This window comes from Ochotona curzoniae, unplaced genomic scaffold (assembly GCF_017591425.1).
Source record: "Ochotona curzoniae isolate NIBS_2020 unplaced genomic scaffold, NIBS_Ocur_1.0 contig_883, whole genome shotgun sequence".
NCBI classification, from domain to species: Eukaryota; Metazoa; Chordata; class Mammalia; order Lagomorpha; family Ochotonidae; genus Ochotona; species Ochotona curzoniae.
Window position 1 is genome coordinate 4,491,012 of NW_024466599.1, and position 144,179 is coordinate 4,635,190.

The following is a 144,179-nucleotide window of genomic DNA, read 5'->3' on the forward strand; positions in this document are numbered from 1 at the left end:
CCTGGGCCAGCACTTGAAGCCACTAGGAAATGCTAGGTCAGGTGTCCACAGACACAGCAGAGAGTGGGACATACCCTTACAGATCTTGCCGGGATTTGCTTTACAGGGAGAAAGCAAGCATTAGCATAGATTGGCCAGTACTCTTATATGATAGTAAGGGCAGATTTAAAATTGAGGCATTACAATTAGAAAAATTAAATCTATAAAAATTAAAATTAGGAAAAAAAGCAGATTTGTAAGTCCTATTTGGTGAGGGACTGACCAAGTTTTATAGCACTGTATTTAACAAACGCAAGAGATGAAAGATCCCAAGCTTCCGGCTTGTATGCCAGGTAGGCTGCCTGGAGCAGGAAATACAGGGAGAGAAACCACTGCATTCCTTTGATGACGTGCCTGTCAGACCTTGCTGGGGTTGTGGCCAGTAGCTCCGAAACAGGGGCCTCGGTCAAGTACAGAGCTGCTGCGTAAAGCTAGAAAAGACAGCAACACTGCCCAGGAAGAACACATAAGAGTATAGAGAGAATGAGATGAGAAGAAACAATGAGAAAGCAGAGGAAGCTGTGAGCACTGATCCTAAATCAACCACCTGTCAAACGGGAAGAAGCGGAAGTTGTCCTCTGCCAACAGGACAAGCGGGCACCCATTTACCCTTCTCCGTACTTACGCAGCACCTCCAGTGTCCGTGCAGCGCATGGCCACTCACTCAACACATCGAAGGAACACGGACTTTAGGAAACAGTGCATGCCTTAAACGGGGCAGCATCAGGTGGCAGGGCGCTACAGCAGTGAGTGGTGAAGAGTTTCGGCCTGCAAGAGGGATCAGGAGTTTGCAAGAAAGGAAATGGGAGGAGGAGGCTTGTTCAAGAGAGGATTTTGTTCTGTGCGCTGTAAGGATGGCATATTTCAGGATGTGCTCAGCCTGAGGTGAGGAATCCAAAAGGAAACAGAGGTGGAGGTCGGAGGACATGGACAGATGTGAGGGGTAGAGAAAGTAAAGGGCCTGGGGGTGGGAGTGGGTAAAGCCACGTCTCACTGAAGAGCTGGATAGGGGGAGCTCTGTGGAGTCTAATAACCAGGGCTTGTTACGAACCACAACGCAGGTTAATGGAGCAGAATTGTCACCCATGGCAGCCAAGGTGGTCAGGCAGATGGCCAATGGGCCAGCTTCACATTAGCAGTGCAAGTGGCAATTGGGTATCTGAGTACAATGAACAGCATTCCAGAGAGTTCCCACAGTTCCTGGGACATCACCACAGGTCATTCCACATCTCGTGGGAAACTACAAAATGTCTTTCCAAGACGTCGTGGACACACGTGCACCAACCACGGTACATTCTTAGTGTGTCTTTGGGCGCTTCACCTTACACACCAGCCCAAGGTTTTGGTAGCTACACTTATCTGAGACGCACAGAAAGCAGCACACTCATTCACAGCAAAAACTAGGAGGACAACACTCCCACTGTCAGAAGCGGAAGCCCTTGTTGGTGTTGACACAGATTCAGTGTTTACTACAGAGCCCATTCAGCAAGCCCTCAATGATTCCCTGGGAAAACAAAATCAAGAAATTACGTTGTCAAAATGTGCAAATGTAAGCCCCAGGGAGGCTGGGAGGGGGCGGCAGGAGCGACTCTAATTACCAGGCACATGGAGGTACTTCATTCTTGGCAGTGACGAGGACGTGCAAATTGAAAAGTGTGTAGTGACAGTTGGTGGCAGAAATCCTGAAAGTGAAGGCTGCCAGGTACCCATCCATGCATGACAGGATCACCACACACGTGCGGCTGGTCGGCTCACTCTCTCCCTGCACGCTGACGCTGCTTCCGGGAAAGCAGATTTTTTGAGATTTTGTGGTCACACCTGATATCACAGTGGGTCCCAGGAGAGAGCAGTACGCAGCGGGCCACAGAGGAAACAGAACCTCCTTTCTATCCCTATCCCCTTTGCTCCAAAGATCCAGAGAAACAATCAAAAACCTCACTTTGGGGTTTGTGACAGCTACAGAAAGAATCACAAATTTTTGCTCTTGAAATCAATGATGAGCAACAAAACCAAAGCACAGGAGATGTGCACATGAGAATGTCATATATCAAAGCGCTGGACAGGGAGGCGCCGGACAGGGAGCCGCTGTCCCAGGACAGGACAAGGCTGTGGGACTCCACTGTTCATCCTTGCTGCATTGGTGGCGGGGAGGTGTCCTGCTATGGGAGGGCTAGAACAAGACACAAACTCAGCGGTTTTAACAGCCGAAATGGAGTTTGTCAGATTCAGGAGAGCAGAAATCTCAGACGCCACGGTGGGCAGCAATGGCCTCCCTCTGTGAGCAAACTCTGTGCCAGGCCTCCCCCAGGGACACAGGCCTTCCCTGGCCAGCTCTGCGTAGGACACACGGCAACCTTCTTGGAAATCATTATTCTTGTGCACATCTGTGTCTGAGATGGGTAAGGGCGCCAGTCGGATTGGACAGATGCTCATCCCAGCTGACTTCTCTGTGCTGATCCTACCTTCAGATTAAACCGCAGGCTCCAATTCACTTCTTTTCCTCTTTCATTGCTTCTTCTTTGGGAGGAGGAGAAAACACAATTCAACCCACAAAAGAGACTTGTTCAGCACTAGACCTCAGTCCAGGCACCAGAGTGACAGTGGCGAGCCAGTAAGAGGCAAGCTTAGCCTAACAGAGTTCAGAATGCAGGAAAGGGGACATATTTTGATAGACTCCAGCACTTTGGTGTAATAAGGGCTAGAAAGGAAAAGCACCAGGTTCCGTTCCAGTGTGTAGTGGAAGGGTTAGGGCATGCCCCTCAGAAAGCGACCCTGAGGATGGCAGAGGCTATCGCCAAGCTCTGGGGGTCGTGGAGGCCAGGGGTCCGAGGCCCTGGATGGTGCCAAGGGGCATGCACGGGAGAAGCTGGCACATGCATCTCAGTGATGCAGCCATGAAACCCTTGGAGAGAACTCAGCATTCCTCGGCGCTCTCTGACCTCTGGCGCACAGCCTTCTGTTTCCTGGTTACTCAACACCCGCTGCCTCCTACCCCCTCCTTATAACATGTACAAGTGTGTAGTTTGGGGTTTTCTTCTTTCACTGCAATACAATCGTACCTGACACTGACTTTCACATTCTAGTTGCAACCTTATAAGAGGCAAGACTGCACAGTCCCCTGCCCCTAGCTTGGGGGATCCTATCTCTTTCCATGTATTCTAGTATCATCCAGGACACAGTAAAAGCCCAAGCTCTGGATTCAGACTGCCTGGTCTGCTTTAGGCTGGTTTCTCAAAGGCAATTGCCGCAACAACAAAGCTAGAATAAAGTGCACAGCTCCTTGAGTACATTACTTCAGATAAATTGCAAAGACCAAATGAGTTCATGTGTGTGAGTTAATGAGTTAATGACTTAATGTGCGTTGGCATGGCCTCTGGCATCCAGCAAACATGCAATGACTATAGAATTTTAGAGTTCCTGTGGATCAAGTCACCTAGTACCTGTCAAAGCACAATAAAAACTCCTCAACAGGATGAGTCAATGAATGCATGGTGTGTTCAAGCAGTGCCTGGTACACCAGAGACTCTCTGCCTCCAGTAGGACATTGCTTACAAGAACATGCTAACTGTAAGCATCTTGGAGGAAGCACTTTGTTCACATTCTATACAATTTCTTTTATTAATTACATTGCATTATGTGACACAGTTTTATAAGCACTGGAATTTCCCCCACCCCTCCCTAAACCCTCTCCCCAGGGTGGATTCCTCCACTTTGCTGCATTGCCACCATTCAAGTTCAGTTGAGACTCTTGCATTGCAAGCATATACCAAGCATAGAGTCCAGTAACTTATTGTCCAGATAAGTTCAACGGCTTCTTGGGTAGACCATCTCTGGCCTGAAGGTAGAGCTGGCAGAGTATCATCCCAATCAGTTAAAAGCCCCAACATAACATCAGCATCAAATTATAACGTTATGGAATTAATGGATATAGTATTGAGTAACCAATATGTTTTTTTAAAAATGCAAGTTCTTAACTACATCCTGTGACTTCTTCATTAACATTTCGATTTTAGTTTATATACAACTGGGTTCTATACACCTTAAACTGGCTATAGATTCTTAAATTAAGGCAAACATGTGGTATCTAAGCTTTTGGGATTGGCTCATTTTCCTTACCATTATGGTTTCCAGTTGGGCCCATTTGGCAACAAAGAACTGCATTTTGGTTTTTTTTAATAGCTGAATAGTATTCCATGGAGTAGATGAACCATAGCTTTCTTGTCCAGTCTTCTGTTGATGGGCATTTCAGTTGCTTCCATGTTTTTCATTGGTTTCCATAAAATTTTTGATCTCATCTTAAATTTCTTCTCTGACCCATTGTTCGTTTAATAGCATATTGTTCAACCTCCAAGAGTGTCTTTATTTCCTGGGGCATTTTGAATTATTGATTTCCAGTCTCATTCCTTGGTGGTCTGAGAGGTTTCTCGGTATGACTCTAATCTTTTTGAAGTTATTTAGATTTGCTTTGTGTCCTATCATGTGGTCAATCCTGGAGAAGATGCCATGCACTGCTGAAAAAAGTGGGTAATCTGTGGTCTTAGGATAAAAAGTTCTATAAATGTCTACCAAGTCCAGCTGTTCTTTTGTTTGTGTGAGCTCTGTTGTTTGTTTGTTGACTTTTGTTTTGTTGACCTGTTTATTGGTGTTAATGGGGTGTTGAGGTCACCCACAATTATTGTATGTGTACCTATGTCTCCCCTTAAGTCCACAAGTAATCGTTTCACGTACTTAGGCGCATTTGAATTTGGTGCATAGATGTTTACAATGGTAATTACTTCCTGATGGATCATTCCTTTCACCAATATAAAATGCCCTTCCCTGTCCCTTTTGATGTTTGTCACATTAAAGTCTATTTCATCCGAAATCAGGACAGCTACCCCAGCCTTTTTTCTCATCCATTGACATGGAATATCTTTTTCCATCCCTTCACTTTCAGTTTCTTAGTGTCTTTTCTGGTTAGATGTGTCTCTTGTAGGCAACAGATAATTGGGTCTTGTTTGATAATCCATTCCATTAATCTCTGTCTTTTGATTGGTGAGTTTAGGCCATTTGTGTTAAGAGTTCATATTGAGAGGTTGCGATTTTGTTTTTGTGGGTGTGGGTTTCTGTTTAATTGCCCCTCCTTATGTGGACTTTAGTGGGGAGACCTTCCTGTTTGCCATCTTTGCTTACAGTTTACTCCCTTTTTTTCTGGATTTAGTGCATTTCTAAGGAGATTTTACAGAGCTGGTTTTGTGCTGGCATATTCTTCTAGTTTCTCTGTGCTATGGAAGTATCTGATTTCATTCTCAAATATAAATGAGATCTTTGCTGGGTAAATTATTCTTGGTTGTTCTGTTTCAGGTTTTGGAAGATCTTTATCCATTCCCTCCTTGCTTGTAGGGTCTCTTCAGAGAAGTCAGCAGTGATTCTGATTGATTTTCCCCTACATGTGATCTTTTCTCTGCTTCATACTTGTCTCAGAATTCTTGTCTTTATTGGAGTGGAACTTGAGCACCAAATGTCTGGGTGTGGATAAACAAATCAGAGAATACATCCCCCAAATCAACAAGAAACAATAATGCAATGGGAAGAGGCATTAGAAAAAGCAATGATCCAGACGAGAGAGCCAGCACCCCACTAAAAAAGGACCAAAAGCCAGTATCTATTTCGAAGATGCGAAATGAAGACATGGAAGTTCTACCAGAAAAGGAATTTTTAAAAATAATGATAAAATTCATCAAAGACAATGAGAAGAACTGGAAGACTTCAAGGAATTCAAGAACCACATAGCAACAGAAATAAAACAAATCAAAAGCAAAATCCTTGACATAGAACACAAAGTTGAGAGCCTAACCAACAGAATAAATACAGCAGAAGAGAGGAACTCTGAAACTGAAGACTCGCAAAATGAAAGTACCCAGCTCATTAAACAGCTGGAGACAAGTCTGAACAAAGCCAACAAGATCATACAGGAGATGAAAGACAACCTAAGAAAATTGAATATCGGGATTTTAGGCCTTCCTGAAGGAGCAGAAAGAGAGTCAGGAATACAAACGGTGCTTGATGAAATTATACAGGGAAACTTCCAAAACACTTGGAACATGAACCCAGCCCAAATCCAGGATGGACAGAGAACCCCCAATAAATATACATTTTTTAAATTATCATTTGGAAAGTAATCTGATCCACAATTGGAGACCACAGACACTTAAAATTTATTCTTGTTTTATTTAAAGTCTGTTGAGTTAATCAGGGTAGATTCAGATCAAAATTATCTATTGAAGAGAATGCCCATAAAATGGCAAGAAACTTTCTGAAAGGCATCTGTGAGAAGGCCCTGCCTCTGCCAGATGGGCCATGATTGGCTGAGCTAGATTCAAGCCTACCAGGCTGCACACAGTACATTAGCTGTCTCGACAATCAACATCTCCAGGAGGTGGTGAGGCAGCACCTTATTAACACTCAGCTAATCATGGGACCTAACATTTTGGTGATCCTCACACCATAGGTAAGCAGCAGAATGCAGAAGCTGATACAAAGCCGAGTGGCTCTTCAGGGCCTTTCTTTCTCCTTGCCTTTCCAGTTTTATCCCAGAGATGTGCTGCTTCATTGTTATTGCAAATCTACTTCACACAGGCACACAGCACAAGTGTTTTGATGTACAATGCATGCAACAAAAATCAATTCTGGCATTTCTGCAAGGCCAGCGTGAATAAACTAAGTCTGATACCCAGTGTAGTCCGATGGCTCAGAGCTAGGGGAAAGGACAGTTAGGACACAGAGGGAGGGGGTGCAGGGGACACTCACACTGGACAGCAGGGCAGCTGGGCAAGAACAATGCCCAGCAAACAGACAGCAGCTCCGCATCACAAGCCAGCCTTCAGGAAAGCACCACAGCCCACTCAACAGCTGGCCTCGGCTGGAGGGAGAAGACTGGAAAGCTTCGCTTATCCAGGGGACAGTAGCACACACAGTCACCCACCCACATGCTCCACCACAGGCAAAGAAAGATCTCAATGGTGTTGCGGAATAGATGCCAGCTAAATCCAAATATCACCATTATAAAACTCACAAAATCCCCACTGAGCACACGAGCAGACAGGCCGGCTGGCAAGGACTGTGCTGGAGACGCACGAGTGACGTTACACAAGAGGACAAATAGCTCACTCTCCCTCACATGTGGAAGCTAGTAATAGCAATACACACATACGCAATCACAATGTAAAATCATGTTTGCAGAAACCGAGGGAGCCCAGGAGGAGGCAAGATTGGACGGTGGATACTCACACACACTGGGGTGAACCTGACAGGTTTCAGTGATTTCTTGAACAGTGAGTAATCTGTACAAGACCTGGAAGGGATAAGCTGATAGTCTCCAAACACAAAGAAAGGTTAAGGAGATGGGAAGGCTGGTGGCTTGGCATAATTGGCTTAAGTTAGGTTGATGTGTTGAATAGTTTGAAATTTTGCTTTGTACCCCTTAAAAATGAATATCTACATATTAATCCAGAGCTTAAAGATAAATTTAAAAATAAAATAAGACTCAGTCTATTTGTGTTTAATAATCTAACTTGCCAGGATTCAGGTCACATCTTGGTCTTTATCATCTGCTGATCAATGTATATTAGCCAATAATGTCATAAATGATTTGAACGGACTAATCCGCACCTTCCCAAAGGCAGCAGGTGACAGAGCTGGAAGCTGCATCAGACAGATTCCAGCTGCAGACAGAAGGTAAAGGTATTTCAGGCACTGTGTCCAAAAAATAAAAGAAGTGGGAAGCACCATTGAGAGACAAAGTTGCTGTGTTGTGTCTGTGCTGACATGGAAAGAAAATGTCCAGTATGATATAGGGATCTGTGAATAGAGCAAGTGATTTTCAGATATCAGCCTTGTTGTTTAGAAGAACTTATAGCAGCTTTTGCTCAGAGTTTAATTTCATTTCTACATTTGCCCATCCAGATTTTATGGAATCCTCTTAGTTGTAGTTACCAAGGTTGTCTATCTTCTATTGCTGGACAGCATCCTCTGTGTAACCACATGAGTCTTCCTGAACATTCTATGGCTTGTGGGATGTGAAAGCTGCCCTAGGGCAGTGCAGTCCCTTCTAGCTTTTTTGCCAGGTCTTGTCTTTTCCTGTGTTTCCATTGCTTATTCCACACGTGGCAGACAGAGCAGTCCTTTGAAAGCCTAAATCAGTTCATGGTCATCCTCTCATTTCCATCCCCTTCTGAGTAAGAACTAACCTCTGTCAATGGCCTGTAAGGTGTTCCCTAGTCCGGTGTCTTATTGGCTCTCAGTTCTTGAGTCCAGTTCCCAAGTCTCCACTCTCCCCTGCATGTTAGGCAGGCTGACATGAGACGCCCTTCTCTGTCTTCCCTATAGAAACAGCAATAGCACTCACTGACACCACTGACCATGTTTACTTGTTTAAAAAAAGATTTATTTATTTTTATTGGAAAGTCAGATACACAGAGAGGAGGAAAGACAGAGAGGAAGATCTTCCATCCGACGGTTCACTCCCCAAGTGGCCGCAACAGCTGGAGCTGAGCCAATCCAAAGACAGGAGCCAGGAGTTTCTTACAGGATTCCCACACGGATGCAGGGTCTCAAATCTTTGGGCATTCCTCAGTTGCTTTCCCAGGTCACAAGCAGGTAGCTGGATGGGAAGCAGGGCTGCTGGGATTAGAGCTGGCATCCATATGGGATCCCAGCGCATTCAAGGCAAGGACCTTAACCACTACGCTATAGTGTCGGGCCCCATGTTTACTTTCTCTTCATGGTTGATAAAATGACACTTCTTTCTGTTCCTGTGAAGATGAAATCAGTGCATTTTTCCTAATATTCTAAATACAAAAAAAGTCCTAGATGCTTATAAATAAGGCAAGCAAGAAGACTCCAACAGTGGATGCAGTAGGCAGTCCAGAGACCTCTGAACCCAAGGTGTGGCATGGCATGGGTTTCCCAGGCATTCTTTCCATTACCTATCATAGATGCAGACCTGAACAGAGTTGGCACCTGGAAATGGTAAAATAAACATGGACAGAAACCAAAACAAAGCAAAGAAATGTTTGATGTTTCTGCCCCAAAAGGCAGTGGACTGAAAGAAGATACATTTAGACAGTATCTACACTTCACTACAAAAAAATATGATAGGGAAAAAATGTGAACTTCATCCAGACATGCCAACAAGGAACAGGATGGAAAGATTTCCTCCTTGGGCCACCAGAAGAGACATCCCAACCTATCCACTCGGAAGAAGTGCCTCAAGAAACACCAAGGAGGGCCCTCCAGCAGCTTCAGTGGGGCTCCCATGGGAAGCCTGGGCATGCAACCAAGTGGTCATGAAAAGTAGCCCTAAGCCTTTTAAGGTGGCATCAATAGAGCAGTGAAGAAGAGTCAAAGGTGCATCAGAGCCCAATGACAACAGAGCCATCCCAAGCATGAAGTGTGGGAAAATACAGAGACCAATACCAAGACACTCCCATACTTCTCAGCCACGATTTTTATCAGCAGAATCCTCATGGAGACCTGGGCCTCCCAACCACACCCAGCAGAAACAGAAGTCACTGGCCAGCTCATCGGTCAATGGATAGGAGCTGGTATTCTGGGCTTCTGCACCCGCTTGGCATTAATGAGCGATTGCCACTCCTCCTTTTGCTGGAGGAGTATCAGAGGAAGCAATCCAAAATGTAGGTTTAACTTAGATCCAGAATCTCCTAAAATAATATTCAAACATATCTGGAACTCACTTGAAAATCACGGATGATGCCATGAACCTGGAGGAATTCAAATTGAATGAAGAAAGCAGTCATAAATGCCAAAATTCAGATGAAAACAAGTGAGAATCACTTTACAAGTTTTAAAATCATTTTAGCATCTTTATTTTCATTTTATTTGAAAGTCAGAGGCAAAGAGAGAGGGAAGGAAGGCAGAAGGACAGAACTCTTCCATCTGCTGATTGACTCCCCATATGCCTGCGATGTCTAGAGCTAGACCAGAAGAAAGCCAGGGACCTAGAATTCCCATCTGCTCTCCCATGTGGGTGAAAGGACCATGATCTCCTAAGTCTCAAGGTGTGCATTGGAAGCTGCATTGGAAGTGAAGGAGCCATCCCTGAATCAGACACTCTGATCTAGGATGTGACTCTTGAACAGGACACAAAGCTTTCATACAAGGAGATACACTCAAAATCAGTAAAACAAATAAAATTGTTGTCTAAAATGCTCAAATTATCCACAGGAAACGGCTGCTACTAAAAATCCATCAATAGATGTATGCTGTTGAATATCAATAATTACATTAAGTATAAATGGCCTAAATAGCATCAATAAAAGGCAGTGAACACAGAGGGCAATGACCAACAGGCCCATGATGCCAACCTAGACTGGCCAATGAAGGATAGCAGTTTCTGAAGCAACTCTGATGGGCAAGCAATAATAATCAGGTAAGCAGAAAACAAACAGAGAAACTACACCATGGAGACATTAGAAATAACTCTGAGAAGGGCACAACCACTTTGGAAAGCAATTTTGCAATTTCTTTTTAAAAACTAAACTTAGAACAATCATATGTACAACAACTGAACTCCTAGGCATGCATTTCACAGAAACCAAAATTTCTGCTATATCAAAAGCTTTTTACTAACATTCCTAGCAGCTTTGCTCATAATGTCAAAAATCTGCAAGCAAGATTGGAGTTGCATGATGCCATCAACTAATGAAGACAGAAGTTCATGTCCTGGCTGCTCTACTTCAAATTCACTTTCTGCTAATGACCAGAGAGAGCAGCTGAAGACAGCCCCGGGGATTAAGTCTTCTGTGACCCATGCAGGAGATCTGGAAAAAGCTTCAAGCTACTGGCACGGCCTGTCCCAGCCCTTGCCCTCACAGCGTCCACAGAGTGAGCCTGCAGGTGGGGGGCTCCTCTGCCTTGGTTTCTACATCTCTCTGTAACTCTTTCAAATAAATAAGTCTTTAAAATGCCTAGAAGTAATCGAGCTGTCTTTCAACGGGTAAGTGTTTAAACATACAAATATATCCATACCATGGAGTACTCCTCATCTATACAAGGGAACAAACTACTGCTACACACCGTGTCAGAGGAAACCCCAGAGAACTGCACTGACAGAAACAGCCCACACCCAGCAGTTACTGCACAGTGTGATTCTGTGCACACGACATTGTGAATTGAACAGCTCCCAGCACTGGAGAGCATGTTAGCTCTTTCCAGGGCCTGGGAAGTGGTTGAGAGAGGAGCAGGAGGCACTGTGCCCGTGAAAGAGGACATAAGGAAAGTTTGTATTAACCGGGACAGATTATGTCAATAGTTTGTGTTTCTGTTGTGTAGTTTTTATGGGATGCCAGTAATATAGGAAATCAGCTCACGGGTACATGGGGTTTTCCTGCACCCCTTCTTAACACTTAGTGGTAAGTCTATAATTACCTAAAATTTAAAAGGTTAATGAAAATAGTATAATTTGTAGATGAGAAAAATATTGACAGACCACTTGCTTCTAAGTTTTCTGGCTCCACAGCTGTCTTCCAGCTCACTTGAATGCTGAGGTGCTGTGGGCCTGAGACTCTTCTGGGCCCACTGCATTCCAACAGACATGTCCCCAGTAGGGGAAGGTGTCCTGGTTGACCTGTGAGAGCCTTACCACCTGAACACACTGTACACCCAGCTGTGCTTCCCACATTTGTTCTCCTCTGTCAATTGCACATGAGACTGGTAAGAGTAACCAATAGCACATCCGTGTTGCCCTCTGAAGCAAGAACCAAGGGTGTCCCTCGGGCACAAGTCACTGTTGACAGGCAGATCTGGTGTCCTAAGACCTCTCACTGCAGCCTTGCTGAGGTCAGCTCTCCACGTCTCCACTGGACATGCATTATTTTCCATCTGTCCCCTACCACCAAGAGGACACAGCCCAGAGAGAGGAGACAGAATCTGTGCCATTACGCTGAACTTGTAGGCTCTCCTTCTAGGCCTCACGGTCATGAGCAATCACAAGAGACCAGGTTCAGGCGGGGCGGACACTGTCCTGTGGCTGTCATAGATCATATTTCTAATCTCCACAATATCCTGACTTCTCTGTCTCCAGATCTCCTCACACCCTCACATTCCCAGCGCTCCTGCAGCACCACAGAGCCAGTGACACACATTTTCACCTCGTATCCCATTAAACTAGACTGTTGAATAAATATTGCTTTTAAAAATTATTTATTTCGCGGGCCCGGCGCGGTGGCGCAAGTGGTTAAAGGTCCTCGCCTTGCACCCCCGGGATCCCATATGGGCGCCGGTTCTAATCCCAGCAGCCCCGCTTCCCTTCCAGCTCCCTGCTTGTGGCCTGGGAAAGCAGTCGAGGACGGCCCAAAGCCTTGGGAACCTGCACCCGCGTGGGAGACCCGGAAGAGGCTCCTGGCTTCGGATCGGCATAGTATCGGCCCGTTGCGCTCACTTGGGGAGTGAATCATCGGACGGAAGATCTTCCTCTCTGTCTCTCCTCTCTGTATATCCGCCTTTCCAATGAAAAAATAATAAAAATAAATCTTTAAAAAAAAAAAAATTATTTATTTCGGGCCCGGCGCGATGGTGCAGTGGTTAAGGTCCTCACCTTGCACGCCCGGGGTTTCCCATATGGGCACTGGTTCTAATCCCAGCAGCCCTGCTTCCCATCCAGCTCCCTGCCTGTGGCCTGGGAAAGGCAGTTGAGGACAGCCCAAAGCTCTGGGACCCTGCACCCATGTGGGAGACCCAGAAGAGGCTCCTGTCTTTGGATTGGCTCAGCTCTAGCCGTTGCGGCCGCTTGTGGAGTGAGTCATCAGACAGAAGATCTTCCTCTCTGTCTCTCCTCTCTGTATATCTGCCTTTCCAATAAAAATAAAATAAATCTTTAAAAAAATTATTTATTTGAAAGGCAGATAGAGGAGGAAATCTTACATTTCCTGCCTCACTCCCCAGACGGCTGCTGCAATAGTCAAGGTCGGTCCAGGCCAGCCCAGAGCTCCATCTGGGTCTCCAGCACTGTTAGTGGGAGTCCAGCTACTTGGACCATCTTCTGCTGCTTTCCCAGGTGCATAGCAGGGAGCTGGATCAGAAGCAGAGAGACCAGGACTTGAATCCGCATTCTGATATGGGACACCAGCATCCCGAGTGAGGGCTGTGACCTACCGTGCCACAACACCAACCCCACTAACATTTTGTCATGCCCCAAATACTTCAGTTTTAATACCATAAGGAGAACACAAAGAGCCAGCTGACGATGCTGAGAATGCTGAGAGTGGGAGGCAATGCCAGTCGCAGTGACTGAAGGAACCGGGTCAGAGCAGGGCCGGAGAGCAGCCCAGGGTGCACGGCCAAGCGGACTGCACGCCTGCACACGTAACACTCCCAGGTCCACGTGGGCATCATTTAACAATCAACAGAGGACAGCGGACTAACTCCCTGGCAGATTTCGCTTTACTTCTCATTACTTGGCATTTATTCCGCAGGTGTTTGTAGAGAAGAGAAATTTCTCCTCTGGTCCTTTCTACCATTTTAAAATTCCTTTGGTCCATTTTTTTCTTTTCTCTGAGTTCAGGCGCCTGCCTGCATTACAACACCTTCTGTTTCTCCTTGCCAATCCTTCCTTAATTGTATCTTTTTATTTAACTGATGTACAAATGTTATACTGTAGGTGTTTTTTTGGAATCTTGTCATTTCCATTTGGATGGTATCTTTTATTTAAAAAAAAAAAAAAGATCTAGAGTTGCTATTTTGAGATAGAATTGTATGGCATTGAATATGCCCATTTGTTTTAAGAAAAGCCTCCCTCGACCCAGGCTTCTGGGGTAGGACACAGCTGCTTGGAAACGCTATGTTCCAGCCAAAGTTTGCCAAAGAAGATAAAAGTTTGGCCCAACCATCAGGTACCACAGGAACAGGGAGGGGCGAGGGAGCACCCTCCCCTCCCACAGAGGACTGTGCAGGAAGCCTCACCTGCCCAGAGCCTGCTTACAGGAAGAGAGAATTCACATTCCAAGAAAATCATTTTAGGAAGGCAGTTTGGTGAGAAAATAAGATGACAAGAATTTCACTGAGAAACCCAATCAGAGGTTAGACTTGTAAGAGTGATGCATTTGTCAGGAGGAATGTGGACAACAATTTGGTCCACAAAGAGCATTTTAAGAAACCACCAGGTGACTCCACACTCTAGTGCCCTGCCCTCACCGTGGGTCCTACCTCCAAGCACATCCCACTGGGGCCGAGGGTCAATGTCCACAAGCAGAAACAGAGCCACTCTCTCCAGGGGAATCTACTGCCTCCATGCTTGCCGAGGAATACACAGCAAGCAAAGTGGCATTTCCAAGTCAGAAAGGAATGTGCTGGCCACGCCTTTTTCAGAACATGGGAAGCGTGGATGTGATCGTGGTGAATGCAAATGGCAGGACTCAAAACTCAACAGCACAGTGTTAGCCCAGGTAAAAGCCAAAGCCAGGGAGCGAAGGAGCCGAGCATTCCTGAGCCGGCCCTGCCTTCAGGGCAGAGCCACACGTGCTTTGCCCTTGAACCCTTTCTATTTTTTCAGAACTTTGCACACTTTCTGCTCTAATCATATATAACTTTCTAAATACTTACACTAATAAATAAAGGAGTACGGAAAAAGAACAGCAGCCGAACACTGAGAGCTTCCTGAAAGAGGTTAAGGAGAGTGTGTAGCATCCTCCACCTTTGCTCTGCTCCCCTCTTCCACCCCCAGCTGAAGATCTGAGAAAGTGCAAACATAGGACACCCCCATCCCCACGACTCCATGCACAGTAGCACATTAACCCAGAGGCGTCCTTGGGGAACAGGCTACGGCAGGCACGGTTACAGACACACGCTGGCTCATCCCCACATCCTCGCTGCTGCAGGCCAGTGGTCCTCTGCACCCTTCCCAGATGCACGAGAGCTCTTCATTCAAGGAAGGAATGTGCCAGCCCAGCCTTTCCCCAGCACTGCCCCAGAGCCTGCCTGGACAGGCCAGCTCTCCAGGTCACCAAGAGGACTCACCCAGCTGCGGACCATATGCTGTGTTCCTTTTAGTCTCCAGAAGGGCAGAGCCTCTCAATGCCCCAGGAAGCAGTTCACGGAGGATTCTTTCTCCAAACCCCGTCCCCACCTCTGTTTTAATGATGATCGCCGACAGGAGGAAGTGAGAGTGACAAGGGCAAGAGTGGCCATCTCCCCGCCTCCACGGTGTCTTGGCCTCAATGAACCTAGTCAGTGTGCACAGGTGTGTGACCTCCCACACTCCCACAAGCTCCTGGCGAGAATCTCTGGTTCACTTAGCAGGAATGTCCTAAACGTTAGTGTCTCCAGGCCCTTTTATTAGCGCCAGAGCTAGCAAAGGCCACAAATCAGATGAGTGCTGGCTTTTTATGACCCTAACCCAAGTCAGCTTGGCGAGCATCAACATCGCCCCATCCCTCCCCATCAGCTGACTCCCTGTGGAACCCCTCCCTCAAAGATGGTTATTCAAATTGGCTCAAACTCAACCTAGCTGATAGCAGGGAGGGCAACTATAAAATAACTAACTCTACAACTCCTTTGCCCAAGTCTCTAGCTCGGCCACTGACTTTATAAAGAAACACAGAGGTAGGGTGAGAGTTGGGCTTAAGAGTTAGTCGCTGGTTGGACACCCACATTCCACATCAGAATGACAGGGTTCCCCCACAGAAAGCCTTCCTCCCTGTAGACCAACCCAGAAGGAACAGAATAGTCAGGGTCTGTACCTGGCCGTCATCCTCCTCCGTCTTGGGCCAGGGTCTGCCACTGGTCTAGGACCAACTTGAGCTCTGCTTCTCCCCAGAAACTCCAGTTCCCATGGGCCAGAAGGACAGTACCACCTCCTGCCAGCTCTACAGCTCCCTGCAGCACCCTCTCCTCCAGGACCTGGCACACAACTGACTCTAAAGCGAAGCACTCATCAGCCAGCAAGCAGGTCCATCTCAAGGCCACAGATGCAGCCATATCCCAAGCCTGAGCCTGAAAAACAGGACTTGCTCAGGGAAAGGCAGAGTAGGAACAAGAGTGGTGCGTGAGCAGGATTGTTGGGGTGACAGGCTAGGGCCCATACCCACACGGCCACATAATCATGGTAATAAGAATGCCATTTCCAGAGGCTGCTATAAGGATTAAGTGACATCATTCATGAGAAGGACACCCAGCGCATCCTAACAAGTTCTATAAATGTTACTGTAAATTCTGCCAATATAAGGCACTGTCATTAGCAAAATCACTCATTATTTCTCCTCTCCACATGCTTCAGGACATTACCAGTGAAGCCACAAATTATTCTTTTGGTCCACACTCAGACTTTGTCCATTTGCTGCTAAGCAGTGACTCAGAGCTGGTCCTTGTTGGGGTCAGTGGAAGAGGCTGGGGCTGCAGAGGAGTTAGAACAACGCTGGCTGCCTAGCCCTACAAGGAAAGATGGTGACTGCCCACAGGCCTCACCCATTCTCTGTGCCTCTACCCCTTGAGCTAAGGCCAGCTCCTGGCTCCCAGGACCCGTTGCAGCTGCAGACTGCATTGTCGTACAGTGTTTACACAGGCACTTGGGGTCTGAGCGCCACCAAGCTCACATGGACAAGTGACATCAGAGACTCATCTGTGCCATCCGCTGCTTTCTCTCTGTGTCTACAAGGTGAAGTCCACTTTACCTGGAGCCAAGTGACTGCTTGGCCACTGGGGCATCCATGGCCAAGCACAGTAGTCGGTGGCAGCTACAACAGTATGTGCCTTCTTAGCGCCCTGGAGGATGGAGCCCAGAGCCAAGCCTCTGTGCCGACGGGGACTGGTGGAGCCTGTCTGGGCTTACAGGGGACCTCTGCCCCCAGGTGTGGCCAGAGCCAGCTGTGGAGCAGAGCTGCTGCGTGGGGTCTAGGTAAGGAAGCCCCTCTGAGAAGAGAGGAGGCCCACAGGCTCCAAGACCTCCACGGCCCAGAAAGGCTCCTTGGTGGGGTCTGAGCAGAGGAAATGGTTTGTGTTGCAGCCCAGCTCTGACTCACAGGGTCATTAGTTTACCCATAAACTCCTACCGTGCTTTGTGCAGGAATGACTGCTCCACAGCAGGCACCTGGAAGGCGTCCACCTGGGTTCCCCATCCAGCTCCCGAGAAACACTATGAGGTGATTGGGCCATTTCCAAATTCAAATGACCCATGATTTCAACCAAATTAACCACCTTAAGTCAACAAACAGACGCTCCCAGTGTGCCTGCTCCGTGTACGGCCACAGAGAACCGGAACACAGCTAAGGCTTCTCGGTGAGAGGAGGAGCTGGCCAGCCTGGGATCTGTAAAAATGCCACAGCACAGGAGCATCGTGGTCCAAGGTCACCTGGCCACCAGGCCTGCATCATGGAAAACTGGTATGAGGCAAAGGCCGGAAGAGGCAGCTGCCGAACTGGCTCATGATGGATTAAACCCACACCAGGAGGAAACTGTGCAAAGAGAAGAAAGACACAGCAGGCACTAGCTCAGAAAGCAGGAGGGGACAGGAGGACCATTCCTAGGGTATCTACCCCTTGGTGACCATTTTGCCCCCTGCCCTTGTGACCAGGCCCAGGAGTTGGCAAAACTGACAACATTGTTGATTTCTCCATGCCCAGACAGAGCAAGCCTTGTGCAGGGAAGGTTTGGAATAATGGAAACTGCCGCTGTTTGGGGTCGGGGCCAGATCAGCTATTGCAGGCATCAGCCCCAGGACCTGGCACTGGCCATGTCATCTTTGAACCTCAGTTTGGGGGACTGATTCCAGCAGGCCCTGCTAACTCAGGGCACCCTACAAACACCAAACAAGGACCTCGATGTGACTACAGGTACTGTAGGCTTGCAGGGCTAGCCTCAGAGCAGCGGGAGTCAGGGCCCAAGCGGGAGCACTAGAGTGTCAGCACCTATGTTACTCAAAGTCCTGGCTCTGCCCTGTAGAGCCCACAGTGCCCTCCTCACTTCTGCTCACCTGTGAGAAGGACGCCACATCTTGACTTGATGGGATTAAGTACTTGTAGAGGCCTTCTGCATGGTCAGCAGGCTGTAAGCACTCTGTTGACTTCAGCTGTTATTAGCATGGTGAGCTGCCCAGGGAAATGGTCATTATCACTAGGAAAAGGGCCCAAGTGAGCACTGGGAATGAGACTGAGGGCAGCAGCACAGCAGCCCTGGCCACCCGCCTCCCTCTGTCCACCTCACTCTCAGCCTTGCCCGTGCTCTCAAGAACTGTCCAGGCCTTCTCTGTACAGATCCTCCTGCCCTGAAACTGCTCTCTCTCTCTCTCCCTCTCTCTCTCTCTCTCTTCTGCTCATCATCCTGATGTCAGCTAGGAGACCCCACCTGCAGGCCAAATGAGTCTGTATACATTGATATTCGTCCTACACTTGCATTCACTTGGCAGTCCCCTTCGTGGATGGTGAGCTCTGTGGGGGCAGAGGAATCGGTGATAGTTCTTAAGAGAAACAGAAAAATAATATGAGAAGAGATAGAGGCAGAGGGAAGGGAAGAGAGGTAACTGTTATGGCCATGGCAGCTGATAAGAGCTGCAGGATGGAGGCCATGAGGAGGCTTGTGTTTCTGGAGGCAAATGCCCTCATAGGTGAGTGGATGGATGGATGGATGGATGGATGGATGGATGGATGGATGGATGGATGAACGGACGGATGGGCGGACGGATGGATGGATGGATAGATGGACAGATGTATGGATGGATGGATGAATAGACAGATGGATGAGTAGATGAATAGATGTATGGGTTGGTGAAATGTTACATGGATGGGTGGGTAGATAGGTGGATAAATGGGTTGATTATATATACATAAATAGATAGATAAATGCTTCTACAATAACTTATGAATTGTTGTATTTGAAGAGAAGCTTTTCAAAACAAACTCCATGTTTAACCAATTCTGGCACAAAACAAATAGCATTTGGAAAAACATGTTAATTCTATCCTCAGTCTTCCCTCTGGACCCCACAGGCCCATGGTGTTCACAGTCCAAGCTAGCCACCTGTCGCCACCCTTGACTCACACATGAGGCAAAGGATTCCACTATGTGGGAGACAGAATGGGAAAGGGCAGAAGACCATGCCCTCCTGCCAGGAGTCAAGCACTGCTCTTGTGCTCCAGGGAACAGCCAAGGCCAAGAGCAAGCTGCTGCAGGTGGCCGTCTGTGTTACACACCCCGTGAACTAGTCATAAAAGTGTGCAAAGGAGAAGCTGTCCCATGCTGTGGCCGTTGTTGGAAGCACACGTCTGCGAGTGCTCAGATGGCTTACTCAGACGTACCTCAAGTGGAAGTGACCTGTGCCCCCCTGGTGCACATCTGAATATTCCTCATGTAATATCTTACAAAAATATTTTCAAATTTCTTTTATTTTTTTAAAGTCAAAGAGATCAGTTAAAAAAAAATCAGTTGCATTTTTCTGGATCAATCCCAAATGTCCACAATAGCCAGGGTCGAGTCAACCTCAAGTCAGTAACCCAAGACGCAATTCAGTCTAGGTCTGCCGTGTGGGTGGGAAGAACCAAGCATGCAAGCCCCCAGCACTGCCCTCCAGCACACACCTCAGCAGGAAGCTCCACACCCAGGGCTGCTGGTGGGGGGTATGGGTGCTCTTAGCTACACTGCTGCCCCTTCCCTCTCACATCTCACACATGGCACAGAAGAAGGCTCAGTGTCACTGAGACCCAGTGTGCCAAGCATTGTGTCCAGTCTGGGGCACAGTATAGGTCATAAGAGTCAGGGAGTTCTGAGGTTATTTAAACACTGCAAGACAGACCAGAAGCCCTGGGAGGCTAGATGCAGGCCCAAGGGTCCTGGGGCCAAGAGCAGGTGTGTGTTTCCCGGTCTGGCTAGAGACCGCTTGTCCGGGACAGTGTCATCCTGGCAGCACACGTGAGCATCAGCAGAGAGGAGTCAGTGACTCATTGGGAGGGAAAAACACTCGAGTGTAAAACCTGAATCACAGTTTAGACCTGAGACAAATTCCATCATTTCCCTCTTGCCAGAACCTGTGTTCAGCACACTGGAGGAAGCAGTAAATCATCAGTACCTTCACCTGTTCGCAAACACATCATCGCCTCCAACACTCCATCACCGCCGTGCAATCTACCGCAAATTAGTTTGCTCTATCTGGGGTAATTTAATCAACTGCCTAATGTAGATTCTACCAACCCCTGCACATGACTCATAATTATAGTGTTGACTCAAACACATTCATATTAATGGGCCAACAAGCCACTGTAAAGCAAATATCAGCCTTGTCTGACACATCCATGTTTATTTTATGCACACTCAAGGACACAGGGTATTATTTAACTGTGCAAAAGAAGCACATTTTGCTCTCAGTAAGTTCTGGCGACATTGAGCTTCAAGACGGTGAGGAGACACACCAAGGCCTGAAGCACTCAGCATACTCCCGTGTCAGAGCTCAGTTCACCCCGGCCCCAGGGACCAAACCCCCCAGGTGCAAGAAGCCCACTCTCAGAAGCTCAGAAGTCATGCACGCACCTGCACTCAGGCAACCAGAACACGGCTGCGGCATCTTCCTGGCAGCTGAGCATTTGGCCATGACGTTACCACTAACTCTGTTGCCAGAGCCTGTGGAGATGCCGAGAAGGGCAGCTTTCACCCCACCTCGCCCCACTGCATCAGCCTGCATGCAGGAAGCCCACAGACACCGGCTCACACCTCCTGGAAGGCACCTCGTGCCAGGCCTAGTGTGTGTGGCCTGAGGCCAAGCAAGGCGGACCATGGCTAATGCCTCGTTTCTGCCTGGTGTCTTAGAAGATGTCCTGCTCTGCGTCTTCCTTTTCTCTCTTGTGCTGGAGGACACGGCAGGGACTTGGGATAACTTGGACCTGATGCGAGAGGGGCCTGGGGCTGGAACCTGCCACTCTCATGTTGCCTCCCTTGCCTGCAGCCTTTCCACAGGGTCTCCAACCTGACCTTCAGCCAGTCTGGAGTTCTCCTGGGTGTCGCTGGAGTCACTGCCTTGCTCCAAGCCCAGCCTGTTTGATTGCTTTTAATTAGCCTGGCTGACCACAAAAAAAAAAAACAGGAATTTCATACTTAGCTACTTTTCATCATGATTGCTACAAGTTCAGCTGAGAGTCTCTGGGGGACAGAGATAACATCTCACTAATCAATAGATTATGATTTTTACATCTACTTAGAAAGCAAAAGGACTAACAGAGGATTTCCATCTGCTTGTCCACCTGCTCTGGAAGGTCCGTCTATTAGGGAACCACAGCCAGGACAGGCCAAAGCCAGGAGCCCAGGGTTCCATGTGGGTCTCCCATGTGGGTGGCAGGGCCTGCCATGCTTGAGCCATCTGCTCTCTCCTGGGATGGTCCTTAGCAGGTGGCTGCAGAAGGGCGGAGCGGGGACACCAACAAAGGCATCCCAGCGTAGGATGTGCACCTCCCACGTGGTGTCCTGACTGCCCCAAGCCCCTCCAGTTTCTGCAGCAGCAGTCCCCAGGGCCACCGAGCTCAGTGGCAGGACTGTCTCCTCCTGGCGGAGGTTCTGACAACGTCCTGGTCTCAGCCAAAGATGCCAACCTAAGTTTCTATCTGGGAATTTCTTCCTTGATTTTCTCAGGAAATTTATGTGTTCCTGAACATTAAATCCTACCAAAAAAAGTTATGAAAACAGGAAAGCTTAAATCACAGCTACAATGTTCCTGAAAAAATGTGGTGCCAGTAGTGAGACAGTATCGGTTCAGCAGAAGCCACTGCTTTGAGGCAACGACAAGGACAGGGTTCAAGTTAAGGTCAGAGATTTGGGAAACCACAATGAGACACGAGCCTCGCAGCAAGAGGCTGGCGCTCACCTGCTGGCCTGCCTTCCAGCTCTGACTACGTGCAAGTGTGTTCCAGCCCTGACTGAAGCTCATGTTGAATCACTACTGAAGATAGAATCCTCATGAATATGTTAACGCACAGAATACACTTATGCGTGAGAGTGCGTGAGTGGTGTTCCAAAAACCATCAGATCTGGGAAGTTAACACGAGTCCCTTGCACGACCGACACGTAGCTCTCTACAACGATGCTAAAACCCTGCTGGGACAACCCAGTGCTTCATCCTTCAAGTAATTCAGAACATTCTGCAGTGTCTCCCACTATGCAAATAGATCCTATAGGCTGTAATTATTTGCAACAATACAGTTTTTAAATTTGCAACTATTTGAGAGGCGGACAGACAGACAGAACTCTCACCTGTCGGTTCACACTTCAAGCACATTCAGTGGCAGGTCAGATCCAAAGCCAGACGCCAAGGACTCAGCCTAGCTGGCCGCGTTGGTGGCAGGACACCAATTACTTGTGCCAGAACCACGCTCTTCACTAGCAGGCAGCTGGAGCCAGGAAATGGGCGAGAAGTCTGTCTAGGGGGTAAAGTCTCCCCATTGGTCGCCTTACTGTAGGTCAGTCATCCACGCCTGTGAGAGCCTTAACAGAATAAATGGAAAAGAAAAAACCAACATCACAAACACTTCCCCATGAACTTAGAAATTGCTGCACAGGTATTAACAAATTGCTCGCTGACTTCAAAGCAAAGTCCAAATCAAGGCAAGTACACAAAATATATTCATTATTTTAAAAAAAGAAGAAGAGGAAGAAGAGGAGAGGGCCTGGTGCGACAGCCTAGTGACTGAAGTCCTCACCTTGCACCAGGATCCCACATAGGCACTGGTTCCAATCCTGACAGCCCTGCTTCCCTGCAGCTCCCTGCTTGTGGCCTGGGAAAGCAGTCAAAGCCTTAGGACCTTAAAGCCACGCATGTGGGAGACCTGGAAGAAGCTTCTGGCTCCTGGCTTTGGATCAGCTCAGCTCCAGCTGTTGCGGCCACGTGGGGAGTGAATCATCAGACGGAAGATCTTCCTCTCTGTCTCTCCTCTCTGTATATCCGCCTTTCAATAAAAATAAATAAATCTTTTATTAAAAAAAAAAGGGAGGAGCAACATGCACTCTGATGTCCAAATTGAAGGTGGTTTTAGATGACATGATTTCATCAATTCGGCACAAAACAGGAAATTATTTCTGCGTAATATTTTCTACAAAACCAAGATCTAGACATGTACATAAAAAACATGGTGCTTTGGGGTGCTTTTCATAATTTTCAGCTTTCCTGCTACAGTTGTGCAGCCTCAGGAATTTCTCCTTCACCTTCCCACTTCCCTCCTCCCCACGCGCTTCTCTCATATTGTTACAGGAGAGTAGTCCTCCAACAACAGTCCAACGTCCATCGTTCTGTTATTGAAGTGTGTTATACCACTGTAGGTATAGACGGTGCAGACTGTTATCACGATGTATTTAACAGCTTAATTGGGAGTCCTTTTATTCAGGTAGAGATGCATACCGCAATGTGTCTTCACTGCTCACTATGCTAGACTCCATTCCACAGCTTCTCTAGATGGATAAAACAGTACCTGTCATACCACTTCTAGAGTTCTTGATCTACTGGCCGTCAGATCCGAGGGCTACCCAGACCTGCCCCGGGTGGAACCTGTAGAATGCCACCTGGCTGAAGTTCACTGAGTCAGAAATGAGTTCACTCCCAGCTCAGCGTGTGCTCAGTCCTTTCCCTTGCCTTTGACGCCTTACACAAAATGGTGTCCAGTTTGGCTCTAGGGGGCTGACTGGGCTGTGAAATCCACCCTGCTCTTGCACTGCCTGTCTGTGATCTGCTGCTCTGTCTGTGCTCCTGATTAAATCAAACAGACCAGCAGGACGGACAGTTCTTTGGGTTCACCTCCCAAGCTCCCAGTGAAAGTTCCTTCCCACCTGGTTGCTGGTGGAGTTCCGGCTGCTGGTGGAGTTCAGATCGCCATTAGCTGAATGCTGCTGCAACACCACACCATTGTATCTGCTGCTCTCCTGTGTCTGTCAGTCTCCAGGTACCCCTCTGCTGTTGTTCTGTCCTTTCCTATTTCGTGGAACATGTCCTCTCTGCTTCATCCTGATTAAATGTTTTTCCATCCATTTAAACGTGTCCTTACCCTATTCCACCATCTTGATTTCTCCCAAATACTAACATTTGTTAGCAGTTTGGAAATACCAAGCCTAATAACTAAGGTATAAATAGGCAAGTTTGTGATATCAACTTTAACAGACAGAAAGTCAGGTTTTTTTCTCAGATAAAACTATCCAGCACTATAATAAAAGTTACTAGAAAAGGCATCCAAAAGAATTTTAATAAATAGTGAGGTTTATGAAACAAAAAGCATATTGCTCTGACGCCACAATAATGCAAACATAAGAAGTCTTACTCAGTGAGCTTTTAACCACACTCTACAGCAGAGTATGTAGGTTCAATTCCCAGCCCTGGCACTTGACTCCAGCTTCCCCCAGTGCAGACAGGAGGAAGCACCCATGATGCTCAGAGTTGGGTCTCTGCTCCCTACGAGGGAGACCTGCCCACCATGGCACAAGCTGGAGGTTATCTCCACACTGCATTACCAGCTCCTGGCTCCAGTCCATCTCCAGCACCAGCCCAGAGCCAGCCACCATGGGCATCTGGGCAGTGAACCAGCAATGGGAGCTCTGCCTGTCTGTCTTGCTCTTTATGTCTCTTTGCTTCTTGCATAAGAAAACAATAAAGGAAAAGTTCCACCCAATTGTTTAGAGCTGAATCCCAGGTTACTTAAAAAGTATTGGAAAGTTCATCTCTAAATAATAATGAGTTCGACAAAATTCCAATTTTGGGGGAATCTCAGCTCTTTTACAAAACACATTAATACATGCTAAATCATTTTCCACACTTCATCACTGGATGTGGGTATTGGGGGGAGGCATAGAAAAGAAACAATTCTGCTACAATATCATACGGAACAGATTTCCTTGTGAATTGTCTTCTGAGAGAAGCTCGGGGTAAAGGAATTCAATGAATTCAACTCCCTCTAGGTTATTCCGCATTCCTCTTTTCTGCGTGGTGGTGTATGACTGCACGTTCCAAGAAGCAGATCCTGGAACAGAGTTTTTGGAGAGGAACCTGTCTCAGGAACAGAGTACGTGAGAGAGATGGTCAACAGCGAGTGACAAAGGACACAGCACTGCAGGAAGAGTGGAGACCCAGAGCTCCATGCTTCCTCTAGCAAGCCAGCCGAAGTAAGCTGCATTATAATGAGAAGAGTTCTATGTCCCAGAGACTCGTCCTCCAAGATCAGGCATTCCCATGGGTTCAGCTTCTGGGACTGGTAGATGTTCCTGCTGGCAGAGTCACAAAGCAGCAGAGGATGACAAACCAAGCATACATATCCGACTGTCTGTCTGATCTCTCTCTCTCTCTGTCTCTATCTATCTCTCCCCACTCCCTCTCCCTCTCCCCTTTTCAAGCCTCCAGCCACCAGATTCAATCACCAACAGTCCAGAATCATGAGCGCATCCAATCTTGTCACTCTGCAAAGGCGTCACCTCGAAACACAACTGGGTTAAGTCTCCTCCCTCTCAGTGCCATTAATCTACGTCATCCAGGACTGAGAGGACCAACACTCAGACCAGAATAACGGTCTTTCATAGAAGGTTAGTATTGATCAGAGACGTACAAGCCAGTGGACAGCACCATGCATCCACTGGGGCTGCCCTAGCAGCACAGTGTCCTGCCTGGGAAGCCGAGGCACACAGCAGGATGGCTGAGGGCTGGAGGCCACAGCTGACCACACTGCACACAGTGAGAAGCAATCCCACTTGCAAGGGAAGCTGAGTGGCACAAAGGTGCACCCGCCGATATGACCAAAATGAAAACATGACAAAGTCAATAATACAGGCAAAATCTCAGCATGAAGTTCTGAAGAACCGGAAGAGCACTCTGGTAGCTAGGAAAGGTTTACATGACGTATGAACCGACTGTTTATAACTTGGAGTTCAGAGTGTATCAAAAATATACTCTAATATTAAGTCAGTTATGCAAGCAGACAACTCTGAGTGGATGTCATGTTCCTGCACACAAACAACAGAGCCCTGTTCAGAAGTTTTTCCAGCAAGTACAAAAAAACTTACAGAAACTTTTTAGGAATTAGAACTACTCTGGATGCGTTTCAACAAAGTAATAGCAAAAGACAAACTGTTCAGTAACTAAAAAACTTTAATATGCTTTGAATTCTTACCAGAATGGAGAAGTGTGGGAATGTCCGCAGGCGATTACTGACATGAACTGATGCTCAGGAAATGGAACCGCACGCCGTCTCACAGTTTCCGGAGATCATCTTTCCTTTTCAAAGGCTGGCAATGAAATAATGGACCTGATATGTAAAGGGTGCTCTCCATTTTAGCCCAAGCAATTGAATGAAAACACAAAAACAGCCCCACAGCTGCCTGATTATAGGTGTGATCAGGATCTGGCAGGTGCAATTAGGCAGGACCCCGCATTCAAACATGTGAGTGTTAGATTAGTCAATGACTCAATAGCAGACACAATGATTTTCACATGCGATTTTGTATTTAAAACCGTCCAGGCACCCCCAGATTAATAAATGATGAGAACAGGTCATGGAAATCTCTTACCCAAGTTAATGGTCTGTCACTACAAAAGTGGACTGATTTGGTTCCAGGCCCCGCTTACGAATCTACTCAACAGAAGAGAGCTGTGTGGCCACTAGAAGAGCCCAAATTCCTTCAAAGCCCTTTGAAAGGAAACATCCAGGATGCTCCTGGACCATCTGAAGCCTTCGCTGGCATTCATAGCTATCAGATGTCCCTCAAACTAGGCTCATGCCCCTGGAGTTCACCCAGAAGCCACCACGAAGGCTGGAAAGAGCGAACCAGACAAACAGCTCATGATTCCATCAGACAGAGATTCATCAACAAGAGACGGCAAACAGATGCACCAGAATGGGAGTGGCGAGGGTGGGGGCAGAAGACCAGGTACCCCGACACCCAGAGCAGCAGGAAGGAGGGTCTCCTGGAGTGGCAGGGTCACAAAGCAGGGGTGAACAGCAAAGGGGCTCAAGTCCACGGGACAAGATCGCTCCCTGTCAGTCAGTAGGAGGAAGAGGGTGGTGAATAAATGCAGACTTTATTCCATGAATTGGCCTAAGAATGTCACTCCCTTCTCTTGAGACTATTTTCTTATAGTAGTGAAGGTAAAAAAAAAAATGTTTTAATAAACCAAAAATTGTTTTTGTTTTGGCAAAGCATTAATGATGGATTTTCAGCCAAATAATTCACAATTGCATTAAATACAGACATGTCACATAAATAAAAAGCATCAGACTGAAGTAACAAAAGGGAAAACCCAACTTTAAGATGTACGAAAGACACAAACAACCCAAGAAATAGAAGATTTGAAAGTAGCCAAGTGGAGGATGCATGTACAATGCAGACAGTAATAAAAGGAAAGTTGTTCTGGCCGCAGAAATATGTGTTTACAGGCAAATAGGCACATTTTATTATGAAAATACTGTCACTCTGATGGGAAGATGTAACAACCGTATATTTGAAGACACCAAGTAATACAACCGTAAAATGTATTATTTTTTTTTAATTGGTGAACCCAAAGCACAAAAGGCAAGTCCATAGTGACAGAGGTTCTGACTCATCTCTCCTGACACAGAACGATGCAGTCACAAGCGTGGGGAGCGGCTTAGTGCAGTAACAACAGGAATGGTGAATGATACAGTGCCTCACTCCCTGTGGGCACACTGCTTCTCAGGTGTGCTTCTTCCAGGCCTGAGTCCAGCCAGGAGGGCACAGCCTGTCTCACTGTCTGGAGGCCTGGTACTCAAGAGGGGGTGTCAAGTTGCTGGCTAGAATCTGAACACCCCCATCCAAATATACGAAACTCCGTCACCTTCCATTTCTCAGTCTTTCTCGCTGGGCACTGTGGAACTCCATACTCCACATGCCCAGTTTAGTAAGCAGCAAGTGAACCAAGAGATGCCAGCACAGGGCTCCAGCACCCCTGGTCAGCTGAGGTTCTGGTGGTACTCTGCCCCCCAGGTCCAGCATTCCTCCCTGCCTCAATGCCAACAGCCGTCTTCTCAACCCAGCGAAAACCTTTCTGTGCTGACACCGGATGAGAATGTGCCCGACAGTGGAGACTCAGGTCTGTTGGTTCATCTCACTCGGCATCATGACCTGCAGTCTCCTACCTAGGGTCTGATGAGAATTGTTCACATAGTTGATTTAATTTTCTACTTGGGAGCAGCTGGATAGTGTAGTTGCTGTTACTGTCATGGCTGTTCGATTTTTTATGAATACCGTATTGGTCCTTGATGTGGCTGGACTCAGCTATCTATCTTGATGGAAGTGTTCTTAATAAACTTTGCCTTCAGGTACTGGACATTTTTCACATAACTAGGAATGTACTTCACCCTTAGGATGTCCTATATACAGTCTTCAGAGTGTAAGGATAGGAATCTTAGAATGTTGCAGTAGCTGAATTTAAGTCTACAAGGAAACCTCCCCCCTCATTTTCGCAGCTGTAAATGGAATTGAATAGTTGCTCATCAAATCTACCCCCTTTCTTTTTGGCCTCAAGCTACAAACCACTCCCAGACTCTGCAATGGAATGAGTTGTGGCTGGTGGAATGTGAAAAGCTAAGATGCACGCCTGTGAAAAAGTACTTCCTGCATCCTTCAAGGTTTTCTCACTCACAAGTTCAACAACAGGAACACCACGGATCCAAAGGAAGGAAGGTAAAGCTGTTGCTGTATGACTGTGGAAGACTAGCAAGCAGCCACAACACCCAACTGGCCTCTACCCACACGAAACAGCAGGCGCTTCCTCTGTGTAAGGGCTATCCGTGTTGTGGTAGCAGAGCTGATATTCAAGGACGGATACCAAGTGACACCATAAAGCCCATCGCACTAGCTTTTATATTCACTGATACCCAAGAAGAGAATAACAAAGTCCATTCATCTAACCGTAACTTTCACACCAAAATTGTCCCCATGCTGGTTCTGAGGCAAGCACCAGGCCGTGCCTCACCGGCTGTGAAACCTTCATGGCATTGCCACAGCACTTTCTTAATGGCGTCTGTCATCATTTTCTACTGTTCTGTGATGAGGGTGTCCTAACACAGCGTGGGCACCCAGGGAAGGTCTTTATGGCAATTCTTTTCAGCCTATCTAGACCAGCATATGAAATAAGGGAAAGACTTTCTCCTGAAAACTTGACATGGAGTGGCTGTGGACTCTCTTAGGGGTAGATATTCACCGATTTCAAATGGCTAAATGATGATGTTAAGAGAATGAACAAAAATGCTTTCAACTAGAGAATCTGATAACCATAAGAGATAGTTAAAAACATGCAACTGGGATGAATTTCCTAAAGCTACGTCTGCTGAGAGTTTGTCCCCAAATTCCAATGTTTATCTAATGTCTCTGCTTCTGTGTGCTGCAGGCAAAGTTCAGTGTCTGACACAGGAAGCAGTCCTCTTGTTCCTGCCTCTCTGTTGCTCCCAACAGCACACTGTGATGCGAGACCTTGATGCTGTGGCTGAGCCTTTGGGTCGGTAACTAACAGTCGCTCATCAGCTCCAGATCCACCATCAACGAGCTGCCTTGTAAATATCCTGACTTGGTCTTCCCATCTCAACAGTGGGAGAGAAAGATGAGCCTCTGCTTCGCCCAGGTCGTGGGCTTCCTTGAAGACCAAATGCAGCTGAGTGGCAGAGTTCCTTGCAGGGTTAACAAGCCACCTCTGTCTTGCTAGGGTGTGTGGTCACCTGGCGAGGTGACCTCATTCAATGCCAAATACTCCTCTCAAAAGGGCAAACTTCTGTCCTGAAAACATGTCCTCCCTCGAGGACGCAGTCATACGGAAACAGGAAGCCAGCTCACATTTCTAATCCCTCTGGCCAAATCAGCTGTTTTCTGCACTTTTCTGCATTTGCACCTGCCCACAACAGCGTCAGTCATGTGGGGAGCCCGCCCTGTGTCAGGGCCAGCAGGGGAAGAATGGCAGGAAGGAAGGAAACTCTTCTTCAGGCCCGTCTGACAGGTGTGGGGTGGCTGGGTGTGTTCGGTGGTTTTCCCTCCCTCCTCCTTTATTGAAATAAGCTCTCAAGTCATGTCATGAGACGCACAGCTAATGCTGCAGCATCATTTCTGGGGTTATTTCTACGCCCACTGCACTCAAGGGTAGGGTGTGGCCCGGAGCGTGAAGTCAGTCAACCGAGCCCTGACAAGGCTGACTGAACGCACTTTCCCCAGATCAGCTATTTCAGGGCAGAGAAGTGCAGGTGCCTGGCTTCCGGCGGCTGAAATGACTGTCCTGGTGGGGATGACTCAGTGACACGTGTCTTAGTTCCCTGACACAGCCGGGCACCCTGGAGCTGGAGAAGGCCTCTGGTCACCAAATCACGAGACCACGGCTGCATGGCAGTGGAGCTCACAGCCAGCCGGCCCTGAGTTTCTTCTCAGAGCTGAGATGGACCCCAGGCGGAAAAGCAGGTGTGGGGAAGTGAGGGTGGTGAAATGATCGCTATTGTTTTCACAACAATCCCTTCTCATTTTCTATACTGCAGCCTTCAGCCCATTGCATGTAATTTCCTGGCATCACCCAAGCTTGAAAGGCCAGATCAAAAGTACAGAGCGTCCCAGCTGTGCGGGCCTCGCTGGGAATGAACATTAACCACAGCCCTTGCAGATCATTTATTCCATTGGAGACACGGAGCTCCCCCACCCTTCTGTGAGCACACTTCCTCTGTGGGGTCTGCTTCATTGTTTTCCCTGCTCTCCAGTTGGCTCCAGTTGTAAAAGCATTTCCGCCTGCATTCATCCCCTGGAAGGCACAAGAGGGCCGCCCTGCCTTGATGTCACACCTGGAGGGCACTATGCAGGGGGCCTTGGGGAGTCACTGCGGTCAGATGTCCTGCACACAAGGGCTTGTAGGCACAGCATAACTGGGGGAATGCAGTGGCTCCCAAAGCTGACTGTGGTGCACAAGGTCATCCTGTGCCAAGGAAACCGAAGGAAGACTTGGTGTCTAGTGGGTGACGAAGGAGGAGCAGCAGAGGCGGTAGCAATGGAGTTGAGCAGAGCCCTGTGTGAGGACACAGGGCGTGACGGCAGCAGCAGCAGCAGCCAGCAACGACCGGGAGCAAAAGCTACCAGCCCCCAGCTCCCCCAGCTCCCCCAGCTTCCCCAGCTCCCCCAGCTTCCCCAGCACCGAGCGTCTGTCTTCATTCTGCTTGTGTGTTCCCACTCACACTAAGGATGGCGTTTTCTTAAACCCACAGGAGCCAGAAGTGCACAGTCCGGTTATTCCTTCCCTCCACCGAATCGAGCCATCTCACCTCTCTGCTTCCTACCTGGTACAAATAAGAAAGAGACCCCTGAGCATCTACCTCCTAGGTGTTAGGTTTATGCACACTTAAAGTTCCTACAGTTCTTACATTGTTACACACAGCTAATTCCCACAGCCAGGTCCTCTGCTCATGACCTTTACCACAAACCAAAACCCCAGACCCAGCAAGGCGCTTTGAAGATCCTTTATTCCAGCAGGGTAGGAACAGGAGGGGAAGTGGAGGGGGAGAAAACTGGAATAGATACATCTCCTGCCATGGGGGCAGGATGGGGCTGCCAGGGGAAGTAGGGAAGGGAAGGAGAAGGGAGGGGCTGCGTGGGCTGTGTGCTGGCCACAGGTAAGTGGGTGGAAACTCGGGGAGGGGCCGGAGAGGCTGGGGCTCGGGATTCTCAGTTGAGGTGCCAGGTTACATCTGATTGGGGGATAACCAGAACAGTGCAAATTTCAGGAGCTGTGGGGAAGGAAAAGCTGGAAATGGCACAGGGTCCAAGATGGGATGATGGAATCATTCCAGATGCTGAAAGCTGTTTGTTTGTTTCTCCAATTAAACAAGGTGACTCAAAGGTATCATGGATTGTGTCGGCAAAATCGGAGCTGGCTGAAGACTCAGCTCTCCACTCACAGTGATGAACCTTTCTGCCTTCAGTACCAGCTCACGGCTGTGTCAAGGACATGACACTTGTAAATGTATCCCAAATCAGGTGGTCAGAGGCAAAACCACGCCACATGCGACAGCACCTTTCACCTGCGCGGTTCCGCTCCTGGCATCCTCTTCCTGCAATCTGACGCTTTCAGTGACAACTGCAGTTAACCACAGCTTACAGCTGCCATGAAATACCTGCCACCCAACAGAGCTGTGCTTTTGAAAGCTTTATTTTTATGTACTTGAAAGGCATAGTTAAAGAAGTTACAGATAGAGAAGAAAAGCAGAGACAGAGAGCAGCAGCTCTTATTTGTTGATCTCCACCCCAATGACAACAATGGCTAGGCACAGCCGGCATCCCGGCATTTCTCCCAAGTCTCCCACGTAGGTGCAGGGACCCAAGCCCTCGGACCGTCCTTCCCCACGTTCCCAGGTGCATTCGCAGGGAGCTGTGTCTGAAGCAGAGCAGCCGGTTCTGGAGTCAGCACCTAATTGCAGTGCTGGCATTGCAGGTGGAGGTTTTCCTGCCGCACCACAAGGTAGGCTCTCTCGATGGAGATTTCCAAAAGACTCTAACATCTGCAGAGCCCAAAGAAGTGGAGCTATGATCAGGAAAGGACAGGCAGCAGAGGTGATATCTGGGGTAGATGAACTTCTCTGTGTCCGTTCGTGTCCCCCTGTCCTACTCAGCTCATTTCAGTACAAACCTCCAGCTGCTTCTGTAGCAAAAGCTGTGATCTGAAACCTCCATGCACAGATTCTTCTGGAATAAAGCAGGCTAAAATAAATGCTGAAGCACACACTGCCAAAAGAGAAGATGCCAGTATGTGGGGACAAACCCAAGAAGGCGAAGATTCGGAAAGCCCAGTGGAAACATGGGATGTGCCCACGGAAAAGACTGCCCCTCAATGGCTCTTAGGGCACTCTTGGTGACTCAGTGATCTTTCCTCTAGGCCCTTGTGACAAAAGCAGCATCTTCCGGTTACACCTAAGAAACACTTAGACTACCTGCATGTATGCCCTAAGAAAGAAGTCATTGGAGGACAGCAGCCGCACGGAACGGGAAGGACCACTCTACGGCGAGTTCTTCCTAAGCAGCCTGTGTGCAGCACGTGGCAAGCTTCTCCTGGGGCTCAGCATGAGCCCTGCTGCCTCCATTTCCTGTTTCACATTGGTTTTCCTGCAACGGTTTTTTTTATCTTCACAACTCTGGAAACCCAGCTTTGCAACCATTTGTCACTGCACAACCCGCTGTTAAAACCACCTGACAGAAAACTGAAATTTTAAAATACGCCACAGAGCTTGAGTTCACTACCATGGCCTGAGCTCCCTGGCGGTCACAGATTGAGAACCACAGACCCAGTGGCAAATCCCTCACGCGGGAAGCTTCAGGCCTGGGTTCAAGCCCCAACTCGGGCCTCGGCCAACTAGACAACCTGAAATCAAGTAGCAAACCTTTCCGGGACTCAACTATCCATTTGCAGAAGGGGAGTAGGAATTCTCCAAAGCACAATTTACTCTAAAATCTGTCCTTATAAAAAGTTAGCCCCCACAGTTATCCATACAATTTAAAAACGGTATGACATGGGAATACTGCCATAGGGTCCCCAGCTCTGCCTCCTGGCCTGGCTTCTTACTAACACATGCCCTGGGAGTCAGCAGTACTGGAATCTTTCCCCAGGGAGACCCCATCGAGTTCCTGGCTCCTGGCTTCACCTTGATACAGCTCTGGCTCTTGAGGTCACTTGGAGAATAAGCGAACTGGCCAACACGAAATCTCTCTCGAGCTCTCTCTCTGCCTCTCAGTCAACAACACACAAAAAAATCACAGACCTGTGTGTTTCCGCAAGAATTCTGATTCAGATCCGAGGGAATTCAGATCAGAGGGATCCCCAAATGTGTAATTTTCTTTCAAAATTTCTCCAGATGATTGCGTTACTTGGATTAAATTGGGAAGCATTTCCTATTGACAACACAGTAGAACGGAATGTTTCGCACTGTGAAAGAGCACGAAATATTTGAGCATATTAAAATCTACCTCATTCTTTGCTTTTACTGACTCCTCGTTATGTTGTCCTTTCCTTCTAAACTGATCACATCACACAAGTTGAGTCCCCAGTCGCTCGGCAGTGAGGGTGTGATGCAGGGCTCAGGGAACCCAGCGAGCACCCCGCCATGGTTTACACCCATTCCCAGCACCGCTGGAAAAGCGCATAAACACTTACATGTTTCATAGCTTTGAAATTAAGCAGACTTTTCCAGTTATTGACACTTTCTTTGATAGTTTGACTTCCCTCACACAGGAGTTCAAGGTTAAGTTTCCAAAGAACGAGGGACGAGCAAGCCAGCTGCTCCATCCCGGTCTTGGTCTCTCGTGGGTCAGTGCTGAAGGAGAGTCAGCCTTTTCTCACTGAGCTCATTGAGCCTAGAAGCTGGGGAGGGTGGCCATTCGTGAGAGCAGCATCCAAAGCACAAGGCGGAGAGCAACGTGAAGCGACACCCAGCATCCCAGCTTAGCTCCTTCCTCCAGCACTCTCCGCCCAGGAGGGTGAGGTGCCAGTCCAACATCGGAATTTGCGTTTGGGAGATTTTGTTTGTTTTCTTGTCCATTACATAAAATCCATAATCCAGGAAGCCGAGCACGTGTCTTGTGAGCCCGCTGTGCCTGCTGGCAGACATCTCAGATTACACTGGGGAATATGAAAGTGCTAATATCCCACCCACAAGTATAAATGTCCCATCCAGGACAGAAAGACCTACAAGCAGACACGGTGAACAGCTGAATGAGAGCTCAGAGTCATACATTTCTAACACAGCTTCTGAACGACTCCATCATAAATGTGACTGATTCCCATTTAATTTATGGGGCTTTGCAGCCAGATCCAGGAATGTCCTCTGTAAACTAAATCTGTAGGAGCAACAACTTATAGCTTAGGTTACCAAGAAAACATCCGCAGCGTCGAGTGACTCTGACAACACTTCCAGTCTGGCTATGAAAACGGACTTGATCCCTAAAATCATGGCTGAGAACCAATAGAGGCAAAAAGCTCCAACTCACACCTATGTCCAATGGCAGTGCCCAACGCTAACATTGTAGCAAAGCAGGTTAGCCACCACCTGCGATGCTAGCATCCCATATGGTGCCAGTTCTACTTCCAGTGCAGCTCCCATGATCAGTCATCTACAGAAACAACGGAAGATGGCCCAAGTGCTTGGGCCTCTACCATCTACATGGAAGACCTGGATGGAGATCCAGGCTCCTAGCTTCAACCTGGCCCAACTGTGGCTGTTGAAGCCATTTAGAGAATAAGCAAGCAAATGGAAAATCAATCTCTCTCTCTCTCTCTCTCTCTCTTTTCTCCTTTCAAATAAATACAACGTTTTTTCACAAAGTTGTAGTGCCAGGATTGGCACTGTGTCATAGTAGATAAAGCTACCACCTGCAGGTCTGGAAGCCCACATGTGTGTCAGTTCATGTGTTACCTTCTCTGCCTCTGACCCAGATCCTTGCTAATGGTCTAGGAAAAGTAGCAGAAGATGGTTCAAGAATCTGGACTCCTTCCACTCACATAGGGGACCTAGACACAGCTCCTGCCTGCTGGCTTTGACCTGGCCCAGCCCTGGCTATTACGACCATCTGGGGAGTAAGAACAGGTTGGAAGATATTCTCTCTCTCTCTGTGTCTTTCTCTCTCCCTCTTATAACTCTGACTTTCAAAATAAATTAATCTATCTTTAAAAATGACAGTGGCCAACCCAAAGATGTTACATTGGGGTATGCATTTGGCACAGCAGTGAAGTTGTGGCTTGGCAAGCCTCTACTTCAGTTCTAGCTTCCTGTGAATAAACACTATTGGAAGGAGCACGTGATGGATCAAGTTCTTGAATCCTTGCCTCCCACATGGGAGACCCAGTTTAGGCCCTGGGCTCCTGGTTTCAGTATGACCCAACCCTGGTTGTTGCAGTCATTTAATGAGTGAACCAAGAGATGAAAGATCTTACTCTCTCTGACTTTTCTGCCTTTCAAGTACTATAAAAATAAATAATTTTTTGAAAAAAAAAGCCAAGGTACAGAAGTGGGTTTATAGAAAAGCTGTCTGGTAGACTAGGAAAACCCCTGTCTTGGTATGACAGACTAGGTTGGCTCCAAAACTGAGTCAGTCCTCCCCAGAGCAGTAATGACTACATTGGGGGCAAATCCTTTGGACCCGCTTCTCTGTGTTGATAAGCATTTACGGAGCCTCCACTACACACCAAGCACTGTGTCAATCAGATGCACATGACATCTTGTTTCAGCTTCACTTATTTTATACCCTTTCAGAAAGCTGAGGCACCCACCAACAGCCCTTTTTCTGGGTTTCACACCTGCTGGGTGGTGACGAAATTTGTCACAGACACTCCAACTTCCAGCTCTTGTCTTCACTGTCGAACCGAAGTTGTCCCTCTGTAATGCAGGTAGCCAGACCTACTTCTGAAAAAGGCAGACTATGGTGCAAAATGCCCAGCATGGAGCTCCTCTCCTCCTTCTTCTGAGTCAGCACAATGCTTATCCTCCATCATCTTCATCCATTGCATCAGCTCAGGTCGGGGTGACAGACTCCAATAAATTACTGGCTGTGTATCTGCCTACCATGTCTTTGCCATAATCCCAACCTGAGATTCAAAATGCACCTTTGCCCAGACAACTTCTGCACTGCTCTCAGCACGGGTTTTAGGATCAGACTCGTGGGTTTCCAGCAGTACTACATTTTGTCTTCAGAGCTCAAGGGTGTCTCCTTCAGATATTCCCTAATATGTCCCATGACTGCCTCTGAAAACAAGCAGAGTTGGTTGAGCAGCTGCTGCAGGTCAGGTGAGATGTCACCTGCCAGAGATACCACTGTGAACCTGACCCAGATGTTGCCCCATACACCTTACAGCTCAGGGTGAAGACAGCCAAGAGGCAGCAAGGGCAAAACCAAGTGTTTTGGGGAAGCCTCAGAATGGGCTGGGAAGGGCAGCCCATTCTGCCCTAAAAAAGCCTTAAAAAAAATCACATAGGAAGGTTTTACAGCAGGATGAAGAAATCAACCTCAAGACAAGGAATGAGGGAGGGAAAGGAAATCATTGTGCCAATCAAATATTTTAGAAAATGATGTATCATTTGTTCACTCTATGCAAAATTTCACTGGATACCAACTTGGGTGCACCCCAAGTGCGACTGTATTGGGGTGGAGGGGTGCTTTTGCCCCAAACTCTTATGCTGAGTGTTACTGAATTGATGCTCATGGATTAGGGTAGAGACTTGACCTAAGCATGCTCTCTGGAAAGTCTCTAGGTCATCGGGTGTGTTCTTGGAAGGTAGTTCAGCAAGAGGTAAAGTGGTATAGCCACGTCAACCCAGGTTCTTTGTCTGCTGCATGTCTCGACCTCAGCGTGGGTTTCTCATAGACCCTCCTTGCCAGATGACCTCCATCCTACACTGTGGACCTCGGCAGCTCTCAGCTGGGTACTTCTCTCCTCCCACGTGCTCCAGGTCTAGCGACAAAAAGCTGCTCACGCATCTGCCAAGTGCTAATTTGCTTGGTGATTTTATCATAAACCTTGAAACCAGGGAAGACGAGGCTCACAAAACAGGCAGGATGTGTTGTTCTGGATACAGCCCTGTTAGATCTCAATCAAACCTGAAAAATAGTCAAGACAAACCTACGAAAGAAAGCATGTCATCAAATATGATCAATTCCCAAAGGCGTTTGCTTCTCTTGCCCCAAAACCAGCCCAGGAGTGAACTCTCTGGATTTTTCAAATCTACTTTGGAAATTCTATTTTGTCTATGCCTGGTGGACATGCTTAAAGTGTATTTCCATAAGCACAAAGCCAAATGCCTTTAGTGAAAGATATCCAGTATCCCAGAGGGAAAAACAAAGAACCATAACTCCTTCCCTCTGAGTCCAGGGATTGATTTCTAGGCAGGATGGTGTTTAGCAGCTCTGGATACACCAAGTACATTTATTCTAGAACCCTCTTAAGTTATCGTTTTTCTTCTGGTCCACACAATCATATCTGCTTAACCCTGAGTGTCTCCAGTCTACCAAGCTTAACCTAGGGAAGCTTCCAACTTTGAGAAGCAGAAGTAGAATAAGGCACAAGGCCGACTGCCAGCACAACCAGACAACTAAATGAGCAGTCCCATTCGGAGCCACACTTGCATGCAGTGACATTATTTTCCCTTCATTTCCCCTTTATCAGAAAATTAACCTTCATTTAAACCACTGCGGTTGATAGCACTTTCATAGCTGCCTTCTTTCTATCATTCATAAGAGCTTGAATTTTAAATTTGCCACCCTTGTCTTTACACATCAGGCAAACTTAAAATGCATTGGGTAAAAAGAGCTTGTGAGGATGCTGGTGTGACACTGTGACCTGTGCACTGCTCTGCCTGCCAACAGGTCTCTGCCACTGCATCTCTTTGCATTTCTCCAGTCTTTAGTAAAACACAATGAGGCTCTGAATTTGTAGTGAAGTGCTCATCTTAGAACCAGAGGCCTTCACGGCTTTCACTACACTTCATGAGCCCCTGCAGCCTTTACTAAGAAGTCAGCTTGACCACAGTCAGGCTGGATTTGAGATCTGCAGTGATGACACAAGAATCAACGTCACGTGAATGAAGTTAGGAAAGCCACATGACAACCGCTAATCACTCATGACACATAGTCCGAGTCCTTCTGGGCTCCCAAATACCCTGCTTGTAACTTCACTGGCTGCCAATGCGGCATCCAGAAACCCAGGCCCCTCTGTTGTTTTTCTCCTCTTTAAAAGATTTCCTTATTTTCTTTGAAAGGCAGAGTCAAGAGAAATGGAAGTCTTTCATCCACTGGCTCATTCCTCAAATGGCTTCAGCAACCAGAACTGAGCCAATCCGAAGCCAGCAGCTTCTTCTGAGTTTCCCATGCAGGTGCAGGGGACAAAGACTTTGGGCTGTCCTTCACCGCTTCCCCAGGCCATAAGCAGGAGCTGGATAAGAGGTGAAATAACCAGATACAAACTGATATCCATATGGGATGCCAACATCACAAGTGGAGAGTTAGCTTGCTATGTGCCTGAGCCAGTCCTGACCCCTCTCTGAATATTATGAGATGGGGGAAGGGAGAAGAATCCAGCATCACATTTGACAATCTGAGACAGGAAACTTTGCCCTCAAAATAAATCTGTTCAAGCTCAACTCCAATCCTATGAAAGTGGTCCTATATGGAAACAGGATCTTTGCAGGTGAAGCACAGTTTAATGAGGTTGCCAGGGGCTGGCATTGTGGCCCTGCCGGTTAAGCCTCCACTTCCAGTTCCAGTCAGAATGGCAGTTAGAGTACTAGCTGCTCCATTTCCACCCAGTTCATCCTCATGTACCTATGGAGGAAGCGGCCAACAGCCCAAGTACTGGGGACTCTACCACGTGGAAGACCAAGATGGTGTGCGTAACCCCTGGCTATGGTCCGCCCCAGAACCTGCTGTGCAGGTAATTGGAGAGTGAACAAGCAGGTCTCTCTCTCTGTCCCTCCCTATCTTTCTGCCACTGTGATTTTCAAATGAACAACTCCTTTTAAAAAATGAAGCCATGAACACGGGCCCTAATCCAGCATCACTGCTCTTCTTAGAAGAAGCGGGTTATCTAGATATTGAAGACAAAACCATTTCTGTTTGGATTGGAGGATGGCCTCAGCCAGTTCTGCTGGGTCTCTTCCAGAAAAAAACATCACATAAAAAGAGACAAATCTGAATATTCAAACCGCCTGGCTGAAGCTGCAGAATGGAGGGACGCTCAGATCTTGTTTTGTTCACAAGCTCTAGAAAGTAGCAAAGCTAGAAATAGTTCAATGGCAAGTTCAATCATCTTGCTGAGCTTCCATTTTCTGATCTGCACTATGGGGGTAGTGACAGTTTGGGAAAGAATTCAGACAGAGCATGTGGAGTGCACGGGCCCTGTGCATCATGAGCTCTGTGTAACCACAGCGCTTTCAGGAGGGAAGGGTGGACTTCACCAAGCTGAGTCCCAGGACAGAAAGGAAACAGAAAGCCAAAGCAAGGGAAGCTGCGAGCACTCAGCCCAGGATCAGGGAGCCCGTGAGTGACCCTCAGCCCCAGGGTCGGGGAGCCCGTGGCCCTTGGGAGTGTTCTTCCAGGAACCCATGAGAGTGACTCCACCTAGAGTGAGAGAAGCTACAAGCCCTTGGCCAGGGGAGCCTGTGGGTGGCCCTCGGCCTCAGTGCCAGGGAAGCCCGTGGGTGGCCTTCGGGTGTGCTGCTCCAAGCACGTGAAGAGGGGAGGGCTGGGCTCCAACACCAAAGCTCTAAGGGCTTCTCAGAATGCCCCGCCAGACAGCCAAATCCACCTTCCCCTTGGCCCTGCCACCAGACACTTTGGCTTTTTCTTAGTGTAGGGGGATGGTCAGTGGATGAACCTCCTGTGGTCAGCAAGGTCAGGCTAGGCCAGCATCAGGATGGCAGGAGCAGCTGGCTGCTTGCACAATGAAAGTCATTTCGCAATGGCATCCTTCACTGTGTACACAGTCTGGAATTCCACAGCCAGTTTTCCATCTGGTTGGTCCCTGATTCCAGTAGGATTTGGACATTCCCCAAAGTGTTAAAGCAACCTGTGCTGAGGGCATTGAGTCCTTGCTCAGGCCCGTGAAGGGACAAACCTCAGAACCGGTCCATCAGTGCTTGTGGCAGCATGTGTGGCATTCTGGGTTGTGAAGAGCACAGCTGACACCACGCCCATCTCTCCTGGTTGACACTGGCCCTGAGGAGATGAGGAGGGAGCAGCTGGAGGAGCGGCAGCTTCCTCTAGGCTGGGTACATCAGTGAGGCAGGGCCATAACCCGCTCCTCTCCCAGTCCTCAGAAGAGGCAGGCTGGGTGTCTTCACTGCCTACTGCCTGGCCTCGAGATCTACCCAGCCCTGGCACCCTCCAAGCCACCATCATTCAGCCTGCATGGTCTCCAAAGCCAACCCCAGGTGCCAGGCTATCCTTTTTGGACAACAGGTTTAGCATAGAACTCCAAACCCCAGGGAATTTCCAGCTCATGTCACCCAGGACCTAGGATCCCCCACCGAGACCTATCCACACTGCCTGTGCTCCTGCCCCCATACTTTGCTGCACAAATACACCAAACAGCTCCCAAGTAAGTAGCCTCCCTGAATGCTGTCCCTGCACAGGGGCGTTTACAGTGAAGGACTCCAAGGCCAAGGCTAAGGTTGATGATTATGCACATTATTTATGGGTCCTCTGTTTCCAAGTGCACTGAGCAAAGCTATGTGCCAGGTGCCAGGCATGCTTTCTGGGGGCACCAGGCAGGAGACACAGCTGGCTGGTTCCTCTGGCCCTGACCATGCACCCTCATTACCACTCACTGTGTCATGATTACACTGACTGTAACCAACTGAACGTGAGAACAGGAGGAGCCCAGTCAGTGCTGCTGAAGGGCCAGTGAGGGGCTCTAGGATGCAAGAAGATCCCCATAGCCCCAGGGTCCAGCCCCACCCTCCTGGGCAGGAGCCACCAACACAGGGCTGGAGGAGGCCACGCCCAGGGAAGGAGGAGCAACTGGGGACATCCCACCCACAGCAGGAAGCGACCTTGGCAGCCAGTCCCAAATGCCCACAGGAATGTGGCCTAAAGACACCTCCTGGAAATCTCCGGTCTCCTTGTCCAGGTGCGGGAAGTAAGGAGCATGAGGTGGCCTTCCCTCCTGCCTCACCCTGTTCTCAAAAACCCCCTCTGGCAGCAAGTAAGCTGGGTCCCCATACCCTACCGCCCAACTGGAGCCCCTCTCAGCTGCCCAGGACAGGCATGGCCACATACCTGACCCTGTCTATCGCACCTTTCCCCAGGCAACCTGGTACAGACATTCACCGGACACTTGCTGACTGAGTGTGTGCCTGATCGGTACCCCAGTCTGGACTCATGTTCATGTCAGCAGCACAACGCTCATCAGAGCCTCACAGAGAACCTGCTGAGATCCTTCCCTGGGCCCGAGTGGTGAGGCGAGGACTTGCACACAGCTCACACTCGATTCTCAGATGGGCTTTGTTTCGCATCACCAATAGCTGCCCAGCAATATGCCCGACAGACTGCGTTTTCTATAATGTGTACGCTTGGGTCAGTTGAATCAAGAATGACTCAACAGACCAGACCAGTGGATGTGTTTATTTTGGAAGTTCCTGACTTCCCAAAAGTAGTGTTGGTTACAAAAAATTTTCCAGTTTGTACTTTATTCTACTCCTATTTTTAAAAGGAAAAAAAAAGAAAAAGAAAAAGCAATCTGTGGCCTGATCACTGATCTCTTTCCATGGCTTCTGCCTTTAGCTCCGGACTCATCAATGGCACTTTCTTAAATTTAAAAAAAAACAAGAGAAAGAAGAAGCCCACTCCGCCAGCAGTGTGTGTGGCAGAAAAGGAAAAGTGGGGTGTTTTTCCTTTTCTGAAGTGGCTGCCTGATCTCTGGTCTCGCAGTCTCCCCAGCAGCTTGTCTGGGGGTTGGGAGGGCTTGTCTGCTGTGCCCTGCGCCCAGCACCACAGTCACACGGGAGAACGTGCCAAGGCCAGTCCTCCAACACAGGCTGCCGGTCCATCTCAAGACCAGCATGGCCCTGAGGGTGGCCGTGTGTGCAAGCCGGCTGCTTCCTGGCCATGCACAGACCACACCCAGGCCAGGTCTTAGCCCCTGGCACAGTCGGTCAGGAAAACCTTGTGGTGACCGCAGGACAGGAGCACAGTGCTGGCTGGCATGTCACTGCGGCCACCAAAGCTCATGCAGGCCAGGGTAGGATGATGTCAGATGCTCTAACTGGAGCCAGCATCTGGAATAATTAGCAATTCTCCTGTGATGGGAGTCACTCCTCACTGTGTTTCAGGTCTGAATCCTGCAGGGAGGACTTGATGAGCTCCAGCAGAGACAAGCAGCTCCTACTCCATCCACTGGGGCGACCATATTTCTACACAATGGGATCCTAAAGAGCAGCGGATTTTTTAACTCAAATTCTGCTGCAGAAACAACAGACAGAAATTGAAGATAAATTTGTCAGAAGATAAATTTGTCACAATAGCAAGATATAGGATCAATGAAGAATGACTGTATAACAATAGGGCGTGGATGACCTCAAAGTTCTTGGCCTACAAGGACAGTCCAATTCCCTGTGGTCTCCTTGGCAGTTGGGATGTAGCCCTTGAAGTCCATTTTTAAGCCACCAGCTGGGGACTTGCAATGAGGAAGGGAGTCTTGCAGGGAACTTCCCAGGAGCTGGGTTAGCCGGTGTCTCAGGGGCTGCTGCAAGCCAGCTTACCCTCAGCACAGGCCGACTGCCCCTGGGGAAGCAGACACTCTACAATGGCAGCTGTGTCAGCCTCAGCTCCAGCTGCCTGGTTCCCTCCTGCCTGAGGCTCGACCCCCAAAAGCTGACAGATCCCATCAGCTGGGTGAGGTGTGCCACAGGTGTGACGGAGTGGGTGTCAATAAACCAGCCAAGCAAAGAGGCAGATTCACATGCAAGCATCCACGCCAGTGCTGTAAAGGCAGTGGTGGCTAAAGCATGTGACACCTAGCCCCTCCTGGACCAGCACCCCAACCTCATGCCCTGCACCCCACTCCGGACGCCAGGTGCTTTGGCAAGGATGAGAAGATGCTGTGGTGTCACTTTCACACTTACATCATTGGAGAACTCCTAAAAACCAGTTAAAGCCAAGCAAGGATTGATTTTGCCCACAGTCCTGGCCCCACCACCTTGTGTTTAGGGCACCCAATAATTCTGCATGATATCTTCACTTGACTCCACTCAGTGTAATGCCACACTAACCTGCAGCCACACTGAAAATGCCAGCTCCTCCCTCCCTAAGACTACATCTTCCACTGCTTCCTTAAAACGTGAGACAAGACCTGGAGCCCCGTGGTCCTTCGCCGTTGCCTGCAACACCTGCCTCTCTTGTCGTAGTGGCAGCTTTGCCCATGCGTCAGAAACCCCGTGCATGACACTGGGTCACACAATCTGTCCCGCACAGTGGGCCGACCTGCCCACTTTGGCAGAAGTCTTCCAGAAGGCAGCACAGAAGAGCATACACTCAGACCTAGGGCTCCTGCTTCCCAGTTCTGTTCCACGGTCACCAGTCAACTCCACATCCAGATCCTAGCTGGCATCAACAGGTGTGGCCTAAGTGTATGGAGAACATGGCAAACAGCAGTCAGAAGATTTCGATGTTGCTGAAACACTTGGGGCTGGCTGTCCCATCTGTAACCTTGTTATGATCAGGGGAAAGGCACAGCCAGTGAAGGAAGCCCGCAGTGTGGCCGTAAGAACAGTGTGAACGGAACAGACCCAGGTTCCTGGAAGTTGGCCTAAAAGTTGGATGGCAGCCCTAGTCCTTCCCTGTGTCTCCTCTAGACTTTGGGATTCCTCTCTAGGTTGCCTCTCACAGGCTGTTCAAATTCTCCCACTGTTGAGAGACTGAGTGTCCTGCAACTGTGGCCAGATGTGGAGGGGCCATGCTTTTGTGCTGATGGCTTGTGTGTGGACCTGCTGGGGATCCCAGCCCATTCGCTCAGAGCCACACCGCCCGTGCTGATAAAGTTTTCTGTGTCTCGCCCTCAGGTGAGGCAGGTGCCTGGACAGAGCTATATGTCTGTGCCCTTCAGGCCACTCAGCTTGCCCATACTGCCTACTCGACTCTTCCAAGTCCCCGACTTCTCCAACTCCCCAGGACAAGTGAGTCTCAACCCCAACTGCACAAAAGCCTCCTGGGACCTGAGCAGCAGGGCCCAAGCCCAGCTGATGTTACACCATCATCCGAGGATGAACTCAGTGCTCCCATACCCTTAGGAAGCTCCCGGGAGATTCTCAGGTGAAGCTTGGCTTCAGATCGTCTGCTGCTAAAATTGCAGCTTCCAGACAGACCTCAGTTGGTGTCCACTGATCACAGAGGCCTGGCCAATCGCCATATCTCATGTGATGCCCACAGGACAGACACGCGCACACTGAGGTGCGCAACCCGTGGTGTCAGTTTCCTGGGGTTGCCCACCACACACGACAAATGCACCACCTCACCCTTCTGGAAGGCTGAGTCCATGATCAGGGAGCAGGCAGGGTGTATTCCAGGCTCTGTGGTGAAGGAACAGCTCTCCTTGCCCTGCTGTGTCTTCTCTTGGGCATGTGTCTCTGTGTCCAGCGCCCCCTTGTTTAGGGCACAAATCCTATTGGACTATCACCGTAAAGGCCTCATTTTAACCTGATGGTTGCTATACAAAAATGTCCTCCAACACAATCACATTCTGTGGTCCTGGGGGTGAGGCCTTACTGTGAGGAGCTGGGTGATGTGGTCTGGGGGTGAGGCCTTACTGTGAGGAGCTGGGTGATGTGGTCTGGGGGTGAGGCCTTACTGTGAGGAGCTGGGTGATGTGGTCTGGGGATGAGGCATCACTGTGAGGAGCTGGGTGACAATGTTCATTGCTCACTGCCAGGCCTGATTAGAACTCCACCTTTTCCCAGCCCTCTCCATCTTGAGCAAGGCACAGATGCTTGGGACTTCCTGCCATCTTCCTATATGGGACTGAGACCAAAGGCCACTCCTCCTTGATGACTCTCCAAAGCCCCAGCCTCACCACCCACCTGGGGGTCTTTCGACAGGGGCTCTGCTGTGACAACAGCTCCTGCTGAGCCTCCAACATGCCAAGGTCAGGGTCTTGCCTCCCTTTTATCTCCCCACCTGGACTTTATCTGGCACCTGGTGGAAGCTTTTTCACAAACCATGTTGGCGATAAGGTGAGTGCAATACCCTAAAACAAATCACAAAATCCCCATTGTGAAATGTCCCCATGTCTACAGAAGTGGTTGGCTGAGCAGCAGAATGGGCAGATGTTGCAAGGGCCCCTGCCGTCTGCTGCCGCCCACTCTGGGCCCTTTCCTGGGAATGATGCCTGAGTCGGCCAGAGGCTGCTGGAATCTGGAGAGAAGAACCACTTAGAGGAAGCCTCTGCCAGCCACCCATCCTCCTCCCCCAGCGTCTCCCTAAGCGCTCTCCTACCTGCTCACATCCAAAACACCCAATGACTGTGCCAAGAATGTCACCCACATGCCGAGGGGCACCTAGGAAGCCTCCTTGGCCTCCTGGGGACGGGAACAGTGATGGCCAACCATATGTATCATGGCAAGGGCAATGTGCACTCTGTCCGCATGGAGCAGCAGCACATGTTCCTGGATGCAATGGCTGTTGCTCACTGACACCAGGGTCTGCATGGGGAGGGAGGCTGGGAGCTGTGCCCTGCACATTCATGGCACAGAGCCAGTGGCACTCCACTACAAGGCTTCATGAACAGGACTGCCTATTGCCAAAGTGCAGGTCCATGCACAGTCAACTCAAACCCCAAGGAAGCTCTTCCTTCACCATTTGCTTCACCACCTTCTCCCTTTCCACTCAGGACACCATGCCTGATTGACCCACCACAAGGGTAATGCCACCATGTGACTTCTAATGACAGACAGATGTGCGTTTAAAGACAGGGTGTGGGGAAAGGTGGGAAGAGAAAAAAATAAAACCAAGTGGGCAGCAGACAGATGGCCAGGAGCAGGCCGGGGAGCCCAGGGAGACAGAGGCAGGGTGCTTAGATCGACAGTCCAACCCAGGCACACCACCCCCTCCAATTCTCTCTGCTACCATACTCTTCCCTTCTCCCTTTCCCTGCCGAGAGTGAAGCCTAGCCCAGCGCACGCAAGTGCTCGCTTCCCCCTGAGAGTCAGTTATTCATTTCTCCCAACATGCTGCCCAGGATGGGGAAGAGACTACATTCCCACAAAAGGATGAAGAAGAGGAGGAATTTTCTCTGGGTCTTGCTTCACCTGGGAAAATGATCCCTCTCTTTGCCCACCTAGCTGTGGCATCTGTGCCTTGTCCTCTGCTTTGTCCTGGCTGATAGTGTGGGCTGGGCAGTATTCGACGAGGGATAAACAGCTTGTGCCCAAGAAGCTTGTGGTCCTCTCTGTTAGCTCACCAAATAGGACAGGCACTTGGGGAAGTAAAAGGAAATGCGGCAGAACAAGAACTCCTGTGAAGTTGCAAACTACTGTTTGCACTCATCGCTGGGTTCTAAATGCAGCCTCTCCCCCGCTGCATTCATTTCTTTCACAAGGAGAGCTATTTTAGAGGTCACTGTTAAGAAGCATATTGCTTTTTTATTCTTTATCTAACAATGCCATAAATATATCTTCTTCCAGGGGTGGGAGAGAGGAACACCACCCCCTTTCTATGGACTAAAAGGCAGCTTCTTATTTTTATGTTGAAGAATTGTCAAGACACTTATATTTTTCATAGCATTAAAAGTTATTCTTTATCCTACTTAATTGTTCATTGAGATTTGAAAACCAAATCTGCCTCATTGCCAAATATCTTTGTAATATGTACATTTCACACTGGCTTATTATAATGGGTTTTTCTCATGGGCTCTAGAGTTCTGGCATCTGCTTTGTTATGATATTATAACAATAATTAACATTTACCACTTACTGTATTGTCAGCCTTTGATCCATACTTTTAACAAAATGTAATAACAATTCTCTTTCAAGTAGCATCTTTCATCCCGGGGCCTCAGGGTCGCTGGCAGCATCTTATTACAACCCAGCAGGCTGTGCTCACTCCTGAATCCCTGCCCACGCTCCCATGGGGTCTGCATACACAGCAGGAGTTTTCCTTAGGGAAAAGGAAGGACCTGAAGGTCAAAGAGCTGCCAGGCAGCAGAGCCAGGAATAGAAGCCAGCCTCTGTGTCTTCATTTTTCAATGAAGGAGATGGAGAGAGAAAAAAAAGTAGCCCTGGGCTTGCCCTGACTGTGGTTGGCAGAACACACCCTATGCCATGAATCCCTGGGAAGCCACTCTGGTTTGATGGGCCATTCAGTTCAGCCAGGTCCCTCCCCTGAAGAAGAGAGCTGCACCAAGGCTCTGAGGGTCAGGATGTTCAACCAGGCCATCAAGACACCCAGGAGCCGGTTATCCAAACAAAGGCAGTCATCACTTGTAAGTGCAGAAGGGCAAGCACAGCCTTGGCAGAAAGGATAACCAACTCCATAGTTAGGATGGAAGCATCTCATCCTAGCACATCTACCTCCAGTGACCAGCATGAGGATCTGGGTGCAGGCCACCATGAATCCAGCAGGAAGTGGAGAGGCAACGTGCTTGGTACGAAGACGTTCAGGCCTGAATGATAGCCACAGAGCGAATGGGAGGGATGCAACCTTGCCAATGTGACGATGTGGTAGCAATAGCCACTGAGGCTAACCCACACTCTCCCTGCACTTGCTGTGTGATAAATCATTGAAGACCACAACTCCAATGGTGCAGGAGCTGTCATTGTCTCCATGCGTGGGTGAGAAGTTGAGGTTTGTGGTGTTCCAGTGGGCTTCCCCAAAAGACAGAGCCAACAAAGACTACAGTCAGCCTCACGTGTCCCTAATTCCAGGTGCTCTGGATTGGTGCAGTTGCTGCTAGAAATCCCTACAACCCCTGATGATGGTGATGACTATGATGATAATGGTTTTATGTGCCAGGCACTATTCTAAGCTCTTTGTAAGTTAATTTCACAACAACCCTGTGAGGGCTAATCAACATTCTCATTTGAAGGCTGAAACAATTACGTCCTAGACAAGAAGGCAGCAGTGGGCCCCTTCCAGGTTCTGTTGTCACACAACATTCCCACTGATGGGCTGGTGCAATGGCACAGCAAGCTAATCCTCTGCCTGTAGCACAGGGATCCCATGTGGGAGCTGGGGCGAGTTCCGGCTGCTTCACTTCCAGTGCAGCTCCATGCTAAAAGCCTGGGAAAGCAGTGGAGGATGACCAAGGCCTTGGGTCGCTGCACTACATGGGAGACCTTGAAGAAGTTCCTGGTTCCCAGCTTCAGACAAGCCCAACTATGACATCGCAGCCATGTAAGGAGTAAGCCAGTGCATGACAGATGGAAGATTCCTCTCTCTCTCTCTCTCTCTCTCTCTCTCTCTCTCTCTCTCTCTTCCTCTCTCTTTCTCTCTCCCTCTGTGTGTGTGCATGTAATTCTGACTTTCAAGTAAAATAAATAAATAAGCTTTAAAAAATAAGAATATATTTTTAAATGGCCCATTTCCCTTGTCACCATGAAGGGGAAACAGAGCCTACTCCATGTGTGCGCGAGTCCTGCAACAGTGGCTGAGTAGAGCAGACAAGTGTCAGTCCCTTCTTCCAACTCCTGTTCCAAATCCCCGTAGCAGCCCGAATTCTCAGACCCTGCTCAGTACCCCAATCTGCCCCCACGAAGAAGGAATACTTGTAGACATCCCACAAGGCCCACTCCAGTGCAATCTGTTAAGAAAACAATCAATTTTAAAATGAGTTCAGCCCAGATCTCCATTTTACCTGCACCAGATGCATCTTGCCGGACTCTCCCTGTAACAGGTTCTCACACCCACATAAATAAATAATAATAACCACACGGATTGGAGCAGATCTCTGGAAGAGACTTTTGTTTCTTACAACACACAGAACAGACAAATGCATTTGGCTGTCCTCCAATGCCCCGAGCCAACGTGTGAGCTAAAGCATGCGTCAGTACCAGCGCCTCTCCAAGCCATTATCCCCACGCAGCCCATGAGCCATTATCAACTGACAATGGGAGGCTACATGGCTGGGCAGTAAGTGAAGAGAAGTTATAAACATTTTAATTTACAGAGAATTATCCAACAGAGGCCAGGCACACGGGCACTAACTTGGGTTGCCAAACTGAATCTTCTTTCTTCTTGAAAAGAATGTGTTGCTGTTTGGATAAATTCGAAAACGACTCGAGTTAGACTGGATGAGTGCTCATAGCTTGTCCCGGAGGCTTGCCTTCAGAGTTCATGGCAGCAAACAGGTCTCTTAGTAAGAATCTTCAGACCCTGCTTTTTGCAGAAAAAGAACTAATGCTTTGAGTAACGGGCTGTGTGAAAAGATTTTGCATCAAATCACGGACGGCCTCTACAAAAAAAAAATAATAATAAGCTGTTAGCAGAGATGTGCTAAGAGGCCCTGGCCTGGGACACCTAGGGTTATCTCAGCCAGGAGCCAGGCTGGTGATCACATCCCTGGCACCACATAGCTGGTGTCCTGGAATGGGGCCGTGTCACCTGCTCACAGCTTGCACAGCTGCACAGCTGCTCCAGGAGAATGTGACGATTCTGCTCACCACACCCCCAGGCAAGGTTCTATGCATGCAGCCAGCAGCTTCTCCCTCAGACCCCCTCTCAGTCCTGCGAGCATCAGCAGAAAATCTCCGAAACTCTCCCCATGCTCCTTGGGGGTTGGAAAACTCCATGGAAAGGAGTTCCATGCACACCATGCACTGTCTACACATTTCTCCTCTGGGCCTCCCATGTCACATCTCCCCAAACCCCAGGGAGGTGGCACAGCCTGGCGACAGCAAGGGAAGCTCCTCAGTGGTTGAGGTGGAGACGACCCCACTGGAAACTGATGCTCCTGACCCTGCTCTAAAGAACAAGATGATGCCAGCATTGGGCCTCCAGTATGATTTGTTCAATAGAGCGTTGTTAAGTCAAATTCACCAAAAAAAAAAAAAAAAAAAAAGTAAATGTTAGAATAAGGGTAAATTTGGTTATATGGTGTGGGAAGCTACACTTGGTTTAAAACAAACTAATCTGTCCCAAACCAGAATGTGGTGTCTTCACTACATCCCCATTCCCTCTGATGACAGCCACCTGAAATCAACTAGGCACAAAGTGTTAGGGCTAGGGCTGGGGGGTGGGGTTAGGGCTAGGGGTGGGGGTGGGGTTAGGGCTGGGGGTGGGGTTAGGGCTAGGGGTGGGGGTGGGGCTAGGGCTGGGGGTGGGGCTAGGGCTGGGGGTGGGGTTAGGGCTAGGGGTGGGGGTGGGGCTAGGGCTGGGGGTGGGGTTAGGGCTAGGGGTGGGGGTGGGGCTAGGGCTGGGGGTGGGGTTAGGGCTAGGGGTGGGGGTGGGGTTAGGGGTGGGGTGGGTTAGGGCTAGGGTGGTAGGGCTAGGAGTGGGGTGGGCTAGGGCTAGGGTGGAGTTAGGGCTAGGGATGGGGTAGGGCTAGGACTAGGGCTAGGATTAGGGCTAGAGTAGAGTTAGGGCTAGGAGTTAGGGCTAGGATTAGGGCTAGAGTAGAGTTAGGGCTAGGATTAGGGCTAGGACTAGGGCTAGGATTGGGTTGAGGGCTAGGCTTAGGGTTAGCATCATGGTTAGCATTAGGGTTAGTCTCTGGCTTGGAGATTGCTAGGACTCTGGTATGGACTCTTCGCAGAAGCCTCATTTGCAGTATGGCATCCTGTTCATTACAAGCATTATCTAACTATTCAGAGATCTCAGTGTTGATCGAAAACGAGGCTAGGTCACTTTCCTGACCTGAGCTGTGGGAATGGCGAATAGCCAGGCCCTCCTGACTTCTGGGCGCAGCAGCGTGGCCAGAGGCCAGAGACCTGCTGGTTTTTCAGCACAGGACTTTTTCATACAAAAATTTATGTCACGCAGCAGGCTGTTCTCTGCGCGCAGGAGAGGAGCACGGGAGATTACTCCGAGGAGTGATGCAGCTTTCCTATCTAGTTCACAACCCCAGGGAGATCCGGAAAAGTGTGGGTTCTGATTTGAACAATAATGAACTGGTAACAGATATGGCTTTCAGCCGTATAATGACTGTATTAATTTGCTGGCTCTGGTGTTAAATCCAACCAGAGGCCCCGAAGAGATAGGGCTGTTATCTAAGCAACAATTAATATGCTGAAAATGCTATTTAGAAATAGCCTCATAGTTCAGCCTGCTATCATGAGCATAACTTTTATTCCTTTGGCATCGCTTCAGATTCTCATAAAATTTTAATAAATGTGGAATAATCTGAAGGAGTCTGGGGTTATCATTTGCAAGCAAGTGGCAGTTTCAATTTTAGTTTTAGATTTCAAACTTGAAGGAAAATGCAGCAGGAAGGACAGCGTGATCTCTCTTCCCAGCTGCACTGTTTGCTGGTCGGGAGCAGCGTCTTTGCTGTGACTAAGAATTCCCATTCTTCTAACCACTTGGCACAGTGGACCCCATACTACACCAGTGTCACAAATATATTTCAGGGGTGTTGCTTCCTCCCTGCGGTGAGAAAGGCCCCCTTCAAGTTTGGCTTGAGCATGGGAAAGACTGCAGTTGAGGCTACAATCCAACTTTCTGTACACTGAGGCCCTTCCCTGGCTGGCAAGCTGTGAGCACTCGGAGTGGGTCGGGTCACTGCAGTGCGCTAACTGCCAGAGAGAAGACAGACCAAGCAGGCAGGGGGCTGCCTTCTTCGCAGCCAAGCCCCAGGCAGCAGGCTACAATTACTGTATTGGGAGCAGGGAGTGCCCAGGGCACTCTGGGGTGCTGGGCTCCGTCAGGATGTGCCTCCAAAGGGTATGCCGGCACCCAGAGTGCAGACAGATGTAGCCTGGGGAGTGTCTGACTGCTGCTTCCCACTCCACTGCTCCCCCACCCGGCTGCATTCCCAGGATGGACCACCAGCCACCTGCACAAGGAGAACTGGCCATGGGTCTGCCCCAGTGCCCACAGGTCAGCAGGACCGGCCATGGGGACAGCAGCTTCTCATGTCACTGCCACCCTAGGACTTTGCATGTGTCAGGACTAGGACAAAGGAGGTGGGTTCTCATCACACAGTGCCTCCTCTGAGCACAGGCCATGCTCTCCTACCCTAAACCTACCTGTAGCAGCCAAGATTGCAAAGCAAGAGGTCAACACAAACTGAGCAGATGGCCCGGGAGACAAGCCCTGAGCACTGGGCTCACTGTGGGACCCGGGCTGAGATGCTTTCCTGCACATTTCTAACCAAGGAATAGTCAGCGTTGGCCATGTCCAGCTGTGTGAGGTACAAGTGGCCCCAGCCATACAAATGTTGTGTGGGCTGCCAAGCGGTCAGGGCTGGGCCTGCTGTGGGCACAACCTTGGTGCAGGGCCTCTCAGCCACCCCCAGGCACTCCTCCACACAGGTCCACTTCAGTCACCTATCTGTGAGTGTCTCTCAAATAGCTCATGACACATGGAACCTAAGACTATCTTGGTGCAAAAAAAAAAAAAAATGTTATCCACACAAAATTTTATTCGTAGCACACATTCCATGAACTTTTTGAATATCTCTTGTATGTATTTGGGGCCTTGGCATAATAGCCTTTTACCTCTGAGTCACACGCACAACGGTCCCTCTACCATGACCTCACTGCAAGCTCTGGGAGGAATCAGGCCACATTTTGACTTGAAGAGGCAGGAACAGGGACAACGTATTCTGCCACTTGAGCAAGTTATCAATTGTTTCCTTTCAGTGCCTGCATGTAGCGGAAGAAGCAGGTTTAAGAAGGGTCCCGGTACCAACGGATCAAATGTGATAATAGCATTAATAATTCCATACTTGAAAGTGGCTTACAAATGTCTATTACTATAGCTATTAGGCATGCAGCCATATTTAATTATTTGATCCAAGATTCATGATCTCAGGGCAAAGAGCAGCTCGCTTTGAAGTAGGATACCGTGACTAGAATTCAAACATCCAGCAAACACGTGCCTGGTTTTCCTCCTTCTCTCTGTTCTCTGCCAAACTCCTGCACACTCACCAGGCCCCTTCCCACTGAGATAATGTCCAAACTTTCAGTTAGAAACCAGGACCCAACTGAATCACACCCTCAAACTCTCGGCCCAGCGCCCTGCAAGGCCACACTCAAAGTCATCGCACACTGGGCTCAAGTGGAGGAAGCCGGAAAGCATCTTCCAAAGCAAGGGCGCTTTTGTTTCAGGACAAATCATTCCTTCTAAAAAGACCAAAACCACTTTCACACTAATGACCTGCTGACCCCCACCCCTGTGCTCTGGTAGGGCATTGTCCAACTAGCTTTGTAGGTAGTGAAACTGAAGACAAGAGGTTAAATGACCCACCCACAAAGGCCTTTTGAGAACCTCAGCAGCTTATCAAGCAGATTCATCTGGAAGCAACAAAACCCCCCTGAGGCAGTGAACTGGTGCCTCTTTCCCCAAAAGTGAAAATAACAAATCTCTTTCAACATCTTTGAGACAAATGGCAGTAGAGTCTGCAGGAGAAAGGCAAGAGCAACACTTGGCCAACCTGGCCAGGACAGCCTGACCGCAGGAAACACAGGCTGAGAAGCAGACAGCACCTGACCCCCTGCGATGCCAGCCCATTAAGCTAAGCACAGCTTCCTGTAAGTGATCTCCCTTTGTTGCCTTCCCTGGCCCTGGCAGGGCTCCCTGCTGCTGGGGAACCACCCAGGGGCTCTGCAAGTGGTCGCATCACACCCAGAGCCGCAGCGTCATCTCCCTCACGTCCACCTGTCAGCACTTGCAGACGCCCTTTTCTCCAAGGTTTCCTGATATGCCAGCTTGAACATGGCTGTGCCAGTTCTGAACTCCCTCATTCAATCGCTGAAGACGCGGAGGCCCAGCTGTCCTCCAGGACCACACCATGGCCCTCTTGCTCCATCTTCCTGATGACAGCATGTGCGGTACTCACACCGGCTCCAGCTCATCACTTGGGCACCAAGACCAGTATGTAGCACAAAGCACTGGGCACCTGGGTGGGGAAGCTGGCTCACAAGAACCATGGAAGAAGTGGAGTGATGGTCAGCGCAGCCCAGTAGGAGGCCTGTCCATGGGGACCAAGAGGAACAGTCTGTACCTGAGGCTGTTACTTGGGCCTCCCAGGGACTCCTGCTTGGTTGCTGATCAGCCATCCTTAGGAGCTTCATATTTGCCAACCCAAAAACCTGCTCCTTCGTCTTTAGCCAGCAACAAGATGAAACCCACATCCAGCAGGAAGTGTCTTCCTCACTGGGGCATGCTGTCTGGAGTCTGCCTTTACCAACCTACATGGTATGGTACCTCCAGCACTGAGTCCAGCACACAGCTCTGTCCTGCATGAGCCTAGCCAAGCCTCAGTGCTGCAGCTGGAGCCACTGGACAGCCCAGGGCCTCCCCACAGGCCATCTGCCCACAAGTGCCCCTCTGTGAGATCGATCCAGGGTTGAGACTCCACCATTTCTATCAGCTCTGGGCAGGAGTGGAGAGGGTACACTTGCACAGCAAGATGAGATCCATTGCAAAGGGAACTGGAAGCGGATAATGTGTGCAAAGGGCATTCCGGGGGCACCCAGCTGGCAGCCAGCCCTGAAGGCAAACTTGGGCTTCTGCCATGAGTCAGAGGCTGGGTAGCACTTTTAATTACAGGACAGCAACACACAGTGAGCAGCCATGGGTGATCATTACTGGTCCAGTTGGAACACAGAGAGCAGTGGGCATGGATTGGTTCACTCAAGGACATTAGTCAGCAGCCATGCTGACTTTTGGTACCCAAGCTACTGCCAAGCTGCAGTCCTTTGTCCTGCAGTCTCAGCAACCCAGAAGACATCACTTCTCCCAGGAAACACCTCCATGTCCCTAGGGCTCAGCTGTGCTGCAAAGCACACAGTTGCTTGCACTGGGCCCAGCTCCAAGCCAGTGGTTCTTATGTGAACATGAACACAGTAGGAGTGCAGGGACAGACAGGGACTGGAAAAAAAAGGTTTACCTTGATAAAACGCAGCTGTTCCTCACCTCAGGATGGCATTGCTGGCACACCATCATGTGCCAAAAATACTACGAGTGAAAATGAATGCAACCTTCTGAGAATCCACCCAAGCGTCTGATCATGCCAGCTCAGCAGCACAGCGCACATGGCGTTGGCTGTGCCTGCTCCCTCGCTCACTGCCACTGCCCAGCCTTGAGGGAGAGGACAGGTGTGCCAGGCAATGACCCAGAACCAGACCCAGACTCAAAATTACACACAGTGCATATCACTGGCACGGCACCGTCCAGTCCAAACCATGTAACCTGGGGACTTGCTTTAAGTCAGTTGACCCTGCCAGAGCTAAGGTTTTCTGGTGAGCAGGCCAGGGTCTCATCAGCATGGCCCCTATTCCATCCTGATGCAAGCAAGGAAGGTGACTCCTTTCTGGAGCAGCTCAGCCTTCCCACAGGGCAGATCTAGGGCTAAGGGAATGCTATACGGTACAAGGACACCACCCGCACTCTTAACTTCCTTATCAGGAAAACTGGCATGATTGTCGCTATGAAGTTCACAGCTTTATCATATCCAAGGTCATAGGTCACTTTCCAAGCAACGAAAATACAACCTGCAAGTGAAGATTTCAGGCATCCCTCTTCTGACGGGGGAAGCTAGAGTCTATTTCATTTCTTTTTCCTGGGTCATCTAGTTTTCTACAATATTCATTCTCGCCTACAACTCCTAGATTTTGCATTGAGTTAATTGGCTTTGGCAGTTGGAATGCAGCCTTTAAAAAACTTGAAATGTCAGCTTTGAAAGAAAGAAGATCATTTGATGAATGCAACCTAAGTGGTAACCAAAGCACAAATGTTCAGCGTGGGCCACTATTGACCACTTGAGAATGAGGAAACTGATGCAGCAAATACAATCACTTCCTGGGCAAGTGTGCTTTAGAGAGAGCTTGGCCACTCACACCTGGATTCTACAAATCTGATTCAAAGTCATGATCTTGTCAGCGAAGAATGGTGGTAGACTAGGAACCCGGGCTTTAGTGTGCAGACCACTTAGCAAGGGCCTGAGACCCCCGTGCCTTCAGAGGTGTTCACTACTGCTGCAGGAGAGAAAGGAGCATCCAGGATACGTTGCCTGCAGGTGCCACCTGCATCCAGCCCTGGCACTATTCACTTGCAATTAACGAGAGCCTTATGTTTGATTCCCTGCAATACAGTGTCTGTGGGAGTGGATTCTATGGAAGGGAGCATCAAGGTGGGTGGTGAGCCTCCCCCGTGACAAGTACTTGTGCCTTTTGCGGCTGAATCACTGCTCCGTGAGCTGTTCTTCCTGTGTCACAGGGCAATGGGTGCTTCCATCACATCCATGGGTACAGCAACTCCTCCACAGCATGGCTACACGGCACAGGCTGAGCTTGGTGCTGGTGGGTTGGCTGCCTCTGTCCCTACCTCAGGTACAGGCAGGATTATAGACCACAAGCTCTGGACTTACTCAGGGCAGGGCGAAGCTTGCAGGAAGGTTTGGGCACCAGCGAGAACAGAGCATGTGCTCCGTCCCCAGCTCCTCTCGCTGTGGCTGTCACTTGTTAGCTGTGTGAGCTTCAGCCAGCTACTCCAACTCTCTGTGCTTCAGTGTCCTCATACACAAGAGAGAGAAAAAAGGCACTTGCACGTTACATAAGCTCACATCAGCTGTCCCATGTCATGCACATTGCCAGGTCCTTGTTTGCCTCAAAATTTCCTAATGATTTAAAAAATATTCTGGTCACATTTTGGTAAGGAGGAAAACTCCGTTGATGTCTTCATGGCTGGAACAGCAGCAAGCAGAATGGCAAAGGCCGGTGCAGCCCTCAGGCATGGCTCGTGGGGAAGTAGAGTTACTCCAGAACAAGGAACAGACACAGCTCATTGCCTGGGCTGCTGTTGTCAGGAGGAACAGCGCATCTTCAGGGCAGCAAGATCTTAGAGAATGCCGTGCTCAACCTGGCTGCTGTGACCTGAAAGTGGGGAGGAGACTGAAGGAATCTGATCCTTTTTTGCTCCACATCTGGTGATGCACATGGCAACAGGTGAGTCAGAGTTCACCGACCCTTACTACAGAACAGCTGCTGGCGATGAGGAAAATCACACTTCAAGTGGTTGCAGTGAAAGTCACAGCTCTGATGGCTGCATGAAGAAGCGTCTGCAGGTCATCGGGCCAGCTGCCGTGCTCAAGGGTTTATCCCACCCCCCCAGCACCAGAGCAGGGACTCACATTCATCATCTCCATGCCACTTCAGCAAATGCCACTTACTCCAGCACTGGTGGAGCAGAGCAGATGTTTCTGCATCTCTCAGAACTCCTGCCACTTCCAGGAAGAGCCCTGCACGGTTGTGCCACAATTCCTTTGTCCCTTCACTCCCCAGTTAAGGCCGCTAGGCGTAACTCTGCAGGAGCAAGCTGGGTGAAGGAGACATGGGAACACATGTCTTTGCCACAGGTGTAGGCCAGGCCCTGCTCAACCAGGTAAACTCCCATGAGCCTGAATATGTCCTGGCCAACACCTTCAGTCCTGCTGGAGCACCAGTGGGGAGAATGGTGGAGAAGGGTGAGAGCTCTGTGTTTGCACACATACTGGAACCAAAAGCAAAATTTCCATTATTCACACAAGCAATCCATCATAACTTTAGCTTCACTACAGTCAGGTTCATTGACCCAAAAATGTCAATTTAATTTGAGAGGTATTTATGGGTCATCTGTCAAGTCCAAGAAGCTCTACACTTTTTCTAATGCCTTGGGTCGGCAGATGGAAATGTGAGGTGCTGTGATGAAAAGACTGGAATAAAGATGACTCTGAAAATGTTTCCTCCCAGATAAGCTTTCAGTTTCTTGTGAGAATCTGCCATGGTGGTCATTGTACTAGAAAGTGTAAACATAAAGCTAAGGAGAGCACAAGAAACTTCCTCTCGTGGGGAGAAAGAACAATTGTTCTCTGATGCCCCATGACCTGTGTGCTTATGAAGAGAGGAATCAGAGTACGGAGGCAGAGATGCAGAGGGAGCATGGGGTGAAGAGATGCAGGGAGAAGCTGCTGGAAGATGAAGGTAGACGCAGGTGATGCCAATGATGGCAGCAACCCATGCCGGAAGCAGGAACATCCTTCCCCTCGTGGTCCTTTGAACGCACCCACGCTGCCCTCAGCCTGTGAGTCTTGATTACTGTTGTTTAAGAGAGACCCAGCTCGTGTGTGTGTGTGTGTGTGTGTGTGTGTGTGTGTGTGTGTGTGTGTGTGTGTGTGTGTGTGTGTGTGTGTGTGTGTGTGTGTGTGTGTGTGTGTGTGTGTGTGTGTGTGTGTGTGTGTGTGTCCTAGGAAAGGAATCTAATATGTTTGCCATTTGAAAAGGCAATCCCCCAGACACTAGAGCTAGACCAAGGTTCCAGCATCTCACCAGTTTAAGATTTCTCATTCTTCAGCATAGGTTTCAAAAGCCACATATTAACACAACAATATCATAAATAAGTAACCTTACATGTGAGACCTTATTGAAAGAGGATTTACTGAATTCAATAAATAAAATAAACTGCAGTGGGGTGGTGTTGGGCACAGCAAGTGAAGTGCTGCCAGAGACACAGGAATCCCTGTTGGAGTGGCACTTCAAGCCTTGCTGCCGTGCCCTTTGCTGGACTGGATGTGCCCGGGAAAGCAGCAGACAAGGGCCCACATGCTTGTGTCCCTGCCATGATGTGGGAGACCTGGACAGAAGTCCAGGTTCCTGGCTTAGGCCCATCCCCCAGCCCTGCTCATTGTGACGATTTAGGGAATAAAATAGCAGGTGCCTATGCAGTTCTGTCTGTCAGATAAACAAATCAATCAATAAATAACACAGTATCAGGATGGGTGTTTAGCCCATGGCTAAGATGCTCCCATCCCATTATAAAATATCCACCTCTGCCCCCTGACTCCCTCTTTCTGCCAGTGTAGACCTTGTGAACCAGCAGTGACATCTCGAGTATTCAATTTCTGACATCCATGTGAAAGGTGGGAGATGAATTGAGTTCCTGGCTCCTCGTTTCAGCTCTGCCCCACAGCCTAGCCTAGCCATTGCTGGCATCTGTGGAGTGAGCCATCAGATGGAAGCTCTTTCTCTTTTTAAATAAAAATGTTAAGCATTGGACCCAGCACAGTGGCTCAACTAGCTAATACTCCCTCTACAAGCATTGGGACCCAAATGCATGCTGTTTCGTGTCCTGGCTGCTCCACTTGCCATTCAGCTCTCTGCTTGTGGCCTGGGAAAGCAGTCAAGGAAGGCCTGAGAGCTTGGGATCCTACACCAGAGGGAGAGACTTGGAAGAAACTCCTGGTTCCTGGCTTCAGATCAACTCAGCTCCAGGTGTTGTAGCCACTTGGGGAGTGAATCAGCAGATGGAAGATCTTCCTCTCTGTATATCTGACTTTCCAACAAAAATAAATCTTTTGAAAATGTTAAACATTATTTTTTAAAAATTGTGTGCTGCCAAAAGTGATAAGAATTTGGATGATCTCAGAAACAAAAGTAAATTCCTGATTCACTTCAATCTGTCATGGGTGAGATACAACCCCAGGGAGTGGTAAGGGGGCTTTCAACTGCTAGGCTTGCCTGTCACAGAAAGACCAGATTTCTGTTCTTCAGTGCAGGGTAAATACGAGTGAGTCTTTCTGATCTTGTCAGTTCCTGGTTTCCAGCTTTGTTAGGGAAGTCTGTTTCAGTTTTATCTTTAGTTCTATAGTTTCTCTATTATTTCTAGATTTTCATACAAATATGTTGGGCTGTTTTCCAGAGTCATTCCCTGGAAGTTGGGGGATGATGCCACCAACCTTACATGATTACACTAAGAGATAATGAACAGAAATATCTGTGCTCCGTATAACCCACCGAGGTTCCCTATCTCCCCAGCAGCTACTTCACCAAGATAAGCATCAGATTTCATTTCAGGCTCAGTGAATTGCAACAACGTGGCATCCTTCAGGTTCCACCCAGAATAGGTCCAGGTAGCCCCAAAGCCTAAGGTGCCAGCAGAACAAAAACTCCACGAGTTTCACATCAGGTGCCATTTTGTACAGTGTGGCGAAGGCTTTAACACTGAGGGATAACTGTGAGCTGTACACATGCTATCATCCTGATAACTGTGTGAACCAGAGTTGGGAGAAACGTTGTACAGACAGCAGTGCAATAATAGCATGGTATCACAGGAGGCAGAGTGCTGAGCCAGGAGCTGGGGCTATGCAGACCATGGTGGAAATCTAACATAAAAGCCCAGATCTGAAACTCGCTGGAGGGAGTGGCACAAGTGACTGCAAACAAAGACCCACATACCAACCACAATAAGCAAAATCAAATTGTAGACATGTGGTGACACAGCTTGGAAACCTGCCCCAAGGAAAAGAATCTGCTAACCAGAAGTACAATGACCAAGAACAAAAGAAGAGACAGAGGCACAATGAATATTATTGAAGTCTCCCCTGCAAAGGAGCAAAAGCCTTTGCCAACCTCAGAGTTAACTGTGGAATATATTGAAAAAAATGGGGGATACAGAATTGAAAACACTCATTGTAAAGCTTCTATCAACAATGAGAATCACATAATACAGGAGTTCAAAGAATTTAAGGAACATGTCACACTGGAAATGAATCAAATGAAAGCTGATATATCAGAAATGAAAAATACAGTGAAGCAAATTAAAGTATAGTGGAGAGTCTCCAAAATAGAATGAAGGAAGCAGAAGAAAGAATTTCAGAATTGAAAGGTATTTCCTGTCACCAGGGGCAAAAGCTGGAAGCAGAGCTGGGTCAAAGTTCAAAAACTATTGAAGAATTAAGAGACACTATTAAAAGGCCAAATGTAGGAGTTATGGGAGTTCCAGGAGGTGCAGAAAGAGAAGTTGGATTTTTAAAAATATATTTAATGAAATAATAAAGGAAAACTTCTCTAAAATGGAGAAAGAATTGGGAAACAGCATCCAGGAGGGACATAGAACTCCCAACAGGGTTGACCAAAAGCGAGCTTCACCACGACGCATGATAATTAACCTCTCTTCAATTGAGCATAAGGAAAAAATTCTTAAATGTACTAGTGAAAAAAAAATCAATTGACATATAGAGGAATGGCAATTAAATTCACAGCTGATCTCTCACAGGAAACTCTACATGCCAGAAGAGAATGGAGCAACATATTCCAGATTCTATAAGCAAAAAATTGTCAGCCCAGGATAACATACCCAGCCAAGCTTTCCTTTGTCTTTGAAAATGAAATAAAATGCTTCCACAGAAAAGTCAAAAGAATATGCCTCTTCCAAATCTGCCCTACAAATGATACTTAAAGATGTTCTCTTGACAGAAAAGAGGAATAATACCCAACAAAACCAAAATGAGAAGAGCATCCCAGTAAAATAACAACAGAAGACTAAATCAACTAACAACCCATCGCTAAATGACAAGAACAAATTACTGCCTATTTATATTAACCCTGAATGTAAATGGATTGAACTCATTAATCAAATGTCATAGATTAGCAGACTGGATTAAAAAAACAAAACCCATTTATTTGCTGCCTGTGGGAGACACATCTCACCAACAAAGCTCAGCAGAAACTATATCTCATGGATTTTGATGTTTTTAGCTTCAAATCTTCTAAATAAGTTTTTTCTAATTAAATTCTTTAATGACTCAGATCATACAGTAGAATCATTTTCTTCAAGAAGGTTTTTGATTTCCTTTTTCATTTCTTTAGTGACACATTATTCATGTTATTTAACTTCATGACATTGTAAGTTTCTATTTTTTCTTCTTGTCATTGATTTTGTTTTGTGACTTCATTTAAGGGATGTATAGTAACTGTGTAATGGAGACTGTCATATACAGTGGCTTGTTTAACTTCATGGCATTGTAAATTTCTGTTTTTCTTTCTGTTACTGGTTTTGTTTTGTGGCTATTCTCAGGGGATGTCTAGTGACTGTACAGTGGAGGCTGACATATCCCAATGAGAATGTGGTGCAGCGTGCATCTCTACTTCTGGATCAAGAATGGACTCCAGTGAAATTTCTGGATGTGTCTTGACAACAGGATGTTAGTCTGTCTTCCATTGTCCATGTCTGCAGTGATAGACTTATGACTGTCTATGAGAAACTATACTGTTGTAATGACATGGAACAACTTGGGAAGGAGGATTGAAAGGGGGGTAGGGAAAATCCCAGGGTCTATGGACTGTATAAGATGATAATAATGTACTAATAATTTAAAAATGGGGAAATGAAGTAATACATGGAAAGAATGTGGCAGCCCGTTTGGTACCACAGCAGAAGAGAGCAAGTTGGATAATGACAGCAAACTTCTGGATGAATGGAGACTTGAGGTTGACTATGTCAGCCAATGGGCATGGGAGGGCTACATCATCCTTGGATTGGTGAAATCCACATGATTTCAGAACTATCCAAGCCACTTGAGCAGAACCCTCAGAACATGCACACACCAGGACCCTGGGTTGATACTGGGTGGTGGTTCACCATCCCTGGGTACTGGGACATTTGGGAAGCCAGGTGTGGCTTCCCGCTTTATCTCTCCCCTGACCCCAGAAACAAGAAGAAATAACAAATCTGGAAATAATGATTTCACTCGTTTATCCCTAACCCTTGATCCTTCCTACCCTGATCAACCATGCAATTATCTCTCTCTCTCTCTCTCTCTCTCTCTCACACACACACACACACACAAAGAAGAAGTAATACTGGGAGGCTGGCATTGTGATAGGGCAAGCTAACCCACCATCTGTGTTGCCACCATCTAATATGGGCACAAGTTCTGACTGCCCCACTGCTCATCCAGCTGCTTATCAATGTTCCTGGGAAAGCAGCAAAAGACGGGTCCAATACCTGGGTCCCTGCCACCTATGTGCGAAGTCTTGACAAAGCAGAGTCTTCAGCACGGCCCAGCTCTGGCCACTGAGACTGTTTAGGGAGCCATCAGCAGGTGAGGGACCTCTCGCTCTCCTCCCCCTCCGTCTCTCTCTAACTTTCAAATAAATAAATAAATCCTCTTTAAAAAGGAATGTTGGACCTCCCACCATTACCCTAATCTAAAGGCTGTTTAGAACGCAGACCCAACTGTGTTGATCATGTTCAGAAGGAACTCTGCACAGATGAAGGTTCTCCTGACATGTCAGTCACTCTCGGCTTTGACTGCAAGAGAGCTGGGCTGTGCTCAACACCAGGCAGAGAGGCCAACACACACGGGCCAACCTCCACTCACCCCTGAAATTAACATTTGAGAAATGGCACTGAACATGAGAAATGGAGGACAAAAGACTTTACTTCCAGACCAGTGCAACAACTTTTTCCAAGATGGTAGCCAGCCCAATCCCATTAAAGATCTATTGTCAAAGGCTACCCTCGTGGCCGGGGTTGTAGCATGGTAGGCTAAGCTTCCACCTGCATTAACAACATCCCATAGGAACGCCACTTCAAGTCTCAGCTGTTCCACTTCTGATTCACCTCCTTGCCTATCTGGTCTGGGAAAGCAACGGAGGATGGCTTAAGTCCTTGGGATCCTGCACCCACATGGAAGACCTATAAGAGGTCTCCAGACCAGCCCAGCTGCTACACTTGGAGAACGAATCAGTGATGAAGGCCTCTCTTCCTTTATCTCTCCCCTCTGTAACTCTGCCTTTCCAATAAAAGCAACCAAAAGAAGTAATGTATCCTAAAAATGAGAGTACAGTCACAATGCTCCCTGAAATTGATGTAAATGGAATGAAGTGTTGGTTCTTATTGAGATTTGGAGCCAAATCATTCTTTCAGAATATAAGCAAGTTCTGGATTCACTCTAGAACTCACAACTGGGCAGTGAGTGTCCAGTACGTACAGCATGCTAGGAAACCAACACGATGCCTCAGTGTGATTGCTCTGCTGTAAAAGCTGAGTGCCTTGGAAATGTGTAACTTGTCAGTGGGGACAATCTCCCAGGTGGTCCCATGCCACAGGCACCCATGCACAGAGTCCACTCACCATGCTCTTCCCTACACCATGTTGTCCCCTCTGTCTGAGAGAACAGCATACCCAGGGCAGACGACAAAGACCCCAGGAGACAAGGGGCCTCAGTGGCCAGTGGGGCAGGTGCACTTCGAGTAGGGATGGCTTAGAGAGGGGGACACGCAGGGGCACTTCAGTATACTCTCACTCTCATTTTCACCCTGGGGCCTGGGTTTTCCTGCCCATCCCACCCACGAGATGGGGTCTCGTGACAATGGAGAGAGGGAGCCCTCAGTCCACCCCAGATCCCTGAGGACCTCTCACACAGAGGTCTCCCACTGCACACAGAGCACGCAGCAATTCTGGCTCCAGCGCTCAAGAGCAGTTTGTCCAAATGCCTGACTGGGGAAAGCAAGGCCTCAGCTAACACAGGCTGGGCTGAGTGCCCTGGAGCAGGCATCCCCAGCCTCCTCAGCCTAGAGCCATGAGCCAGCAGCCCCGCTCCCCTGCACCCAGCTCTCCTGTCGTCCCTCCCACATCAGTGGGAGATAACACAATTGTCCAGGGAAGATTGCAAACAGCCCTCGCGCTCCTCACACAAGCATTTGCATTTTTGGAAGAGGTTCTTATTTCTTTTTAAGGCTCAGCGTGAGAAGCTTTTGGAAAAGCTAAAAATATCTGTTAAAGAAGAAAAGGAGCAAAAACGAGGCAGCCTTCTCTCTCTGTTCAAAAGGCTTAGCGGCACCCGGAGGTGTGGAGTCAGCTCTTAGATTCTCCCATGGGATGGAGGGACCAGCAGGGAGGGTGTCTGTGGGTCCTGTATCTTTTGGGAACAAAGACAAGTGGAGATAAAGAGAAAAGAAACCCAAAAGCATAACGAACTGTCAAGTTCACTTGCACACATTGCTGGTTCTATAACAAAGGAAAGTACAAATGAGGTAGACTTTGATGGCACATCACGCACCGCAGTCACTAAGAATGGAAGCCAAGCTTGCCCTTCTCGCCCGGAAGGATGTCCCGGGCCCATCACACCCTGGAAATGACCTTGGGACTGCTGTCATTTGACTCAAGGATGTGAGGACCTCCCCAGCAACTGGCATGAGCTTCCAGGACCCACAGGGACATGAGCACTTCTTGGAAAGCCTTCAGGATTGTCACAGAGAGACCGCTAACTCAGTCAGCATCAGGAGCCCAGATCTCCACTGGCTCGGAGCTCCCCTCGGGAGGCAGGAGAGACCAAGAACGGGCCAGGCTTCTCTGGGGATGAATGAGTTTGGATGCTCAGTTCTGCCCCACCCAGAGCCTTGCTGCATTGTGGTACTTTGTTCGTTCTATTCTTCCAATCAGCACCCTTCCAGGAGCACCTACTGTGCACCAATCACACGCCAGGCATTGCGGTTCCAGCATAGAGCAGTCAGATCCCAGCTCTCGGGTGACAGACCCACAGACCCACCACTGCCCCCCACCTGGCCTTTCCCTGCAGACTCTTACTGCAACATTCGGACTCTGCAGCCCGTCCCCTAAGAGCCCATGCCCTCAGGACGGGCACCCCCAGGAGAGGGAGCCAGGAAATACCCAAAGGCCAATGATGCCCAGTTACATGTGGAGTTCAGAGGAACAACAAATGTGCGGTGTCACCGTGAGACATGCAAGGCGAGCAGAATGGCACAGCGCTCTTGCTCAGGTGATTAGGAGGGAAATGCCGAGGGTGCTTTCTGGTGTCAGAGAGCATGATGTCTGCGTCCCATTTCCAGGGCCTCGTGCTGACTGGGCCTCCTGGACAGAACGCCTTCAGCACAGGATCGTCAAGGCAGATGAGAGCCCCAGATCTCGGCAGCACCTCACCCCACGGCTGGCTCACTGTGCACCCCCGTCAGACCCGGCTTGCCCATCACTGCCCTGACCTTGGCAGTGCCTCGTCCCACGCTGGCTCACTGTGGACCCCCATCAGACCCAGCTTGTCTGTGTCCCACAGCGTGTGCTGCTCCTGCTTTTTACATGCACGGCAGCCCACTTTGCTGCTCTCCATGTACAGCCGCCAAGTGGAGCGGCCGTCATCATAGAAGCCCACACCGACACGGCTGGAGGCAGGAGCCCCGTCAGTACTGGCGCCGAGTCTGAGTGACACAGGGACACTGCAGGTCTCAGATACTCAACTCTCAACGTCACAACTTCTTGGCCACCAACTTCAGCCCACCTCACAGGAAAACCCCTCCCTCTACCTGGAGCCTGTTTGTCCTTGCTCAGCCTCCAGAAACATGGCCACTACTCACCCTCATCAGATCAGACAAGTGTTGTGCCCAAACATGCCTGGAGACTTTTTCAAAATCTACCAGCTCCTTTAACATTCAGAGCACACACATTGAATCTCCCACTGCTGATACCAAGCAGAGCAAACAGGAATGGGAGATGAATGAGCAGGTCTCCTCTGGCTCTGTGGCCTCCCACGAGTGCCAGTAACCACACAGGGCACAAATGGTCCTCCGGATGCAGCGGCTGGGCTGCGGCTTGGGACATGGGCATCCTGTATCAGGTGCCTGGAACTGTGCCCCCTGCTCCTGATAAAGGATCTAGGGCGGAAGCAGGGGATGTTCTAAGTCGTGGGATTCCTGCCACCCACCTGACACTCCCAGCTGGAGCTTCTGGCTCCTGGCACTGGCTGAATTCTAACTGCTATGCGCATATAAGGACTTTTTGGAACCAGCAGATGCAACACTCCTCTCTCTCCCTTTAAAGTAAGTACAAATAAAACCTTAAAAATACTTCCAACTTTGTGGCTGGTGCGACAATTCTCCTAAGCTGTCAGCAGGCCCAGAGCCTTTCCTGACCCATGAGGGACCAGGCCAGCCAACACTGACCTTCCTTCTACTTCTCCAGCAACACTGTACTCAGCGGACACAGCATGTTCTCCTGTGCCACTGCCAGGGACCATGTGTGCACTCAGGGGCAATGGGCATCATCCCAGGTATTGATCAAGCCACACCAAAAAAACTAACCCAACTAGCAACTCTCTGGCCTGGCTGCCCGGAATGTACAACCCGAGATACCCCGAGTCTTCCATCTGCAAGCTGGAGCCCAAGGAACGCCATGATATCACAATGACATCACTTCCCTGAAGGCCAGACACATGAGAACCAGAAGAACAGGTGTCAGAGGGCAGGAGAACACGGCCCAGCTCAGAGAGAGAAAAGAGCAGTCCTTCCCCCACCCCCATGCTCTACACAGGTCTCTGGAGGCCGTGCTTGTCTCCCAGAAACACCCTCAAAGGCACGACCAAGAACCATCTCAGGGCAGCCCAAGATAGCACAAAATAAATTACAATTTCCAATGGTTCCTTTGGACCCAGCTGGGCAGCAGAACCCAGCTGAGAAGGTCTTTCTCCCTACCCCTCACCTAAAGGCTGCCCTCAGGTCAAACAGGTGTGTCGTGAACTGAACACTCAAACCCAAGAAGACAAAATATGGAAAAGAGAAGAAGTGGTTGTTGTTGTCGAAAGCCCAGGTATTCATCACTTGGCTGGCTGAGTTTGTCATAAATAAATCCATCATGACTGACAGGTGTACAAGCGTGGAGACATACAAATGTACACTGGCAGGTTAATCCCTGTATCACCAGCTGCCATGTGTCGCCTAAGAAGCTTACCTGGGCAGGTTCTGACTTCAGCAAGGACCTGCTCAAGGCTTTACATTTCTCTCCAGTCTTATCAGCCATCACTGTCACTCTTATCTCCTAATGAGATCAAGGAATGGGGGAGATAGCTAGAGCAAGCAGAGGCAATGTGTGAACCAAGGGCACCATGGGATTGTGGACCAAGCCTCAGCTCTTCCTAAGCCTGACTCTCCTTGGAGACAGAGCCACGTAGCTGCGTCGAGCTCTTTGTCTTCCTGCCCCGTTCTTAAGTGTGCAGAGAGCATCCCTGCACCTGCTAAGTGGTTTTGATTGCCGCTCTGTTTGCCTGATCCCTCGCCGTGGTTTGTTCCCTACCAGCTTCTGATTCATCTTTCCTCACAGCTGCCACGATGCCCTCTGCCTGGAGCTCCTTCTTTCTTTCCCAGCCTCCCAGCTCTGAGACCTCCTCCTGCTGAAGTCACTCCTGTGGCTTCTCACAGCATTCTCACAGTGCCAAGCCTGTCTGTGACCCCTGCCTCCTTCTCCCACCCCATTTTCTTCATGCCCACTACGACTTCGCCATGTCACGACATGTGACCACGGGGTTTTCTGGCACAGGCCTTTGCAGCACAGCTTCCCAGCTGCACCACCTGCTGGGACAGTGGCTCCCATCCAGCCTTCAGGCTGTGGGTGGACAATTGCCCAGCGACCCTTCCCAACTGACAAGCCTCCCTTGGCTTACTGCCCTTACTGCCCTCATAGCTGTCCTTGCACGTTCATCTCCGTGGTGAGCAGACAGGGCCCTGCTCCTACACTCGATGGTATGCCCCGTGAGAGCAAAGCCTGGATAACCAGAGAGGCCAGAATAGTCACCAGCCTCTGGCAGACAACGCACCAACACTGAGCAAAGGAAAACCCAGAGACACAGCCAGGTGTCGGCAGAACAGTGGGACTCAGCCCGGACAGAGCCAGCACTGCCGGGAGTGCGGCTCAGCTGTTCCCATTCGAGCTGTTCTGGGTTCCCAGGTCTCAGCTCCCCCAGTTGATGTCAAGTTGCTCCCCACAAGACCAGGCAGACCCTCTCCTGGTGAAGGCAGAGGACCCGGAGGGCCATCAAGTTCCCCTCAAGACAAGGAGGGTTAAGCTAAACAGACTCCACTGTTGTCATTTACATATCTATATATGGTGCATTTTAAGACTTTGTGCTTCTAATGAGGTCCTGAGTGGCTCTGATGTAGGTAATAAATGGATCACTTTCTTTTTGGTTTCTTTTTTAAAAGATTTATTTATTTTTATTGGAAAGTCAGATATACAGAGAGGAGGAGCCACTAGGACACAAACTGATGCCCATATGGGATTCCGGCGTGTGCAAGGTGAAGATGTTAGACACTAGGCTACCACGCCAGATCCCATGGATCAAAATTTTTGCTTCCCAAAGAGATTGAAGGGATGGGTATTAGGTGCAAATAGGAGCAGAGTAACATTGGCAGAGAGGAAATAAACGTACAACCATACATGTGCCTGGACTGCCTGCCCCACACTGCAAAAAAGCCAAGACAAGTGGACCAAAGAATTGCCCATAAACTAGAGAGGACAGACAACCCAAGAACGGTACCTGTAACTGGGAAGAGTTTGTTAGAATAAGAGGCCGGGAAGGTGGCACCAAGCATCAGGCAAGAGGAAGCCCCAGGAGAGACCAGCATGCGAGGTGGGAAGGGGCCTCTCTCCCATCCTCCCCTGCCTTTGTGGTGATTGGGTGGGCTCTTAGCATGCTCCTGAGCCCTGGACGTGACAGGTGCATCCTGGGAAGGTGGGAGTATCAATCAATTAAAGAGACAGCATCATTACGCAAGGACACACAAGTCTCGGCTTGCCTAAGCTGTGTCAAAGCAATTCTGCCATGTCAGTTCCATGATGCTGCTGCAGGGACCACACTCAAAGCAGCAAGGTTCTGGGGTTCCATGGAGTAGCACCCACAAAGCAGCCAATCATGTTGATAAGCTGATAACCCACCAGACACTGTGCAAGCCAGGAGTCCACAGAATGCCCCCTTTCCTCCTGCTGCCAACAACTTACTCCTGTGCCCAGAGAGCCGCTCCTGGCCCTCTCAAAGGTGCCTTTTGATTCTGTCATTTCTGTCCTTACGAGTCACCTCATCTAACTCCTCTTTCCTCTCACTATAAACCCCAGGTTGCTGGTGGCAGACCCCGCATCACTCACAGCCACGGAGGGACCTGTGCCCGCCTCACCCTAGAATTAGGAGGAAAAGTGATTTGAGAACATCAGGGCACATCCTGCCATTCACTGATGCTTTATCTATCTTGTTCTTCAAGTTCTACAGACCCTGGAATATAAGAGGTTTTCTTATGACCACACACCTTGCTTGCCAGCCCTCCCTCAAGTACCTGAGTTTTTAAAAATACTCATAATAATCATTATACTCACAATAATCAATACTCTGAAGCATCTGATCTTGACCCTGCCCAGCCGCAGTAGGAATCCTGCTCAGTTAGCTTGGCCTGACTCTGCCCATCTTGATATTGGATCCTTATCCCCACTTGTGAAGCTGGCTTCCCTGACCCGCCTGCACACAGAAACCCCAGCCCTGAGGTCTGCCATCTTTCACCTCCTGACGCCTGCTGCTGCTCTGTGGCTGCGAACGTCCACCTGCCTTGGCTGTAACTGCAGTCAACGCCAACCTCTCTTCCCTTTGGAGTAGTCCTGATCTTGATGGTCTTTCTGTTTTAACAAGTATCAGAATAACCTCCCAACACTATCAATAATCCATAATAAAATGCAATGCAACTTACATTGTCACAAGGATTAAAGCGTTAATGCATGCCAAATGCTAAGGAGATATTATGTCATTTGGAAGCACTCGGTAAATGTTAATGAATAACACTGGTGTTATATATTTCTTAAAAACTAACAAATGAGGGGCTCGGCGTAGTAGCCTAGTGTTATCAGGTGTGAGCGAGATCACACCAGACATCTCTAAGGTTTTATTAACAAGTCTTTATTAACCAAGCTTGGTGATAATGGAGCATACTAGAAATAGCAAATCACAAGTCCATACGGCAAGCCAGTCAATCATAATCCAACCAATCATGATCCAAAGGGGAACAAATGGTCATTACCCTTAAGTCCATCCGTTAAGCTGAAGACCTATGTCCCAGCTTCCCCAACAATGTAACTTATCCTAAGAGACATGCAACAAATAACCTAGACACATTCACAAAGCTGCAGACATCCACCTTTCCCTGGCTTCTCTGCTCACATTCCACCACTGCTAGGCCTCACCTCTCCTGGAACTCCTGATAGCACACAAACCAGAAACAGCATTGCTATACCCATTGTCCAATCAAAGCAGTACACAGGGACCATGCTCAGGGGCTTACCTGTCCTGGGTCAGCCCAGAGTCAAGGTGCCAGAGTGACAGAAGCACCTGACCAGAAAGAGCGAGCCCCTGCTTCACGGGCCTTTTAAAGGGGCTTGTGAGGGGAGTGGTTACACAACAATGCAATACCATCTGCTCTCAATTGCTAGGTGAGTCACAGGTGGGCAGCAGCAAATACCTAAGCATTGTGGGTTAAGGAGTTGATTAGTGCTCATTGGGATGGGCAAGAACAGGAACTGGGCTTGTACCTAAAAACACCTAGACTAATTGGACTCATCTGTATCCAATATCCTGGCTAAATTAGGACGTGGGGGAAAGAGTATACTTGAAGAGGTGACGGAGCAATAAAGCAAGACTTGAGACTTCCCTGAGACTTCTACCATCACTGACTTCACTCCATAACACCTAGTAGCTAAAGGCCTCACCTTACATGCACCGGAACCCCATATGGGTGTCGGTTCATGTCCCAGAGGCCCAGCTTCACATCTGCTCCCTGCTTGTGACCTGTGAAAGCACTTGAGGATGATGCAAAGCCTTGGGACCCTGCACCTGTTTGGGATACCTGAAAGAAGCTCCTGGCTTTGGATCAGCTCAGCTCCAACCATTGCAGTCACTTGGGAAGCAAACCAGCAGATGGAAGATCTTCCTCTCTGTCTCTCCTGCTGTCTGTACATCTGATTTTCCAATAAAAATAAATAAATCTTTTTTTTAAAAAATTAATGAATGAAGAGCATTTGACAAAATATTTTTTTAATGTGGCGGAAACCACAAATAAATGATTATACATAAAGGTGCTGGAATGCATAATCAATTCTAAGAATCACTAGCCTTAGCCATATTAACCTTAAATTAACTTTCTATATCTTTTTCTAAAAACAAACCATAAAGTGCCTAGAAGTACCTGAAAAAGATATGTAAAACATTTATGAGGAACAATAGAGAGTTTTTCAAAGACATGAGGCTATATAAATAAAGAAATGTGTCACAGTTACATGTGGAAGCCACCATGATATCTGTCAATTACCTCAAAATAACTCACCCGTCCAACAGCATTGCAATAAAAATCTCCATATTGCTTTTCTCAGAAACTTACAAGTTGACGAATAGCAGTATTTGCACTCTCAGATACCAGAAGAGTTGTAAAACTACAGCAATCAAGTTACTTGTCATTGACACAGATCTGAGCTAATAAGCCAACAAGACAAAACAGAGATCACAAGAAGTATCCTCACATAGAAAACAAAAACAATAATGATTTCTAGAAGACACTTGCCAAGCACGTGATGTTTATTATGCGCCACATCCCAGGGAGAGGAGTAGGAGTACCGTGATGCTCTTCCATCCTGACATGGCAGTCACCACCATGAGCCTCATTGCACAAGAACTATCACACAGATTGCCCAACGAGACAAGGATGGCACACCTGGCAGGCGACGGGCCTCGGTGTGAAGCCTTGCTGTACGTTTTCTCAAGTCATAAACACCACTGCACTACGTCTTTTAAAACATGGCATTCCACAGAAACAGCGTTAAAATTTGGTAACTAAGAGCTAGAATATCATTTCATTCTTGATCATTTAATTCTTTAACCAGCTAATCATCCACACATGCACACACTCCAACATCATTAAATGCCTTAACTTAAAAAAAAAATTTTACAATTTGAGAGTTTCTTCACAGAAACAGGAAGAGCTTTCTTAAACACCAACATTTTAGGAAAGATGTGGTAAACTTAGCTACTTTAAAATATTTTATTGTCTCTCTTAATTATGCAAAAAGAATTAGTCATGTAGATGTTAAGTGGGAAAATTTTGCTACTACATTGCCTAACGATGGGAAATTACTAAATGGGTTTTGCTATGTTCACATAATATCTATGCAGCTATTGAAATGAATGAATCAAATATATGTAGTCGGTTGAGATGGACATGATTGGCTGGATGGATGGGTGGGTGGGTGAGAGAAAGACATAAAAGATGGTATCTAAAACGGATTAAGAAACCCTTAAGACAGAAGCGCATCACACGAGCTCTCACCCTTTCTGAGGACACCCCTAGTTCCTGCCCAGGGTTTCCCTGGGAAGCACATGAGGGTGGAAACAGGACTCACAGCGGCAAACAGAAGACCACAAGCCTGAGTGTTTTACTTCTTTAATTCCATTAACCAAACTGCCCACTGTTAGATCAGGGGGGCAATTACCCAAGCATTCACTTAAATTGTCTGCATTTGTTGGATTGTTTGAAATACTTGGTGATAAAATGGTTGCTAAACCCATTCCTGGGTGGAGAAGAAGGAGCAGCAGCAGGAAGAAACCCACTAGTGTGAGGCTGTTAGAGGAGCCCAGTCTGAGCCTGCAGGAGCCTGGAGCAAAGTGCCAGTAACAGAGATGCGTGACTAGAATGTGCACGTGGGAGAGCTGGAAAAAACGTGCTACAACAGTCCTGGGGTTGAGTTTGGAACCAAGCAGATGGTGGAGCCATCAACGGTGACGAGAAGGAACAAACACAGGTTAGAGGGAGAAATCCAGAGAGTTTTGAGGGATTTTTTAGCATTTTATCTTTACTTGAGCATCATAGAGACAAACAGAAAGAATGCATTTCTTCTGGTTCACTCTCCAAATGCCTCCAATGGTCCCTTTGGGCCCAGAGCCAACACAGGAAACTGAATCCAGGTCTTGCACAAGGGTAGAAGGGACCCAGCTTGAGTTAGAGGCAGAGAAGGAAGATGTAAGAACAGAAGCAGAAACCCAAGGAGAAGAATCGGGATCATTTGCTCTGGAGTTAGGGCAAGAGTCACAGACAAGGAAAGCAAGAGCTTGGAGAACCCCAGAACAGCCAGAAGCACAAGCTGGCTTCGAGACCTGCCCACACCTGGACTGTGAAACACAGAGCAGGGAGGCATCCATGTGTGTTAAGCCACTGGCTGGCTTCGGGGTACTATTTCCAGCAGCAATACAGGATTAGCACGGGCAGCTGCCCATGGAGAACAGCAGGCAGGACATGACCTGTTCCATCAGGCCAAGCAGATGGCAGGAGAGCAGCTCTGAGATGATCACACCTGGAGATGTCATCACGTAGCAAGGGAACTTAGTGTGAGCTGAAGGTGCTGGGTGCTGGTGCAGCCTGTGTGGTGGGTTAGGGTTGCGTGGTGAGGCAATGTGGATTATGGGCAACAGTGCTGCAGAGGTACGCCATAGGAGCTCAAGGGGGATGCAAGGTCAGACAGGGCTCGCGGCTTGCTGTGGAAGAACTTGGGTGCCAATGGAAGCATCCAGTGGGAAGTAGGCCCTGATCTCCCAGTGTGCTGAGAGCAGATGCGTCACAGTGGACACTCCTTGAGGAGGAGCCATGCCACAGAAGCAGGAAACAGGAGAGCGACACACGTGGCAGGGTAGATGAAAGCCTGTCTGTCCCACAAGTTTGGGAAATTACACAATTGGAAAGAGGGGAAGAGAAAGGCGAGGTTAGGGATCAGGAGGCTGTAGTAGACTGAGGAAGTATGGTGGTCACTGGGCAGACCAGAAAAGTGACTGCCCAGGTACAGGTGCAAGGCCACCTCGCTTCCTTCTCCTCCGCGTCCCCCAGACCCAGGCTCCAGCTGACCACTTCCTCAGTGTAGCATGCACTCAGCATTGAAGCACCAAGAGTCCAAGATGAAAGGTGACCAACGGACAGTTGAGTTTTCTCTTCTATTAACCAGCAAAAGCCTTACAAATCCTCCCAGATGTCACACCTGGCATTTTGGTGAAAATGAATCCCACACTGAAAGCCTCTTTCTGGAATGCTGACAGCAGGAAGCACAGTTGTAAAGAATTAATGAGTACAAAAACTCACACGTCTCTGGGAGGGACAAACACAAAGCCCTAAGCTCAGCATTCAGTCCCACAGAGTCTGAAGAAGTCCATCTGAAGCTTTGGCGTCAGCCGTGTAAAACTTGTGAGCGTTCCTTAGCTGTGAGTGACTTAAACGCTGGGGTAGACACGCCAGTCTCCGTGAGGCTACCTTGGTCGCCACCAGCCGCCGGAGGAGAAGGGTGTGAACATGGTCATCCCTATTGAATGAACTCTTTTTAGAAACAACACACAAAAAAAGTGATTCATTTATTTATATTGAATCAAAACCCACCAAAAAAAAAACCTTGATAACTTACTCCAGAGAGCTTTGCATGGTTGACAACAGATTAGGACGGTATTTGCCAATTTAATCTGATTTTCCATCATAAATATTCAAATCTTACATATTTGTGCCACGAAACAGTTGTTCCACTTAACAGTTGTTAAGTGGTTTTAATTTATTTTCAATTTTATTGTCTTGACGAATAATGCAAATCAACAGTTGGAGTTGTTGGGTAACATTACCCAATAAATGCTGACTAACAGTCTCTTCCTCCCTCCCCCCGCCAACCCCCACGTTAACATGAACACAGTGACATGACAGTTTCCGAATCATGTCGTGAATGTTTGCATCCCATGAGTTAAGCCAGTTCACTGCCTGAGCTGAACTTTCACCGTAAGCAATAACATCATGGTTTTAAAAAATGATCAGTCAGACTTCAACTTCCAGTTACCTGAAGGGTGGGGGAGGGTGAAAGGGCGGATTACATTAAGCACTAAACATAACTGGAAATTTTGGGGGTCGGAACTTACTTTTTTTTTACATTTTTTATTATTTGTATTTATTTGGAAGACAGGAAGCCAAAGCCAGAGATTTCCCCCATCTGCTGATTCACTCTCCAAATATCTCCCATAGCGAGGAACCGACCAGGCCAAATCTAAGATCCTGGAGCCCACCATAGGCCTCCCCACACGAGACAGGGACCAGGCTGGCGTTGCCTCCTAGGGTGCATGGCTGCAGGATGCTAGAAGCAGCGACAGAGCCAAGACCTGACCTGGGTGCCCTGCTGGTCGCAGGCATCCTAATCAGTACCTTAACCTCTAACCCAGTGCCACCTCCAGCATGACTCCTGCAGTACCCCTGGACTCACTCTCCCTCTGCAAGCCAGGACCTCGGTCCACACCCAGAATTCTAAGCCGCAAGAGCACAGCTCAGGTTTGGCGAGAACATAATGGTGAATGGCAGCTGGCAGTGGCAGAAGCCCAAGGTAGCCTCCTACACCAGAGCAGAGAGGGGCTGGGTGGGGCAGACTTAACCCTATGGGGAGAATGGCCAAGGAGTCCCCAAAGAGCCCTTTCTCCACCACAAGCCCCTGGAACCCAAGGAGGGTCTCTCACCTGGGTCCCTCCCAGGGCTCCACCACCTCCCAATAAGAGGACTTAAACAAACATCAAGTCTCTGTGTGGCCATTTACTAAGCAGGGGCTGCACTCTACCAGGGACTGGGTTCTGCAGGAGGCCCAGGGCAATGTCCAACTCGGCCGTGAGCCAACAGCAGCCATCCCTGCTGGCCAAACGGGCCAGTTTAGGTAGGTAACCCAGTACTGACTACAGCCAAACAGACACACACTTGCTCTCTGCGCTCACCCTGCTCCCTGCATGAGAGCGGCCGTAAGTGGGAGGAGCAGAAGGACGCGCAGGTGGAAGGGGCAAGCTTCCTGTGCCCCAAACTCCTACCTTGCTGGGACCAGCCCCATTGCACTGCCACATCTCTCTGATCTTTGAAGTTCACACTTTTCTGAGGGGTCTCAAACGCTGTGCCAGAGCAGCCTGCCCGGTACCACCTAATGTGAGCTGAGTAAGTAAGTGAAATCATCAAGCGAGTCATCCAGGCTCGTTACAGGCACTGACCTGGCCTTCTCAGTGACCACTGTCATCCACAGAGTGAGGCAGGGTTGACCAGGAGGCCTTGACCTTCCGGGGCAGCAAGCTGGTCCCAGGCTTGAACAAGAACAGCCCCACAAGCTGGCCAAGCACAGAACATGCTGGGGACCCACCCCGGGGTCACTAGGTTAGATTCTTCAGAAGCCACGCTTCTTGCGGTGATGACCATGCAGAAGGATGAGGAAGCTCCTTGTTACTTGGGCTCTGATGTCTGTTCCTTCCACCCCAGGAGGGCTCAGGCTACCCAGGCAGGAGCCACAGCCCTCCACTGCTTCCCTGTCCGTTCCCAGGCCTGGCAGTTGGGCCACACCACAGCCAGGAAGGAGTTGTCCCCTCCTGCCAAGCTCCCACGGACCTTAACAGAGGAGCCCAGTGCCTGAGGCCAGGTCAGTGGAGGCCAACGAAGGCCACACACCCAGAGCCAAGGCACACACAGCATAGCTGCAGCTCAGCCAAGACCTCTACTGCTGCCTGTGTGCGGACCCCTGAAGGCTCTGTCACGGGCTGCTCGGGCAGGTGCCCACCTACCACCTGTGTGTCTCCTACAACTGAGAGTGCTGGAAGGCAGCCCCAGACAGCCCATAAGACCCCTGGAAAGGGCCCCTCCACTGTGATTTTATTCGGAGTCAAAACACAAACAACTGTGCCAAATCCTTGCCACTTTGACCAAAGGCACTTACAGGTGAGCCCAAGAAGCCTCACACCATCCCAAAAGAAGACGCCAGGAGAAGCAGGTGACGCCAGGCCATGTTCTGCATACGACAGACTCCACATGCCCAGGCAACCTCAGACCACAGCCAGTCCCAGTGTGAGCAGCATGAGCTCAAGGCCCTGAGTGAGCATGCCTGGGAAGCAGGTGTACCAGAGAAGTCCATCCCTATGAGGGCTCCAAGAACAAGCAAACTCCACACAGAGGCCCACGCAGGATCTTTGCAAGACCTTGTTTTAGGAGCTGCAGTGTGATTGCTACGTAGCTATAGCATGCCAGGGTCAGAGTCTCCAGAAGTGCCAGGGTCTTCCTCACCTGGAAGACAGCAGCCTAGGTCATGCCTTTCACAGACACCTGCAGAGAGTGCGCCAACAGGGCCTGGCGTACGGGCTGCTTGTGCTGTGCCCACTACCACTGCCCTGCTGTGCAGTGCCAAGCAGATGGCCGTTGAGGACAGCTGCCAGTGTACCTATGGCGACACCATCCTCCATTACTAAGCAACACGATGCAAGGCCAAGTCACTGGCTGGATGCCAGGACATGGGGCACTCACCTCTGACCTTCCCCAGGGACCCATGCCCATGTACCCTGCACCACACATCAGGTGCCCTCAGGTGCCTCCCAAATGTACAGCTTTGCAGCCCTAGCTTCACCAAACAGTGTCACAACAGAGCCTGTGTGGCCAGAGGGTCCCGATCTCTCTCAAACCTCTGCCGGGTCACCTGGGAAGCCACCCATGGTAGCTGCGTGGGCCCCTCCACTGGAATTATGAACTCATTAGCCGGTTCACCGGGAGTTGGCTCACACAAAGCTGTGTTCCTGGCAGAGAACAAGCTTTTGTCAGCACTCACATTTACACAGGGCAGCCTTCCAGGCCTAAGACTTTCCCTAAACACACCTTCTTGAAGAAAAAAAAAAAAAACAGGAAGCCAAGACTGAGCAAAAGCAGAACTGGAGGCTTCTCTGCTGGGTTCCTTATTTCAGGCATTTACGGGGGATTACACCTGCCTTGACCCCAAGCGAGTGCACCCTTCCGTGAGTCCCACTGCACACAGCAGCACCCCACAAGCGTGGCAGTTCCTCCTGGTCCAGGAATGAGCCCTGAGTGTCTGCCGGGGTCAAGGCCTCAGCAGTGGGAACTGGATCCTTCCAGAGAGGTCCGTGGTGTGAAACCCCTCCCGCGTGTCAGAGCAAGCTACCAATAAGGCAAGTGAGAAAACCAGTGAGCCGAAAAGACAGCACACCCGCTGATCCCTCCACCCAGACCACCCAGAACTCAGTCCCAGCAAGGGCAGGCTGAAAATGAGTTGTTTCTCATGGTGGTGCTGCCTCGCTGTGGGCCTCAGGATCCCCACCTGTGAAGTGGGAGCGTTGCTCCAAGAACATCTCAGGTTTTTTGTTTGTTTCTGGTTTCACAATCATGGCACTATCTCTGTCGCAGGGTTTACTGTCATGAAAGTGTGCACCTGCTCTCTGGAAACAGACACAATGCCTCCTAAACAGAGCAGTCTGCTCACAAAGGGAAGCAGAGGCAGAGAACCCAACGCCTGTCACAGAGAGGAACTTGCAAGTCTCAGGCAGTCAGGACACCATGTCTAGTCTGGCACTAGGGTTCCATATGCAGACTCCAGCACTGAGAGCGCAAGCAGTCGCAACCCTGCCACCCACATGGGAGATGTAGGTGGTGCCCTAGGCTCCTGGCTTAAACCTGGTCTAACCTCGGCTACTGTGGGCATCTAGGAAGTCAACCAACAGAAGGTAGCTCCTTTCACACCGTTTTGCTCTTTCAAATAAATGATTTTTAAAGGCAACAAAATGCAGCTGTGCTGTGCATGAGGTCGCTTACACAGTCTCCGCAAAGGAGCAAGCAGGGTGAGATGCAACGGCTGGAGGAGCATCAGCAACCGAACGCTACTTTATCAAGAGTTGTCTGTTGTGAGCAATCCCATGCTTGCTGCTTTGGGAGCCAAAAGGCAGAGAGCAGGTGCACAGCGGGGATAAGCCACAGGCTCCAGCTGAGGCCTTCACAGGTGCAGTGGCAGGTTCCCACAGAGCAGGTCCTATGGGAGTGTCTGGGATGGCAGCTGGCTGATGGCTTCTGGGCTCTCCCAGATATTCTGCCTGCGTTCCAGGGCAGGCAGGAACCTGGCTGCAGACCAAACCCAGCTTCTGTGTTCCTGAGAGTTGCAGCCCTACACACGTATTGCATCAGAGGCATAGGGCACCACGTCATGGTCAGATAACTCCACAGTGCATTTCTTATGCTGAAGACAGCATGAAAGAACGCAGAATTAGAGTCTCGCAGCGCCTGTCAGGGGGGTAGACTGACAGTCAACACTCGTCATACTGGTATTCCAGGTTTCTGGTGTGCAACTCCCCATGTGGAGCACAAGGCCAGCCTTGGGCCAACTCCACACCTGGACACACCCACAACTGATTTCCCAACTCCCACCAGCACTGCCCATGCAGGAGAAGGGAAGAGAGGAAAACAGCCCCCAACCCTTATCATTTTAGAATTGAAATGCAACAATGAATGTCAAGATCATTGTTGAAATTTTAAGAGTTCTCTATTCCCAGTGTGTTTCCAGAGACGAGGTTCATTGGTATTTACCAAGAGCTGTCAATCACCAGCATGGTCCACAGAGTGTTTTCCAAAGAAACATTCTAGAACCCGCAACCAGCCACCCATCTCTGTTAGCAATGATATAGGAAGTCTTGTGTGTGAGCTTAGCATTGACAAGCCTTGTCCCAGTAATTGCTAGTGAACCCTGGGGACGAAGTCTACACTCATGAACAGCTCAGCCCAGCACAACTCGGGCAAAAGCAACCAAAGCCTGCTGCTCCACGGCCACTGACTGTGACCTGATGCTGGGAACCCTGGCTTTGGGGCCACTGACCACCACCCCGTGGTGAGAAAGCTGCTGGGAGCCAAGGCGCTGAATTGTAACCCTGCACTCACTGAATGTGCGTCCGACCTGGGTCCCAGGTGCAAAGGTTCCCGCCTTCATTCTTCCTCATCCCACACTTTCTCATCAACCACACAAGAGGCCAATCTTGATGTTAATGGTCCTGCCTCTACAAGCTAAAAGTGATGGGATGGACTTCCAGAATCAGGCTTCTCCAGTTCTGAATGGCTTTGGCTAATGTGGACAGAAACCTCCCCCTTCACAGAATTCGCTCTGCAGTTGAAATTTGCCCTGGTGGTCTCAGGGAGACACAAAGATGACCCAACCGTCCAAAAAGCACATGTAGTCTTTGGGATACTGGCCCTGGGAGTACAGGTAGGGCCGAGGGGGCTAGCATGGTGCGAGGCAAGGTGATCTGCTCTGACAGGTCTGTCCTGCAGGGTCCAGGAGCCCTGCTCTCCGGCCCATCTGCAACTTCTCTCCTTAGGTAAGTAGGGGGTATCTTTCCTGGTCCCTCTTTCTCCCCCTCACATACCGTGCCTTCCCACCATTGACCAGGTCACGGTGTGCCAAATACCTATTGTGTGTCCACTGTTTCTATTCCCTGCATGCAAGCTAGCAATGCGGACACATTGTGTCTGCCTTCTGCGGAAATGAGGTCTTTTTGAAACTGGCTGTCAGTCCATGGTGGGGGTCCAGCACACAGCTGCCGCCTGGTGACAGCTCAATAAAGACCTGAATGAATGTGCGAGCAAGCCTGGGAAGATGAGGATGGCTGCAGAACACAGTAGCTCCCTGCACACTTACCGAGGGCCCCTCTGTGGCTGCACCGAGGGGGAGGGTCTTGTGGAGCAGAGGGACAGGGCTGTCTCAGGTTCTACTCCATGTGACCTACCACCCTTTGGGCCCTCGCTGGAGGCTGCTGCAATGGTCAGGGCTGTGTCTGTCTTTGTTCCCCTAGTAGAATGAATCAACCTGGACATGAGGCTGTGTCATCACTGTGGCTTACCTGGGTGCCACACGAAGCTAGGAAATTGGCTTCTCCATAGAGAAGCCCAAGAAGGTCATAGAGATGGGTGACCTTGAATAAGGCAGGAGCGATCTGAGAAGGAAGGCTGAGCTGTGGGTCCAGCCAGATTGCCAAGACAGTCAACAGGGACAAGACAGTGGCCTTCCTAGCAGGACCCAGTTGGGAGCTGATGAGCAGGACTGACGCCCTGGCCAGCTGGGGGCAGAAATGTCTAACCCTAACCCTGCCCCATGTCCTGTTTGCCTTCCCTGGAGCAGCTGATGGGATCCATAGTCCAGCTTGTGCCCCCTATGGGACAGGCTCCACAGTCGGTGCCCAGAGCCTGGTGGTCCTGTGTGACAGCTGGACCCATAGGAGCACATGGTCTCTCCTTGTTCCACTGTGAAGCTACCTATGTGCACAGAGGTGGATGTCAGCCAGGAAACAGCAGTTCAGGGACCTCAGGGGATCAGGCATCCTAAGTACCTCCCCAGCAGAGCTGTTGCAGGGACCAAGGGCCCTCACGGGAGCCAAGCTCTTGGGATTGACCCAGAAGGTGCCACGGACATCACCTCCCCAGCACTCCAGCCACACCTGGAGCATCGGGCACAGCTGCTAATGGCCAGCTCAGTGTGTCGACCACGTCTGGAGCCCAAGGACTTGTTTATTTAACTAGGGACCTGATTAGCTGCTAACTGCTGAGATGAAAAACCATGAGCCAGCCTCTTGGCTCAAGTCTCCTCTCTGGGGTCCATCTCTGTCTCTGCATCTTCAGAACTTTCTAGCCAATTCCATTGGTATGGACCAATTATTTACAAATTAGATACCTGGGGAATATGCAATCAGAGAAGGCAAGCACTGTCCGCTTAAACAGCAATGTGTGATGTTTTCAAAGACAAGCCAGTCTCCAAATAACCAACATCAATAGACAACTCAGAGACCTGCCTCCTGCCTGTCCACTCTGAGAGAGTGTAATGCCACCCGGGCATCTGATGGCAGCTGAGAGCACACGCAGGGAAAGCTACTGGGTGATACCATTGAGGCTTGAGCTAACATCACCCAATTTTTCAAATCATTTTCTCAGTTCCTGACATTAGAGTGCTCAGTGAAAATGGAAGTATATATTTGCAACATCATTGCAGCTGTAACACTACTTGTTTGAAAACATCCACTCCCTGCAGAAATCGCCTAGGTCTTGGGACATAACCTGCAAGCTATCTCCAAACACGCACATCCCTCCTGCCTCTCATGTGAGCCGGGTGTGACCAGAGTCTTCCTCCAGGAAGGTGTGGCAACCCGCCCCAGCCAGTGTGTGCACAGTGGACACGCACAGGCGAGGGGGTGAAGCAGCTGCCAGCAAGGCTGTCTGATAAAAGCGGAAGGGAAGGGAGTGGTGCCTGTTCCCTCTTCCCCTTTTCTATCTCTGGATGTCACAGCCATAACACCCACAGAGACCTTGACCATGAGGTAACCCTGAGACTTGAGCAAAGTTATGTTCCTAGGTGAGGCCTAGGCCAGGCAAGGCGCAGTGTGGTGACAGGGAGTGTCCCCAGGCCAGCACAGCCTGTGCTGCTGGGGGTGTGAGCTGGACGTCGTGGCACAGGAGCTACAAAGGTCGCAGCTGAGCCTGATCCCAGGCGGATGCTCAGAGCACCCTCCCCGCCTCTGAGGCCTGGGTGCACTTGAAGCCCAGTGCACTGCCCTGCAGATGGCTCAAGATGGTTTGCCCGCTGAACTGCTGCTCTGCAAAACACCGGATGGCAAGTGTGAGGAGTGCTGTGTGCGTGTGTGTGCTCCTCACACCTGCACCTGAACACCACAGCACTCCTCACACCTGCACCTGAACACCACAGCGCTCCTCACACCTGCACCTGAACACCACAGCGCTCCTCACACCTGCACCTACATCCTAACGTGTCTGTGTTTCAGGGCTGCTAAAGCACTACCACAGCAAAAAAAAAAAAAGTGTGTCTGATGATCTTCCATGTAACTTTATTATTTTCATTATAAACAAAGTGCTAAGTATATTACCAAGTGTACTTGAGTCTCCCTGCCTCTCTGAGACTATGCATAACAAGGATCCACAGTCTGTAAGACCCACGGTCTCCCTGGCCCTCAGCAGGCTGTCTGTGCTGACCCCAGACAACGCTCTGTAGTTCTGGGCACGCGGCGAAACTGTCACCTTCACCTGCCCCTGGGACCTAACTGCGTTCACGTGCTGCAAATAACATTTGAAGTAAACATTAAGGTGACCTCAAAGACGCCCTGCACACAAGCGTGGCTTGGAGCTGGCAAAATCCCTGCCCCACCCTTACTCCAGAGTCCACGCCCTCTGGAAGTCCCCTCTGTCCTTTCGCCTTGAAACCACGACGACACCCTTCAGCCCAGACAGCGGTGTCTCCTCCGCTTCTCCCTGCTCCATGCTGAATCACCTCCAGTCTTCCCCCATCCCACGGCCAGTCCAGGGGAGTTTCCCATCTATTAGCTGAGTAGTTCAGATGTTTTCCCACAATGACACTGTACCAACTGCGAATTACACTCTGGATGATCTGAGTGGATTAATTAAAAAATCTATCAGAAGGACATGAGGAGATCTGACTGCTTTTCAAGACGGATCCCGGGTTTCAGAGGCAGAAACACCGGACGCAGCCTAGGGCCAGGGCCAGGATTGTTCTTGTAGCAACGGCACGAGGGCAGAGTGGGGCACAGAGGGTCACAGGCTCACATATGCCCACGGGAATGCTTTCAGCAGACGCTGGTGCCAGAAACCCCTGGGTCAGCTAGGTAGAGGCAGCTTCGCCCCCGTAGCTCCCCAATGCCTCTACCTCCCCCAGGTCTATCCAGAGCCCCTCTGCACCCCCACCCCTCTGTTCTACTGTACTTTCTCAGAGGCTATCAGCCAGAATCCACTATGAGTGCAAAGAAGCTCCTAGAATTTGCCATCAGCCTTACCAGGGTTCTGCACGATGACAGGTGAGCAATGTTTTCCGAGCCTTCTAGGCTGTCAGCAGTCCCAAGGGATCCCACGAAGGGTGTCAATTCCGCAGTCCCAGAATAAACAAGTTTGAAATTGGTCCCTTAGAACCGAGTGGCTTGGTACCCCACCCTCTCCCCACCCCAGGAGCTGAGGGTCAATTCCACCCCTGCTTCCCAGACTCTGTGAGCATCCAATGGGAAAAGTTTAGGCACAACTGAAATATTTTCCTTATTCCCTTGAGAAAAATCTCTTCTCTGGAGAAGAATGAGGACAGGTTCTCCTCGCGGCCATGGCCGACTCCACACCTGGTCCCGGGGTGGCCTGAGGCCCGAGGGCCAGTCACGTGGGTGCCAGCTCATCCTGAGGCTAAGCTGGCTTCTCACGGAGCAATGAGCATGGTGTGGACAGAAGGGCTGGGGAAGGGGAGAGGGTTCTGGGACACCCCGTGGGCAGAAGACGCTAAGGACAGGGCAGGCAGGCAGAGGCACAGGGCACCCGGAAGCCAAGCGTGCCATGGCAACGATACTAACTCAGAGAGCAAGGAGGGCAGCCGTGGGTGGCACCATGGGAGATGAGCTGTGGGTCCGAGATTGTTCTGGATGCTTCCCGAGTGTTCACTGACCTGCCTCGCCTGTCTCCTGTCACCTGTCACCACGGGGCAAATGAAGGAAGGTCATGAGGTGGCCTAGGAACTCCCCAGGGACCAATGGGAGCGTGTCCTCTCAGAACTGTCCGGGGAAAGGCAATGGACCTTCAGGTAGAGCATTTTTCCTGGGAGGTTGTCAGGCAATCCCAACGCCTCGTCTCTTCTCCCTGCAGACGCTGTGATCTGCAAGGCATCGACACAGACCCATCTCTGCTTCTTCCATGCCTGTGCTGGTCTCCAACAGGCAGTTAGTGGCACCTGACACAGAGATGGCTGCACTTTCTTCGGGAAAACCAAAGGATAAAATTCGGTGGCACTAGGTTGGGAATAAGGTTGTTCCACTCACTGGAGCATCTCCTGCTCCAGGAGAAGAGGACTGTGCATTTTCTTCTCAAAGAAGCTGCTGGAAGGACAGGGTCACTCCAGCTGGCACTGAGTTAGAAATAGAGTCCTGAGACAGTGGCCTAGAGGAAAAGAGAGTGCCCACATCGCACATGAGTGCCCACATCCCACACGTGAGGGCCTGGTCTTGAGTCCCAGGCCCAGCTGACACATGCCCTAGGAGGAAACAGTGATGGCCCGCACAGCTGGCTCCCTGCCGGCCACGTGGGCAGACCTGTCTGAGTTCCCAGCTCCTGCCTTCATCCTGGCTCAGCCTTGCTGCTACAGGCAAAGCAGAACAAATGCTACCTCCATGTGCCTCTCTCCCCCCTGCTCCTCAAATACAGAAAACAAGTAAACGTGTTCAAGAGTAAATAAATACTCCAGGAGGAAGAGAAACAGCAAGCAGTAAGACCCCCGATTCAACGCATTGGAACACGTTTCCCAGCCCTGCCCTCAGACCTGCCCGTGGCCCAAGGGGTCCCAGCCCTGCCCTCAGACCTGCCCGTGGCCCACTGGGTCCCAGCCCTGCCCTCAGACCTGCCCGTGGCCCAAGGGGTCCCAGCCCTGCCCTCAGACCTGCCCATGGCCCGCTGGGTCCCAGCCCTGCCCTCAGACCTGCCCATGGCCCAAGGGGTCCCAGCCCTGCCCTCAGACCTGCCCGTGGCCCGCTGGGTCCCAGCCCTGCCCTCAGACCTGCCCGTGGCCCGCGGGGTCCCAGCCCTGCCCTCAGACCTGCCCGTGGCCCAAGGGGTCCCAGCCCTGCCCTCAGACCTGCCCGTGGCCCGCGGGGTCCCAGCCCTGCTCCTTCAGAACATGCTTTGGTCTCTGACTTCAGCGCATTACTGACAAAAGGGAGCCCTGGTGTTTTCTCTGCATTTTCTCTCTTAGGCGTGTGTACAGGGACCTGTGTGGCTTATAAAGCCAATCCGTCACTGTCGTGCCGCGGCCATCGCATCATCATCATCACTCACACACGTAACCTGAACGCACAGTGCCTTCACATGGACATTTGTTCTTCCTTCCAAAGTGCTGACACAGACATGATCCACTTTTTGAGGAACGTTATGTTAGAGATTAAAATAATGTCGACCCCTTTTGTGCATTTGAATTTTAGTTCATTCACTAATTAACACAGATTCAATTGATTTCAAGGAATTAACAACTGCTTTCTGGAAAGGAAGGAAATGGTTTTATTTAATTGATTCACTTATCTGGAAGGCAGAGTCCCACTACTTCAAATGACCCAACAGTGCAGGCTAGGAAGGGCTGGGGCCAGAACTCCATCCTGGCCCCCACCCGGGCCGCCACTCCTCACCACCCTGGGACATTAGCCAAGAGCAGAGCGGCTGAGACTCAAACTTGTGTTCTGAGACGGGATTCCTGTGCCAGAAGCAGCGGCTTAACCCACTGTGCCACAGCAGCAACCCCTCCTTCCCAAGTTAAAAATAAATAAATAAAAGCTAAAGATGCATGTTTATCTATTAGAGTTACAGAGAAAGAGAGAATCTCCCATCTGCTGGCTCATTGCCCCAATGGCCACAACACAGAGGTTGAGCCAAGTCAAAGACAGTAACGTGGAACTCCTTCTGGTCTCCACTTACATCCTCTCTGGTGTAAGATGAAAACCCACAGACTGCTAGGTCACACTGACACAAGGCTGAGTGCTTCATGCCCGAGTCCTGCATCAGAGTCCTGGGACTCAGTCCCCTGCTCCAGGTTCCTGCTAACCCAGACTCGGGGAGTCAACGCAGACTTGGGGAGTGGGGTCTCTGTACGCCACGCGGGGACCTGGGTGACGTTCTAGAATCCCAGACACTGCAGGCACTGGGCAAGCAAACCAGAAAATGGGGTCTCTCTGTCTAATTAATTCATAATTTATTCAAATGAATTAATAATTAATACAATAGCTTCAATGGTTAAAAGCAATATGATTTCATCTTTATGAAATATTACTTTTGCACTAACCCACATTATAGAAGACTTCCTAATCCCCACTGAAATTAAACACAAGACATATTGTGCAGACTCCTCTTAATTATGACCAAAAAACTGTTCTAGAAATGAAGTCTTCCCATTTCCAGTGATTTTTTTTTATAAAGGAAAGCAGGAAGCTTGTCCTTAAGTGGTATTGATGATAGCCATAGCATTCATATGTCTGTCATGTCATTAACCTTTCGAATTGGGTATTTGTAATGTGCTAATGACAGCATAACGTAGCATTTCATTATTCAATGTAATCTCGTGGATTTTGTGTATAGTTGCTCATGTTAGAAGCTCTTGTCCTTACAGCTGTTAGGAAACATTGTCGTTTCCAGCATCGTTACGGACGTGTGAATACAAACAGCTAACTCCACAGCGCCAACAACAGACCCTGCTGGGCCCCGAATGACGAGCAGGCTGTCACTTCGCACTGGCAAAGTCGGGGAGGGAGGACCAGCTCCCCCAGGTGTGCTGTGCCAAGGCCAGCTCTGGAATGATCAAGAGTGTCAGCTGCAGAGCCACAGAGGGACACAGAGTTGTCATTCAGCCATCACTGCTACTGTGTGGGATGAAACCCACCTCCCCCAGTGCCCTTGGGTGGGCCGGTGTGCTGCTTGGACCCGCGGAAGTGAGTAGACACAGCAGGAACCAAGGTGCTCCTCCTCTCCCTTTTCTCAGCTCCGTGGACTCCGTGCCCATCTCCCATCCCTGAGGCTACCCAGGGAAGCAGGACCTCGCGTGGGGAAGTCCCATGACCATGTGCACAGCCGTGAGCACACACCGCTGATCTGTACTTCGGATTTCAGCGTTTCCACTAGTTCCGAAATCTAGTCCGGATCTTCAAAGCTCTGCAGGCCTGTGACGCCGAGTGTCTCACTTCAGCTCCGAAACAGCTGTTCTCTGCAGCTTAGAGGAAGCTGGAGATTCTTGTTTGTTTCATCAAGTTCTATGTTTGCGGTATGAAGCAGCTTCTGATCCCAGCCGAAGAAAAACAGGCACCCCTCGTTGAATAGCAGTGAAAAGATGAATGAATTCTTCCCTTCCAATTTCTCCTGATTTATTCATAATTTTCCAATTTATGTGTGAAACGATGCTAATTCCTTCACTTTGGCAATTGCCAAGGCTCTAGGTTTCAGATGGTTGCATTTCAGTGGCTCGACTCTGCAAGGCGATTGTCGGGGAAGCCAGAGACGGTCCTGGGGAGGCAGCCAGGGGGCCGCGGGGCAGAAACACGCCTCTGCCGCCCCTCACCTGAACCAGGGGCTGATGCCTGGAAGCTCCTGCTCACAGAGAAGATTCACAAAGCTAGGCCCCTGCCAGCAAGTGCCCGCCTCATGCCAGGCTCTGGGCTGGGACAGAGCCACCAACCCACACAGACAGGGAACAGGAATGTTGGAACTGGGGGTTTCATTTACACGTCACTTGGCGGGGAGCATTAGCCCTGTTCCCCACTGTATGACTTGCGGCCACCCCAGTCCTCACAGAGGCATCAACCTCAGCAAGCTATGCAGGGGCGGCCACACCTGCTGCCCTGGCAAACTCAAGACAGGAAGCCCAAGACAGTGCTTAACGCCTTCATGTACAAGAGCTCCCGACAGGCCTCTGGGAGCTGGACACGCACAAACCGTGCCCTGGAGCAACCTTCCCAGGGCGGTGCAGACCTGCCCTGCCATGGTCACCTCACAGACAGTGACACCTGCACCATCTACAGGGTCACTCCACTCCCCCAGGGAGCCGCGGGTGCACAGCTCTCTCTCGGGTATTTCTGGAAGAGGTTGTGGGGAGCAGAAGCCACCGCCCTCAAAGGTCTGTAGAAATAGGGGTGCAGGGAAGGTAGCTGCTGCCTGGCTGCTGTGCGCTGGAGCCCGCAGGGCTGAGAGACGGGCTGGAGCCCTCTGTGGCCACCCAACTCCCATGTGACCAGGCAGGATTCCTACGTCAGCTGGGGCCAACGACCACGTGCTAGCCAAAACCCCTCATCATTCAGTCATCGTAGCAGGAATTGGTTGCCGTCAGCCCCCAGGCAGAGGGACCACACCCCTCCGTCCAGCATCGGGCTCCTGCAGCAGTTTGGAACCAGAGGGGTGACCACCACCACCCAGAGAGAACCGGGCCTCCAGTCGGCAGTGGTGATTTTTTTTTTTTTTTACAGATAAACAGGAAAGGAGTTTAGTTTCCAAATATCAGCTAGTTTCCTTACTGCCACCGTATCTAGGTTGTGTATGGAAGAAACAAAAGGAATTCTGGGAGTGGGAGAACGGAATATTTCCGCAGCCCACATGGAGCCAGGTTGGCTCCGTCCCAGGCAGAAAAAATCCTGATGTCCCTTTTTACATCAAATAAATAAAATAAAGCCACATCCCTGACTGTGGGTGCCAGCAAGTGTGACAGAGCCATAGGGCAGCAGGTGGATGCCGTGGATGGTTGGCAAAAGCTAGCAGCAGTCCTGCCTGGGGCAAGCAGCTGGAGCTACCCCAGGTGCACCAGCTCCCACCGACCCTCACACGAGTAAAGCCCCAGAAAGTCATTCAGTGGGGAGGGCAGCTGCTGCCCAGGCTGGCCCCTGGGGGGGCACTCCCTGTCCACCAGCAGAGGGGTTCTCATCCAGCCCAGGGCCTGGCCTCCAGCACATGGCCATGGCCACAGGCCCACTCCTTAAATATCTCCCATTGGCTAAAAAACAGCTGCTTAGCCGGGCACAACAAGGGTGGACAGGGCTTCAGAGGCATTGTGGAAATTTCCACGTTCAAATCCTGCCTCCAGCGAATCAGCGTTCAGCAGCCTTCAGACTGTGGAGCCAAGAAGAGTCAAGGAGATACAGGTGAGTGCATCCTGGGTTGGCAGGATCCCAACTGTGACACTAAGGCCGTCTCAGCAGTGGTCCTGGGCAGGGTTTGGGAAAGACTTGAGGAAGTGTGGGGACACGAGGTGAGAGGTCACGGATCTGCCTTCCACCCCCACTGGACCTCTGCATGAAGAGCCATCTGGGTGTCTTACCTTACAGTGGGCAGAGTTGGCTCCCATGTAAACTTGGATTCAGTCAAGGGGATAAAATTGGAGTTCTGTTTCAATGGCAAAAGCCAGAATCTCATTAAACAACCTGAGTTGCAAAAAGATGATAAGCTGGTGGCCTTGGGTTGGTACACTGCTCATTCTCATAGTGTTCGGAGGAAACTGCTCTTCCGCCCAACCCCCATCATACAGTGTGCGAGGCCAGATGGACACAGGGACCCCCAGGGCTCCAGAACCGTGCACTGGGCCCTCCTGGAAGTTTCACAGCTGTCATCAGCGTGATAGACTGAAAGGTGCCAGGAGGATCCCATCCTGTGGCAGCCCTGGGGAAGCAAACACCCTTTTCCATTCTCAGCTGGCTTGGCCTTCCAAAGCTGGACAGAAGACGCAGTCTGTCTGTCTGCCTCGGAGTCAAGGGTAGCCAGTCTGTGGTGATTATTAGGGTGCGCGAGGGGTTTGGAAAAGCACCACCAGTATTCCCTGCAGGGATGACCTGGGAGAACCGACCATGTCCCCACTCTGCATCTCCTCTGCCTTCCGCATCCCAAGGACTTGCTTATTTCACAAATTCAAGTGGCTCACTTTCTCAAGGCATCCTTTCTCCTGAACGTCAGTGCTTGGAGGGAGCCCCATGCAGGGAAGCAGAGCAGTAAGGACACCAGGAAATGGAGGCGGCCATGGGCACATGCCGGCTGGGTAAGCACCACGTGCTGCCTCCAGCTCCGGGCTACCCTGCCAGGGTCCGCCCCAACCCCTCTGCACTGTGACAGGATGTCTACTGGGGTACAAGGGGAGCCAGTTTCACACTCAGCTCAGACACTCACAGGGCCTCCCTGGGCACAATGAGTCTGGAGGACCCAGCATGAGAGACATGACAGTGACAAGGCACGGACGTCATGGCTTGGGGCCCAGGAGTCTCTGGGTCCTCCCAGGGTCTTCGGGGGCTTGGCCGTTCTGAGAGAGTTCATCAGAGGAAGGGGGTCACACCTTTCCCTGCTGAAGGCCTCTCTCTGCAGCTCCCTCCCCACTAGAGCTCAGTACCAAGTGTTCAGGCTCTTGCCTCCTGTCCGCACAGAGAGGAGGCCTTGGGGGCAGCTGCCAACAGATGAAGGCTACCTACCAGCTCCAGCCAGTGGCACAAGGGCCGATGGGACTCGGGGCGTCGCTCCCCAGGCTGTGTGCATTTGCTTGCTCATTTGTCTGCTTTCTCTGCAGCCAGATGCTCTGGGAGCACGAGAATCCTCGCCTGCCACTTTGCCAGCTGTGTGACCTCGGCTTCTTGGCTGTGCACCTGCCTGAAGCTGACTCTGCTCCTCTGCAGTGACTTGGTGGTGCAAAGGGAGTGACCCACCCCCAGCCAGTGAGAGGCACCCGGTCAGCAGCACACAGCCCACAGCCTGCTTGTCCTAACCTCGAGACAGAGAACCCAGTGTTGTCCTGTGCCCTTGTGCACACAGCCTGCAGCTTCAAAGGAACGAGTGAAGTAAACAAAGCCTTAGGGAGGCAAGGGAAGCTGTCACAGCACTTGAGACCGGAGCACAGAGCCAGCTTGCTGGTGGCGATTCAGTTGTCATAAAGGCCCCAAAACAGCTGAGGCTTTGGCTGACAGACAGGCTTCTGCCATGGGTCCTGGAACCAGAGCTGTCCATAAATGAGGCATCAGAGCTGCAAACCCTGGAGACGCAGGCAGGCAGCATCTGTGTCCACATGGGCTCTCGGCAGACACAAGACGGCCCCAGCTATGCATCAACCCAGCACCACAGCCCTGTGTCGCCGCCCAATCCCATCCACCACACCTTTCCACAGAGCACCCAGGCCACGGCGTTGGCTTAAACATAACATGACTGGTTATCAACTGTAACTACATAATGCTTTCAAGAGCAGAAGTCCCAGTGTCCCCCAACGGCAGTTCAGGCTCCACTGACTAGTTGGCAATGTCAAGTTGAAAAGGAAATCCCATGGACAAGTCCTCCAGATTCAGGGCCTGCCTGAGGGCCCCTGCACAGCCCTGGTGCCCACCTGAGGATTCTCCAGATCCTAGTGCCCGCCAGGAGAGCTGCCTGCCCACCCCCACATGGCCCCAGTGCCTCCAGAGACCGTTAGATGGGACCCCCGTCCAGGGGCAAGGACAGCAGGAGTTCTCCCCTTAGACACAGTCCCTCTCCTTGTCTTCTCCCGGCTGCTGTCTGTCCCGTGAGGCCTGCAGCGTTTCAGGAATGGCATCCCAGAAGAGAAGAGAGACAGAGTCTGGTGCGTGTGAGGGGAGACAGTGCGTGGACGTTTAACCCTCCAGACCTGCCCTGGTGGATACCGCTGCAAGTACCTGATGATCCACCAGGGCAGGGCGGCTTGCCAGAAATCTGGGCCTTACCAGGGAATCCATGACGGGCGAGGCACACTACATTCTGTTAGGCAACCCTTGATCTGGCATGTGTTCTGTGTTCCACTAGGTGTCCTATGATCAGTTAGGCTCTGTGATCCACTACGTGTCCTGTGATCTGTTAGTTCTATGATCCACTGAGTGATACATGACCTACTAGGTTCTGTGATCCACTAGGTGTCCTGTGATCCATTAGGCTCTGTGATCTACTAGATGACCCATGATCTGTTAGCTCTGTGATCTGCTAGGTGACACAGGATCTGCTAGCCTCTGTGATCATCTGGGCAATCCATGATGTTAGTGCTAAGATCCACTAGGTAATGCATGATCTACTAGGTTCTGTGATCCAGTAGGTGATCTGTGATTCAGTATGCAATCCATGATCTGCTAGCTCTGTGGTCCCTTAGGTTGAGGCCTACTTGGCGATCCATGAGGTGCCGGGTTATCTTCAGAGCTTCGTGACTATGACCATGGGCTTGGGATGGTGTCTGCGCTGCAGCGGCTGTGGGGTGCTGGAGAAGCCAAAGCCTCTGACTCAGGCTAGCATCTGTAAAGGAGCACTCGCCGGCTCGCGGGGTTGGGGTGAGGCCCCAGGTTTCAGCGCCAAGGACACGCTTCACCCGAAGCCGGCACAGGGGAGGTGTTCCATCCCTGCTCCGATGCCATTGCTGCTTTCAAACTAAAACTAAGTGCCTGGAAGACCCAAGGGCAAACTGAGAAATACTTAATACAACCATCATCATCATCGTTACAGGGAGCGGGGAGGTGTGGGAACTACTATAACATTCCTTCCGTGTATTTGTCAGATACCAAGGCTGCCTGAGAAAGGATATTGATAAAGGTGAGCAATGGCCCAAAGAGCGTACGTGGCGCCACACTCTTCCTTCACGCAGTGGTTTTGGGTGTACTTACATCAGTGATCAAATATCAAAGAAATATTAGCACCATGGGAAATTATCTAGAAACTCCACTGGATACCAGCACAAGACAAGCTTTCCTGGACTCGTCCAGCAAGTTTTGGCAGGTCCCAGATTTCCCCATAAAATTATCGAAAGTGATATTTGTATTCCTAGTATCCTTTGCTACTTTGAATGAAGGAAAAATGGGTCACACACTCAACAGAAGAATGACAGAGGATGTGAAGCAAGCCAAGGGTCAAAAGAGACATCCTCTGGTGATATCTATTGCCTCAAATGCCATGTGGTTTAAAAAAAAAAAAAAACTCATTTTATGGCCCAGCGTGGTAGCCTAGCAGCTGAAGTCCTTGCCTTGCACAAGCCGGCACCCCATATGGGTGCCGGTTCTAATCCCAGCAGCCCCACTTCCCATCCAGCTCCCTGTTTGTGGTCTGGGAAAGCAGTCAAGGATGACCCAGAGCCTTGGGACCCTGCACCCACATGGGAGACCTGGAAGAAGCTCCTGGCTCCTGGCTTCAGATTGGCTCAGCTGTGGCCATTGCAGCCACTTAGGTAGTGAATCAGCAGATGGAAGATCTTTCTCTCTGTCTTTCCTTCTCTCTGTATATCTGACTTTCCAATAAAAATTTTTAAAAGTTGGTTTAAGGAGGCAATAATTTTTGAGGATCAAAAATAGGAACACTGTCTCAAAGACAAGCAGTCTAGAAGAGCAAGTAGCAGCCGAAGACCACAGAGCCCAGAGCATGCCCAGAGCTCAGGCTACAAATTTAGCAGCAAGCAGAGTGACTTGATGCTTATCTGCCAGGAGTGCATTCCGCGGTCAGTGTCACAGGCTTCACACCCATGGCTTTCTGCAGAGGGAGTTGCAAACCCCAAGGCCACGGCCACAAAGCAGCCCCAGGAGCACCACCCCTCCTCCCCACAAGGAGAGAAGCAAAAACAGCAGTTGCTCACACCTGTGTCACCGGGGCCATCGCCTCAACTGACAGCCTCGCCTGTGTGGAAGAGCTCCGTGCTTGTCCCCAGCCTGTGGCTTGTTAAGAACACTGCATCACCTCAACTGACACTCCGGCCCGTGCAGAAGAGCCCAGCACTTGTCCAGCAGCCTTGTGGACTGGAAGAACCCTGTGGCGCAAACAGCAACCCCAGCAGCTGAGCAGGATGGGGTGTGGGGCGGGCCAGCAAGTCTGCTCCTTCTCCCGCTCCTGAGAGCAAGTGCTGTGGATTCCGCAGAGCCCCGACCCTCTCCACCCGCAGTCAGATCGCTTGCACAAAGTACCCACCCAGTTAGATCTTGTGAAATAGCGGAAAGGCAGGATGCCCCTCTCCTGTGTCCAGTTCAACTTCCATTCAAATGAAGAACTCTCAAGCCTCTGGTCACAGGACCCACTTGCATTCTAGAAAACTGTCGATTCCAATGAACTGTTGTGTATGAGGGACCCTGATATTTGCTGTATTATCAATGAAAACAATGCAGAAGTCACACCTCACAGGAATTGAGAGGAAAAAGCCCAGGGCTGAGCACTGTGTCACAGCAGACGAGGCCTCTGCTTGCGACACTAGGCTCCCATGCCAGAGCACCAATTCAAATCCGGCATCTCTGCGACCAATCCTGCTCCCAGCCAGGGTGCCTGTCGGGGCCCAGCGTGATGGTCCAAGCCTCCCGTGTGACAGCCTAAGCTGGAGTTCTTGGCTCCTGGCTTTTCGGGCCCAACCCTAACTGCTCCACTCATCTGGGGACAAGTCAAAAAGAAAGGGGCAAGGGGCTAATTGTCAAAACAAGCTTGCCAGAGGTGGACTGGACACAGACCCACAAATGCAGAGGGAGAGCACAGCCCCGCTGCAGCCTCTGGGTGAACGGTTCAGACACGCTGGAACACAGGCCTTCCGGAGTAATCCTGCCCACCCAGGAGCTCAGCATCTACAGCGGAGGGCACGCGTCCTGCAGGCATGTCACCTGTGTCACCAGGGACAGCTCCTGCCACAGCACAGCGAGGGTGCACCTGGGCACTGTGACACCTGCTTCCTTGAAATTGCATCACTCACAGAGGCCACACAGGGTGCCGGCAAGGTCAGCCCTGCCGCCTCCATGGGGTCACAGCTTCATCCCTGCTGCCCACTGCCTGCTCCCTGTCTGATGTGGGGAGACCAACAGCATGACAATGCTCGGGGCCCTCTCCTCTCACAAGCTCTGTGCTTGGCATTTTTCTCTGTCACACAAATTTCAGTAACTGTGAAGACAGCAGGTCACACACAGTTTTGAAATCAAAAACTATATAGAGCACTGATAAATGTTACTTCCTGAATGGCTGGTGTTCTTCCCAGAGCTCGGCCAGGCAGAGTCAGGAGCAGAGAAGCCACCCTAGGCCTCCCACGAGGCTGGCGGAAGCCCAGTTCCTTCAGCCATCACCGGCTGCCCCCCAGGGTGGCGTTAGCAGGCAGCACAAGGTGACGGTGGAGTGTATGGTCTTGAACTCAGGGACTCCAAAACGAGACGTGAGCATTCCGAGCAAAGCCTGAGCCAGCCAGCACTGAACGTGCATGCTGTTAGCTTCAGCTCTGTCAACAACAGGTGCCACGTACTGTGGCTTTCTGAATCAGTTCAGGTTTTCAGACTTTGAGCCATATATACCACTGATGGCTGGCTCAGACATTCCCCATAAATTAGCAAGAAGCGCACGATTACAGGATAGGTATGGAAGAGCATTCTTAACTACAAAAGGAATGTCATGTTCCTGAAACTTTAAAGATGGAAGTTTGCCCCCAGGACACCAGCATGCTCCCAGGGAACTGTGAGTTCCATCAAAGCCTGGGAGGCAAAGCCCCCTGTGAGGCTGCTGCTGCCCGGGACATGAGGCTGAGCTAGGCAAGGCTGTGAGGCCGGAGGGACTTTGAGATCAGAGCAGAGAGCTGGCACTCAGCTCCAGCTGGCCTGTGGGAAAGGTGCGGGCTGTGTACCACACTGTGCACCCATGCTAGCTGCGAGGAGTGAGACAGAGAACCGCCCTGGTAACCACTGCACCTCTAAACTCGGAAAGAAAAAGGCCAACCTTGTGGTGCACCAGAGAGCCATGGGCTGCAGCACCAGCATCCCATGTGGGTGCAGGTTCGAGTCCCAGCTGCTCCACTTCAGACCCATTTCTCTGCTGATGAACCTGGGAAAGGAACAGAGGACGAGCCAAGTGCTTGAGCACCTGCACCTATGAGAGAGACCCGGATGGAGATCCTGGCTCCAGGCTTCCGCCTGGCCCAGCCTCAGCTATTGCAGCCTTTTATGGAGCGGAAGGAAGCTCTCTCTCTCCGTCTTTCAATGAAACAGTTAAGATCTTTCAAAAGAGAGGGAGAAGCTTTCCACTCATTTACTCGGGCGCCTCGTGGCTGCTCCCAGCCTCTCTTGGTCTTGGATTCAGGGATGAGCACTCCCCACGCGTGCTCCTGACCCTGCTCCCATCCTCTCTTGGTCTTGGATTCAGAGGTGAGCACTCCCCACGCGTGCTCCTGACCCTGCTCCCATCCTCTCTTGGTCTTGGATTCAGAGGTGAGCACTCCCCACGCGTGCTCCTGACCCTGCTCCCAGCCTCTCTTGGTCTTGGATTCAGAGGTGAGCACTCCCCACGCGTGCTCCTGACCCTGCTCCCAGCCTCTCTTGGTCTTGGATTCAGGGATGAGCACTCCCCACGCGTGCTCCTGACCCTGCTCCCATCCTCTCTTGGTCTTGGATTCAGGGATGAGCACTACCCACGCGTGCTCCTGACCCTGCTCCCATCCTTTTTCCTGCAGTTCTTCTGAGCCTCGCCGGGAGATGCTTGTTCTCAGCAGCTCTGTGCTGACCTCGTAGCCTGCCATTTCCAAGTGGCCTAAGCACCTTTCCTCGTGCAACAAAGGTCTACGGACATTGGTTCTGGAGACCTAGACCAAAGATTTGGACAAGCCTGACAGGAAGCTTCAGCTCAGCTAAAAGACACAGACCAGGAACATAGGTCATGGACACCAAGCCTGGGGCGTTCTCAGGGGGCTGTAGGGCCCTAACCTTAGGCCAGTCTTGAAACTGTGATATGGGATGGGCTGCCTTAAATCTGAGCAAGAATATTTCAGAATGAATGAAAAATACAAGGATACAAGTACTTGGGGCCACAAATGAGCTTGGTATGATGGAAACATTGAAAACTTTACCCTGCTTGTGGCCTGAGGAAGCAGTTAAGGACGGCCCATGTGGGACCCTGCATCCACCGGGAGACCCAGAAAAGGCTCCTGGCTCCTGGCTTCAAATCAACTCAGCTCTGATTGTTGCGGCCATTTAGGGAATGAGCCACTGGATGAAGATCTGTCTTCCCTTCCCTCCATAAATTTACCTTTACAATAAAAATAAATAAAACTTTAAAAAACCTGATCCAAAATAGGAAAGCATCCTACCAAGACGAAAGAGGAAGAATAGTGAGAGGCCAGAATGTGCGGGCTGTTATGGGTCAAGGTGAGGAAGTTGTCACGGCTGCGAAGGACGCTGGGCCACCAAAGCAGCAGAGGCAAGGGAGTGGCAGGGCGAGACGTGCCCACCGGAGCGCCGTGAATTCTTGGGAGACACCGTGTCTGGCTTTACAGCCTGCCTCTGCCACACGCATCACAAGGAAGACAGAAAGGCGATTAGGAAGGTAATTCCAAATTCCATTTGCAATAGATTTCTGGTTCCAGTAGGAAAAAAAAAAAATTAGCTCTAGGCTCATAGTCAGCTTGGCATATATTAAAAATCTGTTTGGAAGCAAACTGTTTTTAAAGTACCTTTGGTTTTAATTAGTTTAGCATTTTAATTTTAAGAAAGGAGGAGGAACCTTACTAAGGAGCGTTTTTCCATTTGGGAGTTGAAATCTGCACCATAGTGTTGCATCAGAAGGGTTTGTGGTGTGTTGATTAATAATCAGCTCAGGCAACCTGCAGATGTGAAAGGCCACCGTGACACACACAGCTTCGTCACAGCTCGTCCCACTTTCAAATCCGATTAGTCCTTGTGACAAACGATGGGGTTGTTCTGTTTTCTTAAATGAGATGTTTTTCTTTCAGATAGGGGCTTTGGTCTGAGTAAGCGCATGGGCCGTGACAAGCCCCAAGTGTTGTATTCTTCAGGATGCCCTTAGTCAAGTATCTAGCTTACATCCGGTCTGACCCATGTTTGTCTCATCCAGCGAGCCTGCTCGTCCTTCCCCCCGTCTCCACACCAGGGTCTGAAGGACACGACGTTGGCGTGGCGCCGCAGAGGGATAAAAGCTCCGGGTGTCGCACGCTGCCACCGCAGACACGCACCTGGGAGTGCGTAAGTGGGCCTCACCCTCTACGTTTGCCGCTCATCTGCAGCAACTGTGAGGCTGACAACATAAACGCGTCTGAAATAGTCAAGGGAGGCACGAGTGAGCACTAGAGCACTGAAGACGCATGAAGTGGCTCAGGCCGGGCAAGCAAAGTCCATCTCCTCCAAGGCCGAGTCCACAGCACCCGAGGGGTGAGTAGCAGACACCGGGTGGGCCAGCCGTGTGCCCTGTCAGAGCACCTGAGCTCTGCTTCCAGGGCGCTAATGTAACTGAAGGCAGCAGGCACTGACTGACCTGGGTCCCTCCATTCCCCAGGATGCAATGCTAGGCTCCTGGCTTCAGCCGAACCCTACCCGAGCCATCGCAGCATTTGGGGAGTGAACCAGTGGGTAGGAGTGCGCTTTCTCTCTCTCAAATACACAAACAACTTTGAAGAGTTGATCAGGTGCATGGCTGTGAGAGGAGCGTGTGCTTTGGTGCTCAGCCTGTGCAGCACCCAGGCCTACTGGCTGAGACAGCACCAGTAGCAGCAGTGGCCCCACAGGCCAAGGAAGACAGGGTCAGTTATCTGGAGCCTTGTTTTAGTGCCCAGCCACTGTCTCTGGTGCCAATTCTGGCAATATCCTTGAAAGAAGACCGGGAGACCAAGGCTCAGATGTTGAGGCAGGTCCCTCAAGCGACCGAGGTCTGAGAGGCGTGTCCAGTGGTCCCTCTGCTCCTTTGAGGCTCACACGAGATCATTGCGCTGAGGCTACTGCTGGCATTGCATTGCTGGGCCATCTGAGGGGCCCTGGGAGCGTGGGCACACGGTGGGCAAAGCCAAGGGGAAGCACGGTGTGGGTGATGACTAAAGGCCAGTGTCCTCACACGTCTCTCGGGGAGAGCTGGGTCTGCTTGTCCCCCTTGGGTCTGGGTTCACCTGTGGCCGCTTGCGGACACACAAAGTAGCATAAAGAGGAGTCCCGGCTGCCCAGCTCTGCAGCTCTCACAGAGAAGCCCTGCGATGTCATGAGAGGATGATTGTGTTAGTCACGGCTCCATGGGGCTGCCCACCACGCGGCAATGGACAGCAGACAGGAGAACAGCAAAAAGTATCCAAATCCTTGAGGAGTCTACAGCTGACCATGGCGCACTCCTAGAAAACAGAGGACTTGACTTTCTGCAGCTGGAGTTTTTTGAGTGAAAGTTGTTGGCTCTCAAGTGGAGCTTTTAGAACACGCTCTGAACCAAAAAAAGAACTCTAAGACGTACTTCCAACCTCCACACCCACAGGTCTTTCCTTTCACTGCACGATACTTCTAATAGAATAATTTTAGAATAGCTTGTTTATGAGATATCAGCAGCTGTTGTCATTTGATAATTAATGATTCAGGCAAAATCAGTGTATAATTTTCTAATGATAACTGATTTATAAACATGAGTGCTTTCCTTGTCATAAACCTTATAAGTTACAGATCATTCTGGAATTTTCACTCATCACCAGTTTTCTTTGGTGAAGCAACTCTAATTCCAGTCTCATCACTTAGATCCAAGTCGGACAACTGGGATTGGCCCTCCCGGCCTCTCCCTCACCTCCCAGCACCCATCACTGCAACCCCCTGTGCCCTCCTCCCAAGCCCACCCCTAGCAGCCCAGGACCCCTCTACAGTCTTGTAACTGGTTGCCTGCCACCAGTCTTGCTCTCTGTTTGGGTGAGCAGGGTCTATGCCCGTGATCCTGGAAAGAGGGACTGCAGAAGTGGCTGCATGGAGGCTGTTCACCTTGGAGGACTGTCCTGGCTTGTACTGGTATGTCTGCATGGAGCCACAAGGATTCCTGGAACCATCAGGAAGAGGGCAGGTGACAGGAGAGCAGGCCTGGAGCCGGGGACAAATCTTGAAGATGGAGCAAGAACCCCAGCTGAGGGCTCTGGGGCAGGGGGTGGGCAGCAGGAGGCTGGAGAAGACAAGCACACAGGATCTCCCAAGGCCGATAGTGTGACCCAGCCGTGACAGCCACAGGAAGCTAGCCAGAGGATGAAAGTGGAACTCAAAGATGTGCTTTGACATCTGGGAGATGCACACACTATTCCGCCTACTGCACGCTTTCCTTCAGCTGCCTGAAGATCCCACTGTCCGGCCTGCTCACCATGCCCAGCTCAGGTCTCCTGGAGCTAGAGACCTGAATGAAGAATCTCATGGAGGGCTTCCACAGGATACAGAAATTCAGGTTTTTTAAAAAGATTTATTTACTTATTTGAAAGAGGACACAGTGAGAGACAGAAGAAGGTAAGGTTTTCTGCCTGTAGGTTCACTCCCCAGATGGCCTCAACAGCCAAGCCCTGGCCAGACCAAGGCCAAGAACCAGGGGCCTCTTCTGGATAACCCACATGGATACTAGGGTCCCAAAACACTTGGCCTATCTTCTCCCTTTCCTGAGCCAGCAACAGGGAGCTGGATCAGAAAAGCCAGAACACCAAACAGAGCCCATGTGGAATGTTGGCATCAGATGTGGCAGTTTTACCCACTACACCACAATGCCAGCTGCAACCCAAATTTCTGACATGGGCTGGGGATGGAGCCTGTCTAGTTCCATCCGTGTTGGGTTCCCTCTCCGGGCGTGCTAAATGCCAGCTGATGGCACCTTTTCCCCCACGCCTCCCTCAGTGCTCATTCCCCTTCCCTGCATTCAGAGAGATCAGAGGGCATCGGGTCACCACTCCAGATCTCCCCAGACATGGCATCCCCGGGCATCCTTGCTGTCCTCTGACCCTTAGTCTGAGCCCATCTGTAAGCTCAGCATAAAGAATCCTGACATGCCAAAGATGGAGGGAACTCATGCCCAGGCTGGCACCAGTGTGGCCAGGGAATGGCTGATTACACTCAAGAACTGACTGGTTACAATAAGCATACACTGCTAGCCCATATTTTAGTATAAGTGTGTACCAAGCACTGCTCAAAGATTATAATCACACTGGAGCCCACATATCCTTCCCAAGGGCAGTGGCAGGGTGAGATCATTATGCCCATTGCACAGATATGAAAGCTACAGCTCAGAGAAGTCAGTTATCCCCAAGATGGTGCAGCCAGTGAGCAACTGAGCTACGGTCTGAACCCACGGAGTCTGCCACCTCCCTTGCTGCTCCCCTCAAGAGCACAGTGGCAGAGAATGGGACCCTAGCGCAGCCAGGGGTGTCAGACATGGCTGCAGAATTGAGCCAAGTGAAAGCAGACTCCCATTCGGTCATGCAGAAGCTCCAGAATGCCAGATTCCCCTTTTCAAAGCAGAAACCACAACAGGCTCACCATCAACCCCTCAAAAACAGGGCTGGGCAGTTCTGCCAGCTCACCCGGAGCTTCTCTGCTGCTCCAGGCAAGGAGTGGCCAGAAAGGCTGGCAATGAAACAGACAGAAAAAGTGGGAAAGCATGGCAATTACCGGGGACCACTGTAGACGACTGTCGTCCTCCTGGCTACAGGTCACCCTGGCACTTCCAGTGGATGTGGGGAGAGTGCTGGGTGCTGGGTACTCTGATGGGGGGTCCCTGATTCTCTGCACTGGGGTCCCCAACTTGATCCTGAAGGTCTGCTTGTTGTTTTTCTGCCAACAGCACACCCAGACATGTGCACACGCTTGCTTCCACGAGGAGCCAGCACAGCAGTGCCTGCATTTTTTTCTTTGGTATGCATGAGTGTTCCTATGGGGACATAATTTAGCTGGACATATTAAATCATGTTGTCTGCAGTCACAAACCAAATGAATTATTGATCAGGGCTGTGAAAATCCAAACACACACGTAGAAGTATGCTGGGAAGCAGGGATCCAGCGTGCTCAGCCTGACTGGGGGAGCTGAAAGCCTGCCTCAGCCCTGGCTGAGCTCATCTTCCCAGGCTTGGATTGATGTACCTGTGAGTAGAGCATCTTGGGGAGAAAGGACCATGGCCATTGTACTTGTCATTTTGGGTGACACAGGAGTTGAGTGTAAAATGGAATTCTCTAGAGTTTCTATCCGCCAGTGTCTCTGCTCCCATCCAAATGTTACCAGTAGCATGTGGTGGCACTGGGTGATGCTGGAGCAGACATCCCCTGCTGCCCTGGCTGCACTGGGTCTCTCTCCTGCCACCCTCCCCATAGGCATTATACTATGTGATTGCCTTGGCCTCCTTAAGCCAGCCCCATCATCATCCTTCTCAGACAAATGAAGAGAGAGAGTTAAGGAAAGCTCCCAGAGCCTCACAGTGAGGAGGGAAGGGGCAGCAGGAACAGAGGTGTTGTACCCGTCCCTGCCCAGGTCAGATCCCTAAGGGAAGAGCTGGGTAACAGTTGCAAGTGCAGGTGCAAACCCAGCTGCATTACCAACAGGACAGGGGTGTCAGGTGGGCACGGTCTGTCTACACATACCTCTGTCCCACCTCCAGGGCTTGGGTCACCTGCAATTGCTCAGAATACAGACTCAGCCTCCAGGAATGGGGTAAACCACTCCCAGGAGCAGCAGAAAGGGCTGGGCAGCTCAGCAAATATGCAGACACGGAGTGAGCTGTGAGGGCCCCTGTCCCACGACACGTCCTAGAGGCCAGCCCTAGAATTCACACTCCCAGTCTGCATTCCTTTTCTGCCCAGCCTGGGGGTGGGTGGTGCAGGCAGGGCCCATGGGAGCTCTCCTGCTGAGTGTGTGAACGCCCTGGCCACAGTCCGCTTTCAGCTGCATGTGGTGGCTGCCCAAGCGAGGCCCCAGGCATGGTCTTACTACAAGCAAAATTCACATGTGTCTGCAGATGGACACACCAGCAGCCTAGGTAAGAACATGACCAGAGGCCCGCACGTGGCAGTGGCATCTCCTGGAGAGGTTCTGTGGTTTCAAATCTCACCACCCTTCTCCCCCAGTGGCCACCATGTCCTTGTGTCCGGCAGGCCCTGTGCACTGGCTCTTCCTGTGATGGTCACTCAGGCATCTGTGATGGAACCCCAAGGCCTTTCTTTGGCAGACAGGCCTTGGATGTGTGATTGGGGGGGGTCACCTTGTCCACAGATGGAAGTCTGTGGGTGCAAAGAATCTGCCCCTGGCTCCTTAAAGTCCATGCCCACTGCACCTGCCAAACCTCTTTGTCCGTGTTGCACTGTGCCAACAACAAGGCCTCCCTGTGTCTCTGGTGTGCCTGGGCACTGAGTGCTGAGGGCGGCTGTGCATCCTGCACTCACTGGCTGCTTCATAGTGCTAAGCAGGATGCCAAGGTCTGGTGGAGGCAGAGAAGATGTTAAAACAAAGTTGCTGTGTTTGCAACACAGAAAAGAGACTCAGGGGGCTCTGGTGGGAGGTCAGAGGTCACGGGGTGGGGGCTGGAGGGTTGGGCCATAGCCCAGCCATGCCCTCCATTCTGTGGCATGAGTTTGCATCTCATCCAGCAGGAGCTGAGGTGTGGAGGTGCTGTTTGCATGATGCTGCATGCAATGGGGAACGTTGGAGCTGTTGAAGGCCTGTGCCAGCCCTGGAGTAGACAGGTGTCCTGTGGAGGCCTGTGCTGACCCAGGAGTGGGCAGGTGTACAATATTTTTCCCCATCAGCTGTGGATGCATGATGCAAGTCTGAGAGCCGTCAGACATTGCAATATTCCTATTAAAGGTACCAAACAAACAAACAAACAAACAAAAACCCAAACTCTGGACCTGTGCTGCTTTCAATCAGGAGCTGCCAATGAGAATGACACGGTTTCACGGGTCACGCAGCGCTCGGCTGCATGTGGCCTCCAGGGACCTGGACGCTAAGTACACAGCATGTTCATGCTCGGCAATTAAGACTAAATGAGCATGCGGAGGTAGGGGGACATCTACTTACAGAGGAGAAATCACTAGCACAGGGGAAGCAGCCCAAACTAGGCAGAGCCGTGGTCTGCAGCAGACATGGGACCAACCCGAAGAATGAGCTGAACTGAGCCTGGCGGAAGAGTGCCAGGGTGCAGCAGAATCTGGGAGTTTCCCAGCATGCGTGGCTTCCACCTGCAGCTTAGAAACCCGGGGTGCTGCTCTCCAGGCTGCCCGTGTCTTGCTCTGAGCATACAAGGCTGCCCACTTCTGATTCTCCTTGAAGGACTCCTCACTGGGGAAGGATTAGCAGCCAGATTAATTCCCACCTTAACTTGGAGCTTGGTTGCTCTGCTTCGAGAGAGGATGAGAGGCCCTCGTTGGTACTCCTGGGGCATAGAATCAGCCGGGTTCTGAGCAGCTCCTCACGCAACCAGTGCATGAAAGCTCTTGGGGTGGAAGTCACACTGAGTGGCTTCACTAAAGCCGTGTTGGAGCAAACCTGCCAGCCAGAGCGTGTTTCTGATCTGCTCCTATGAACACTGGGCCTCCTGGGGCTGTCTAGGGAGCAACAGCCTTGGACACACACACACACACACACGTCATCAGCCACACTTTTTTCCCGGCTATTTTCTCACAGTGCCAGCTGCTAGTTCAGGTTCTCAACAGTCTCCTCGTCGCTTCACACCTCTAACTACAAGGAAGGCAGAACCCAATGCAAGTTCAGTGTTATTACCTGAAAATGCTGCAGCCACGGCTTCTTGGAGCTGAGCACCGCTGAACCAGAGTTTGTGCTGTGTATGTCCTGCATGCCCTGGCTGCCTGGCACAGCCGAGAAAGCCTGCTACATGTCTTCTGGGGCAGGGTGCCAGTTTTTGCATCTGTCTGAAGACAGACGGCCATTGCATATGAAAGCCTCAGCCTCCACCGCACCATGCGGTGAGGATGCCCAAGCCGGCATTTGCAGAAGCTTCATAGAGACACACTGGGTGCTCACAGCTGTGCCAGGCATCCCAGCCGAGAGCCACAAACCACAAGAACCATCTGGTACCGCAGCATCACAAAGCCTCAAGATTCATCCCAGGGCCCCACGAGAAAATCACACAGCCAGCGGTAGCCTTCCACAGGCTGTAGGAAGGACCGTCAGCCATCAGGCTGGGTGGTCAAGCTTGCAGTGAGGGCTGGCAGGACCAGTGCTTCCCAAGGACTGAGAACCCAAAGAGGAAGTACCTGTGCTCCTTGGATGGAAGGTATGCCTCAGCACCCAGCAGGTGCAGAGGCAGTGGGTGTGGTCACATGGTGGGGTGCAGGGACTGCAGAAAAAGGCACACGAGGGCGTCTCTGAGGACAGCTCCACCTCCAAAGTGTGCCCAAGTTCCCCTTCGCCTGGGCACTTTGCCCTACAGTGGGAACTTCCTCCTGTCTGTTACATGGCAGCCTCAACGCTGCCTCTTCCGAGCAGCCCTCCCTGTCTCTCAGATGACCTCTCCTCCACCCCGGGTTCGGCTTCCCTCCAACCCTCATGACAGCCCAAACTCGTGACAGTCTCCCAGGGGTTCATCGTGCCCACTCTCGCAGGCAGCCCCACAGAGCCGGGTGGCACCTACACCCTTCTTGAAGCTGCACAATTTAAAATTTCAAATGCAATGAACACGATGGGAAATACCAGGGTCATCTCCTCTGACGTGAGGATTCTAACAGAAAACAAAAATCCAAGACTGTTTATAAAGAAAAATGAAAAGAGCGCCAAGAAAATGTCTTGGTCCCAACATTTCCTTCCCAAACAAATTAGTCAGGTTATCTAAAATGTTAGAGAAAAACCCTGCTGCATACGAGGTGGCGTTAGTTACTGCTCTGCCCAAGGCATCCCCACAGCCACAGATGCTGAGACGCTGAAGCGCAGCTACCTCCAAGCCACGCTAAACTGCAGATTTCAAAACACACTCTTTTCCAAACATGGCTCTCCTCCCGCTCTAATGCTGTGGGAGTTCCAGGCAGTTAAATAGAACAGCGCCGATGTGTAAAATATCCTCCCAGCTAGACCTGGACCAGAAGTCAGTGGCAAGGGCAGGCGGGGGAGTGGGAGGAAGAGTCTCAGTGCTCAGAATCCCGTCTCACTGCAGGAGTGCTCCCCGTTCCAGGAGTGCTCCCCGTTCGCCTGCTAGAGCCGAGGGGAAGCTCTAGACTGGCAGGAGCCTTTGCAAAGCCAGGTCGTCAGGCGGCCAGCAGCTGGAGCACTCTGAGCATCCCCTTGTCGGGGCTGAATCCATCATCTCCAAAGATGTCAGCATCTGCCCGAGCCGTTTTATATTAGAATAAATGGCAGATGGCGGTGTTTTTATATTTAATCAGTTCCACCAAATGCAGTTTCATCTCTTCTAAAATGAAGCCATCTGTGGCGTGTGGGTGTGCAGATCTTGCTAAATGCCCACTGCCGAACCCTTTCTGGGGAAGGTAAGCCGCACGTGCTAACGACGGTTGACATCAGGCGCACTGAGCCCAGAAAGCCTTTTAAATACAACTCTGTGTTTATTAAATACTTGCACGTAATCACGCCAAATATTTACGGCTCCTGAGCCTCGGTGTGAGGCTGGAGGCAGAGGTTTCGCTTCTTACCCAGCCTAGCGTGCAACCATTTCTTTGCTAGTGTCTCATTTTAAACCGCCTGAAAATATTCTCACAGCAAAATGGTCACTTTTTTGCCTTGGAATCATCCTTCTGAGCATTTTGTCTTCATTTGGATGTGACTTCTTTGCAGGCAGGTTATCTCTGGCCGCTGCAACTGTCAGCGCCACACACGCAGTCCGCAGCCCAGTACGAGATATCAGTAACACATGACTGTGTATCTCCATCGGGAGAGGCCAGCCAGGCACACAAATAAGGGGAAAATGCAGTATTTCCTTCAAAACGCCAGCAGATGCAACACCAGAACCCCTGCTTTTTTTGGCCCCACAAAGCAGACACAATCTTGGGGTACCTTGCATCTTTACTTCTCCTAGGATTGGAAGCCGGGCCCACCTAAACCATGAGGCCAGAAAGGAGAGCTCTTCCTGCCAGCGCTGCATGTCCCCCAGGACAGGGAGCATTGAAGGGATGGAAGGTTCTGGAACCCTTGGAGCTACAGAAAACATAGAACGCAAAATATTTCTCCCAGACAGCAAGATGGAATCAACAATGAGGCACTGCTCAGTGTGATGATGTGTTTCCAACATTATCATAAACTTTGACCAGTGGGTTCTTCAAGCCCAAGTCCCTTGACGCAGCATCCCGTTTCTTTCGATCTGGCCCCAGGCTGCTTCCCCTTCCTGTACCTCATGAACTGCTCATTCCTCAAAGTAGCTCAAAGAGGAGGCCTCAGTGTCCCCTGAGCTCCCGCCACCCTCTGGCCATTTATGTCTGAACGCCCAGATTTCTTGTTTCCTCTGAACTCCATTCCACTCTTAGGAGCCTCGTCTCTCCGCTGTCTCCACCAGCTGAGGGCAGGACTGGAGGTTTCAGGAGCATGGCTCCATGACAGGCATCTGCAGCTTTTAAAGACTGCACCTGAGCAGGCTGGTGGGTTCCAGTGTAAAACCAGTGAGTTGTGTTAGCTATAACCAGCTCAGGTACTCCATAGGCAGCTCAAGTGTAATGTGATAACAAACATGAGTCAGGTGACCTCCCACCTGCTGTTGGCCAGTCTCCTTGCTGTCTCCCAGTGACTGTGGGGAAGGGTTCCCCTCCTCTCCTCTGGCCCCCTGGAGAAGAGGGGAACCCAGCAAGAAGGGGCAGACACTGCTTCCCAGGGAAGAGGCGGTGTCAGTCGCACTGTGCAGGAAAGGGCCTTGGGATCAGGCCCAGCATCACGCGCCACGAAAGTCACATGCTGCCTGATTCTCTGGGTGCTCCTGAGCACAGCTGCAAGGCTTCTGGGACATCACCGATCCAGAGCACCTGTCACAGGTCCTGGGCCACTGCAGGTCCCTGGGTTACGTTCCTCTCCTCTACTGATGCACCAGCCTACCTGCTCCCAACTAAGTTACGTAGAATTATCATATCTTCTCATACATGAATATACATAAGACAAATGGGGAATGTTATTAGCATAATGAATATTCTAATTATGACTCTAACATTAAAGCTGGCACCAAACATTAATCCCTGGGAAATACCAATTGCCAAGGATGTAATTACCAGCCTGTGATGGAGGACAGAAAGGATTGAACTTGAGGAATCAAGGAGCCACTGCACTTTTCAAACACAAGAGGAAATCTGTTCCAATACATGACATTTAATATACATCACTTCCCTTCTTGAGAAGCAGCAGCAGAAGGGAGATCACCTGACTTATTTATTTGTTGGTCACATTACATTTGGGATGCCTACTGAGTACCTGAGTTGGTTCTAGCTAATGGGATTTCCCTGCTTCACACTGTGTGTGTATAAACTCCTGTGATATGTAGATATAAAGTCTCAATTATGTATATCATGTTACTGGGTTGATGGATCAGGATGTGCCAAAAAAATAACTAACACCACTGACACACAGCTTACAATTCCTCGTGTTTCTCTAACAACCCTAAGGAAAACTTCAACAGCATGGTCCCAATTTGTGCACGGGGGTCTGAGATGCACAAAGGTTAATCAGTAGTAACCGCAACCAAACAAGAACCAACGCTTCTGAGTCTCTTTTCTCAGCCACATCTTAGAAGCGATTTGCATGCATTATAGCTGTTCTCATCCCCATTGTACAATGTGACACAATTACTTGACCAAGAGTCGCCAGCTAAGGATTGTCAAAGCCAGAAGCTGCAGTGAGGCAGTAACCCCCAAAGGCAGCCTTGAGATGGCTAAGACACAGTCCCCACTCATCCAGGCTCACCCAGGTCTACAGTCTGAAGCCGAGACCTACAGATCCCAGAATCCCTGGGCAAGGGACCACAACACTCACCATTCAGACGTCAGTGCTTCTAGGAGTCCGGAAAACAAAGCAAGGAGGTTCCGCTGAGCACCCAGCTAAACCCACAGGTTCTGATCAAAGAGTCTCTGTTACACTGCCAGGGCCAAGTCAGAGTCAGTGACCTGACGGGAACACATCCAATCATGGCTTATCCCTACAGAAGATACACAGACATACAGATGGATGTGTAACAGAGCGGGTGGGTGGGCTGAAGGGACACCAGCAAGGAGACAGCAAGCTGCCCGAGTGCCAGGCCTGGTCCTGCCACTGCATGAAGAAGAGAAGCCCAAGAATGAGCCAGACAGGCAAGCCAAATGCAGGAGTCCGGCTAGGTGGACGAGCTCACGGGGGCAGAACATGGCTCCAGGGCTCCTGCTGGGCGGAATCAGAGGGGATCATTCAGTGCAAATACAGGCAGGCAACTAGGAACAAAAGCGTTCCTGCCTGTCCTGGACACAGCAGTTGTCAGACTTTGATCCTGTGAGGGCCCTAAACTTAGAAGATACAAAAATCACCCCCATGATGCTCTTCCAAACGGCCAGCCTCCTTTCCCAAGGATGTTACGCAGAGCAGCTGAGCAGAGTTGATGCTGAGAGATGGCACACACCTGTGTAGGAATCGCTACTGAAATACGGAGAGGTCAGAGCAGGTGTCAGAGAGGAACATGGCTGCCATAGGACCATGGGGGCCCCAAGTGGGAAAAGATGGGAGGTAAAACCACCAAACACATGAAAAGCAGAAATACTTTGGATAAGAAATTTAAGAAAGGTTAATTCTGCAGCACCTGCAATGCTGGCAATCCATAGGGGCGCTGCTTCCAGGACCAGCTGCTCCACATCCCATCCAGCTCCCTGCTTGTGGTCTGGGAAAGCAGCGGAGGATGGCCCAAAGTCTTGAGACCCAAAAGAAACTCCTGGCTTTGTATTGAATGAACTGTAGCCATTGTAGCCATTTTGGGAGTGAAGATAGAAGATCTTTCTCTCTCTTTTTGTAACTCTGCCTTTCAAGCAAAAATAAAAGAAATATTTCAAAGAAATAAAAAAAAAAATGAGAAAACGAAATCCAAGCAAGAGGCAATACAGGAGAGCCAAAGGATATGGAACTAAGCAGCCATGCTGACTGCCTGGTAGAAACCTGACAGGAAAGGCAGCTGCGGGGAAGTCCCTGGTGCTGGCCCAAGACGCAGCTCCTCAGAAGAACTTCCCAGTCTGTGCTGTTGATGGCAACAAGATGCATGCAATCCTGGCACTGCACTTCACAGCTCTCTGCTAACTTTCGGGTGTGATGTGGAATTTCATTCACCTGCCTTGGCTAAAGTCAACTGGCTGCACCTGATGAAAGTCAAGCAGAGACAGGCGATGGGGAGCAGGGTGTGCTGGCAGCATCAACACCCCAAAGGGAAGTGGTTGCACAGGACCCTACCTTTTAGCAGGATGTAGTGTGGGAGCAGGGTGTGCCGTGACACTAGTGGGCCGTGGCTTCCATGCTGAAGCCAAGACATTGAGAGTCCTGTGGGAAGCGGGTGCCAAAGCCACTCTGGGAATAGGAAAGGCCATTGCAGGATGGCGGCTGCCCCAGGTCCAGGAGGTGGGGTTGGTCTCGCCAGCAGGTAAACAGGAAGTCACAGGGATAGGCTGATGCCCTCACTGCGATTATGTCATTACTACTGGCCTATCAGGTAGCGCCAAGTGGACCCACAGGGGAGAAGTGATTGGTGGAGAACAGCATAAAAGCAGCTGTGAAAACTAAGGAGGGGGACAAGGCGGAGAAAGACGGGGAGAAGAGCGATGGATGGAGCAGGAAGAACGGGGCTGCAGAGAGGGAAGAGGGGCTAAGATCTTTGGGTGGAAAAGCAGCAGAGCGGGGTACAAAAGTGGTACAGAAGCAGTAAGACCTACGGAGAGAAAAGTACGGGGACAAGAACAGAGAAGAGCAGCAGAGAGAGGGAAGAAAAGGAGAGAGGGGAGAAAAGGAGAAAGGGGTACAAACACAGCCGCTTTTGGCAATAAGGGGTCCGGTTGCGATTCCAGCTTTTCCCAGACCCTCCAGAGTGTGCCTCGTCCTTAATGTCACTGTTGGCCGGCGACAGAGACCTAGGTTAATGATAAGAAACAGATGCTAAGGGAGACCCATTGTGCATGATGGCTGGGGAAACTTGTTAGAGCCATCCCAAACAGCAGCTCTCTCTAACTCTCTCCACAAGGCCACAGTCTCTAACTGCCTTTCAAAGAGTCTGGAATTCATGCATGAAAGCCATCTCGGGGAGCCTGGCCAGGGTGCCACTGGCCTGAGGATTCAAGCTCACCTTGTGGCCATCCGCATGTGTTCCCTCCTCTGTGCCTAACCCTGTCCTGGGCCTCAGGCATCTAGGGACTAACAAGGCACAGAGGCTTGAGCCCGAAGTGGAACCTGTACCACTGAGCCAAGGAAGCCGTGGACAGCACAACCACACACGTCAGGTCAGGCCTGGCTCACCATCCTGGCTGGCCAGGACTGGGGACCACATGGGCTGTGCAGGCATAAGCTGTCGCTTGCACCTCTTTAGTGTTTCCAGGTGAGAAAACATCATAGCCACAAAGCTCCAGGCACAAGTCAAGTCCACCATTCACTCAGGCACGCATTCATTTATTCGTTACCTGATTGGAGCACAGCCTCGGTAAGTGGGTTCCCAACCGCAGGAGCCTAGAACCCGCAGTGAGCACACAGTCTAGGCACAGTCACAGAGGCATGCTTTCCTCTCCAGCTGGGAAGGGGCTAGGCATGGCCACAGAATGAAGCCTGGACAGGTGCAGGAAGCAAGGGGAAAGAGGACCTCCCTTCCTGTCAGACTGTGAGGCTGCCAGCCCAGAGCTGCTGGGAGCTCTGAGGGGGCACCTGGAAGGAAGCCTGGGAGAAAGGAGAGTGTGGGAGCTGAGTGATGAGCCAGGGCCCCGGGCCCCAAGCCGGCCCCACTGCCGTGCCCAGATTCCCCTGCAGTACAAGGCCAGTAAAGCTGTTCTCGCTCCCTGCTTTTAACCCTGAGCGCCCTGAAGAATCCTGGCAGTCCTTCATCCTTCAAGGCCCAGCTCCAGGACCACCCTCTTCTCCCCCAGAGAGGAGAAAAGACACACCTGCTTTGACCTTCTGCCAACCCAAACAGTGGCCTTCTGTTTGCCATGCCCACTTGGCAGATTCTGACCTCTGTGGCCAGCCAAGGGTCTCACCTTCTTCCCCTGTGATGCCCACAGGGTCCAACAGTAGCAGGAAAAAAATAACTATTTCCAGACTCAGTTTAGATGCTTTTTCTTCATTCAGTACTTTTCCCCACAGCCCTTACATGGACCTGTATCTTTTTTTTTTTTTAAGATTTATTTTATTTTCATTGGAAATGCAGATATACAGACAGGAGGAGAGACAGAAAGGAAGATCTTCCATCTGATGATTCACTCCCCAAGTGGCCACAACGGCTGGGGTTGCCAGCCGATCTAAAGCCAAGAGCCAGGAGCCTCCTCCAGGTCTCCCACGCAGGTGCAGGGTCCCAAAGTTTTGGGCCGTCCTTGACTGCTTTCCCAGGCCACAAGCAGGGAGCTGGATGGGAAGCAGGGTCACCAGGATTAGGATTAGTGCCCATACGGGATTCTGACACGTGCAAGGCAAGGACTTTAGCCACTAGGCTACTGTGCTGGGCCCAGACCTGTACCTTTTAAAAGTAATGTTCCTAACAAATAGCCTCATTCACTCGCTCCAAACCCTGCATATTTTCTTGAGCCCTTACTGTCTGCGAGGTATCAGTGCTGGATGCAGAGGCATGGGAACACATACGCCCCTATAATCCAGCTAGAGAGGGGACAGAGGAGGAAGCAAATTTGCGTCAGGTATATGACAAAGCCCAGGCAGAGGACAGATGTCGCAGGAGCCCACAGAGCACATGGCTTCCCTGTGATGGAGAACGAGTGAGTGTATACGGAGGAGGCTGAAAGAGCTGACAACTTCTGGGAACATTTGAGTTAGGCGACATATACTGAAGTCCATCTGCTATGTCCCCCAGGAAGTACTGCCACATACCATCAGTCTAAGTACGCCAGGACCACTATGCACCCTGCGAGCATCAGAGCTAAGCTTGACAAACATTCACAGAATGGCCAGTTCATGACCAGGGACCACAACTCACAACTCCCTTTAAATTTTAATTCCAAGACTCACACATGTAACATGAGACAATTGCATTGCATTTTCAAAAAAAAAAAGTACAACCCCATGACCCCGGAAGTTCAGCGTCTCACTTCCCCAGCGACCCAAGCAGAAAACCTCAATCTGCATAGGCATGTTTCCTTCTGGAATCCCAAGGTAAAGGCTTTGGCAACATCTCGGGCAGCTCAGTCCATGCCAGGCAGAGTCCTTGCCGATATGACACCGCAGCACCTGCTCCGGAGACCAGCACCTTCCTCCCACTGCTTTCTCTGACTTGGGAGGACAAAGGCTTGAGGCTAGTTAGATGTGATGTGTGCAGGATGCACATAGCTTATCAAGACAGTGAATTTTCTCCATTGCTTGCTAAGCTCTGGGACCACTTTCAGCATTTGCACAGAATCCCACAGTGAGATTCTTATAACACAGGGTCGCACATTGACTCGTGCAAACTGTGGGATTTGTCCACCTGACACCCATGTCCTGTACCTTGGGAGAAGGACTGTGCTGGCTGCTCATGGCTCCCCATCCCCTCTCAGTCCGGCTGCATGGAGAGCCCTAACAAGAAGTTCCAGTGACTGAAGCAGGGCCTTGCCTTGTGACTTCTGCCAAACCTGAGCAGGCTCTGGGCCTGAAAGGTTCGCTCAAAGTTCACAGGAGGTGATAATGAGCAAGAGCCGGAACAGCTGCCAGGCACCGAGCAGTCACCACCAGCTGACTTACCCACCCTTACTCACCACAGTCCCTGTGCATATGGTCTCCACCACTGCCCTACAAGTGTCCGCCAGTGGAATGGGGTGTGCAGTGCTGCCCAGCCTGGGCCCCATGAAAGTCACAGCCATGAGGGGGAGTACAGGGCCCATCTACGCTCCCAGTCCCAGAAGCAGCAGCCAGGCATCCAATAAGTGCCCACTGCCTGTCTTCAGAGCTCACAGAAGACTCAATAGACAGCCACTTCCTATATGGGGCTTTCACTGTGCTGCCTTAATTGCCAGCTTGCCACCAGAGTGGGCAGAGCTGGCTAAGCTACACCAGCTAGACCCAGAGACTTCACACGGCCACTCTGGTGGCACCTCTGACATGGGTGGTGCCCAGGTGCCACCAGCAGCAGCATCTGCGGGCAAGAGGGACTCCTGCAAGCAAGGAGCACCAGGCATGCCAGAGGAAAGACACAACCTGTAAGGAAAGTGGCATTGCAAGGGCTGGTGCTGTGACTCAGCATGACAAGCTGCCACCTATAATGTCTGCATCTCTTGGGGGTGCCAGTTCCAACCCTCTGTTCCACTTCCCATCCAGCTCCTCACTAATGCTCCCGGGAAAGCAACACAGACAGCCCAAAGCCTTGGACCCCTGCTATCCATGTGGGAGACCTGGATGGAGTTCCTGACTCCTGGCTTCAGCCTGACGCATTTGAGGAATGAACCAACAGATGGAAGATCTCTCTCTCTCTCTCCCTGGGATTCCTTTCAAATAAATAAATAAACCTGTAAAGAGAAGAATGTAGGCCCAGCACAGTAGCCTAGTGGCTAAAGTCCTTGCCTTGCATGGTGCCAGCCCCTGTCCCAGCAGCTCTTCCACTTCCCTCCCAGCTCCCTGCCTGTGGCCTGGGAAAGCAGTCGAGGACGGCCCAAAGCCTGCACCCACGTGGGAAACTTGGAAGAAGCTCCAGGCTCCTGGCTTCAGATCAGCTCAGTTCCAGTCATTATGGCCACTTGGGGAGTGAATCAGCAGATGGAAGATCTTTGTCCTTCTCTCTGTTAATCTGACTTTCCAGTTAAAAAAAAAAAAACTAAATGTGTCTTAAAAAAAAAGGGGGGGGGGAGGAAGTGGCATTATTGATTGAGCTGCTCTCCTATGAAAGGCAATCACAGTCAACACACAGAGTGAGACCCTGAGGGCTGTCCAGCAGCTCTCGGCCATCAACGGCCGGTTTCTACGTTTCTGTCATGATAGCGAGATTTGTCAACTTCTAAAATTTAAAATTTGTTGTGATTTTTTTCCTCATTCTAAATAAGTTTTCACTTTCGTAGCTCATTGCGTATTCGTAGTTTTGTGCTGTAATTTTGCTTCTTGGAAGAGAGTACCAAAGACTTCACCAGGATACTTCAAAGAGTTTATGGAAAATGAAACTAAAGGACAGGTTTATTTTGGTTTTTTTTAAAAAAATTTAAATCCATGCATACTCTTCTCAGAACATGCATTTTTCATGAGCGTGTTGAAGACCCCTTGGATGCATGGATTCCAAGAACCTTCCGCATTTCATGTATCCCACACCGCATTGCACATATCTTTTCATTCCGTCTGGTGGAGTTTGGGCTGTGCCCCTGTGGGAGCATTAGACCCCACAAGACCTGCCTCTGCCCTCCGCCCGAAGGAAACCTGCCACATCGTGGAGGTCCCGGGAGCCCCAGGGCTACTGCAAGCATTGCCCTCGCCCACCGAGAGAGATGCATTCTCCTTCATAAATTCCAGATGCGAGCTACTTTTAACTACCTTGAACAACACTGGAGATTTTGCTAGCAAGCTAAGAGATGCCGATTCATGGAATGTGCTGGAATACCCTGGGGCCACAAACGGGTAAGCAGGAAAAGCAGAAAGAAGAGTGGAGTCTCTCAGAGAAACACTCATCAATCCCTGACTTATAAAGGATGGGTCCTGGGCACCATTCTCTTGCGGTGGTGGCTCCATCCCCCAGGCCCCCATCCCACCCTGCCTCGCCAACCGAGCCGTCATCCCACCAGATGCTTTCTGCCCCTGGCTCAGCCATCCACCTGTTCTACCAGTTGCCCAGGGATCTCTATTCCTCCTCACACCCCACGGGGCCTCCTTCAGCTTCTTCCTACCAGCTCCATTGATTCTTCAACCACACCCTCCCCAAGGCTCACCTGCTCCTATTATCTGCCCAGGACACCAAGTCAGCCCTTGCAAGCCCTCCCCCGCCTGGAATCTCAGAGTCCTGCCCTGCAGCCAGCTGGACGCCTCCTCTCTCTTTGCCTCCAGGGTCTGGCTTTCACTTCTGACCGCTGATCGCCACACTGAATCTGAGTCCCCCACAAAACCTGCAGAGAAGCTGCCGAACTAACGTGTTCCCTTCCTGGATGAAATGGCATGGTGAGGGGCACCGACAGTAGGCACGTGCTTTTCTATAACTGTGTCTGAAGGTGTGGGACCTTCAGATACCAAGCATAGAGCAGTCCTGGGAACTCCTCTGGGAGGGGCTCCAGCAGATCCAGCTGTGCCAACTCTCCTGCTGAGTGCCCACAGCAAAAGGCGGCCATTTGTCCAAGTAGTGGGCAGCTACCAAGACTAGGATTTCAAGGCTGCCACCAAGTCACTGTGCCCCAAGCGCTTACCTGCTATGCCAGCCCTATGTGTGCTGACTGGGACAAAATCTTTCTCTCCCAGAGCCTCAAGGGTCAGTTTTCTCAGTCAACTGTAGACAGGGCCAGATGTGTCCGATGTTGATGGGGCGGGGCGCAGAGCCCACAGGCAGGTGAGCAGTGCCCTGGGAGACTTGTTTGCCAGGTGGAGCAGGGTGATATTGCCAACAGAGGCTGCCTCTAAGACCCCTGTCCCTTTTCCCTCGCTGCAGTGCCTTGGGGTGGAATGAGGCCTGCTGCAGCCCCTCCATCAGGAGCAGGTGAGCAGGGGTCCGTGTGAGGGATTCTCAGCTAGTCCATGCAAAGGGGAGACCACATGCCAAGAAAGCTAACAGAGAGCACAGGGCCAAAGCCAGCACGGCCTAGGGCATGCCAGAGAGCTGGCCCGGGGGCTCTTCTGTAGAGTCACCACCTCCTTTCCATACGCGAGGAGGCTGCTAAGAGTCCATGGCAAACGCTGGATGTGCATTGGTGCACGGAGTGGTGAGATGCATGCACAGGAGACGGCTTTGCTAAGTTCCTGAGGATTGCGTAGCATGACTGCAACGAGGCATAGATTTCAAGAACAGATTTTTCAAGCCTATTTTCCCACAAACTCTTGCAGTCTCTTCACAGAGTCCATATGAGCCTTTTGCCTAAGAGGTAAAAATGAATGGCCTTGTTCAATCCAGGCTGGGGACCCAGGCAAACCCAATGCTTTGTTGTCCCTCTTTTCTTTCAGTCCCACTGCCTAGCAGTAAGTGTTTTAATGATTTAAGACACATATTAAAAATGAGATGAGCTAGGATCGCCAAGTATCTACATTCGTGGCTGCCCAATGTTTCTGCATTCTAAGAAGTGCACGTTTGGGCCTGCCGGGATGGCACAGAGGGTTAGCCTGAGACACCCACATCTCACATAAGAGTGCTTGGAGCCAGTCCCACTTCTGCTTCTGATTCAGTTTCTTGCTAATGTGCGCCCTGGGGGGTGAAGCAGGTGGTAGCTTAAGTGCCTGGGCCCCTCCCACCCATGTGGGAGACCCAGATGGGTCTGGGGGTTTCAGCATGGCTCAGTCTCGGCTGTTCTGGCCATTCGGAGCGTGAGACAGAAGATCCATCTTCCTCCCTCCCGCCCTCCACCCTGTTATCCCCTCCAGCATTCTGCTTTTCAAGTGAACAGTACAACTCTTTAAAAAGTGCAATTTTTTGCAGAAGAAAAATCCGTTAAAAGAAAAAAAGAATATGGAACTGAATAATGGCAGGTGTGCCCCAGGGACTGCCCATCGATAACATGTGTCCTCTGTCTTTTTTTTTTTTTCAAATAAATCTAAAAATTAAGCTGCTGCTATGCGCTCACCACTCATTACCCTATCATGTCACCGAGATCGGGAGACGCCAAGTCACCTGCTCCCCTCAGGGAGGTCTGCCCCACGTGCCTCAGCAGTAAGCATAAGCACCAACAGGAGGGGAAAACCTGCTGAGGTTCCACCTAAGTGGTGTGCCTCCTGCTGTGCCTCGGGTGGATGGACAGCAGGCATCAGCTCTCAACAAGAGCTGGAGGCAATGCAGTGAGCCCAGCGCAGACAGAACACAGAGCAGGCATGCTACGGCTAGAGGCACAAGTGTAGCAAACTTGAACTCACCAAAATCAACAGGTGGCAACGAAACTGAAGGAAAGCCCTGTAAGTGCCGACTCGAAGGTGGGAGAAAGCCCCCAAAGCAGTCACTGGCAGACACCACACGTGACACAGCTCACGTCGCCACCTGTCTCCAGCACATCGGAGCTTTATGCAGCCTCTTTAAACTGTTGTGCTTTCCAATCATGCCGTGTTAGATTTTGAGAAATAATCATGTCAGTCTCGGCAAAGAGCTTGACTTGGTGCACCACACACAGAGAATACTGCTCCAGATCTTGTCATTAGGAATACGACACATTTAGCTCCACCTGATGGTGCAAAAGAGATGAGAACGGGCCTGAAGATTTGGATCCTAGGAGGGAAAACAATGTTCTTTCTTATCAACAGATACTCTTTATAGCACAAAATACTTCAAGCATTTTAGTGTGGGGTACCAATCACCGCAGAACTTGAAAGTTTTAAGATTTTTCATGTAAAATCTATCCAATTTGCATTTTTAATGTTTTAATTTATTTATTTCTGTTACGATTTTGTTGTTATGATGCAGTCCATAGCCTCTAGGGTTTTCCTTCCGCCTTTTCCAAATCCCACCCCCAACTGATTTCCCCTATATTATTACAGCAGCACAGTCCTGCACAGTCACACGTCCTTCATTCTGCTATTTAAGTGACGTTGTAGGGATAGACGATGGTGGAAAGCCCAGCATCCGATTGTCAATATACAGTGAAGTCAATATACAATTCCGAAACATTTCTCTAGGAAAAACGAATGAATTGAGCCCAAACTTCTGTCATTATGTAGAACTTTCATCAGCCCAGAAAGATGCCCTGCGCCTTTAGCAGCTGGCTTTTCCAACTGCACTCCAGTCCCAGGCCCTCCCTGCTCCCACCCCGTCACCTCCGACTTTCCTTGCTTGAAGGCTGCTCTGCCCGTTGTCTCACAGGAGCTGCTGTGTCCAACCGCCTGGATTTTGCATGTGTTTGGGATTTATCCAAGATGTTGCAAGTGTCAGCAAATTGTTCATTTATGTTGCTGAATGGTATTCTATGAGGCGAATATGCTACAATTTAATCACTCATTTACTTACTGAAAAATGAGAACTTTTAACTTGCTGAGAAATACATGTCAAGACCAAATAACCCATCTTGTAGCACAAAAATGCTTTCCAAAATGTGGGATTTTTCATACTTAAGCTGCAAACACTTGGAAAACATGATGGAGACTTCACAGCAGGGTCGAACGGCGTGCGCTGAGGGGTAAGTCAGCCTCCCCGTCATACAAAGGGGGTAACAGAAGTGGGAGGGCCTCCTGGACTGAGTGCGGCACAAAACAGAATCAGGATAGGGTGGGCTGGGTGTGAAACCCGTCAGAGATGTTACCCACGCAGGAAGCAGTCCATTGGAGGGCAGGAAGCAGAGGCCATCTCAGAGTCATGGGTGGAACTTCAAGTGAATATTTTGCATAGCATTCAAAGAGGGAGCTGAGAAGAACGCTCTCCTACAGGCCCAGGTCCCACAAGGAGCCCTGCACGTGACCCAGCCCTGCCCTCACTACGTTACTCTGCAAAGCAGCCTCCTCTTTCCGATCCAATGAATGACCAGAAGAGGCCTGTATGCCTGTCAAGCTGAAAGGGAGCAGACACATAGGACAGAGACCTGGACAGAAAGCCTCACCACGGACATGGGTGTCTGGCCCAGAGACTGGCAGTCCGACACTTGCCATGTGTGCACCCTGGGCACAGTGTTGGAGCACCAGCTAATGTGACTCACTTCCAGAGGGCAGCAGGAGGAGATTCAAAGCCACCCACATACCCACACGGAGCAGGGGAGGAACCTAGCGTGAGTTGCTGGTTTCTGGCCGTGGCCCGGTTCTGAGAAGGAACCAGAAGATGGGAAATCATGTCTCTTTGTATTTTTCTCTCTGTCTCTGTACTTTCAGGTAAGTGAAATGGATAATCCAAAAGTTTAAAAAATGAAATAAGAAAACCAAAACTAATAAGAAGAAATATAGACAGGATCTGTAACCTGTTACTATGTATTTCAAGGAATTAAGGAGTAATTGCCTTTCCAAAATAGTTACTTTGTATACAAGAGCTCAGGAAATGATGGTTCATGGAAAGCAGGAGCTTAAACCAAGACTTGGTAGGGCCAGGCACGATAGCCTAGTGGCTAAAGTTCTCACCTTGCACACGCCGGGATCAAATAACCATATGAGATCCCAGCAGCTCAGCTTCCCATCCAGCTCCCTGCTTGTGGCCTGGGAAAGCAGTCGAGGACGGCCCAAAGCCTTGGGACCCTGCACCCGTGTGGGAGACCCGGGAGGGGCTCCTGGCTCCTGGCTTCAGATTGGCTCAGTTCTGGCCATTGCAGTCATTTGGGGAGTGAACCAGCAGATGGAAAATCCTTCTCTTGGTCTCTCCTTCTCTCCGTAAATCTACCTTTCAAATAAAGATAATAAACACAAACCTTACAAATTATCAAAAGAAAGGCATAATATCAAAATGTTATGCAACAAAGGAAGCATCCGTCAATTCCCAAAAGTAGAGATAACAAGATGAAAATGCTCTAATCCTCAAGGGCCATTGTTGTGGCGCAGCCTGTTAAGTCGCTGCTAATCAAGTTAGCAACCCAGATCAGCATGCTGGTTCAAGTCCTGGCTACACTGCTTTCCTCCAGCTTCCTGCCAAAGTCCCTGGGAAAGCAGCAGATGGGGGCCAAGCACCTGGGCCTCTGCCACCCACGGGGAAACGCCAAATGGCTGGACCTTGGACTGGCGCAGCCATCTGAAGAATAACTCAGCATTTGGAAGACCTCTCTCTCTGCCACCCGTGTGTGTGTGTGTGTGTGTGTGTGCGTGTGTGTGTGTGTGTGTATTTATTTCAAATAAATAATGACTATTTTTAAATTCTCTGGTCATAATAAACAAAATTAAAAATAAATGATAGATTCAAGCTGAAACTAAAACACAGACATAAGAAACCCTTGTACCCTTAAAATCTTAGCTATGTCTTTCATATTTGTAATATACTATAACTAGAAAATGGAAATAACTAAAATGGAATACAGCATAGCCAGTGGGTTACATCTGTAGCAGCGTGCGGAGAAAAGGGCACAGCCTTCATGCAGTAAGGAACTAAAACACAGGGCTCTTTGAAAAGTTCGTGGAAGCAACATGTTATGAAAATGTATGCACAGACTTCAAAGAAATGTGTCAAAATGAGCAGCTTTTAAGTCCACTTTCCTATGAACTTTTTAAAAGTACTCTCAAATGTAACTAGACCATGTAGTGGAAAATAATAGAAAGTAGATAAAAAAAGAGAGAGCAGCCAAAGAAATGAATTACTAAACAAAGTATGAGAATAATCAACAAACAAACTTAAAAAAACACATCACAGAACAGTACTGTCGGCAGTGTTGGAATAAGTCAGTTATTGTCTGATCTAACTCAACAACAACAGAAGCACAAATAAGCAATGTAAGAAATGAAAGGGGGAGACGGTGGAGGGGGCGGGGAGAGGGTGGAGGGGTCGGGGGAGAGGGTGGAGGGGTCGGGGGAGAGGGTGGAGGGGTGGGGAGAGGGTGGAGGGGTGGGGGAGAGGGTGGAGGGGTCTGGGAGAGGGTGGAGGGGTCGGGGGAGACGGTGGAGGGGTCGGGGGAGAGGGTGGAGGGGTGGGGAGTGGGTGGAGGGGTGGGGGAGACGGTGAAGGGGTCGGGGGGAGAGGGTGGAGGGGTGGGGGAGACGGTGGAGGGGGCGGGAGAGGGTGGGGGGCGGGAGAGGGTGGAGGGGCAGGGACACTGGAGGGGTGGGGAGAGGGTGGAGGGTCGGGAGAGGGTGGAGGGGTGGGGAGAGGTGGAGGGGTGGGGAGTGGGTGGAGGGGTGGGGAGACAGTGGAGGGGTGGGGGAGACAGTGGAGGGGTGGGGGAGTGGGTGGAGGGGTCGGGGGTGACAATTCTCTGACCTTCATCCACTTCTAAGAATCTGCACAGACAACATGGTTTCCTGGAAAATGTAAACATTTTTTTAAAGGTTTATTTATTCATTAGAAAATGAGAATTGCAGGGAAAGAGGGAAAGGACAAAAGAGAGAGAGAGAGGTAAAAAGAGAAAGGGGCACTGGGAAAGAGAGATTTCCAGTTGCTGGCTCACTCTCAAGCAGCTGAGCCAGGCCAGCCAGGAGCCTGGAGCTTCGCGAGGTCTCCCCCAGGACGGCAGGGCCTGTGCTCTTGAGCCGTCTCCCACTGCTTTCCCATGCACCTCAGCAGGGAAGCGGAATGCAGGACTCAAGGAACGCCGGAATCACAGGTGACAGCTTAACGTGCTGCACCAGAACACCCCTGGGGAGCATTCCATATGAACAGTGGTTCATGTCCAGACTGTTCCAGTTCTGATTCAGTCTCCTGCTAATGGTCTAGGAAAGCAGCAGAAGATGGTTGAAGGGCTTGCCCCCCCCCCCCCGTATCCACACAGGAGATGGGAAAGAAATCCCTGGCTCCTGGCTTCTGCACAACTCTGGCCTGGTACTGTGGTCACTTGGGGAATGAACCAGGATTTGGACAGCCCAATGGAAGGACTGCCCGGGTGGGAGACCACCCCTGGATCTCTGCCTGCTTGGCCCATGTGGAAGGTCACAGGGACACAATACACCGTGTTCCCATGGGAACCCTCCCCCCCGCCAGTGATCTTGGCACACCATGACCTCAAACTAACCAGGGCACTGGCCATACAGGCGAGAGCAGTGGACTGTGCCCCAGTTTTCCTTCTCTGTCCTCTGACGAGCTGTGCTGGGACTTCCCCAGTCCACACATGTTGTTCATGACCTTCAGAATCCCTGCCAGCCATACGTGGTATATGTGATCTACTGCATGATGGGAAATTCCAGAGAGATAGAGATACCTTCTAGCCAATCACAGTGCCAGTGGCGGGTGGGAGGATTGCCAGGAGACACCCTTCTACCTTCTCCTTTCTTAGTCTATATAAGCTTGTGCTTGCGTTACAATAAATGGACATGCTCAACCAGACTTTTTCCAGTGCTTCTTGCTGAACAACATGCCCACCTCATCCCCTTGGTGGTCAGGGGAGCCTGCTGCTCAGGAGCCCCTGAGATGCATGTCGACCTGGGATCCATCTAAGTGAGGTTAACACCCCCAACCTGTGAGACCATAATCAGTCGAGAAAGCGATATCCCACTTGGCAAGAGCGCTCGAACCCCTGGCTAGGTTCTTTAAGCATGAATAGGAGAAAAATGAGTTTCACCTGGCACAGCAACAAAGGCTTCAGAGTTAGTCGTTGTCTTATCTTTAAGGCAGTTCCCATGGGCTTAGTCCCCGTGGGCCCCTCCTGATGTGGTTTTACCTTATGGACCCTGCTATGCTGCCGTCCAGAATCCAGAACAAACTGCTTTCAGTATCTGCACGTGGAGACTTGGAGGACTTCCAAGTCTGAAGCAGTGTGTGACGCTCCTCTGGATGGACAACCTCCATCTTGTTGAAATCCCCCATGCGCTGCTCTCAGTGGCCCAGCCCAGCAGGGTCTCCCCATGGCGATTATGGTACAACCCCAGGAGATATGGGCAGGCTACAGATGTCGCCGGGCCACATCGCCCGCTCAGCCCCGTATAACATTCCACCATATTGCTAGACATACAACATTTGTTCTCAAGAACGGTAACACTTGTGCTCAACGGGGTAAGAAGGTTGGAAATCTCCAAGAACACGGACGCCGGGCTGGGGCACACAGATGGGGTCCTTTCGAGGGCCTTTCCTGTCAGCATGCTCTCAGGAATTTCCTTCCAGCTCTGATTCATCCTGAAACCCCAAGATACCCGTGTGCAAAACCACGCATGCAAATAGGCGAGAGAGAGCAGTCCAGGCTAGAAAGCCAGTGCTAAACCAGAGCAAATCCTGTGCCATTCATGAGCTAGACACAGGGGTTGTAATCTCACAGTGGCCTGCCTGGCAGGTGACCGCGTGCCTTGGCCGGCCTGGGCTGGTCCTCCCAGGTGTGTCCTCAGCCCTTGTGGCACCTGGCCCCCAGGATGTTTTTTTGGTCCCTTTTCTACTCTCGTGATCATTTCAATACTAGCAAGAAGACAGAGGAAACAAGGAGATGATATCATAATCTTTTCTTTCTAGTGGTATTTCTGATAAAAGCTTGAGGGGAAAGAGCTGACCTTCGCAGCTGCCGTGCAGGCTCTGAATATTCAAGCCGAGCTTCTCCAACTTCCACACATGTTCCTGTCAGGTCAACAAGCACACCCCAAGAGTCTGTTTGCCTCCAAGTGCTCATCATTCTGACAAGTTAAGAGGACCAAAGGTTTGAGCTCTGTTTTCAAAAAGCGTTTTATCTCTTGGGCAGATGTGAAACAATTCTGGGCCAATATGATAGTAAATGCAAGCAACGTTTTAAAAAGGATCTGGTGCTCAGTGCCTGGTTCCAGTCCTGGGCGCTCCCCTTCCAATCCAGCTCCTTGAGGGCAACAGAAAACGGACCAAGCTCTGGGGCCCGCTGCACCCCCGTGGAGACCCAGATGAAGCTCCTGGCTTCAGATCAGACCAGTTCTGGCTGTTGCAGCCATTTGGAGAGTGAACCAGCAGTACCAGCATCCCTTTTAAGTGCTGGTTTGAGTGCCAGCTTCTCTGCTTCCCACCAGCTCCCTTCTAGTTGCCTGGAAAGGTAATGGCAGATGACCCACTCATGTGGGTGTCCCAGAGGAACTCATGTATCCGGCCTTCAAACTGGCTAGACTCTGGCCATTTCAACCATTTGGGAGTGAAGCAGTGGATAGAAGATCTTTCTCTCTCTCTCTCTCTCTGAGCTCTGTCTTTCAAGTAAATAAATGACTCTCTAAAATGTATATGTAATGAACGTCCTATGCATCGGCTGCATTCTTGAGTCAGCTGATTCCCAAACACGTGATGGTCATGGCCTCACCTAGCGCCTCATCTTTCCTTTCTTAGAGTATACAAAGGTACTCGAAAAATGGAAGTAGAAGATAAGTTTATTTAGCACCAACAATATTTGGAATTCAAAATTTAAAAACCCCTCCCATTACCACCAAGAGGATGAAATTTCTGAAGTTCAAAAGCAGTGATTACAGGTGTAAATGATTAGCCAAATGTCCAATCACCTGCACCCCATGCTGGAGTGCCTGGGTTCGACTCCTAACTCCAGCTCCTGACTCCAGCTGCCTGCCAGTGTGGACTTGGGAGGCAGCAGGGACAGCTGAAGGAATTAGGTCATGCCCCTCACAGGAGAGGCCAGGATAGAGTTCCCAGCTGCCCATGTTGGTCCAGCCCAGCTTTAGCTGTTATAGGCCTTTGAGGAGTGAACCACTATAGGTGAACAGATGTGAGCACTCTCTCTCAGTGTCTCTCTCAAAATAATTTTCAAAAATAAGTTTTAAGACAGTAGTTATAATAGCAATAGCCTGGGAATTTTTGCTAGCATGGGCTTCCTTGGAGTTCTGAGCGTGGGATCCTGCCAACAGCCCCAGTTTTCACAGAACACTCAGGGACCGTTGACTCTGTTGACCTAAAGATCCAGATGGTCCCCGTCTTGTCCCTGCCTCCCAGAGATCTCCATACAAGCACATCTTCTCTACAAACCAGTGGTCACTCAGCCAGTGGGAACATTCTGTCGTATTTAAAGTCTGAGTCTGCAGTATGTGAACATTATGGCATGCTGCAAGGTTCCTCATTCTTTAAGGTAATTTGGCCTGCTGCATGAAACCACTGCTTCAAGCAGAGGGGGCCAATGCATCACCTGCATCTCCTCGTAAGCTGCATCCGTAGCAGGTGTGTGGGACCCTTGAGCTTCAGGACCTGCCTTGGGAGGCAGCCCATGATGCACCTGTCCTCTGTCTCCTGCCTTCCCTCTTTCTGGGCTTAGCACTCTTCCGGAGACCTCAGACCCATTGCAATCATGCCAGGTCCAATTACGGTCTGTTTTGCTTTTAGTGTGTTAACCTAAAGAGTGCTAAAACTAAAGCAGTCACTTTGTTCCCCATAGCTGTCTACAGGAGCGTGGTTGTGCCACAGTCTACTTCCCAGTCCCTTTAAAGTCTTTGCTGAGTCACTTTCAGGGTCAGAGCATAACTTTGGTGAGGCCAGGAGCTGGCTGTCACTCAGCAGAGACAGTCACCTTATGACCATCAGTTGTCTCCATGGACAGAAGCTCAGGGCTCACCACTTCCTGTGGATTCTGGAGACCTTAGGAAGCCAGCAAAGCATGGCAGCAAGTAAGGACTCCCAGCAGCAGTGGTCACCTCTGCCACAATGAGCACCCGGTACTGCTGGTAGCTCTCCTTGATGGAGGAGGCAGTGCCAGGGGAGAAAGAGCAGCCACCGGTTCTTGACTCCCAGGGGAGGAACCACACATCCCTGAGCTCAAATCTGAAAGCAGTTACTGTTTGCAAAAGGCTTGAGATGTTCAGTGCCCTGGGCACAGCGCACATATCAGAGGCGGACGCTGACTTCCGGGAATGGAGCACCTGCATGCTCCTATCCTTACTGCAGATACCCTAATGCAAATCAAGCGTCCTGCTAGCAGACCAAAGCTGTGATTCACTATTGCACTTGGTTGAAAGGCAGTGACAGAGGAGCAGGACCTCTCATTTGATGGTTCCCTCTCTAAATGCCACTAGTGGTCTAGACCAGGCAGAAGCCTGGAGCCTGGAACTCCATCTCAGGTCCCTCACATTGGTGACCAGGAACTAAAGACTTGGACCATCTACTGCTGCCTCCCAGGGTGCTCATCAGAGGGAAGCTAGAACAGAAGTGGAGTCAAGAGTTTGAACCGAGCAACTCCAGTGTAGGATGTGGTCGTCCAAGCATCGTCTTACTTCCCGGGCCAAACACCTGCCCAGAAAATCTTTAGATGAGTTACATAAAACAGAGTCTAACTGAGCTCTCCAACACCCCAGGCTGGCTGCAGTTAATAAGCAAGAAACAGAACAGCCTGGTGCAGGTGGAATGTGGTCTGACCAATCGGCTGCTTTGGGCTGAAGCTCGGCTGCTCTGATTGGCTGAGACCACACTTTGGTTGCAGAAGCTCACTCCCAAGCACAGCTCCAATTAGGTGACTGCTCATTGCATGGCAGTTCAAGGCATAGCGATGTCCTCAGGGCAATTAGACTGTAGTTCAATGGCAGCCTCAGGCAGTGAAAGTGGGCGAGAGTGGCTGCCCTTTCCTGGGGAGATGATGGGTGCCTCCAGTGACCTCTCCAGGCTATGTCCGCCCCCAGGCCAGACTATAGCCTCCTAAAACAACACTTCACTTCCCAGTGAGCTGTGGTTCAGGGGCTGCTCCAATCCCCTTCTAGTTCTTACAGAATGATCCCAAGACTTACACAGCCAAGGAGGATGCGTGGCCCCCAGGAATGTCCCAAATAAGGAGATTAATTAAACAAATGTAGGTAAGCTCACCTTCGCCTGCCCAGAGGAAACCAGTGCTAGGGTCACGTCTGGGTGCATCTCCCCAAACCTTTGCACATGCCTGACTCTCCAGGAGGCGGATGGGGCAGGAGGGGTCTCCCCAAACTGTGTGATCCAAACGGGCCTTTGCTCAGAGTGCCTCCCAGGTGTGTGCCTTCTCGGCTGCTGTTCGGGTTCACCTCCTAAGGGATGAGCACAAGTGGAACAAGGGGCTGCTCTCTGTGCAGTCGGATCTGCTTACCAGAATCTTCACCCGTGAGAGGCCCACAGCCACAGCAGCTGGGCCCTGCTGGAATGCAGGAAGAATCTTAAAATCACCCACAGGCACAAGTAACCACTCTGGAGGAGCCCTGAGAGTGGGCAATAGAGGTGCCCCTGGAACCTGTGTGTCCCCAAGAACGGAAGGCAGCATAATGCAGAACCAGCCTCCCCACACAGCAAGGCAGGCGAGGATGGTGCTTCCGTCACCACAGCTCCTCATCCCACCAGGCACTTGGCAAGCAGCTAAACACAATTTGTGGGAGAATAACTGCAAGGTCCATTCACAAAATGAGCATACTTGCTCCAATAGTGCACAACCCTTCGCCTGGGTCTGACCATCGGCCGGGTCCCCTGGAATCCACCTCACCTGTGCTGGACATGTTTCATGTGCATTATTCCTCTTCAGCTGGGAACGCAGTGGTGGGGCTCCCATTCTGCTGAGTGCTAAGCCTGGGCTCTGTGCTACAAGCCAAGACCTTCCCCTCATCCTCTACTGTCTCGTCACCCTCTCCTTCAAGTGCCATAGCCCAGGCCTCAGGGACTCTGGCAGCAAGCGTGACAGGCACAGGAAACTGGGACGCAGGCGGCACACCCGAGACTTCGTCTGAATCCAGGAATCACTGTGTAGCCCCAGCTTTTGGTCCTACCTTCCTTCCCACCTCAGTGCCTTTATTACAGCAGCGACGGTGGGTGCAAACAGTAGATTGACGTGCCAGCCACAAGCGCATGGAGGCCACATGACTGCCATACGTCTTCCCGGTCCTGGACTGGCCGAGACTCGGTGCTGAAATGCAAGGTGTCCATGTCCACACCAGGCCACGGAGGCATTGTCATTTCTTCAGCAAGCACCACGAGACCCGTCTGCTCTTGATCCTGGGCGAGACTCAACGTCCCTGAGCCAAAAGGAGGCCAGATTCGAACTCAGATGGGAGCAGGGGCAGGTGAAATAGTTACAGACAAAAAAAAACTCAAAACCAGAAAGAAAATGAAGGCCAGCCGCAGCAGCAAGCCTTGCAGTGGAATCCAGACACATCGCAGACCACTTTCTAAATGATGTCCCAGAATCGCATTCTAAGCCCAACTCACATCGGTGTCCCGCCCGTTTGCAGAGAAGCTCGTCCCCGTGACGTCCAGCGCGGCTCAGTGCTGGTGCTCGGTGCCTCCTCTCATGAACTGCTACTGGAGGGACTGCCCGGCTTCTGAGATGAACTCCCCAGATGACATGTCTGACGTCGCAATCACAGAAACAGCACAAACTCCACCTCACCACGGCGCTTGTGCAGCCTGAGTCATAGAGCAAACCAACTGAATTAAACCCACTCAACACTTGACATTACTGAAGGGCCAGCCCCCAGGAGACGCCTGGCCTTCACACCATTTGATTAGCAGGCAGCAGAAAGTACAGGCGAGAGCGTGCACACTCCGTGATGTTCCCGTTAGTATCTGTCTTTACTATCCGCTCTCGCTTTGGGTGGTTGGCTGGATTCAGCCGACACTTCCGTGACTCGGAGGAAACGTGCTAAGGGAGGGTCTCCAAGTCAGACTGCTCTGTAACATGTGAATGGCTTCTACACTTACCTCATCCGGTCCTCCTAAGTATTTTAGGGTTCTGAAATTCATGTCATCATGGAAATATTTTCTTTTTAACCTTCCTGAGAAAGAAAGAAAGCATAATTGGATAGCAGCCTTTGAGGAGCACAAACAGGCTACATTCAGCAAATCATGGATATCAAAAAGTTGTAGCCTCTCTTCACAAAATACTTTTCAAGTTCATTGGGTATTTTTTTCTAATAGAAGAAATTTACTTTCTAGGATATTTTTAAAGATTTATTTACATATTCAAAAGGTAGGGTTACAGACAGAAACCACGGAAGGGAGGAGAAAGAGAGTGAGAGAGAGAAGAGAGAGAATATCTTTCTTCCACTGGTTCCCCTTCTAAATGACCAAAACAGACAGGGCTGGGGCAGCCAGAGCCAGGAACTCCATCCAGGTGACAAGGGTCCAGGTATTTGAATCATCTTCTGCTGCCTTCCCAGGCACATTGGCAGGTACCTGGCTCAGCAGCAGAGCCACCGGGGGCCTGAACCTGCGCTGTGATACAGGGAGCAGCCCTTACTGAAGGGGTCAGGACTGAAGCCTGTGTCTAAGAACAGCACGGGCCCGTTCTGTCGCTGGTTTTCCAATTGGACTTGTAGACACAAACAGGGAAACCTACAAACCTGTTTAAATCAGCTCATTTTCATTAGGTACATGTAGATATTTTAAGAAACAAATCAGAACTGAGCACACAGTCATTTCTACAAAAACCACACACAGTGGCTTGCTCTTAAAAGAACGGAAGAAAGGAGGGAAAGGAGATGAAACAGCAGCTGGAGAAGAGAGAGAGGCCAGGATGTGGGGGAGAGCAGGGGAATGAAGCAGCCGGTTCAGCAGGGTGAGCAGTGGGTCATAGTGAGAACAGCCTCTAGGAAGAGGGTCCGGGGGCTTCAGATGGCCCGGCACAGCCAGAGCCCCTGAGCAGGGAGACCCGAGCCTGGGGAGAGAAGCCAGGCAGGGACAGACATGGGAGATGAGTCGGCAGTGACGCAAAAACACAGGGGAATCACCAGATTCCAGCTACCTCTGCAAGACTGGGAGCAGAGGGGTGGTTCCATCCCACGGACACGCCTCAACGCTGACCGGGAACACAACTGCCCACTTCCGACGGACACGCCTCAGCGCTGACCGGGAACACAGCTGCCCACTTCCGTGGACACGCCTCAACGCTGACCGGGGACACAGCTGCCCACTTCCGACGGACACGCCTCAGCGCTGACCGGGGACACAGCTGCCCACTTCCGACGGACACGCCTCAGCGCTGACCGGGGACACAGCTGCCCACTTCCGACGGACACGCCTCAGCGCTGACCGGGAACACAGCTGCCCACTTCCGACGGACACGCCTCAGCGCTGACCGGGAACACAGCTGCCCACTTCCGACGGACACGCCTCAACGCTGACCGGGAACACAGCTGCCCACTTCCGACGGACACGCCTCAACACTGACCAGGAACACAGCTGCCCTCGTCCGACGGACACGCCTCAACGCTGACCGGGAACACAGCTGCCCACTTCCGACGGACACGCCTCAGCGCTGACCGGGGACACAGCTGCCCACTTCCGACGGGCACGCCTCAACGCTGACCGGGGACACAGCTGCCCTCTTCCGACGGGCACGCCTCAGCGCTGACCGGGAACACAGCTGCCCACTTCCGACGGACACGCCTCAGCGCTGACCGGGAACACAGCTGCCCACTTCCGTGGACACGCCTCAACGCTGACCGGGGACACAGCTGCCCACTTCCGACGGACACGCCTCAGCGCTGACCGGGAACACAGCTGCCCACTTCCGACGGACACGCCTCAGCGCTGACCGGGAACACAGCTGCCCACTTCCGACGGACATGCCTCAGCGCTGACCGGGAACACAGCTGCCCACACATCCCACGGACACGCCTCAGCGCTGACCGGGAACAGTTGCCCGCTTCCGTGGAGTGCAGTGCCACACAGGGCAGTCACAGCAGGGGGGGGTGACATTTTCGTCTCCTTAAACAGTTTTATTTCAGGAACCTCGAAACTCTTGCCATCCTTTATAAAATGTGCATCTCTCTTGCAACGCGGCATGCTGTGGTCCTGCATCGCTGTGGGACCCCACACCTTCCTGCTGCGGGTGTTTTGTATCCACTCCCCGACCACTCGCACCCCCTCCCCTCTGCTCTTCCTGGCCTATTCTATCTCTATGAAATCTATTTATTTGCCTTCCACATAAGGGTGAGATCACAAGAAATTTGTCCTCCAGTTCCAGCCACGATGCTACAAATGACAGAATTCCATTCTTCTTGCTGAGTCACACTCCATTGAGTGCACATAACCACATTTTTCTTGCCTATTCATCACTCAGTGGATACCATGAATGATTCCTGGATACACAGTTTCTCAATGTGATGTATTTAAAAGGAGGAATAGACAGGCAGAGACAGAGAGAAGTACAGGAACAGGGATCTTCTATCTGACAGTTCACTTTGCGGAGGCGCTGGGCCAAGCCTACAGCAGGAGCCGGGAGCCCAGTCCAGCTCACCCACGGAGATGCTGTGGACCCGACTCCGGGAGAGTTCACCTGCAGTTTCTCAGATTCTGCATCAGCAAGAAGCTATAGAAGGAAGTGAAGCCAGGGCTCAAAGCCAGGCACTCCGAAACAGGTTGTGAGTCCCCAAGTGCAATCTTGCCTGTCGTGCCAAATGCCCACCCCATGTACATTTTCTGATGAGGTCACACCAGCTGGATATAAGTAAAGGGATTTGGAGGGTGTGCTTGGATGTAGAAGAGCAACTTGAAATTCTGAGACTGTTGCTCTAGGATAGGTGCTGGCTCGGGCCAGGTCCAGGGTGGCAGCTTTGGAAATTGGGGTAGCATCTGTATGGCAAAGACATAACAACGATGCTAATGAGACTCCAAGGGTGAAGGCAGCAGGTGGTCAGATGAACCCTGTACTCAGGGCAAAGGCTCTAGGACAGCAGTGCCAGAAAGTGAAGGAAAAGCAAGCTTTGGGGAGTAGATGCAAGAGCCAGAGCCGAGTTTGGTTTCATTATTTTTCATTGTAGGATGCCTGTCAAAATGACCCTCCTTGGCATGGGAACGGGTGGGACGGGCCATCCCATGGCCTCCTTTCCCAGAAGGGGTGAAGGAATGCAGGTGTTCCAATCTCTATTCTGCAGAACTGTCACTCACCCTCAAATGGCACACTCAGGGGGCTGCCGCAGTGGGCAACCACACTGCTGAGAAGGTGCCCTCTCCCACACACCTGGGACACTTTCTCCCACAACATTCAGAGAATGAGGAACTAGGACGCTGGAACAGAGCGTGGCTAAGAGCAAGCTGAAGTTAGCTTTCCAGAAACGTGCTGTGTCATTACACAGTCATTAATTAACAGTCTGGGCACCAGAATCAATTGGCATCATGGCTAATACCCCCTACTACATATCTGTCATATGTATGATCCACTTTCTGAACTTACAACTCAGCAAGTAGCTGTGAAAGTTGAGTGTAATGCTGAACCAGGTCAAAGGTTACCTTGTGTCTTGTCTAACACACCCTTCCCAGTGCAACCAAGTTCATCTCTTTGACTATTTTACAACTCTAAGTTGTAGAAAACCGATAGTCACAGACTCTTATCCATAACAACACAAACTGTGTTTGGTGGTGAAGCCATTGGTCACTGGATTTACAGCACCTGGAGAAGCCAGAGTTCCTGACTGTGTCTGGGGTGATGGGCATGTCATACTTTCTTATGAAATGATTGTAGCATCTAATGACTTTAATTAAAGCCTCATTTATAGCTATGGGTGTTCATTTATTTATTCTTTTTTTCATTTATTTATTCTTTAACTCATTTTTTATTTGAAAGGCAGACACAGACAGATGGAAAGCCAAGCAGAGATCTTCCATCTGCTGGTTCACTCCCTGAATGCCAACAGCAGCCAGAGCTGGGCCTGGCCAGAGCTGAAAAGCCCAGAGCTCAGCCTACATCTGCCGTGGGAATGGCAGAGACCTACTGTTCATTACCTGTAAGAAAAGCTGTCAAAGGACCAACAGAGGAATCCTCAGAAAGTTATTAGAAGCCTAGAGGTTGACTTGGGCTCAACCCAAGGCTTGCCCGCCATGGCTGAGCCCTGCCATGGGGGAAATGGTGGCGGAGCCTCTTTGTGTGAACTGAGAGAACAGGCCTATAGGTAAGAGGAGAACCCAGCAAGATCCCCCAAAATAGACCCCGGCAACTCCCACTGCAGCTTTCACTTCCACAAGACCTGGAGTTGCACTTCTAGGTGGGCCCAGTGGTTGCAGCAGGAGACCCAAGGTGGTGGAGCTGTTGGGTGCGGTTCCCCATCAACGCCAGCCCCACCTGCCACTGTAGCGGTCCAGCAGAGGAACTTCAAGTGCAGACTTCACCTGGGCTGAAACTGATCTGGAGCAAGAAATGCCCATAAGCCCCACCACGCCTTCCTGCAGGCCAAGGGCCCAGACCCCATGTTAGAGTCCCTTTATCCCCTTCGTGCTCCCAGCACTTCAATGTGATGAACATTCCTGACCAAGGACTAGCAAACAAGGACTGAGCAGGAGCAAGGGCATGGGTGGGAAAGTGAGCTAGGAGGCAGAGAATGGATTTCCAGCTCCAGATTAGTCATTAAATACCACAAGTGTGGGGCATGAGAGAAAGTCGTGGCAGCCAGGAACACTGTGATATGAGCCCTGTCCACCCTGGAATTCTGCTGAGGGTCCATACCCCAACCATTTCCTGATACGCACAGCAAGGGAGTGATGCAGAAGGCATATTCTCAGCCAGGTGTGGACAGCTTGAGCGTGTTGCTGCTGAAATGGAATGCAGCAGAATACTGCATGGAGCAAGGCTACCAAGGCCTACTGGAGGGAAGGACAGCTGAACACACCAGGCATGGGAAACACGGGGCCATGGGCACAGCATCCATGCATTCGTTTCCCCCCCAATCCCTGTGCCCCACTCCATTCGCCCCGTGATCTACTGGGCACCCTGCCCTCTGGCACCCATAAGCAAAATGGGTACTCTTGCCAATCACCCTTTGGCAAGTAAGAAGGGTGAAGCCAAGAGATCTGAAAGTAGCTCAAGGTCACACACCTGGTGTGGGCCATGGGTCCTGACAGTGCAGCTCCAAGCCTCCCAGCTCCAACACTGGCTGTCAGTCCTGAGACACCCCCACACCAGGGTGTCTAGCAAACAAGGAAAGCAGGGGAGCAGGGACTGAACCGAAGGGATCTCCAAGGCAAGCACATGGCCCAGGCTGGCTGTACCTGCTGGATCCCAGAACCGCACAGCAGAGCAGGAGGCAGTGGTGAGCTCAGGGCAGGATGGCGCTCACACTGTGACACCACGGTGCATCCCTGTGCAGCAGCACGCCCTGCACCCAGGATACTTCTGCAGCACGGTGAGGCCAGAGGGACTCAGAGCAGAGCCAGGAGCTGCCAGCTCAAGTGCATGCCCTGTACCACTCATAAGACCTCAAAGGAAGACAAGGCAGAGGTCTCCATAGCCAGACCTGTGGAGCTGCCCAGCCGAGGGGTCCACGGTCCCTGTGACGGCGGACGCAGCCTCTTACTCAGGCCACCTCCATGCATCCCTCCTGGAGAGCTGCTCTACCTTTCCCTCAGCCTTCTGTCAGCCTACCTGAACAGCTCCTGCTAGAGCTCATTTAGGCTTTGAAAACATCACTAAACACACGCCCCTGCCAGCTGTGCAGTGCCGCAGGAAATTGGGGTGCCCTTTATGCTGGCACAGGGGAGCCCCAAGCAGAAGGAGAATGAAACAGTCACCAACTGAGACCCCTAAGGTGGCACCATCACCCCGGTTGTGCAATGACACACCACACACAAGCCAACGGCGTGGTTTGGGCAAAGCTGCTCAACATGCTTACTGCTGCAAGATGCCACAGATTTCAGTGGCTCGAGGTAGTAGAGATAAAACTGCTGGATGGCACATTGGGAGACAGTTGTCTTGCAAGCTTTGTCAACCCATAAAAAGGGGTTTGGGGATACATGGCTCCATGTTGTTAGCAATCTTCATCGAAATCTTTTTCTTTTAAGACAAAAAGCATTAAATCTTGCCTTGCACAATAGCAGATGTCTGTGCAAAGCACAAGTGGGGGCGTCGGTCCACAGGTTCCCCCACCCAGCTGTGGGCGATGCCGTCTCCAGAGAGAATGGCTCATCTCATCAACCACTGGCTTTCATTCCTCCCAAAGTAGAAAATACTTAAAACCCATCCTCACCGAATCCTGGAATGTGGAGCAGCTATGATGCTCAGATGCTAAATTCAACTTCAGTTTGCCATGTAGCAGCATCTCCAGGGAGTTACACCTGAGAGCTGTTTACCTATAAAGGGAAGAAAAAATATAGCATATCCAACTGATTTTTTAAAACTCATTTTACCTAGCCCTGTGATTCTCAGCTAGGAGCAAGCCAGCTCCGCAGGAGCTAGTGGCCACATCCTGTCTCTTCCCAGTGAATAGGGGTGCCAAGGGAACGTAGGAGGACAGAGGCCAGCAGATACACAGATACACAGAGAGGAGGAGAGACACAGATGGAGATCTTCCGTCCACTGATTCACTTCCCAAGTGGCCGCAACGGCCAGAGCTGAACCGATCCAAAGCCAGGAGCCAGGCGCTTCTTCTAGGTTTCCCCACGCGGGTGCAGGATCCCAAGGCTTTTGGCCATCCTCGACTGCTTTCCTAGGCCACAAGCAGGGAGCTGGATGAGAAGTGAGACTGCCAGGATTAGAACCAGTGTCCATATGGGATCCCGGCTTGTTCAAGATGAGGGATTTAGCTGCTAGACTACCATGCCAGGCCCTAGAGGATTTTTTTTAAAGGCATTTTATGTTGGAAATCACAGAGAGAGAGAGAGAGAAAGAGAGAGAGAGATCTTCCATTTGCTGGTTCACTCCTCAGCAGGCCAGACCAAAGCCGGGGACCAGGGGCTTCTGATGTTCCCACATGGTGCAGGGCCTGAGGACTTGGGCCATTTTCTGCTGCTCTCCCAGGTGCGTTTGCAGGGAGCCGGATCAGAAGCAGAGCAGCTGGGACTCAGCCAGGGCTCTGCCAGGGGATGCTGGCATTGCAAGCAGTGGCTTAACCCAGAGAGCCATAAGCTGGCACCTCTTCCTCCCTCCAGTCTCTGTCACCAGGCAGTCAGGTGCTAAGGGTGGAACCTGTAGGCACAGTGTAGCGGTCATTTCGTCTGCTCTGTGCAGTGGAGCGGGGCATGGGGTGGATGCAGAGCCCGACTCTGTTCTGGACTTGGCTAGTAACCTGCTCCAGAGTACAGGCTGCCAGTTTCCCATGCCACTGGATGGATCTCTTTGTCCCCAGGATATGGAGCAAAGATCCAGGCACCAGGTGGCAGAAATGGGATGAGATGACAGCTCTTGTGCCAGCTGGCACCTGACAGTCCCAAGGGGCAAGGGCAGCTGAGAAAGGTCTGCCTTGGTGACCTCAGCTTCCCAAGAAGGGGTCTGCACATGTGGCATGGTGAGTGGCACAGACGTGTGGGCAGCAGTCAGACAGCTCAGCACAGGGCAGGCTGTGTCAGACCAGGCCTGAATGCCTCCCCTGGAGGCAACCTGGCATTGAGAGACAGTGCCCGTGGCCTTTTGTGGCTGGGGAAGACAATCCCCTCCTCCTTCAGGCCTGAACACCTGGAAGTTAGCATTTTCCCCACAGGAGTGGCTGGTGGAGGGTGAGGGCTGGGGCCACGTGCCCTCTGTGCATGGGCCACTCATATTTGAGTGGCTGGGGTTTCAGCTCCCAGCAGCTGCAGTGGGCTTCACAGAGCATGAGATTATTGGACTTTCATTCATGGACACTAAGACACAAAGCCATGCACCTGTGTCCTGGAGAGCACGCTGCCTGTGGGTGGCAGCAGGGAGGAGCGGGCCCCAGGCAGCTGTGCAGTGAGCCTGGGACATGGGCAAGGCTCTCTGGCTTCTTCCTGTCTTGGCCCAGCTCTCCTCTGAGACTTCGGCTTGTGCACCTGGGTCTGTGACTGTCGCCGAAGTGGGGCCTCAGGGCTGAGCTGCCTGTGGGCACTCAGGCTCTGCACTAAGCAGAGGGATCCTTGCTGCACGGTCAGAGGACAGCCTGTGAGGAGCGTCCCGGGGCCATGCTCGCACGGTGCAGGCACAGGAGGCAGAGCTGTGGCCTCAGGCCTTCAGACACAGGGACAGCCATGTCCTACCATCAGAAAGCTCAGAGAAGCAGATTCCAACACCATGGTAGGTTCATTCTTCTTGTTGTGTGTCCGGAGCCTACCCACACCCCCTCCTGACCTTCCCACCTGCTCCATGGATTTCCCCATAATATCCATAGAGCAGGGCCTCCATGTTCTCCTAGGAGCTCGGTGGCAGTTCAGACAGGGTGTCCATGACTCACCCAACCGGCACCATTCTGCTTACGGCCCCTGGTCCTGACAGTGTAGGACAGCTGCTCTCAGTTGGGTTATGGATGGCAGGTATAGCCCAGGACTATCGCCAACAGGCATCCTGTGCCCTGGCAGTCAGCCCCAAGCACCATGGCACCTACACGTCAGGAAGTACTCAACATGCAGCAGTTGAAGGAGTAGAGACAGCAAAGCCCAGCCCCCAGGCCCATCTGCCCTGCTGCCCCTCCTCGGCAGATGCCCACTGTCACCGAGAGCCAAGAGCCTCACAGACAGACAGGGGAGGGTGGTCTGGAGCCATCTGGTAACCAGGAGGGTCCTGTTGTACAGGGCCAATCAAGGCTCCCTTTGCTAGAGTAGATAGGGTGATGCTACATGTCATTAAATCAGATCCAGGAGAGACAAGGCTGCCAGGCCTCTCATGCCCTCAGACAGCCAGGAACTGGGGCGTCAGACCGTCTTCCCACAGCCTGGCTTCAGGCGGGGCTCCACTCAGGACAGACACGGGCAACCAGGTGGACTTACAACATGCCACTGGCGTTTTGGGTGTGTCCATTGCACAGCAGGTAAGTGCGGCTCGATGACAGCGCCCCTTGCACTGGTTTAGGGGCCATTAAAAAGACAGACTGGCTGGTTTATTGAAGAAGCTAAAACGTTGAATTCAGATAGCCTTGCTACAAAACAGACACTACTTTATTCTAAAACTTTTTCAAAGCATTCCAGCTAAAATAATGTCACAAATATTATCCACCACCCTGACACACAAAAATTAACATAAAATTAAGTATATTTCTTAATTCTGAGAGAAAGAGACTGATTTCAGGTGGTGTCTAACTGGTAACAGATTCAAAATGCTCCCTGGGCCTGGGCCCATGGCAAAGACCCAATCCTTGTGGACAACACGGGGCACTGAGCTGACCATGTGAGGACCAGAGCAGCTTTCCCAGCGCTGGAGGACTTCCGTTCCTGCTCCAGGGAGTGCCAGGCAGCCATCATGCTCCATCCGGCTGACCCCGAGTCCAGAGAGTCACTGCAAGAATTTCCTGAGCCTCGTGTGAGTTTCAGGTCTCTGTACCCCTCCCAGCTTAACCAGAGTCATATGTGGTTGACTAAACCAGGGGATGCCCAGGGCTTGCCAGAGCCTTGAACCTGGTGACCAGGAAGCCTCTCCTAGACAGGCTTAGCATGTGAGCTGTCAGACAGAAGAAAAAGCACCCCCCCCCCCAACAGGTGGGCATCTCTCCCTCTGTCGAGGCCTAAGAGCAAAGGGAGAGGAAGTGTGAGCTTAGAGTCATCGCCTTTTGCCGCCTCACCCCACCATGGCTCCTATAGATCCTGCCCGTGTGACCTGGATCACCCACCAGAGTTCAGAGTCTCCAGCTGACAGGGGCAGAGCAGGGCTTCGTGTCCTGAGCCCTGCCTGAAGGAAGCCTCTTCATGGACAGGTACTTGGCCTAACAATGAAGCCATCGAGTAAAACCCCGCCCCTGATGCCATGCCTGGCTCTATGCCCGAGCCCAGCGTCCTGCCAGCGCCGACGCTGGGAGATGGACTGCAGCTCCAGGCTCCCGCTGCAGTCCTGGTCATGGCAGGAGTGTGGGCATTTAGGGAACGAGCTGGCAGGTGGGAGCGTGTGCTCTCGCTCGCTCTCTCCCTCAAGTAGATAAAGTGTGTCTCCTCACGTGTATGATCTACATGGTAGATTGCACCTACAGCACCTGGGGCTCTGTTTCTCTGCCTTGGAATTCATGATCAGCAAGTGCCAAACCTCCACTTGCGTCATCAACACAGAGCTGAGTCTGACTTCCGCCATTTTGTTAAGTATTGATACCAGTGATGACATCAGTTCTGGTGACCGGAAAAGGCCAAGCGCGTGCAACACTGACGGTCAGGAAAGGCGAGTCAGAAGCAAAAGCTTTCCCACTGCCTCAGCACCCCTTAAGGCCCGCGGGGTAGGGCACCAAGCACCTGCTTCTCCCTCTCCGGACATGCCCTGGAAGCTCCCGGGGCCCTCCCAATCAGCTGCCGAGACTGCCAGAGAGTTCCTGCTCATCCCGGCTGAAACCACCTGCCGGCCCGGGTCACCGTGACCTTTGCTGTGCGTCACCACGAGAACAGAAGGAGAAGGCTGGGGAGAAACGCAGCCAGAAAAAAGCCTTCCCAAGAAGAGCGAGCCACAGGTGAAGGCCCTGAGAGGGATTATACCGGCCTGACTCAAAAATTAAAAACATTGAAAACTTAAAAAAAAAAAAAAAAGCAAACAACGGAAGCACATGGAGCCACAAGAAAGCTGAGTCATTTTCGACAGAGAGTCCGGGCCAAGGAAGTCCCCTCCAGGGCCCTGAGGGGTGCTGTGCATCCCATGGCCTCCAAGTTGTCGTGATGGGCCCCGGCCTGTCACATGGACCTGCTGGTGGCCCCGGTCATGCAGATGAGCATGGGTCCTCCCTGGTCTCAGCGACATCGGGCTGCACCGGTCACACCGCGGGAGCCAGAAGCCACAGCGGCTGCAGGCAGAGACCAGCCTCTGGGGACCTCGCGTGCCAGGCTGCCGGGCGCTGCTGGAAAGCGACACCGGCATTAGGTGAGCTTCATCTTCAGTCTTCTCTCTCAGCTCTAAAAACCCAAACACAGCATCCCCGGAGCCAGAAAGTAAAACTCGGACTGAATAGGATGTGAAACCAGCGCAGCAGGCGGCCTGTGCTGCACCATGATGCGAAACGAAAGTGCAGAAAGTCCCGGGCCCAGCCGCACCCTGGCCACGCACAGGGTCCCCAGGCCTCCCCACAGCTCCTCCCCGTGTTGTTAGCAACCAGCGGAGGCACCATTCAAATACGTGACTCCGGGATGCTTTTAAAGTGCATCTGGGGTTCTTGCTGTGAGTTCTGGAATTTCCACAACAGCTGTGTGCTTCAGGTCTGGTGGCACTGGGGGAAGCGCTTGTCAAATCCATATTTGGAGCCCAAAGTGCCTGTGTGAAAGACACATTTTTCCCCCTATTGTCAAGTAAAAATTCCAGTAGTGAAAAATTATTGCATGGCATCCAGCAGCAACAGGTCTCCCCAGAGGAAACATTTCCCAAATGAGCGGGCGAGTGATGTTTACTTTGGAGGTAAGTGGCAGAAACATCTCTGCCACGAGCTCACTTGCCTCTCTTGGTTCCCAGGGTGAGAGTCCGACAATAGGAAAGCAACAGTGGCAGAACTTCTGTCCTAGGAACCGGGGCACCCATGTGACACCGCCAGACACCACCATTCCCCAGCATTCTGCAATGTGACACACGCAGCATTTTACCAGATAACTTGCCAAGCGTCTGACTGGAAACCATGGAAAAGGTGCAGGTCACACACCGACAGCCTGCAGAGTGGAGCTCAGCTGCCATCTGCAGCTCCGATCGGCACCAGAGCCCAGAGCGAGGTCCCGAAACGTTTGTGCCTGGGTCAGGGTCCACAGAGGCTGTGTGCCCAAGAAGTGCAAAGGCAACCGCAAACAGGGCTGGGCCAGTTGCCACTCCCCTCTGCCCTCACTGAGACAAGAGGGAAGGTACAGCTGAAGGGCTTAGGGGCAGAGCTGTGCAGTGGGCGGGGACACAGGAGACTGGAGAGGTGACCTTCGGAGACAAGGAGCCCTTACTAGACTGAACTAAACAGCAGGTACTGTGCTGTGCCTGGAGGCCCCAGGGCACAGGGCACCCAGGTACACAGTGAGGGTGCACTCTGCTTCGTGTCACTCGGAGGAAGGCTGCATGGGACACATGAGGGGTCCCAGGGACCCCAAGGGAGGAAACATCCTGGCAGGATGGGCTGCACGGGTCACCTGGCTGCCAAGGAGCAGGACCCTCTCTCCTTTCTCTCAAATCGTTTATCAAGTACCTACTAGCGCAAGTGTTTATGAAGCACCTACTGCATGCAAGGCAGACACCGAGATGGGGTTCAGCTCTTGGCCTCCATCAGGGCTTCAAGATGGGAAGCAAAGTGCAGACGCCCCGGCACTTGCCAAGCAGAGGTGCGTGCAGGGTGGAGGTGGGGGCCCCAGCTCACCAGGACATGGACGACAACCAGGTCAGAGCTCCCTTCCCTGGTGCCCTCCCAGGGGTCGGGGGCGGGGTGGTGAGCAGGAAGCTCTGGGGTGCCACCGGGCAGGAATTCCTGGAGATAGCCGGGCACTGGGCACATCTTCTTGGCCCAAGGGCTGCCACTTTCTGGAGGACCCCCTTTCCTTTCACATTCACCACTCTCCTGAGCTTGATGTGCCATCCTTGCACCCTGCCCCGCTCTGCTCTGTGGACTCTCTCCTAACGGCCAGCTCTTTGCTGCTCTCCCCACCCACCTGCTGGCTGCCTGAAGTCAGGACTGGGCTGAGGCAGGCTTCCATCGAGGGCCTGCCGCTGGGCCAGCACTCTAGCTCACACAGTCCCAGCAAGGGGACACTCAACAAGCATCTCCTCCTCCCTTTCGCCTTCGTGACCATGGGACCTGACAGAGCCTGCCTCTCCCTGTCTCGGGAGAACAGAACAGTCCTGCGGCTTCCCCCCTCTGCCCCCACCCCTCCTTTCCACCAGACCCCTCACTGGGGTGCAGAGCCCTGGAAGTCCCCACTGTGACAAAGACCTAGCATAACCAGCTAGGTCAGCACAGGGTGGCCAGCCTGTCCCCCGCAGCTTCCAAAGCCGACAATGGAAGCAGCCATGCAGCATCCATGCAGCACGGGGCAGGGGAACAGAGGCAGGGGAAGGGCCTGGGGCGCTGCAAGAGCAAACCTGCCTGGAGAATGTGGGGAGACTGTGTTGGGAAGCTGCCACACAGGGACGCTGCCCAGTGACACACAGAAGACGCTCGTGGCGTGCATCGCCAAACCTGGGGCTGCACTGGGAAGAGCAGCTGCACGCTCCTGGAACAGGTGTGTGCCACTTCCACAGCCAGCTCGGCAAAGACCACCGAGGAGGGCAGGAACCAGTAGTGGGGCAGCGCGTGGGCCTCCCGGGCTGTGCGGCTGAGAGCTGACCAAGAGGAGCCTGTGCATGAGGTGATCTGGAGGTAGACACTTTGGTCCTTGTCCCAAGGACAACTCTGAATGCGACTTTTTCCTACCCAAGGGCTAGTGCAGCTTCACAACACACAG

At 50.8% G+C, this 144,179-nt stretch overlaps 2 long non-coding RNA genes across 5 annotated transcripts; both read right to left on the reverse strand.

Moving 5' to 3' along the window:
* Positions 1–24,984: 24,984 nt before the first annotated feature.
* LOC121164661 lies at positions 24,985–86,396 on the reverse strand. Of its 4 annotated transcripts, none has more exons than XR_005885149.1 (4): positions 84,847–86,396; positions 34,156–34,838; positions 26,144–26,258; positions 24,985–25,247 (listed from the first exon to the last, which is right to left on the reverse strand). It is a non-coding gene; the product is annotated as an uncharacterized LOC121164661 (long non-coding RNA). The 4 variants fall into 4 exon arrangements; XR_005885148.1 differs by lacking the exon at positions 84,847–86,396 and adding an exon at positions 36,295–36,908; XR_005885147.1 differs by lacking the exon at positions 84,847–86,396 and having other exon boundaries at positions 34,156–34,598; positions 34,745–35,193.
* A 13,630-nt stretch (positions 86,397–100,026) lies between these two features.
* Positions 100,027–111,783, reverse strand: LOC121164662. Its single transcript, XR_005885150.1, has 2 exons — positions 111,629–111,783; positions 100,027–100,625 (listed from the first exon to the last, which is right to left on the reverse strand). It is a non-coding gene; the product is annotated as an uncharacterized LOC121164662 (long non-coding RNA).
* Positions 111,784–144,179: the final 32,396 nt, after the last annotated feature.